The sequence below is a fragment of the Aythya fuligula genome, chromosome 3 (assembly GCF_009819795.1).
Source record: "Aythya fuligula isolate bAytFul2 chromosome 3, bAytFul2.pri, whole genome shotgun sequence".
Classification (NCBI taxonomy): domain Eukaryota; kingdom Metazoa; phylum Chordata; class Aves; order Anseriformes; family Anatidae; genus Aythya; species Aythya fuligula.
This window is the reverse complement of record NC_045561.1, coordinates 99513205-99643528: the sequence shown is the minus strand read 5'-3', so window position 1 is coordinate 99643528 and position 130324 is coordinate 99513205. Positions and strand designations below refer to the sequence as shown.

The 130324-nt window shown below is 36.7% G+C and overlaps 1 protein-coding gene and 1 non-coding gene across 4 annotated transcripts; one reads left to right on the top strand and one right to left on the bottom strand.

The window, feature by feature from the left end:
- The first annotated feature begins 12645 nt into the window (after nt 1-12645).
- On the top strand, nt 12646-95701 carry PXDN (peroxidasin). Of its 3 annotated transcripts, none has more exons than XM_032184056.1 (23): nt 12646-12863; nt 38072-38143; nt 39260-39331; nt 46750-46821; nt 53335-53406; nt 53878-53949; nt 55233-55402; nt 56625-56742; nt 59766-59935; nt 60435-60707; nt 62061-62177; nt 63369-63527; nt 65980-66092; nt 66945-67101; nt 70272-70380; nt 70822-70979; nt 73623-75126; nt 75984-76118; nt 78870-79078; nt 87904-88024; nt 90595-90727; nt 92049-92162; nt 92761-95701. In XM_032184056.1, the coding sequence occupies exons 1-23, from the start codon at nt 12646-12648 to the stop codon at nt 92881-92883; spliced, it is 4461 nt and encodes a 1486-aa protein (XP_032039947.1). In that variant the 3' UTR covers nt 92884-95701. The 3 variants fall into 3 exon arrangements, with proteins under 3 accessions (XP_032039947.1, XP_032039948.1, XP_032039949.1); XM_032184057.1 differs by having other exon boundaries at nt 12758-12863; nt 70870-70979; XM_032184058.1 differs by lacking the exon at nt 46750-46821 and having other exon boundaries at nt 12758-12863.
- TRNAE-CUC lies at nt 59013-59084 on the bottom strand. The gene has a single exon. It is a non-coding gene; the product is annotated as a tRNA-Glu (tRNA).
- Nucleotides 95702-130324: the final 34623 nt, after the last annotated feature.

Genomic DNA, 130324 nt, shown 5'->3' with positions numbered 1-130324 from the left:
AAATAAAAGCTTGTAATTTTGTTACCTCATTCCAATAAAATGGAATAAAATTACCACTGGGCACAGTGACCAAGTGAACAAGTACATCCAACAAAACCTAATTCATTTAACCACTGGGCTAGTTCGTTATGGTGTGCACAATAGTAGCATGTTGTCTACCTTTGTAATCAACTGATCAGTGGTAGCAGAAGTAGTTAATGCCCACCCCCAGTTTCTGTTTCCTGCATGCATTAGTATTTCCTCTGAGAAATCCCTTTGCCAAAGGACATGAGCCAACTCTTCTACTCTCATAAGACTATCTGCCCATTGTTGTGATCAACAGGCCTTTCTCTGTGCTTGTGGACTTAATCCTTCCTGAATTTTCTTTGATTTAATCCTTCTTTAGCCTACTGTGCCCAGTATACCAAGCAATGCCTTCATATGTTATGCTAAATCCCTCTGTTGCTATTGCCCAGAAACCTCCCACATGTTTTTATACCCTCAAGACTATATTTTTCTCTTTCCTGTCTGTTAATAATGGCTTTTAGACCTGTGATCAACCATTATATTCTGATCATATTTCAGAATACTGCAAGAATTTTGTATTATCCCCAAGCCTTCCAGTCTTCCCCCTTTTATTTAAAGTCATCAAGTTCTTCATGTATAATGTATCATTTTTGGTCATTCATGGATTTTAATTTTAAGATCACAAATAAGATTATTTGCCTCAATAATACCAAAAAAAAAAAAAAAAAAAAAAAAAAAAAAGCAGAAACTATATTCACAAACAACTCCAAACCCTTTCTTGTCACTCGTATATGCAGAGAAGTTTTACTTCCATCATAAATGGAGAGATGATGTGGAATGTTGCATGTGGAATCAGTTATTCATTTAACAGCTTTTTGGGAGAAAATCAAATATAAATCTAGAGCAAGAGTTTGCATTGCAGACACTTTTTTCAATGGAAGCATTGATCTCAAATGGAACATTTAACCCTGCCAACTGTAGAATTGATTTTTTTAACTGCCTCCCATGGACTGTTAGGAGCAACTTGTGGATTCCCTGGAGTTCACTGGCTGCACATTGAAAGTCATTCCTCACAAATGCTTCCAAAGATCACGGGCAGCCAAATTGTCTGTGGAAAAGATCAAAACAGAGACATCAAAAGCTGAAGAACAGGTACACAGGGTCAGTAAAATGCAAAGGAAAGGGGACAGAGTCAGACCATCAAAAATATGGGTATTCTTTTCAGCATAAAAACTGGAGAAAGGAACTCAAAAGACAGAAACATTTGCAGTTTCAAAACTATTCGGAGAAGAAAAAGCATGCAGACATATGCCCAGTACAAGTTGTTAAAAGTAATTTTGTTTTTCTGAGATTCACATACTAACACTTGCACTTATTACTTGTTTTTGCATTAAGCTTTGGGCTCTGCTCAGTCTGAAATTTTTCTTCCTTTTGCTACACAGTTTAGGCTGTCAATAAGAAAAGCTTTAATCTTAGCTTCACATGGGTCCTCTCCTTATGATCTGAAAATAGGATCTTAACACTGAAAAGTCAAACAATGCTTCGCTAAAAAGAAAATCAAACCAAAAACAACTATTTCCCACTGTACACCAGACGTTAGGGCCACACACACTTCTACATGAGCACATCTAAGGAGCAACCAACTGTACTGTTGGGATTGCAGATTAACAGCTTCTTTCTGCAGCCCAGACACTCTGTGTGTTGCATAACCTATACTAGTGGGCACTTACAATTTTGCTAAAGCACACAATTTTCATTTGATATTTCAAGAAAGAATTAATATCTCCTTGAAGAACAGAGCCTTGGACCAGGATGATTGGGTCATGTAGCCTCACATGAGAATGTTCCTTGCTCCTGACTCCTCCAGTGATGCTTGTCTTGCTATGGCTCACCAGCTCTGGGGCTGCAGGCACTGAGTGGTCCGGGAGTGGTTGAGGGGGTAAGACCTGCAGCAGCTTCAGGGACACCAGCAGCTGTGGCAGAGGCACTGGAATGACCACAGCACTAACTGCTTCAAACTAGGCTTTAGAGAACACTTTTAGTTTAGTTCATCTCTGTGGTTACTTGTCATGAAAAAGTGTCATTGTTTTATACACAGAGACTACTTATAATTGGAACAGTACAAGCAGCTGCATTTTTTTCTCTGTTGTTTTTTTTTTTTGTGATGATCATGAGCTGGTTGTGGTCATTTTAAATAGTTTTGTTACTTGAATTAGTATAAGTAAATACATAATATTCAATAGGATCTGAGGAGTGTGCTGTTAGTAATAACAGTTTATACAGAATGAGATATTCAGTGGCATCTTAACTTACAGATTTGCTTCTATTCCATTCTTCACTGACCATAGCTTTAACAAAGAGACAACAGTAGTGCACTAGTCATTACTGGATTTATACATTAAGGAGAAGTAGCAAAATGGAGGCAGTTTTTGAGAGTTTTACACATTTAAATCTTTCTCATTCTGGACCATGTTGTCATTGCCTGAGGCATTGTTCCTAAAGAGACTTATTATTCACATGCCTGAAACTATAAATTTAATGTTTCCTTGTAACATTAACACAAAAGACTAGTGTGTGAATATGTGCACATAATCCCAAATTGTGGAGTGTGCTGCTCACAAAATCCCTAGCCATTCCCCAGAGCCCTGAGGCTCTGCCCAGCTGAATGCCCAAGACACGAGCCACATTCATATTTAAATATATAAAATCTCCACCAACAGACATGTTGAAGCCTAGGTAAAAAGTAAGAACTCTGCTCTGACTTGAGTAATATCTAACCCTTATTGTTGAAATAGGCATTTCAGCTCTTTTGACTACACATGACAGTGTACCTGTTCACCTCTCATGTCTATACACCCACATTTTTAGAGTTAATCTGTGATGAAATATACTAATACCCCACAACTCGAGCTGAGTTTCTTAAGGAAAGATGGATCAGGTATACCTCTTGGATAAGGAAAAGAACTTTATTTTTTAGCTCACGTTTCACTCACACAGGTAGGTACTTTTGGTAAAGTGCAGAAGGAAGTGTTCATAATAAAATCTAGTTTTGCAGTTCCACCCAGGCAAATGTCAATATGTCAACAGCAATAGCAGTAAATTTAACAAATTTAAGCCTGTTCAATTTGTTCTGGCAGGCATCAAATTTTCTTATTCTCACTTTCTTACTTCTATGTTACAAGAGGAGAGAGGAGAGGAGAGGAGAGGAGAGGAGAGGAGAGGAGAGGAGAGGAGAGGAGAGGAGAGGAGAGGAGAGGAGAGGAGAGGAGAGGAGAGGAGAGGAGAGGAGAGGAGAGGAGAGGAGAGGAGAGGAGAGGAGAGGAGAGGAGAGGAGAGGAGAGGAGAGGAGAGGAGAGGAGAGGAGAGGAGAGGAGAGGAGAGGAGAGGAGAGGAGAGGAGTAGTATGCACCAGGAGGCAGGTATGGAGTACATACTTTTTGGGAGAATATTTCATTCCCTGAGAAAGAAAGGAGTGTTCTTTTTAAGCAATTGTAAGAGAGTTGATGCACAACATTTAGAATGAAGAGTGAAATTGTGATATATGTATAGAAAAATGTCTGGAAACAGGTATTTCATGATCAATTGAACTGCTGAGTTTGTGTACTCATTACTATTATGACTATGCATAGTTATAATCCCTTCTGAATTACCTAGCACAGAAAAAAAAAAAAAAATCTTTTTTTTCAGAGTAGGTATGTAAATAATCAAGAAGTGATATTCATGGAAAAGGTTGTATTTCTAACTGAACATGCTGATTCAAGTGCTGCTGCTAACATTGCACATGATGTGACCTTATCTATAGATAGAATCATGCAAACCATCCCATGTACATCTTGTTTACACATGATCAGAAGCTGTCTGAACAGAGGTGCTTAACACCCTGGAAAATTGTTCTTACATGCTTCAGTTTGAAAATCCTGGATAAACTGTGCAAATGTGCAAAACAAATTGCACATTGAATTCACCCACTATTTCATAAGAGATGTGATACACTTAATTAAATGTTTATTACAAACAAGTCCACAGATAAAAGATAAAATATATATGCTATGTTATTATTAATACTCTTCTAATAAATAGTCTGTTTTAAACATACCAAGTGCTCCCATACACCCCCAGTCTCACTGAAGTCAAGAGAAACAATGAATTTAATGAGCAGGACTTCAAAACATGATTGTGGCTGGCTTTGATGAAGATCTGCCTAGGCATTCTCGTCATGTTAAAGTCTCCAAAGAACAACAACAACAAAAATTAAACACAAGAAGACAGGTTTTGAAAAAAATAATTTATATATATATATATATATTTTTTTTTTTTCTTACAGAGGAGGCTCAGAACACCTAGTTGAGAAATGAAAAGGATTACACAGATGTTCCCATGTGTTCCCATGTCCTTACTTCCAAGCTAAGCAATGACTCTTTGAGTCTCATTCTCCTTTCTTAGGTCCCTTAGTCCCAGGAAGCTTCTTTGCACCCTCTCTGAGACGTGGCTCTCAGCAATTTGCTATGACTCCTCTGGCTTCTCCAGCTTCCAGAAGAAGGAACAACTCCTCTGCTTCTGGGCCACTGGGTTTCACTTTCCCCACTATATATATATTAATAACAGAAATTTGTAACAATCGAGAAAAAATGAGCACTGTGACTTAAAACTAAGAAACTGAATTAGGAGTCACTTGAGCACCTTCTAATACTCTGTTTATTAAATCTAAGACCTAAAAACTCTGTGCCTGGGAGAAAAAGGGCAGGAGAAACATTAAGAAGGATGAAAAAGAAAATCTGAAATGAAGAATTAATGATTGCGTCCTTTTAATCCTGGTGCCTCTGAAAAAGTTACAAATTAAAATACTGAAAGAATGTTTTTCGTGCTGATTCTATGAATGATACTGAGATTTATCTTTTATTTTAAGGTCTATTTTTTGTACTTAAATGCCAGTCTGTAGTTGGTTTGCTAATGGATTCCTGTCAAAGAACAGACGCTTTTTTTCTGTGTTTCCTTCTCCACAAAATTCTGGATTAGACTTTACCTAACTGAAATTAGGTAACTGAAGTTTCAAGTTAGATGCTAGGTATAGATACTTAACTCCCATACCCAACCTCACTTTAAAGGTATCATCACTTCCAATCTGAACTAGATGGGAATAGTTTTGCTTTCCACAGACTATGCAAAGAAAACAAACAAACAAATTAAAAAAAAAAAAAAAAAAAAAAAAAACCAACCAACCAACCAACCAACAACAACAACAAACAGTTTAATGTCTATTTTGTGGATGAATATAGGACAAAATTATTAGTGGAGGGAAGTGGATTATTGAGAAAATAATTGCTGTCTATGTAACTGAAGAAAATTTTCCATTGTGTTGATTTGCATGCAAAAGAGACTAACATTGCTACTATTTTGCTTAGTGTTTTTTTCTCCATTTACTTCTTGAGTAGGCTGTCTGTTCTGCTTAGTCTTATCTAAACCTGGCATCTGGAATGACTGTTGTGCTCTTTGATGGGCCATTCAAGAATTCAAGGGCCAATAGGAAGATAGCCTAACTGAGTGGACCTGAAATTTAGGCACGAAACAAAAACCTCAGTTACAAGTCAAGACCCCTGATTTCACTCCTACTGTAACACAAACATGGTAATTCAGTTGGCCACCTGGAGCAAATAACACATTTTGGTTTTGTTCTCTTTTTAGCACTTATTTGTCTGTATTTCACTTTGCAGGAATGTCTTACTCTCTAAAATGACTTAATCCTAAACAGAGATCCTGTAACAAACAACAACAGAACTTCAAAGGTGACTAAAGGAGAAAGATCAAACAGGAATTAGGTAATCCAGGGAGCAATTAGACGACATCAAAACTACCCCGAGGGAGAGAGCAGGACTGAACTAGCCCACCCTAGTTGAACCATCCTGTTGACTTTGATCATCTAGAAAAACATGGATGAGTTGAGGGAGGTCTGCTGATAGCCCACATCTCAGGCAAGCTTTCTGAGCACACCCTCCTATCTCAGTGCAGTTTGGTATATAATCTGAAAGTTTAAAGAATTCTATCTTTCTGGTTTATTATATTTAACTACAAAAATCTATGTAAAACAACAACAACAACAATAAAAATCATCTGAATCTCACACTGAAATATTACAATACTTCTCATTTTCTCAGAAACTTTTCTTTAACTATTACTCTAACCAAACTGTTTTACTTTGATTAAAATCTCCAGAAGAACTGTTGCATTTCTCTGGAAGCTGAGACCATGATGACTAGAGAAGGCCATTCCTGTCTCAAATTGTGTCATATTGGTGAAGTTGCTTATGACTAACCTTGCCCCCACGTCAACAGATGAAACAAGCCCAGATTCCTCAGCATCTGCTCATAGGTCATGCACTAAAGGCCTTTGGACATCTGAGTAGTCCTCTGCTGTTTTCTCAACATCCCTCTTGATCTGGAGAGCCCAGGAAGGGATGTGTCCTTCCAGGTGCAGCCTCACATGCATCAAATGCTGTGGACCCTTACAGAGTGCTCTGACTTTCCCCACAGCAGATTTCTCTCTTTAGGGACTAACTCTGCTTCTCACAGGCTGGCCTTGCATACCAGCAGCCATATGCACTGGAGGGGGTGTGTGCTCTGAGCTGTGACAGTCAGTAAGCATCTAAGAAATGAGCACAGTCCTGCTCCACTGTCTGTCTTCAGCGAAGGCACTGTTTTTCATTTATGTCTGTGAATCATGTGGCCCGGTGGTTCTGATTTCTGCTAAAGCCTCCAGGCACAGCTGTAGTACAAATAATAGCCTGAAATCTCTTCCAGGTAAGGTATTTCCTCAGTGTAAGCAATGGATTAAACTACTAACACCCAATTTCCCTTTATGCTGATATTAAGGAAAACTACTGTGTGGTAAACCAGGAGCTCATTGGTGTGAGTGCATTTTTCTTTGGGAAAGTTTCTTCAGGGGATTTTTCTTATTTTCCTTTAGGAAAATTCTTCCATTAATATGTTGGCTAGCTATTGAGCAAGGACCTATGGTTTCTGAAGTTTTAAGCAGCTTCCTAAAGCTATTCCTAGTATTATTTTTCATTTTTATTTAATATTATTTTTCTAGTCCATCATTTAAAAAACCAGAAGGATAGAAAGTGTGTTATCCTATTGCACTATCTACTTTTCAAACCTGACTACCTGACTCTCCAACTGATATTTTTACTCCCAGTGCATTCTCTGTGATATCAAAATAAATAAATAAATAAATAAATAAATAAATAAATAAATAAATAAATAAATCTAGTAGATTCATAGATTCATATTGCACAGTTATACAAAAATAAAGACGATGGGTGATGGGTGTTTCGCTAAATAGTAGATAGTGGGTTAGTGAGGTCTGTTTCCTACCATAGCTACTCCTAAAAAATGCTGTCTTTGAAAGTGAGGACACACTAAGAAAGAATGTCCAAAACCCCAAAATATCTGGCAAACATAAGTTACCACTGGTTGATTTAAGATACAATAAGAATCCTTCCTTGGGCACATATATTAGCACCGGGTAGGCTGGATGAACATACTTTGGAAGAGAACCTGTACTTTTTTTGCCAATTTATATAGAATCTGTCCAAGGAATTTCTTGTTATAAAGAAACTAACAATGTATGTTCTGATGATCTCCAAAACATGAGGCAACTACAGATGTCCTAGCACATGCCAGAGAGAACAGTACATTCTTGTTTGAACTGGGACAGAACCCTTTTTAAAATGTAATTGGGCAAGATGCAATCTTCCCTGGAGATTAACTTTATACACAGGAAATAAAAATGTTACCTTTAAAAGATATCAACATAATCGCTGTCCCAGCTGAGAGGAAGAAGGGTATGTGAATCCAGCTTCTGTGGAGGCAACATCCTCAGCCTTTGCTGGGCCAGCAGATATCATAAACTCTTGAAAGTTCATGGTTAGAGAAGTTATATTGCCTCTGACTAATCTGATATTGGAAAAGCATGCACTATTTCATAAAGTATGAATCTGTGCATAAAATAAGCTTTCCTGGATATTTGAGAAAAACTTACGAACAAGTATTCATGAATTTAAATAACTGACTTGGCTGGTACCCTGAGTTTAGCATACTTGTTCACAAGCCATCCAGCTTCACCACAACATTCACTTGCATATGTAATAGAAATAAAAAGCATGATTACATTCTTTCAAAAACCATGAGTTTTGCTTCTGTTTTTGGAAGATTAAATATCAGATGTGTTTAAGCTTCAGAGTCCTCTGCTAGCATATTATAAGAGAAACACTACACGTGTTTTTATGGTGCTTTTTTTTATCAGCTATTTTTACAGTCTGTTCTTCTTAACTGTTATAGTCACTGATGACTAAAATGAACCTAAACAATAAATGGGGTCACAATTCTGTGTCTGTCACAGTCAATGGAACGTTTCCATTGTCACATATCTGAAGACATTTCAATAAGTCTTGAATGCCTCATTTCATATCCAGAGATAGAATATTAACTGTATAAACTAAAACAAAGAGGATCTGTGCCTGTATTTCTTATATCTGAATTTTTATCAAAAACAAAGGTAAAGATATTAATTATTTGATCTTTTAAAAAGATTTTTTTTCACTACGTCAGCTAAGCAAAAGCTATAAAACTAAATTACTGGTATGGAATAAAACCAGCAAGTGGCAGTATTTGACAAAGGAAGCTTAAAATGTATTCGACATAGGAAACTTAAAAAGAAATGGAGGTTTACACTGTATCTATTTGTAAGGTAAATATTTCTCCCAGCACTCAGAAAGAAAGGTCTTTCATTTCCAGCATATATATAGATATATATAGATATATATATATATATATATATATTTGATAGGTGAACTGCTCAACTAGAGAAATCAGAAACAGAGGTCATTTTTTTCATGGATATTTATATGTAGGGTCAACAGAAATGACCCTACACATTTTACAAATATTTTTACTATTCTATATTCTATACTTTTTTTTTTCCCCCTAATGCATTCAAATGGAAGGAAAATAAGATGTCAATAAACCAGATTTTTTTAAAATTATTTTATTTATTTATTTTTTTACTGGGAGGGAAGGGAGACTACATAGTGGTGTCTATGTTTGTACCACCAAAACCATGCAAGGATCAAAAAAAGAGATTTAAATTAATTTCACAGAAGGATAAGGTTCTCTCCAATCTTTCCATGCTACGGTTTTATGAATATGATAAACTGTCATATAGAAGAAGCCTTTGGGCCTGATTATCTTCTTGCTGAAGTCACTGAACTGTTTCTCATTGATTTCAGCTATAGTAGCCCTGAACACTTTGCGTCTCAAGATTGATTAAAACAAACTTCTTACTCTAGTTACTTTATAGCAAAACAAAACAACAACAACAACAAATAGACAAGATTACGAGGTTGTAAAAGCAAACAACATAAAAACTTAGGAAACACCAGAAATTTGTCTTCTCCCTTGTGCAACTGGTATAGTCTTCAGTTGCATAATAAAATACGTTTTTCCACAAGACTCTAACTTTTTTTATTTCAAAAAATAAATCATAATTTGGGGATGAAACATCTCATGTTAAAGAAAGTTTATGAAGAACAGTTAAGAAACTATGATAATTAAAAAAAAAATAGATTAATTGACGCATAATACTGTAGATAGCGTTATTATACAGCTTTGAATAAAATGGATTTCCTTTTTAACCCACTCTTTAAACATCTTTTTAAACTCCCCCTTTGCTACTTGAGAAAATCTCTTGAAAGCTTTTTTGGATCTTCTTACTTATGTCCAAGATGACTTCTCAATCTACCCATATTTCTCTCTTCTTTTCCCTGCCAAGCTAGTGTTTTATAGACTGAAAACAAGATAGAGTTCTTAGCCTTGGAAAATGTAGTCTTTATGTTTGGGTCTTTCATCAGTGCACTGACAGGGAAAGAACTTACTGCTGCCTCAGCATCTCAATGAATGTCAGATTAATCTGCATTATATTTTAATTAGATGCATTAATATGCTACCCAGTGTCTAGTGCTGAGCTAATTGCATGCCACCCCATACATTACCAGATTCCACAGGGCATGAAAAAAGTCTAAAGGAAATGACTTGTGAGGAATTCATAATAGATTAGCCAAGAGCCTGGAGGTTACATGCAACATAAAGTAAATGGCAAGGATGCTATGTAACATGTTAAGGCTCAATCACCTAATTAGGAGGAAAATATCCATATCCTTTTAATCTTACACTTGGAATTGCATATGTATAACATAGATATTTCCAATGCATAAGGCAATAGTCTAGCAAGTTCCCAAATAGTAAAAACTTTTCAGAACCATTCTGCAGAAATCATAATCAGCTTTGACTGTGTACTTTATTTTTGGACAAGAATCATCATAAAGTACCACAGCACCACAAAGTAAACCACTATCATATTTTTGTAAATGTTACAAATATTCCGATTTAGTGATATCTCTATATTATTGCGTTTAATTATTTAACCTCAGATGTTCTGCTGCATTTAGTATGGGCACTGCAGGACAACAGATTGATGACAGCCAAGATGTCCTAATGTGAGTGGCATTTCCGGCAACTGTGCCAATACTTGCATGTTGTAGGTCAAAAGTGTCTGAGCTTTTCCTGGACCAGGAAACAAATTTAATTTTCAGGTTATGCACATAGCCCAGCACTGATTACAAATGCGGAGGTAGCAATATACATAGCAGCTGCTTGCTGAGTTGACACTGAGGTGATGCACCTTTTAACCTGCTGCTTCAGTACACGCTCACAAGCCTCGCTTCTACTTCAGTATGATATCCTCCACTGTAAGACACAGCTGACATATGAGTTTCTGAGCACATCAGTGTGTTGAAATAAGAGATTAAGCCCAGCTCTGCATCAGCATTTAGAAATGTGCCTAATTCAGAAGTGTATCTGAGTGACAAGAGTCTTCTGGGAGCCTCTTCTCCGAGAAACAGTACTGCTGATTGCACACCAGTGAGCATCCCCTGTCTTCCTCCAGGCAGATCCTGCAGGTGGCCAGTTAGCTAGCCTCCTGCTCGAGGAGGGTTGAAGGCTGTTTTAAAGGGCACAGGGCTCTTTAGAATGAGAAAAAAACATCCATGCTTCCATCAGCTAACTCCTGTTTAAGAGATGGAGAGTCATATCACACTTCAGAGAAGAGAGATGTGATGTCTCAGGAAAAACTTAGTCAAATGCATTTATGCAGAAAGCAAGCTGCAGAAAATGACTTATCTCAACATATGTGGATTCTGAGACTGAGCCCATCGGTGACCTCCAGCACTTGTAGCACACTTCCAGGCTCTGATTTCTCACATGAGGTATTCTATCATGTGTGTGTGTGGGGGGGGAGGGGGGTGGAAGGGGTGGGAGGGGAAGTAGATTCATTACCTGACTAACATGCTAAAATCAATTTCTCACAGTGAGATTCAGAGCAAGAAGAATCACAGCGGTGTTTTTAAATAAGAATGGCCTCTATGTGGTTTCCTGAAGAAAAAGGAGTAGAGGCAACCCTGCAGAAGTATCCTGAGTTATTTCTGGGGTGGAACTGGAGGTGCTGACACTTGTAATTCATAAAAGAATGTGTTTTTGTTACGTTCAATAGGTTAGCTGTGACCACAGTAGTTACAGAAATGACTTATCCATGTCTTCACCCAGGATAGTCAGAGTGGAGAGTGTTGGAGTCTGCTTACTTTGGAACTGACTCCACAGAAGAATGACAATGATTTTAGGGCAATGAAAGAAACTCAAAGGGAATCTAATTTTGTATTCTTCTGCAGGATTTGGTTTGAGGAAGTGTTGAGATTGTGGGAGCTGAGGATGCAAACAGTATTCCCATAAGTACAAATATGTTCTGATGGGCTTACACCTCCTGTCCAGCATACCCAAACACATCAGTGGTGTGTAATTTTGGTGAAATCCGTCAGATTTGCCCAGGCCAGCACTAAGCGCGCTAAGATGAGGCAGTCCAGGAGTTGTGTCCATGATGCCAGAGCAGGATAGCAGCGTGACTTAGTTGTGTGGAACTTGCTTCTTCCCATAAGGGTAATGTGAGGTCACTGTTATTGTCTGTGCCCCGTGGGACCGGGAGCAAAGGGGACATATGAGGCTTGGCCATGAGCAGAGTTCATGCGGGGTATCTGGGCATCACCACCGACTTTCTTTTTACTATCCTTCCCCTTGTCTTTTTTTTCCTCCTCTCTTCTCTTTCCCCTTCCCTTTCCATCTCCCCTCGTTTTCCCTTTCTTCCCCTTCCCTTTTCCTTTTTTTTCCTTCTCCTCCCTCCCCTCCCTGGGGACAGCCCAGGCCCGGTGCACGGCTCCCGCAGCACCCATGGGTGCAGCGGCGGGAGGCTGGGGGGAACTCCCCACGGCGGAGCGGTCGCCCTGCACGGCCCAGCCCAGCCCGGCACGGCCCGGCACGGCTCAGCCCAGCCCAGCCTGTCCCGTCCCATCCCGCCGCCGGCCGGGGCGGTCCCACCGCCGTCCCCTCCTCCATCCTGCGCGGGGGGACGGGAGCGCCCCTCTGCCGCCGAGCAGAGCGGCAGCCGCGGCCGGGCGCGACGCGGACCTGCCGGAGCCCCTCTCTTCTTCCTCCTCCTCCTCCTCCTCCTCCTCCTCCTCCTGCCCCGCAGCCGTGCAGCATGGCCCGGCGCGAAGGCCCCCCCGGGCTCTGCCTCCTGCTCCTGCTGCTGCTCCGCGGCGGGGGGCTCACCACCCCCCCGCCGGCCGCCGCGCAGCCCCCGCCGCAGCGGGGAAGTGTCTGGTGCCCCAGCCGCTGCCTCTGCTTCCGCACCACCGTGCGCTGCATGCATCTGATGCTGGAGAGCGTCCCCGCCGTGTCGCCCCAAACCACCATCCTGTGAGTAGCCGGGCGGGCAGGGAGCGGGGAGGAGGAGGAGGGAGGAGGAAGAAGGAGGAGGAGGGAATACCTGGGGTGGGAGGCACTTTGGGGGGCGGTGGAGCTTCGGCTCTTTGTCTGCGGTCGGGGGAGGGGGCTCGGCCCCGCCGCCCCCCATTCCCGGTTCCAGCCCCAGCCCCGGGGCTCCCCGCCCGGCGTTGTGCGGGTAGAGGTAGGCATCCTGGTTAGCCTGAGGGCACTGCGGGCTTCGCGGTCCCTGGAAGGAGTTTGCCGTGCCCTCAGCCCGTTCGGCTGGCAGAGGGATGGGGAGGCTGCTCGGTGCCGAGGCGTGGTGACGGTGGGTCAGCAAGCCGAGACCCCCACGGGACCCCAAGTCTTCTCGGCTTGCCGAAGATTCACTCGGTTCGAGTTCCCGCAAGAGCCTGAGGACATGCGACCTTACGGCCCGCAGTCCTATTTTTTAAAGCAGGCACGACCAGAGTGGCAGTCGAAGTGCCCCGGGCTCAACTATTTTGAGCAGCATTGTGCTGGTAATAAAACTCAGTGGATGATCAACCTCAATCACATGGATTTCACTGAAACGATTGCCTGTCCATCCATTTTTGTCCTTACAATAAACGCAAAGACCTAACTGAACACCCCATGCCGTGTTGTCTCAAGGCTTGCTGTGAAGACAAGATTTGTTCCACTGACCCGCTTCTGCGCTGCTTGGGCTCAGAAGGCTCCTGGCATCAGCCCTCTCCTTCCCCTGCACACACGCAGCCCTGGATGCCGAGCGGAGCTTGGCCCTGGGAATTTTCTTGCAGGGCCTCCTGTAATAAATTGACTTGCGACTTTGTCAGATATTTTCAAAAGGGATTCATAAAGCCTCGGTGTGTTTTAGCTTCCAAGTATTATTTAATGTGAAGACTACAGTCATTTAGCATTAACTGAGTCCCTATTTGGCAAGAAGTTCAGCCTTTTTGGCAGAATCCGATTAGTCCTGCAGTACTTGTAAACCTTTTAGGGAACAATACAGGAAGTGGGCGGTTAATGTTTCTTACATTTGAAACAAAGTACATTTACAGAGCACCTTTTGCCTTGAGATTACAGGAAACTGTGTAAAACTAGTTGTGTGAATCATTTTAAATGTAAAAAAGAAAAGAAAAAGGATATTTAAAAAAAAAAAAAAAAGAAAAAAAAAAAAGCAATCATTAGAATGTGGAGTCAAATCTTAATGGCTTGATTTCATGTTAGCAGTAGAAGGGCCTGCAACAGCAAAAAGCATTAGATGAACCTAGCCAGGGTGGAGCTCCCCTTACGGTGGGTATTTATAATCTTGCAGTGACTCAGAGCAGAATGTATGAACAATGAAAGCATTATACTCGTCTAACCCCACTAATATATCAAATTGTCTAGTATCCCAAATCTGAATGATCATTCTGGCATAAAGCAACCTACAATGCAACAGAATTAATTAAAAAGAAGTTACTTTTTTTTTCCAGCTTGACAAAGAAAAATAATTCTCAAAATAGGCCTGTGGATGACCAGCGTTCTTCAAAACACAATGGTGGCCTTACTTTTTGTCTGGTTGTTGGTATTCTTTTTTGCCAGCTGACTGGGGGACACATAAATAAATTAAGGTCTTTGGTAATACAACTTTTTATAAAGACGCAATAACTCTTTCTGAATGGCAGTGAATGGGGAGGAGATGGATCAGAAGGTAATTAGGCAATACGTATCTCTGGGACAAAGAACAGTGATACAACTTATTTAATAATGAGTCGTTTGAAGATAGCATCTGTACATAAATAGCTTGCCTACTCCGTATAAAGGGCTTACCTTTAGCTATAGGATGTGCTTGAGAAAAAGTATTGCATCTGTCTGAAGTACTCATTGAATTACTCTGTAGTTTGCCAACAATTTTTACTTTACTACTCTGTAGACCTGCACTTTGTGGAGGTAGTCCATCAGCCACAGAGTACAATAATCGACAGCCTACATTCAGGAGTAGTTTCTTTTTTAAGCATGGAATCATGAAGCATTTATTTCATTGCCAGTTTGATTGTCACAGTTTGTCTTCCATTTAGAGCTTCCATTAAGTACACTCTTTTTAGTGGTGGTGATGATAGCTAAACAATTAGAAACAATGAATTAATTTCAATTGAACAGCTTCCCCTTTAAAATATGGCCTTACAAAATCCTGCAAACTGTGTTGCTGATGGGTTAAGCCCCCTTTTACTGGCATTGGTAAATTACACATTCTTGTCTGCTTTCTTTCTTTCTTAAGACACAGGTTATTTGTGAAGTAAAAACATTACTAATTTTTTTCTTGTTTTTCTTGTAAATATGTATAAACATATTTATATTGCTTTTTACAAGTGTTGGTTCTGAAAACTGTCCCATTTTGGAAGCAGAGTTGACTTTGGTCTATTTCACATATAATTTGTTCTATGGACTAAAACAGCATGGAGCCAGAACAACACCGCAGCCGAATGTTTTCCCCCCACATATCAAAAACATCTACTCCTAATCTCAGTCTTGCTGTTGAAAACTGCTCATAACATTACTGGTTGCTGACCTTGCCAGTGCTACTTCTGGCTGTACATTTTCTCACTCTCTCCTGCTTCCCCCACTTTCTGGCACTTCCCCTTCCCTGCTGCAGGCTGGGATCCATGGTTTAGATTTCTGCACAGTGGCTTCTGCCAGCTTCAGAAGTGCTTGTGGAGCCTTGTGCAAGCATGTGGTTCCACCCAAGTGTATATGATTGCTCTCCTGCATATACAGAGGATGTACCCCTCTTTGTAGCAGCAGGGCTGCTGTCTCTTGAGACCCACCTCCGGAGTCATTTGCAAAACCACTTCATGCCTTCAGCATTGTCTTGGAATGTTTCTTTCATCCCTGAGTACAGAGTGCTGGTGTACTCACAGGAGTTGCTGAAACATATTTGTATTAGGCTATTTAACTGGCTGAGGAATGCAAAATTCTGGGTATGAAACTATTACTGTCCCCTGATTGTACCTTATTATTAGATATTAAATATATAAATAGCTTATTATTAGATATTAAATAAACATTTATTTGGAAGATATTTTAAATCCAGAAGGGATTTCTATGTTTACAGCCATTTCTAGTTCATGGTGTTTGTAATTCTGACAGGGGGCCTTTAAGTGTTGAGGCAAAAAAAAATATTTGTGCCTTGCCTCAACATGATCAAAACTCGTCAGTCTACAGGCATAGGTACACCTAGTCAGACCAATACTAAAAGTTGTCCATTGTTTTTCTTTGTAGCAAGTGGACACTCTCAGATATTTTTGCTAGTTCTATGAGCATGATTGAATTCACTGCAGTTGGGTTTCAAAGGCTGAACAAGAGAATCTCACTTGTTTTGTGACCAGGTAAAAATTGACCAAAAATATGTGTCACAAAAGCAAGTGGACTTGATCTGCATTAAGAATGGCATAGAAATTTTTAAGGAGAAAATTACATTTCAAAATAAGCCACCTGTAAGAATATTTGCTACAAGCAATTATTACTTTTGGCTTTCTTGCATGTATGTTATGAATAGCATACCTTTTCAATAAGTGAGTATAATTTTAAGTGGTCAGAGCTTAGTAGGACTTTTAAAATTGTAATCACAATTGTTCCACGTGAGTAGCTTTTGAAGGTAGTCATTGAGATGAAATTGTAGGCAACGGTGTCACTCAGTAATGCTTTTGTTTACATGATTCCAACACATTATATAAATTGGAGAGTTTTTTCCTTTTTTATTTTTATTTTTAACTTTTGGGTTGTAGTGCAAATGTCAAGGATCCATCCAAAGGGAAAGGGGAAGGTGCTAGATTTTTAAAATCAGTTCCAAGTTTCTAGACAGCAGGATAAGAAATACTTACCTTTTCTTCAGAGATCTGTGATAATTTTCATGGAATCAGATGCTGTGCACTCAGAATGCCAGTGAAAATCATTATTGGTTTTCAAGAGCATCTGTCTTAATACAATTGAAAAAAAAAAAAGAAAAAAAAAAGGAAAGAAAAAAAAATAATAATTACACTCCAAAGAGATGTGTGATTTGTGTATATGATTTACCAAAGAGGTAAGGGTAATGAAAACTTAATGACATTTTGCATTTTGAAGTTGATTTGTGATAACATCCCTCCTAAAAGAGGCATTTAAGGAAAAGAAATGGGTGATATGTATGATTTTTGTCAGTGCAGGAGCCTCTGGGCTATCATAGTGAAATGATGCAGATCAGACAAGACCTGATCAGGAAGCCTTCATCATCATTTAATTATGTAAAAAAGTAAGACAGGTAAATTACTTCTGTACTTTCAGCTCCATCCTGAAGGAAGCTAAAAAGCTTATAAATAATATTTTTATTTTTTTTTATTTTTTTATTCTTCCTCTTGTTCTGACATCAGGTTTGGAAAGAGAGTTTACAGAAACACTATTTGCACTCTATTTGCAAAATAGAAAAAAAAACCCTCTATTTGCAGATCTGCCATTTGCAAACAGTGTGCTAACAGTCAACAAAGCATCACGTCATTCTCATCTGAAAAATGCAGGATTGTTCCATGTAAGATCTTTGAAAGTCTTTTAGGAAACTTTTTGTAGACTAAACAATCAAGACAGCAAATAATTACACCTTGACATGGAAGGACAAAGAGTTGTAGTGTCATATCTGGGCTGTGAGTAGGCTCAGTCACTTGTCTGCTGAGTATCAATTCTCATATAGGAGACAGTCAAGACATGTGATGCTAGTATAAGATTTCAGTTAAAACATGAAGGTCTGTATATACTTAACATTAAAAAAAAAAAAAAAAAAAGATGAAAAGATGAATAGATACTGGAGGTTTACTTGAAGTGTTTCAGAAAAACTGAATGCAGACATAGATCTTGTCAGACTCTTGGCTAGGCCACAAACTGCAGTAGGTGCCAACAACGATTTCCTCAAATTACACAAAGCAGGGGGAAAGTATAAGTTTATTTCAATAAAATTATCTTAGGTCTTCCTTCATAGTAATTTTATGACCAAGTGCAGAATTCAATTTAAGATTAAAACACCTACATTTATGTGTCTATGCTTAGGAATTCACAGCCATCTTAGGTGTCTGAGGGTTCCCTAACTTACCCACTGCAGTTAATTGACTCTGGAGCAAGAATCAGGCCACCCCAAAGACTTGATTCATTTGCTAACTGTAAGTATCTAGGTCTATTTGAATTTGTCTAATGGAATCTTTTCTAGTTTACATCTGCTCCTCTGAAAAGAACATAGATCTCCCATTGGGCCTGTGTCACTGTGTCATACCTGTTTGTTCCCAGCAGATGTTTCAGCCTATGACATCTAGGCCAACAGCAGAAAAAACTGCTTGGGCAACTGAAGCAAGCTGCTGCTATATGGGCAATTGAATCATTTTCCAGCCTATGTTGACTGCTGACTAGTCTTCTGTTGACAATAATGGGAGTTTAAATATCTATATGTAGATATTGATGTTTATTTGTCTGAACAGAATCTTAATATATTTTCAGAATAGGATGTTTTCTTAATATTTTCCACAGAAACAGGCTACTTGCAAAAGTCAGAGGCTCAGGAATACACAATGAAGAAAGTAATTTACTTTAAAGGTAGCTAAAAAGAGAATATTTCTGCTGGCATGTCCATTAGACCCTATACTCTTTGAGTATCAACAAACCAAATTGGTGCTACAAAGGACACCAAGCCTCCCTAGAAAAACAGCCTTGGAGGATATGTAGTATGTGAATCCTGCTAAAGCCATTCTTGGCAATCTGTCTTTCCTGCTGATAGAATAAGCAGCATGAATGCCCTGCAGAGGGACCTGGACAGGTTTGATCAATGGGGAGAGGCCAATGGGATGAGGTTCAACGTGCTGGGTCCTGCAATTTGGCCACAACAACCCCATCCAGCAATATAGGCTTGGGGCAGAGTGGCTGGAAAGCTGTGCAGAGGAAAAGGATCTGGGGGTGCTGATTGGTGCTCACCTGAACATGAGCCAGCAGTGTGCCCAGGTGGTCAAGAAGGACGATGGCATCCTGGTTTGTATCAGTGTAGTCAGCGGGGCCAGGGAGGTGATTGTCCCCCTGTGCTCAGCTCTGGTGAGGCTGCACCTCCAAAACTGTGTTCAGCTTTGGGTCCCTCACTACAAGAAGTACATTGAGTTGCTTGAGAGTGTTTCCCAAGAAGAGCATGGAAGCTGGTGAAGGGACTAGAAAACAAGAGTTATGAGGAGTGACTGAAGGAATCATGGTTGTTTATCCTGGAGGAGGCTGAGATGAGACCTTATCTACAACTACCTGAAAGGAGATTAAAGTGAAGAGGGTGTTGGTCTCTTTCCTCAGGTGATGAAGGATAGAACATGAGCAAACAGCCTCAAATTGTGCCAGGGAAGGTTTAGGTTGAACATTATTCTCCAATAATTTCTTCATGGAGAGTGTGGTTAGGTATTGGAATAGGCTGCCTAGAGAAATGAAGTTGCTATTCCTGAAGGTATTTAAAAGATGTGTGGGTGTGGCACTTAGGGATACGATGGGGCTTGGAAGGTCCTGTTGATGGTTGGACTTGATGATCTGAAGGTCTTTTCCAACCTATAGGATTCTATGATTTCTTCTGTTGGAAGAAATAATGAATGCTTAATCCCTTTCCTTTGTCTCAATGCCAGCCTGTTTTTGAAGTACTCTTCTCACTGAAAGGTCAGTGTTACTGAGCTTTCATCTGAATTTCCCCCTTCCCACTCTACTGTATTTTGAGGTGAGAGAATTATACATTTCCACAGTATTTGCAGGACAGATCTGGTGCGTGAGCTAATGGGATTTATAAAGCAGCACTCTGATGGTCTCTGTTCCATTTTCTGTTTCTTTCCTAATCATCCTCAGCATCATATTTTCTTTTCTTGAACTGTTGTTTTCATGGAATCATCAAGTGTAGCTTAAGATTTTGTCCGTGAGTAGTAATCATCAGTTCTAGGCCCACCATTTTATTTGGGAAGTTTGGAGTGTTTTCTCCATGTGCATTACTTTGTATTTACATGCATTAGGTCTACACTTTAATAGCCATTCGTGGACTGATGACAGGTCCATCTCTTCCTAGTCAGACTTTGTCAAAATAGATGAATATGATAAGCAGCAGTTTATCATCTCATTGTTCACCCCCCTTCTACTTATGAATACATTGAACAATGCAGAACCCATCACAGATCTTTGAAATTCTTCAGGTGACCTTCTTCCCCTATGAAAATTTACCACTTACTGCCAACTTCTCTTCATATGATCATCTGGACTGTGTAGGACATTTGCTTTCTATCTGCTTCCAAAGCTTATCATTGGGAATTTGAACTATGGTCAGTCCAAGATTTTTTTATTTGTTCTACTAAAACATTTTGGAAGGCTAGAAAGGTGATTTGTATCTGTGGACCACTTACTGTTGCTGTTTAAACCCACATTTCAAAATCATGGTTTTAAGTGTTCTGTTTTCCCAGTTTTGCTGACACACAGTTTCAGTGCTTCTGCTCTTACTCAGTTTTTCCAAACAACAACAAAATTAAAAGTGATGAGTTATATTATTTTTCAACATTGCTTTGGGGAATTTACAAGCATGAGGGACACTGAAGAGAATAAGAAATTTATGAGTTGCATAGGCAAACATGGGATTACTCACTGGAAAGAGTAAGAAATGAATGCTTGGACATGACTGAAAATACTCTTTCTGTCCTAATTCCCAATGAAGACTGGTGGAAAAACAACAGGGAGGTGCCTATCCCATGCATCATCAGGAGAGGCTGTATCCAAGACACAACGAGAGGGGTGAATGTCTCATCTAACATTCTGGTAAATACATGCCTAAGAGAAAAATATGACTAATAAGTATTCCAACCTCCTCCATTTTCTGAGCAGCTCTTACTGAGTTATCTCCCAGGTGAGGTCAGTGCTCATTAAGAGGTAAGATGGGGGTGTCATTAACAAGCAGGAAACTTAGAATAGTTCAGTTGGAAGGAACCTTCAAAGATCAGAACTCTCAAGGCTAACCAAAAGTTAAAGCATATTAATGAGAGCATTTTCCAAAAGCTACTTGAACACTGAGAGGCATGGGGCATTAACTATCTCTCTAAGAAGCCCGTTACAGTGTTTGATAACCCTCACAGTAAAACTTTTCTGAATGTCCAGTCAGGACCTCTCCTGGTGCAACTTTGTGCCATTCTCGCATGTAAGTTGGCCGTTTAGATATTAAATAAATATTACACTGTTTATGTGTGCTCATGGATTGGCTTGTAAAGAAACTAAGTTTAAATTAAAGCATTGGGAGTCTAGAAGAAATAAAGCAGAAAGTATAGCTGACAAAGAAGAGAACAGAGCTCAGGGTAAAGACAGAAGCTGTGGAAAGAAACACCATAATGTAATAAAATAAATTGTTCTTGCTATTATGAAATGAAAAAATAACAAACAACTATTCAGAAAATAACAAAATAAGAGAAATAGTGTTTGTAATGTGCACAATTGCACAATTTTATGTTTTCTGAATTACAAAATGTACTTTTACAGGAAAATTTTACTCTGTGTAATGGATATAATGAAAATGTTAAAATAATATTTTCAAGCCCCAATCTTATTTTGAACAATGGAAAAACAAACTGTAAACTTTCACTCATCTTGATTCATCTCTCAAAATGGTGTTTGTTTCAGTTACTTCTTGTTGGAATCATATTTCTGAGACTTAAAGATTATTGTAGTTTGTTTACAGTATTATTCCCCACTTTATACAGTATTTTGTGATCAAAACACTCTAGCTCTTATCTTGCAAATGTGAGCTTATGCTTAGCTTTGTATACCTGAATAATGCCCAGGCTTCTGACTCTTCCTGGGCCTGGATATTTGCTGCTTCTCTTTCTGGCAAGTCAAACTATGTGTTTATGTCCTCATAGGCTATGACTTCACCTTACAAAAAAGGTCAATTTATAAAGGTGACATTTAAAAAGTTGTATTGCACAAGCTAAGTATTTATAGTTGCTTATCTTTCTGGAGAACTTTATGTATACAAATAAGTTAATATTTTAAAAACTTGTGTGATGTACATGTTTATACATATACATGCTACACATATAGCATATATGTGTGTGTATATGCATATAGGCACAGTAAAATGGAAGCAATTGAGCCAAATTGTCGTTATCATTTGTTCCATTTTGGATTTGATGAAAACAAAACAAAAATAACTTTTCAGGCTTTATTACTGTAAAGATGGGCAGAGTTTCAAGGCAATCCACAGAGATAGTACAATGAGGGCTGGCTGAGCTGGAACAGAGTGACTCAAATATTTCCTTTTGCTTCCTTTTGCTTATCTGGCTGAGGGATTATTTATTTATTTATGTATCTTTGGCATGGAATTATAACTGTTGCTCATGTGTATCAAGTGATTTTTTTTAAAAGAAAAATAAATGTTTGATTTATTGTAAATTACAAAGATTGTCAAGCCTCTTGAGAAAGATACAAGACCACAAGATCAATGTGGGCTCTCAGCTTCCTTTCTTTTTGTTTAATGTATATTTACAGGTACGAGTCACTTGTAGCAAAGATTGGGGCATTTAAAAGTTTGTGCAGTTCCTGGCATGGCTTCTTGAACGTTGTAAAAGCTTGTAGAATGAATGCTGTAAGCTTTGGTACAGTGTTCCGTAGTGTTCTGTGTTTTCTTTTGTTGTTTTATTTTGTTTTTTCCTTTTTTTTGGTGTGATCTGTTCTTTGGACTTTTAGATCTTTTATTCTCTTTCCAATTACCACTCCCCAGATCTTTCTGAAAATTCTTGTATAAGCATTCTTTCCCCTTAAATCACCTATTACAACACTCTGCTCATTGCCTGGCTGCTCTCAAAAAGGAAAACAATATTACTTTGTACACAAGAGTAATGACTGCTTTTGGCAAGCAGGATGATGACTGCTTAGTGTCAGCATTGCATTAGCCAGACTCATGGATTCAGTAGCCTTTTAATAGCTATTTGGCTGCCAGTTTCCCATATAGGAGATAAAATATAGCATAAGTACATCTGTGCTTGCTTCAGCTTATCATAACATAAGCTTATCATAAGCATCATAGCTAGGGCAACATGAAATTCTGTGCAGGTTTTCAGACTTCTCAACATAGTTAAATTCAAAGGCTTGTAGCCTCTGTCCAAGGTCCACTGTGCTCTACAGAAGGTAAATATTTTGTCTCTTCATGATTTTGATCAGCCATTTGTATATAAAATCATACTTTTGTTGTCTGATGTTGGATTCTGTTTTATGCCTGATTCAGCAAACCTGTCATCAATATTCTGATCTTTAAAGTGTGTCTCTGAATCAAAGTCTTATAATGTTTATAAGTTTATAATGTCTTATAACGTCTTATAATGTCTTATAATGGTAAGAAAACATTTTTTCTCCATTTTTCAAAAATAGTTTTGAAAAAAGTATTTTTGAAAAAAAGACCAGAGAGCAGTGTGTGGTCTAGTGCACAGGTAACTCTAGTTAGCCTGTCAAAAAACAAACAAACAAACAAACAAACGAAAAAAAACCTTTGTCAATCTCCTTATACTGTCTGCTCAGATAATGCAAAAAGCTGGAGCAGTAGTGTGGTGGTGTGGTATGTGCATGTAAAACATATAGAGTGATTATTCACTGATGGGAGGCTGCTTATCAGAGCAAGGTGCCTTTTTTAGGGGATATGTTGTCACTGTTCAGATTGGGGATAACAACTGTAATTTGAGTTCAAGAGAGAGGTTTTGGTTTGATGGCATTTTGATAAACTTTCTCTGAGAAACTTGAAAAGTAGGAGTATTTTTTCAAGACATAAGCTGAATCATAAAATTGAGGTTTTTGACTTGGGTGACATTTTCAGTCTCCATATGAGAAGACCCAGACATTTGGTTTCAAGTGCCAGAAATGGGTAGGAAGAAATGAGAAGCTGTGACAGGGTTCCAAGTGCAGCAAGAGCAGAGTGGTTATGGGAACAGGTGGTTTGCTCCAGCCAGATTCAAGTCATTAATTTACCGATTCAATTTTCTTGGTCTAGCTGAAGCTTTAGTAATTATAATAGCACCCAGGTAGGGGTAGAATTAGCTGAAGTAAATCAAGTAAAATGTTCACTTATTAGATGTCTGTGTATGGATAAAGCAAGTTTTACATGTAGATTGAAGGCATAGCTATCAGTAATGATATTCTTTATATTACCACTATAATTATATTCTATAGTGATATTATATATATATTATATATATAACTCTGCTCACCCAGAGGCCCATCCAGCATTGCTCCCTGGCTCAACTCTGCCCAGCGGCCAGTGGCAGGTCCCTTTTGGAGCTGGCTGGAGCTGGCTCTGATCTGACATGGGGCAATTTCTGGGCTCTGCTCACCAAACTCTTGCAATGTAAACCCAGTACAAATATAATTTCCTTAAATATGAAAATATCTTATTTTTACTTACCGGCTTTTGCAGGCTGAATTTGTTTTGAAAAGGTCACAGGGATTTCTTCACAGGGATATTTCATATTTCAGGTGCCAATCTTCTGGACAGTATAAACAAACAAATGAAAAATCTTATGAAAACAAGCAGATGATTTGGATGGAACTTATTTATTTTACTTTTGAACTTGGAGATAATTGAACATGATGGTAGATGTCCATAAGTTATATTATTTTTAAGGTCTAGGACAACATGCAACAAATTTCCAATGGCATCAGGATTTGAAAAAAATTGTTGAATGCCTCCTTGTGTTTAAAAAAAAATATATATATATAAAAAAATCTTGTTTCGGTTGGTGTCTCTTTGGCTTCATAAATCCGGTGTTTTTAACTGCAAATCAGCAAAGCTTCAGTGGTTGGGAAATAAAATGTCCATTCAGCACAAGCTTGTCTTTAGCCCTATGTCTGGTCATGGGAAGCATCTGTCCCTCTGGAGACCAGAGCAAGCGTATGAGCAGGCAGAGCCTCAGGAGGAGAGATTTCAGCGACATTACTGCTGTAGTAGCACAGCATCTGATGTCTGAGGAAATTTTACCAGTAGAAATTTATGTGCTTAAGACGTTAAGTGCTGGTTTTGTGGCTTGGACTCTTCAGCATTTTAAATTCTACTTAAGGTGTCTAAGTGCTTTTGGAAATCCCAACCTTAAAATTGGCATCTGTATGCCTCTGGATTAGAGGATATATTTGTCCTTCTGACCAGTTTTACTGCAAAGGTACTTTAGGTCCAGGGAATTTTTTTCAGGTGAACTTGAACTTTGGCAAATAATCCTAGCAAATAAAAAATAAAAATGTTTTCATTGTTTTCTAAGCAGTATGGCAGTGTTTTTAGTCAAATGGAGTACTTGCAAATTATACACATTTTTACACATCAAAATGTGTAAAAATACCATTTTGAAAGGTAACTTTAAAGACCTATTATTCATAGCTGAGAATAATTTGTGAGTATATATTGTTACTGAAACTAAGTTTTTTTAATATTTGGCTGCAGATAGTACTCATGAACATATGTATGTATATATATTTTGAGACAGCTATTTATACTGTATATTAAAAATCATAGAATCATAGAATATCCCAAGCTGGAAGGGACCCACAAGGAACATAGAGTCCAACCCCTAAAAGAAAATTGTAAGTCTGATGTATTTAAAAAGCTTGTCTATTTAGTTTATTAACACTGGTATGTGCCTGTGTGATTTGTTTGAATTTTCTCTTTGTTGGTTTGGGAAATATCGCATCATTTTTAACTTATAAAATAGGGATTATACCTCTTTGCAGTTAAACACAAAACAAAACCAAACTGAAAAACAAAACAAAACCAAACTGAAAAACAAAACAAAACAAAAACAAGAAAACAAGAAAAAAAAAAAAAAAAAAAAGAAACAATACCACAGAGTCACCCTATGAGAGGTTCTTAAGTTTCTTTTGGGTGCTGGCTGCCAGCAGTAGTTGCTCATTTCTGTCCTTTGTCTTCTTAGTTGGTTTGTGGAATTAGTTGAAAAATAAACAAGGGAAAAACATATGTGGCTTCACTCTGAATCATTTCCCTGATCTTTGTGTGCTGTGATACCTGTGAACAATGGTAATAGCCCCAGTGAAGAGGTGGCCTGGAAAGGAGCAAGAGGAAAGAAACTCCATCGTCCACTGCTGCCACTGAGGGAAGCTGTTAACTGGTCCATGAGGCTGTTCTTTGTCACCAAAATAGTCCTGACCTCAGGGAAAACCTTAAAAATAAGCCAGCTTTGGAAAACAACTTGGAGAGCCATGTTCAGGCAGAGAGAGGGATGGGAATCATAAGTGGCACTGCTGAGGATTTCCTTGCTAAAGAGGTCTCATCCTGTGTTGATGAGACTCATCACTTCCTCATGCCTGCTGCCCTCACCTGGGAACAGCAAATTTATTGCTTTGGAAATGTCTACAGCTTTGACTCCTAAATTCATTTTTAATTAATACTATTCCCAGTTATTATGCTCGGTATTTTTTATGTGGATATTTGAAAACATCTGCATATTTTAAAATGCAGGTTGATGTTTAAATTAACCTTTCAGCTGTATTTCTACTATTTTCATTCTATTTTTTTCAAGAATAATCAAATGTTTTGACTTTTCCTCTTTTGTTGCATATGAACGTTGTTGAAAGCATTTTTCTTTCTGTTTGAACACCAGTAAGATTCATTGAGAGCTCAAGACTCAATGAGAGCATTGGGGCCCAAGTGATATTTATCTTAGTTGGTTTGTAACTGGTAAGGAGCGATGAAAACAAGTTGAAATATGTTCAAAATGGAAACATCAGACTGAACTACAACTTTAAAATGGCATTAAACTGTGAAGGCTGCAGTAGCAGAGTGTATTCTATCAGATACCTTCACTTATATTCAGAAATTAACTTTTTTGCCTTAGGAATAACATGTAAAAACAATTTTTATCTAGCTTTCATACTTTTTTTTTCTGGTATTTTTAGGACTTTGTTAAAGTGAAGAAATAATTACAGAAATATAAAAGAAAAAAGAAGAAAAAATGTTTTTAATTAATTGTTGACTTAGTAGTGGCAATGTTAGAAGTGCAAGAAAGGGTGCATGATTTAAGACAAATGTCATCTCCTGAGAGACTATTGTAATGTAGAAAAACTAACAAAGACGTACAAGACTAGTAACACTGATTTGGAAACTTCAGACACATCTACAGTTTTCAGGAATTGAGAGGTAAAATGAGGTGTATGTTGATTCCACTACGAATTGTGGAATATGATAAAAACATATACAATGTAATATTTCTTATTAATATTTATTCTTTTGATACATTCTGTAACATGGGTTGTTTCCTGATGATTAGGAAACATGAGTGGGAAATGAGCAGTAGTGGAAAATGACAAGTGACTCTAAAATTCTTTTAAAGATTTTTTTCGTTGTTGTTATTATTAGAATTTTGATATAGGTGTTAGAATGGACCTAGCAAGAAGAAAATCCTTTTAGATTTTCTTAGAGATTCCCATTCCTAAAACTGCTCCATTGGGTATTTTACAGTTAAAAGTCTTTTTCCAGTGCTCTTTATAGGCAGAAAACAACTTCTCTCCTCCTCAGAGGGAGGAATGCACAGATTCCTGTGCTGAGGTTGTCTGCACTGATGAGGAATGAGGAGATAAATACTGGGAGGAGGCCTAACACAGCCTCAACACTCCTGGTTCTTGCTCAGAGTTTGCCTGGCCAGGAGCAGGAGGAGTGGGAGGCAGAACATGAAAGTTGCTAACTTATCTACTCTGGCAGCCTGTCATTAGCCTCAGGAAGCAGACAATTCAATCCCAAGAGCTGCAGCTTTCTCAGTGAGCTGACCTGCAATTTTCCATTAAGTGGAACGAAGAGCAGTCGCTTTGTCAGGTACCAGGAAGACAGGCTGCAGCCAAGTGACAGAATACCTGCATTTGTTTTTCTGATCTTAATGCTTTTCATAGGAATAGTAAAATGTCTTTTGTTTCCATAACAACAAGCATCCGGATAAATTCTAACACCTCTGAGTCTGTTTGAACACAATACGACTATCACTATGTTAGAAATTACTGGAAAGTACTTAACAGTTGGAAATATGTTCTGATAAAATCTGCCTTTTAGGGAGGGAGAGTGATGCATGGATTTATGATGAATGAAGCCTTTTGAGTTAGATTTAGATGTTAGATTTAGTTGCAGTGATCCCTTCAGTTTTCCCCATCCTTTGGCTTGATATGGATCTTGTATTAAAAGACTTTGAATTGAAGGAGGCAAAATAGACATTCTTTAGGAAAGTCATTGGCATTGTAGATACGGAACATTATTTGCTGGTGTAATGACTATAATGCAAGATCACAGGACTGCATCAGTGAAACTGCCTTCCCTGATGAAAGACAAGTGCAGAAAATGCACTGACAGGAAAAATGACACTTTGTGCTCATATTTTTTAGTTTACCTGCCATTCATTACATCTCTCAGCTCTCACTTACGTCCACATTTTCAGCCGTAAGATCTGCTGACACTTGGAGCTGATTGCCCTCCATCCATGGCCTGAGTACCCTTGTAAGGGAGACTGAAATGGCAGAGCTACAAGGAGGCTTAGGGAGGGATCAGACTTCTGGCGCTTGGGTGAAACTGAGGTAACTTGTGTAGCAGTGCGTGTTTTCTTCTGTGACTATGAACATGCAGTAGCTTGTAATGCATCTGCATCCGTTTTCCTGACGGGAAAGAAAGAATTAATCCCCCACAGCGCAAAATCAGAAAAACCCTTGTTACAAAGGATTGGAAGTGTATTTTCCGGCTCAACCTTTTTGGTGTTTTAGGATATATATTTTTAAAATTAATTTATCTTTGTTAGTCTTTATGAATTACTGAAAAAAATATGACGCATGAACTTCATTCCTTAACTCCTTTGGATGTACTTTAAGAAAAAATAATCAATGCTGTATTTCACTTACAGCTTTTTAATTTGAGTGAATGGAATCTGAAGATAAACCCATTCAAGCTGGAAGGAAGGTCAGATTGTCCCATTTTTAACAGTGAACAAAGTTAACTACCAGAATGACTTACTTTAGGTTCTCACTTGATTCATAGTCTTTTTGAATCACAATTTTATATTTTTCTCAAAGGCGTAGTTCAGCGCTATCAGAAATAATTGTCTTAAGACAGGAACTTCTCTACTGTTCTGGGACATGTCCTGTGTGGGAACTCAGAGGATGATAATGCTTCTTTTTGGCTTTCAGTTCTTTCCTCTGAGAATACCAGTATTTCATAGATGAAGAATTTCAACTTAAGCATCTTTGCGAGGAAGAAAAGTGCAAAAACATTATTTTGCACAATGGTAGATATCAGAACTAATGCTCATATATTATCATAACATAAAAGCACTATTTTTGTGGATTTTTCACTGTAATAACTTAGATGACTATTAACTACAAAACTATATTGCAGCACTTGTGTCAGTGATTCCTGCTATGCCATACACTTCCCTCTTTGTTGCCTTCTGTAGTGTACTGTAGAAAAGAAACTTTTTTCCTTTTTTAATTGAGAAGTACATTTGAAACAGGGTAAATATTGAGAAAGAAACTGAAAAGCTCTCTATCTAATTCTCTAATTTTTTTTCAATGTATCAATATTTCTTTGCAATACTGATTCTGCCAACCATCAGTTCATTCTTCACTTGATCCAAGACCTTATCCATCTAGTGTTTATTTTAATGCAGCATCATGCACAGATATTCTGGCCAATTTTATTGGGCATGGCATAAGCACAGGGCAAGAAAATAGCCCTTTCCTGAGGATATTTGTGTCAAAAATAATCAGCTGTGAGTCATGACTGTAGTATCAATAACCTTTTTAATTGTTTGGTTTTAGAAACAGTGACCCCTGAGAGCACTAAAATTAGATTTTGCCTTGTTATTTTTTCAGGATGCACAAATAACATTACCTCTAGCCATACCCCTAAATCTCTCACACTCTTTATGTCTCTCTCTTTTTCCTTAAATATAGCATGAGAATTAGAAACAATTACAAAATAAAACATACATTCAAAATACAGTGTTTCTGCAGCAGATGGATTTTGGAAAACTCTGAAAGTAGATAAGACAAAGATCACACCAAGTAAAATTTCCACATGTAATTCATGTCAGTTAAGCCTATGTGCCTAAAACTTTGAACCAGCAAATCCCACTTGAGTCTTATTAATGGTACTGCATAGCTGGTTGGAAAAATTGGCAACAAAGGCAGCAAAGGGATCTACAGACTTAGTAAGACAATACTGCATTGCGTTTCACTGAGTTCACATTTAAATGTTTTCCTTTCAACTCTAATGGCAAAATAATTGTTAGTTAAAACAAATCCTCAGCTCTTAGAGAAGGCTTGGAGATCATAAGCTTTACATTCACCAAAACTGCACCTGATATTTTTTAAGACTTATAAATTGAAAGTCCCTTTCAACAAATCTTACATATTTGACCCAATCAGGCATTATTTAAATAATAATAATATCATCCAGATTTTTAAAAAATATTTTGTAAGCATGGTTTTATTATCAAGGTGAGTACTGCCAAATCTTCTCTGTCCAATTCTACAAATTTCAACATATTTATGATCCAGCCATTCACTTTTCTTACTAGAATTATGGTATACTAAAATAAATATAAATAAATATAATTGATATAATAAATATAAATAAATAAATAATATTGACTGTAATAGATACTTACCATGCAAGAATTATGTTTTACTTTTCCATATAAAAGTTCAGTGGCTTTATCTAATGTGCTGAATGGTGATGTACAGATAATAAAATCTCCCAATGCAAATTAGAGAAAATCATGTACTATATGTAGTAATTAGACTGGGGTAGAATTCATCCAGAAAAGGGATTGCCAAGAAAAGGAGAACAATATAATTTTGTTTCTAAAAGAATCACTAAGGTCAAATCTTAAAACCAGGCAAAAAAAAAAAAAAAGTCTTGGTTCTTCTGGTATTCTAGAAAATGGCATGTTGCTCATAGGGAGGATTAATATAAGTAGTGCTATAGCTGAAAGTGGGTTTGGGTTTTATTTTTTTAAAGTGGAGGACTTCTCTTTGTTTGTTCAACAAAGTGACACATTTTTTTACAGGGCAGTAGTTAAAGCAGCATTAAAGTGCCATTGACATCATCCAGTTACTGCTCTGACTTGATTATATAACCTCTTTTGTGCAATTTTCATGCTCTGCTCTGTTTGAATGTTTTTACTATGCTGATGGCTGTTTTTCATTTCCTGCTGGGATGACCTTGAATAAAAAAAGAATAAGAATAAAGTAGACATAAGCAATGTAGTCTTGCTGGCATTTGCAATTCTTTTGTTCTGTGTTGAGAAACATAGTAGTTTGGCATTTATGGTATAGGTTATTTCTGCTGGGTTGTAACTAATCTTCAACTATTAGAAAAAAAAATAATGTTTCTCTTGAAACATTCTTTTGAATTTGCCACTGGTGACATGATCCCCTTATGACAATTCCTACCTTTTCAAAACATCTAAAGGGAGGTAAACAAATGATCAATGCAATAGTCACTCTTTAAATAAAATTATTAATTTAACCTATCAAACCAAATAGATATAACAATTTAATATTTATTTCATTTATTAAATTGTTTCCTCTTTCAGTAAAGGAGAAAGAAAATAACTGGTTTGCACTTTTTTTCTTGATTCAGTGTATATTATGCAGCTGATGGAATTATTATTTTTCTGTTTTGGCTTTTATTATTTGTCTGTTTTGGCTTTTATTATTGGTGCTGTTTAGCTACCCTTAACAGATGAGCAAGTGAATACATGGGCTTTCACACCTAGATCTCTTTCAGACTTTTTATATCTCTGAGTTTCAGAGAGATTATAGTAACAAGGACACCATCGTTTGAAATCATTTTGCATTATTCCTGTTGATTCTTATCAAACCAAAGCCACCACCTCCTTTTAATTTCTCAGATTTAAGTGATAAACATTATATTAGTATGCAGTTTACAAACCCTTTAGCTTTAAATGATTTTCACTGGAGATTTTCACTCTGGGTGGGGTTTTGGTATAGGGCTTGTACTTTTATGGTCTAAACTTTGCATTTGAGAGCTTCCAGGTTTTAAGATATTTAGGAGAGTAGGATTTTTCTAGATATTTCCATTTTGCTGCTGTGGTGATTCTGTTTCTCTTGAACTGAGGAAATATCTCATATTTCAGGAAAATATCTCAGGAAAATACCTGGCAGGGATTTGAATTTAAAAACTTTCATATCCTAAATCAATGCTAAAATACCATCTAATCTGTGAAATGATGTATGTGATGAGGTACTTACCTTCACTGCTAATGAAGATTCAAGATTTAATTTCATTTCAGTGTTTTGTTGTTGTTTTGTTTGGTTTGGTTTGGTTTCTAATGAAGATAATAGAAGTCATTAATGTGTCATCATCACGTTTCAAACAGCAGCTGTTCTTGCAGAAACCTAGTAGTTCTACGTTTGTTTGGAACTTATGTTTTTGATTGTTTGTTTGTTTCACTTAATCCAATTGCTATGCAGTGTTTCTTAAAGTAAAGTAATATTTTTTCATTTTTGGACAAGAAAAAATTATGAAAAATGCTGGTAGATTCCAAATGATTAAAGGAATCTTCTACAGGTTGGTAGTATAGGTGATGTGGAACAGCAGGTGTACCAAAAAGTATTAAAAAAGGAAGTGTCTCATGTCACAGAATTATTTGAAGCTAGTACAAGCCATGCTTGGTTAGCCACAACACTAAACAATAACAAATAAATGTATTATTCAAAAAATATCCTCTCATCTGCAGGGGAAGCAGGGCTTGTAGTTTAGGTTTACATTCATCTTTACCAAATTCAGGAGAGCTGTAAACAGATGGTGAAATTACATATCATGTCTAAAAGTTTCCACTTAAATATAGAGAAGTACTGTCAAGCACTCTGTAACAGTAGAACAAAAAGTGACCAAAGTAAACTCAGTTTTATCACTTCCATTAGTCTAATATTCTGAAGACATCATTGATTGAGAGGTATATTGGTGATTCCAGTTATTAAAATTGGAATCTATATTTATTTATGTTATGTTTTGTAAGTCTTACTGTTATATCTAGCAATGAGCCTTCAGTTTAATTTTTGCTTTGGTTTCCATCTTGCACCCTTGAAGATGCACTACCAAAGTTCTGAATGTTTTCAGCTGTCTTTGCTGTTATGAAATATTTTATTTAATGATAATGTTCTAAGGCTTTTGTATTGAGGTTTAAGTGCAATGTAATTAATTCATAGAACACTGTATATAAAAGTTGTGTATAACCTATAACAATGGAAAGAATGCCTGTAGTTGTGATACAAGATTTGAAATCTTTCTAATCTCACCATTTCTCTCAGATGTGAATGTGAGATGTAGAGTTCTTTGCTAATGCCCTGATGGTGGATTGCATACATACACTATGCCACAAGATATGTTTTAAAGTAAATCATCACATGATACATTGTTTATATATCCATAAGTTGGATAAAAATCGGCCAACTATGTTTGTATATATATTGAGAGAGAGATCTATGAATGAAACAATAGTTTAACAGGTTATTTTTTACTTTTCCTTTCTTATTAAAGATCTTAATATGGTTTTGCATCATGATCACTTTATTTCTGACATGAATTAAAACTGAAAAACATAAAAAGTCTTTTCCAATATACTCTGTATAAAGCTGTTAAGGGATTTTAAGGAAATCCCTTGTGGAAAGTGAAGTGCCAGGGTAGCTAGTCTGTAGGCTGAGATGAGAAGGTCATGGCAGGGGTGGAGCAGGAGGAGAAGTCCTGGTGCTCTCCTCTGCACTTAATGAGGAATTAGCCTGTTTGCCCCATTTGGGGACACCACTTTTGTATGAGCTGCTGCTTAGTGAGTGCTTATTACCTGGCAGCAAATAGCTTACCACCAGCAACTGGAGGGGGGGGACTTGTTTTGACATTGGATATACGCAACTGGATGCCCGGGCTACCACATTTTGAGGTGTATGATGGGAGTATGTGACATGTTGACAGCCTAGCCAGTTTTATTTAGAACAGTTCTTTTTGTTGTTGTTGTTGTTTTAGTTTGAGGATAAAACAGCACCTTTAAAAGTCAAATATATACCAAAAAGAATCTGTAGTAGGATTATTGAAGTACACCAAGTCTCTTCTTTTATAAAACTAATGAAATGTAGAGCCTTAACTCTCTTCTTAGGACGTTGTTTTGCAATAATTAGAAAAGGATAAACAAAAACAGTGTAGATTTTGTGTTTAAAAAAAAAATAAATAAAAAGTTATTTAAAAATAAAGTTTGTTCTGAATAAAAGCACTTCTTTTGTAGGGAGGGATTCCTGTATTTCAGAGTATAATAACAAACTTTTTAAATTGGCTTTTCTTGTAAGTTGCTTGATTTTTAAGTTGAGTATATTCCAAAGCTGTATAGTTCACTGTATATTCGATTGTGTGATTTTCATGCTCCAAATAGTCATTAATGCATTTCAGTATATATTGATGTATTCTATAAAATACTTTTTATAAACTTGCAATGCATTTACATGCCTCAATGTTGTCTTGCTCATTAGAATGTGTTAACAGAGAGCTCAGTTTTCATTACTGTGTACTGCCAGGGCAAACTTAAATTTATTGTGGAGTGCTAAGAGCTGCCATGGGAAAACTAGTTTATGTATGACAGTAGGAGCTGCATAATATTCTTTATATATTTAGAAGTTTTCATCTTGTTTAATTATATAAAAATACTGTTAAAAGTTATTTTTGATCACTAATTTGGAAATATTATTAGTCTACTGTTGTTAAAAATAGTTTCCTTCAAATAAGGAATTTATTAGAGTTTATTTTCATCCAGACAAAACGTATCTGCAGCCCAACTCATTTGCTTACTAATACAAGCTCTCTGTCACACAAAAAAGAAAAATACTTGGTGTTAAAATTTAACATAACACAAAGAAAGTGCAAACCTGAGGCATCATTTCAGATAGTTCAGCAAATTTTGAAGTTAGATATACAGCATTCACCATTTTGTGTCATATGAAACCAACTTTTTATTTAGAGCTATTATTTCATTTTGCATTTGTTTACATGCTATACAACTAGATCTTAGAGATCTGCATTAAAACACGGGCAAAGGAAGCCTGCTAAGCAGCTGCTTGTTGCTCTCCCTTTGCTGCGTGCTGCTTGGCATCTGCAAGCTGTGGGACCCAGACTGCTTGCAGGCACTGGAGCGCGCCTCCAAGGGTGTCCAAGTGCTAAATTGTCAGCGTGCTCCCTGGCACGTTCTTGGCCCCCGCAACCTCACGCTTGCCCGATCATTTCCTGCTCGTGCTCCATGACTTAGCACGGAGCAGATGACACAGGGCCAGGAAAGTAATCCTGGGAGTTGTTGGTTTACGATGCATAGTTGACACTGTTTGTAAATGAGAGCAAAGAAATAACAATATTAGGAAAGCATTTAGGGAGGTCAGGCAGAATTGCTCTGAAGGAAGATGCTTAGGTACTGGAACAGAAGCCCAGATAATTCAATATAAGAAAGTTGCAGTAGCCTCCTTTTCCCTAAAAGTATTTCTGTGTTGTCTAGGTATGATTTAAAAGAATAAATATTTTCACTGTAAATATGTAATAAAGGCAATAACTTGAATTAGGAGGCAGGTATACTAAATTTGTTCATATCCTCTATGTACAAGAAATGAATATATAACAGTTTTAGATATTTATTCAAAAAATATTATAGTATTCTAAAATCCCATGCTGTCACCATAAGTGCATTATTTTTATTGACAGTTTCATTTATTGTTTTCCTTTCAGTAATAATTGGTAACTGATGAGGAAGGGAAAAAAAAAAAGATAGTCAAAAACTGAGGTGGACTGCCTCAGGCTTCCACTATCCATTGCTATCTGGCAGGTAGCAGGATTTGGATGTCAGGAATGCTGAGCATACAGAAGGGATTCAGTTGGTTTGTAAAGACAAAATGAGGAAAACCCATAAAGGTGAAAGAGAAGCAAATGGACAGGGAACAAGCTTTGGGGAGTAACAGGAAAGTAGGCAACATGGTTGGGCAGAAAAAAAGGGGCAAAGAACCTCATCCTGCAGATTAACCACATGATTTCAGCAACACAAAATATACTTGTTCTGGAGATCTGTATCATAATGGTCTTGCTTAGGCTACCAAATTGTTATTCAGGTGTCTAACACAGCCTTTATTTCTGCCATCCGAGGGATCAGGTCCCTTGCTTTTTGCTCCTGTCGCCTGAAAAGCAGTTTTCAGAGCTGATCTTGAACATGACCTATGGGAGGATGATACTTCAGGCCTGAGAAACAATGCTCCTGTTTTGTGTTGTACATGCTTTTTTTTCCACTCTGGTACAGCATTGCTGGTTGAGGCTGGTTGTTGTTGTTTACGCAAGCCTTTATTGACTTGAAAATCTAGTGGCTCTCTGGTAGTTCCCTGTCTCACTGCTGTTCAGTTAATTATTTCCACTTCTCAGGGATTTATAACTTCAGGCTTGTTTCTCATCTCAAACATCCTCCAAAATATTTTTAGTCACTCCAAACTTGTCAGCATCTGTATGAACCTTACTTTTAACCTTACTTTTTCCTTCTACCATCATTGTCTTGAAATATTTAATACCTTATGTCAGACTTCTGCCTAGTCCTACTTGATACGGCTTTTCTGTTCAGTAACTAATCTTATTCTCTATCTTATTTCCTGCCAATTTTGTTTTACACTTGTTTTATAGAAATTTCCTCCAAGCCATATTTATCTGGTTTGTTTATATAAATGGCCTGTATCAAAACCCCAAACTAACGTGCATAATGTATACTCTTATTTCCTTGTTCATGGTTTATTATCCTGTTAGATATGGAAATTAAGACAGTTTGAAAAAAACAGTTCTTGAGAAATCTACAGTGGTCATGAATTTGCTTTTTTTGTTCTCTTTGTACAAGAAATAGCTCATGAAGCATAATTATAACAATTTAGAGAACAAAAAAGGGGAGTATTCTTTATATTTTTTATCTGAAGCAATTGGTAATGTTCTAAAAATAACAGTGCAATAAGCATGATGGTTGTGATCTTTCAGATTTTACATACTTCAATTTGCTTCCCTTCTGTTTGCTTGCCAGAGATGACATGGTCCTTCTTTATGCACATCCATCATCAGGTGCTAGGGAAGATGGCAGACCAGATCAGGTCCTCTTCTTTCCTTGCAGTCCCTCTCTCACTTTTGTGACCTTCCAGGAAGCCAATCCAATTTGCTAATCAGGCAGAAAATTATTTCCTGGTTTTCTTTTTCTTTTTCTTTTGCATGGGTCTGTTGATCATCAAAATGAGTTGATTGAATCTGTTTCTGAGCTCCATGTCACTGCTTTCTCTTCAGCATCTCACTTGAAAAATTGGAGTTTGCTTCTTGGAGAAACTCTCATTAAGCTATAAGCTAAATTCTCATAGCTGGAAGCTGAAGGTGTTGAAGACATATTAAAAGTTATAATTAAATAACTTTAATTAATTAATTAATTAAATTATTTTAATTAATTAAATTAATTAATTAATTTAATTAAATAAGAAAGTATAATTAAATAAGAAAACAAATTCAAGCAACTGGATTTACAGGTTTGCAGGCCAACAGAAGGCACCTATGCCTCCTTATCCAGAACAGAAGAGTGGAGTAGCTTAGAAGTCTTGAAAGCTGTTTTTTTTCTTTTTCTTTTTCTTTTTCTTTTTCTTTTTCTTTTTCTTTTTCTTTTTCTTTTTCTTTTTCTTTTTCTTTTTCTTTTTCTTTTTCTTTTTCTTTTTCTTTTCCTTTTCCTTTTCCTTTTCCTTTTCCTTTTCCTTATCTTTTTTTTTTTTTTCTTTCTAGAGTTTTACTCTGTTATTTACAAGCAGCTTTCAGAATATGAAGACAATTCCACTGAGTGAAATAAAAGCCAACATCCCATTACAAGATGCTTCATTGTGGAAGAGAATATCCTTCATGAATAGCCTAGATGCAGCCTTAAGCATTGACTGCTGAGGCTGTATTTGGTGAATCCTCTGCTAAACACTGTCAAACTAGAATTGTTTTGCTTCTGCCTTTATCCATATTTAAGGTTTATGGATGGAGACTGGTCACAGTGGTCCCCAAAGCCTTGTGCTTAGTTCAGTTTTTCTTATGAAAAAATACATCATTTTTGTTTGTTTGCTTTACTCTAAATAACATGATTTTTTTTTTCTTTATTCTACAGAGATCTAAGATTTAATAGGATTAAAGAAATCCAGCCTGGAGAATTTAGACGGCTTAAAAACTTGAACACACTGTAAGTTATTTTTCAACCCTAAGGCCCTTTTCCCTTTTGATTTAATATGGTTAACTTGATACTGTGCCAAATTTACTCACATTTCACAGGTAAGTAGTCTAACAAATTTCAGCTGTAGTATTTACACAGGTGAGGGAAATAACGTTTAAGTCCAAAGTATTTGAAAGCAACACCAGGCATATGTCTGTTAAAATAAAAAAGGAAAGTATTTGCATCCTAATATTTTATTAACATTAAAACATTCTTTAATTGCAAATACAAAAAAAAAAAAAAAACACCACACAACTTTACTATATCATTGTTTCTAAATTGTCATAAATATTTTAGTTGTAATATCACATATGATGTAATATGTAGTCACAACAAAGCTGTTCAAAGGTTCAGGTGTTCAAATGTGTTGCAGTTAAAAAATATTTGATAAGCTCTGTTTCTAATGTTTTGAACTTTCTTATTCTAATACCAGCCAGGATGGCAGAATTTGGAAAGTTTTATTCCTACTGAGCTTCCTTTTGAGATCTCAGTTACTGTGTATGTATGTAAAGAGAAGACCATGTTTTGTAACATTTTTTACACATCCATAACACTATATGGGCATTATAGTTTTTTTTTTTTACTTAGTATTTCCTTTGTATTTCCTTCAAACATCACTTTTGAAATGGCTGCAAGCATGTTTCTGATAGGTGATTGCACATTTGTGAATGCAGACAGTTGTGTTCGTGTGTGATGTGAAGACCTTAGTACATAGAAGAATAGTAAGAAATATTCAGGGAAAGTCACTTAAATGCACCTGCTAATGACAATTCTTTGATAATGTCAATTTTATCAAATTCAGCCCTCTGTGTAATTGTGGCACCAGGATTTTATTTTCCTTCATCTAAGGAATGTTTTTTCAGTTTTTAGATTTTTTTTCTTTATTTTGTCCAGACTTTTCTCTTGCAAGGCAGTGACTGAGGATTTGTAAACACTTAGCAGTTTTTCTTCTAGCAGTTACTGTTAGCAAAAAAGTCTTTTGTTTTGTTATTTCTTTTACGTTTTCATGCTACATTTACACCATTACACATTTTTTCATACTGTTCTTGTATGCTAAAATATTTTTTTCTTTATTTCTTTTCATAGGCTTCTAAACAACAATCAAATTAAAAGAATACCTAGTGGGGCATTTGGAGACCTTGAAAATCTGAAATATCTGTAAGTTAAATGAATATCACTTTTTTGTATCAATACATAACTGAACTTCTTTATTGGGAAGCGTTTTAATCTGATATTGAGTTTTAATCTGATTTACTATCTAAGGTGATAAACTGCTTTGAAAATTAGTGAAATTAATTTATGGGGCAGGGACAACTGTGAACCCATTTCTGTAAGTAGGTGATTTGAAATTTTCTAGACTTCAACATCTGTTTGTATGCAGTAGATTTTGAAAGACTTACTAGTTGCTATTAACTATATGTAACTTAGAAATAAGAGAAAAGTCAAACAAAATGAAAAACTACCTATATGATTGACCACAAGGTTTATGTCTTCAGGCAACCTGTTTATTTTGAGAATAAAATATTAAATAAATAAATGATTTTAACAGACTTATCAAGTGTATTAATTATCCAGATAAGCAAAGAGCACCCCAGATTTCCTGGTCTCATTTTTATATGTGTTGTCTTGCAGCAATAAAGCTGTGTACTCTCCATAGAAATGGAGGAAAGAGGATATTGAACAGAGCATCCCTAATAAATTACTAAAGTTCATGATGATCCGTTATTTTTACAAGACATGTTTGTGTGGTGAATCTGGTGCTTTGTAAGTTGAGATACAAATTATCTAGTAGTGGAGTACTTAAAGTCTCCTAATTCAGGATGTCTAGGTTTCTTTCCATAGCCAGCAGCTATGCAGAAGTAGCTGTTCTAATTATTAGAATAATCTGTTCAAACTAGTTCATTATTTTCACATGCTTGTTTTTGCAAAGCTGTAGTAAATCTGAGATAAAACTGAACTATGCTCTCCATTCAGTTTAATAAAAGACTGAAAAGAGTTAACTATATTATAATATGCTTGATTTCATATACTTATAATACTGTGTATTAAATGATACCTACATTGCTAAGAGGAAGATTTCTTCTCTTCCTCTTCACTGTAAGATTTGAAAACAAAGTTAAATGTGGTAGTTCACTGAATTACAGTGAGCTCTTCTTTAAATCATTGCCCATTTTTAAAAAATAGACTTTAAGAGTATGTTTTTGCCTATTTTGTTGGCTGTGATATAAATGGACTGTACAGCTGTAGCATTATAAAAGTGCTGGTACTGAACAGATATCAGCACAGAAGGCTCAAATGTACGAAATGAATACAGTTTAGCTGTGAAAAGTTCAGTTGAGTAAGCACATGCTAAGTGTATTCTATGGAACAAAGGAAACAAAACAGACTTTTTCCCAATACAATCAACTGAAGTAGAAATTAGGGGGAGAGACTATATTATTTCCACAAAGTTATAATATTGTTTGGAATCTAATATTATGTAGCCAAATCATCCAGAATAATTGTGGGTTTGGGTAGCATGATCCTATGAATATTTGTATAAGAACACAACTTGTATTCTTCTATTTCATAAAATGATATTATTAGCCCATGGTGTTACATGTGTCTTTATGAGAACTGAAGTACTGGGTGGCAGATGGTTTTGAAAATTTGGGCTTCACAGGCTCTAAAAAGTCTGTCATTTCTCAATGGTTTTGATTTAGTGAAATATATTTATTAACACTTACATACATTTATATAAGTATGTATAAAATAGTTGCAAATATATACTGCTATATAAAATATGCAAGTATAAAACATAATACAGCATATATAATAAAAATTTAGTAAGCCAATCTATAAGAGACATCAGGGCCCATTCCTGTGTGTTTACTGCAGATCAGTTTTAGCTTTCAGACAAAACTTTTCCAAGGAAATCTCAAATAAGCCTCAGAATTGTCAACTGCTTTTTTGTACTATTCATTTCTAAAACTGAGCTTATAGCTTTATGAGGTGTGCCTATTTTCAGAATTATCTGTCTGAAGAAAAAATTGTAAAAGTTGGTCTTTAAATTATAAAAACAAAACTATTTACATACGATTTTGGATGCTTATTTTTTTAGGATTATTTGCTTTCTTTTTCTTGATGTACTTGAATTTTTTACAGTTATATAAACATGTTCTGAAGTTCTATAAGCCTAAGTTTTTCATGATCTTGCTGTGCTGTTTGTGGTAATAATTTGTCTGAATCCATATACACGAAGTTGGAAAGTAATATATGTCATTATCCTTGTTTTGCTATGAAACCAAGAGGTTTGTTTCTGCCTTTCTGCCATTCTTATTTCATTTACCTTAGTATTGGCAATCTGGTTCCTTAGAAAGAATGAAAAAAGCATTATTAGCTTGGACCTCATCCATAATATAGTTTTTTTCTGCACTTTAGTAATTCTGTATAATGTTTCATTCCCCCTTCTGCAAAGGACAATGTAAACACTACTGTATAAAATAAACTTCTATAAAGTTGTATTAATATGAGCAAAACAATTGGTAATGTTTGTAATTTGTTGCTGCTACATATACAAGCATGTTGTTCCATGATGTATACGGTACACTGAATATATTTAATTGACTTCCTCTGACTTGTTCAGTTTACTGAACAACTTTATGCTTATTCAGTTAACTGAGTTAGTTATTATTGGAAGAGGAGAAAGAAAAATTACCCAGCCTTTTAACATAGCTATAGGCAGGTTTATGGAAACTGTGTAAGATCCTTCATGATCCTGAAAGTCAACAGCTTATTCTCCAAGACAGGGGACAATTGGGAATTGAAGGAATATGCTTTTGACGTATGAGATGTTAGAAGATCTGCAATCAGTAGTGGTAAGAGTGAGGTTAAGACAAAAAAAGGAAATGATTTGGGGAGGAGATATGGAAAAATGTAAAATATAGGTTAGCAATTACAAAGAACTTTTCAGGTAAAGAGAATGTATTTTACTGAGCAGTAAACTAGAAGCTAGTGTGAAGGAAGTGATAGAAATCATAGAATCATAGAATGGTTTGAGTTGGAAAGGACCTTAAAGATCACTTGGTTCCAACCCTCTGCTATGGGCATAGACACCTTGAACACTAGACCAGGCTGCTCAAAGCCCTATCCAACCTGGCCTTGAACACTTCCAGGGATGGGGCATCCACAGCTCCTCTGGGCAACCTGTTCCAGTGTCTCACCACCCTCACAGTAAAGGATTTCTTCCTAATTATCTAATCTAAAACTACCCTCTTTTAGTTTAGAACCATTACCCCTTGTCCTATCACTACAATCCCTGAAAAAGAGCCCCTCCCCAGCTTTCCTGTAGGCCTCACTTAAGTACTGGAAGGCCACTATAAGGCCTCCCCCAAGCCTTCCCTTCCCCTGAAAAACCCCAACTCCCTCAGCCCTTCTTCATAGGAGAGGTTCTCCAGCTGTCTAATCATCTTTGTGGCCCTTCTCCAGACTCCCAATACTTCCTTGTCCTTCTTATGCTGGAGGTCCCAGAGCTGGGTGCAGGACTCCAAGAGCAGAGTGTGGGGGGGGGAATCACCTCTCTCACCCTGCTGGCCACAGTTCTTTTGATGTAGCCCAGGATACACTTGGATTTCTGGGCTGCAAGCACACGCTGCTGGCTCATGTTGAGCTTCTCATCAGTCAACATCCCCAGGTCCTTCTCATCCGGGCTGTTCTCAGTCCATTCTCAAGTTGTATTTGTGCTTGGGATTTCCCCAGTCCAGATGCAGGACCTTGCACTTGGCCTTGTTGAACCTCATGAAGTTTGCACAGGCCCACCTCTCAAGCCTGTCCAGGTCCCTCTGGATGTCATCCCTTCCCTCCAGCACGTTGACAGTTTGGTGTCATCAGTAAACTTGCTGAGGGTGCACTCAATTTCACTGTCAATGTCACTGACAAATATGTTAAACAGCATCTGTTCCAGTACTAACCCCCGAGGAACACCACTCCTCACTGATCTCCACCTGGACACTAAGCTGTTGACCACAACTCTTTGACTTGACCATCCAGCCAATTTCTTACCCACGTAGTGGTCCATCTGTCAAGTCCATGTCTCTCCAATTTAGAGATAAGGATATCATGGGGGACAGTTTCAAAAATAAAAATGGAGAATAAAAACTATTTTGGCAACAATGTTGAGGCATGTTCATTTAATAAAAAATGAAAAGGTCAGAAATCAGACATGACAAAGTTGCACTATGCAAATAGTAAATGGGAGTTGAGACTGCATGGGAACATATCAGTTTTGGAAATACCAAGAGGGAACATGCAGTGAGATTTGTTTTGCGTTTGGTGAATGAAGCAATAGTGCAAAATAGAAGATCCATTGTAGGATTGCCAAACTGCAGATTCGCTTACCTCACCCTTCCCAAAATCACACTACGTCACATGTGCTTCTGTGCCTTCTGCCATTTTTGCTGTCACGGTCGTGTACTTTTTCTCTTCAACACCTCCTGTTATTTGTGATCTCATTTCTCTGCATTTCATGCTGACATGACTTTTTAGATAGTCCATAAAAAATATTTTTTTCTCATAAATCTAACAGATTTAAACAAACAAACAAAAGCACTATTTTTTTTTCTATTTTTTTGATAACTGATTACCTATTTGTTTGTTCATTTCCCAAGTCTATGACCAGTAATTAGCCACTATCAGCCTTGTTTGAATTTCTGTAAAGAGCTATTTTTTTGTGAACCCTTCTGAAAATACTAGTAATTGCCAGAAAATAATTTAATATCCATATAGAAGATATTCCCTTGTCATCTTAATTCACTGTTTGTTCATCCTCTAAAGAACTCCAATGATTTAGTTGTATTAGTCAATCTTTTAGGTAAATCAAATAATAAATGACTTTGTGCCTAATATTACTTTAGATCACTTTTCTGCTAGTGTGATAAAAAAATAATAATAATACATTTTATTTTATTTTATTTTTGAATTAAAATTAGTGCAATGTTTGCAAAGTTTCCTGCTTAGACAAAGCAGCATTTTAGAAAGACAAATATTTTTTGAGTTGCATTTTGTTTTCTGCCACCTCTCTCCTCATTTCCTCATTAGGTTAGTCTATTTTTTGTCTTTCTGTTAATACTTTCAGGGAAACATATACACAACTAAATCAAAGTGTGGTTATTGTATGTCACAGGACATAGATACTTTTTTGTAGCCTTGGTGTTGCTGAGGTTTCTCTGTGGTTGGGGAACATGCTGGACTGAGGTCAGTTGACCGTCCTGAATTTGAGGGTTTTCTGATCAACATGGAAAAAAAATGTAGTTTAAAGCTGAATCCTGAATAAAGTCCCACCACTAGGGCTTGGTAAGAGCTCCAAATGTGGACAAAAAAGTTCCCAACACTGTGGTGCTAAATGTCTGAAAAACTGCAAAGCCATTTTCTCAGTCTTTCACTAACTGCCCCTTATTCTTCACTCTGCCTTACTTGGTCTCCAGAAAAATAAATAAAAATTGCAGCAGTGATTCTAATAAAAGTTTTTTTTGTTTTGTTTTGTTTTGTTTTGTTTTGTTTTGGGGGGGGGGAGGGATTCAGTTTCATTCTATTTCTTGAATAAAATTTGTCAAATTCAAATGCAAAATGCAAATGTCAAGATGCCTTAAGATGTCAAGGCATCTAAAATAAGTCTTGTTCCTGTTTCTGATCAGAAGTTTAGGACTCAGAGGAATAAGGAATTTCCAAACTGCTAGACAGAGTGTATTATGAACGGTAAATAGCACTTCGGCTGTTCAGTCATTGAAATTTTCTAATCGGTGAGAAGAAATTGTGTATTTAAAATACTCACTGGAGAAAAAGGTAGGAATTTAATATTGAATAGACAGGAAAATTAAACAGATACAAAATCATAATGACTATGCAATATTACTGACACTCAGATGAGTTGGTAAATCTCACACTAGTCTAAACACACATTTGAATGAAAGGTTATGAAAGATTTTTGGTTTAGTTTCTCTGCGTTTTTTTTTTTTTTTTTTCCCAAATAGAAGAAAAACTAATCCCACATCCAAAATAAGCCTGATACACTTATTCTCTTTCTTTTCAAATTATTTTTTATTTTTTATAGGCGTTTCAGTTGATGGTATTATTTTTTCTGGTTTAATTTGTTCTGAATTTTGGACATTTTTAAAACCTCACAATTTTTTGCTTGATAGTTATTCTGTCATTGGAGGAGCTGTACTTTTTTTGTTAAGGTGCATGTCTATGGTAATGGAGAACTCTTGAATTCTTGAGGACTATTGATTTATTATTGTGTTCAGACCTTGTCAAGTGGAAAACTTAAGACTCAAGGGAAAGACACTATATCATCCCCCAAAGTTGTCTTGAGGTACCATCAGATGCCTACAACTTTATTTCTTGTTAAGGACTATTGTAAAGTTTTGGCCTTCAAGTCGGTGTAAAAGCTGTCACCAGCTCCAGCAGGGCAAGTATTTTATCTGTTGCTTTAATCATAGAATGGCCTGAGTTGGAAGGGACCTTAAAGATCATCTAGTTCCAAAGAAGTTTTCGGTGTTTCTAGTAAGTAACCAAAAGCCAAACAATAGAAAAGCCAAACACACTACTAATAAAGCTAATAAAGCCATTTGTGGTACCAAGTCTCGTCATCCCTTTTTCATAGACATCCATGCCTGATTAACTCAATTTCAAACCATTTGTTTGAATTGTGAGGAAGTTCTTACTGAGAACCTGTTCTTAACCTAACACAAAAAGAGAGTGGCAGAAACTCCCCATGCAGAAACTGAAGTTATCAGCTAAACTGTGTGATTTTTCTCAAACATATTCGCTAAACCATCTGTCCTTAATGTTAAAAGCTTAATGAACTTCAGCACATACACTGATCCATCCAGAACCAGTGGACTTTTTCTGTGGAAAAATTATGGATATCACTTGTGAACATACTGGTACTCTGCATATGTTTATTCTGTTTATATTATCAATGGCAACCTAAAGTCCATCTTTTATAAATGATAAAACAAATATGCAATCCTGTTTTATTGATGCAATAGCAATCTTCTGAATTGTACTTTTTTCTTTTGTAATTATTCAAAAGGTGACACAGATGGAGTTATCGAAATTCTCACTGTTCTCTAAATTGAGTCAAAAGACAAATTCCATCATAACATGAATATTTGTACCAGTACTCATATGAAATGTTTTAAAGAAAACAAGAGGCCAGTGGCAACCCTGGTGTGTTTTGGAAAAGGCAGCCTGATGCAATTCTGCCCCATTAAATTTAATTTATTTTGACTTTTGGCAAGCCTACCAAGAAACTGAGGGGCAAAGAAGCAGTAAGTAATAACAGTGAGAACTGGGAAGCCAAAGACCATGTGGGTGACAGCCTACAAGGCCCCAGACTTTTGTTTTTCCTGGCAAACATTTGGGATGAATTCTCAAGGACAAAGTATTTTTATGTGTATGTGTTTAGTTTTTGTTTTGTATTTTTTTTCCTAATATGTAGTGGAAAAACTGTCTTCATGTGTCAACTTAATTCTTCTTTTCCACCTTCATGTAGCTCTTGTTTGTGTACTAATATTACTGATTGTTTCTTGTTTCAGCTATTTGTACAAGAATGAAATCCAGTCAATTGACAGGCAAGCATTTAAAGGACTTGCCTCTCTAGAACAACTGTAAGTGCCTTTTCTCTTCTGTGCTGTCATCTCCATGGTTCCCCTGCAGAGGAAAAGTGCACGTTCTGATCCATACATCCTGCCTGCATGCTTTGCATGTCTGCCTTCAATGGGTTGTTAGTCAGAGAGCCCCGTAATCACCTGCATGTGGACATGTGGAAAAACAAAATTGATCTCTGTGTCAAATTCCTCATTTCTGTGTTTGTCTTTTTTTTTTTTTTTTTTTTTTTTTTGGGGATTTGCATTCCCTGTGTCCCTATACATTATGAAATAGCTTTGACAAAGAAAGAGCACAATTGTGGAAAATGTTGAAAACTAATGTGTATTGCTTAGAGAAAGATTTTCATTTCATTTCTGTAGGTTTTTTAACATTGCAATTCCTTTGACTACAGCAGTTACTTTGTTTTTTACTGTAACTAAAGCTGAATTGGTCTATTGAAGTTTATCTCAGTATTGTTGTATTTTATAAACAATTAGAGATTTTAAAATTAAGACCTTACTATTATTGATACATGTTAATGATTGCCATATACAGATGTTTAGAAAGTAAGAAAGTTCATTGTTTGTAATGCAGTTGTTTCAGTAATCTTTGTCTTCTAGCTTGATTAGTCTTACACTTTTTCCTCTATAATGACTGAAGATAAATCTCTGCTGAAAATGAAAATGCAGGCAGTAGCATTACAAGAACTGACTGTATTGGTTCTGTTAGGTTTAACTATGTTTTGTTTTATAAACAGAAAGCATTAGTATGCATGATGGTAATGTTTAGAAAAACAGAAGGAGACAGAAATGCATCGCTATTTCAGAATCCGACTGCCAAATAACAATTCTAAACTGACGAGTCTTGTAGCACGTGAATTTTGGGGGCTGAAAATCTCTTCTACTATGATATGTACCAGTTTCCTTCGTAGTATAAACCTCTAACAGACGTTAGTGGACATAGTGTGTAAAATAATACTTCAGATGGTGTACAAATCATGGAAGCTCATTTTAGAAGGCAGTTGATGCCTTTTGAAGGAAGAGCATCTGCACAAAACAAAAGTGATGATTATAAAACATATATAAATGTCATTTGTTCCCTTAACGCCTTTCTCTTCCTCTTCCTCCTGCTCTAGAAATGATTACTACAGCATATTGACAGCAACTGGTAGGGCTTAGTTGCATGCTAATAGCAATTCTTGTTTTCTGTGTAGAATTTTAAACACTGAGGTATATTTATTGAATCACTTCAATGTTACTCTACATAAAATCAAATTTTAAACAAAGTTAGAGTCTCGTAAATAGGTCCTGGCTGTACAAGATCTGCTTTATCACATTATCTTTGGAAAGATACTGTGTTCACAAGACCAAACAACACCTTCCCAATTTCTCCAGCTTCACCTTGGGACTGTGTCAGTTCTTCAGTATGACATTTCCAAGTTGCAGGCTACTGTGACCTGCACAAAAAATGTCAAAAGACATTTTGCAACCTGCATGCACTGGCTCAGCCAAACGTTCTTTTCCTTTCTTGCTCAGGTTCTCAGAGGAGAGGTTGTGGCTCCACACCTCAGGAGAACACACTTGTTTCACAGTAATTTCCTGTGCTCCAATGAAACAGAATGAAACTGACCGTTGATTTTTTTTAATTAATATAATTATACTTTTTTTTTCATTCTTCAGTAGTAATACTGGAGAGAAACTGTATGTACAGTTTGATTTAAGAGGACTGTTGCATGTATAAGGGAAGAAAAAGAAAAGCGGCCGCAAATACTGCTGCTGGCAGTATCCCACTAAACCTCCACGACAGAATTCTTTGCTGCTGATGTAGTAGAAATATCTTTTTCCTTGGAAATTTCTGCCAGGACAATAAGATCTTTGAATCAGACCTTGAAATTCACTTGTGGTAAAATAAATTTTGAGAACACTTGGCATTTTTTTGGGTGCTTGAACACACTGAGAACTTGAGCCATGCATATTTGGTTGCCTAACTCTTCAGCCATTGCAGAGTGTGGAGGGAGAAAGACATTTGTTTAAAAGTGATTACTTAGGACCAGTTTAGACCCTTTTCAACCTGCAGGATGTATGTTTGGGTCTGAAAAATATGACATAAACTTGCAGGAAATCTGTATTTTTTGGAGCAGCAGAATGAAGTCAGCCAGGGTGCCTGAAAGGAAACCAAAGCTGCCTCTCTATGCCTACATCACTAGTGCATAGACCTCTAGTCATAGACCACTGATTCCCACCTGAAACGTCACAAATACCTGCCTTGGGAGGTTACGAGTTTTTGGTATTGGATTGTAAATTTGAGCTCTAAGTTCAGTCTGTTCCCAAATGCATGTACTTGTTAGTTGGCTTTCCTGCTATACTTTCAATATCTCATTTAAGACATTTTCATGATACAACATGCTTTCTCTGCAGTCCTCAGCTAGTGGGAGTCCCAGATATTCACAGAATTATTTAAATGTTTATTCTTAGTGGAATATTAATTTCTCATTTTCTTTTAACTTTCACATTAACATACTATTTTTGTTCTTTGTAAGATGTTGCTAGAATTATGCTGCAGATTGTATTCATATATACATGTCTTTGGGGAAATTAACATATAAAATTGTTATCTTACATGCAGTGATGCAGCTTCTTCTATTTATTTTATGTATTTCCCTCAATTCAATTTTCAGTTGGTGTCAAAAGCTGCTATGATTTTTTAAAAGTTTTATATTACAACGAGTTCCTGCTTGTTGCATAAACGTGAGGTTTTATGTAGATTTAACACAGTGGAGCTTGATTAATGTCTTGATGTACTGCTAAAATGCTTATGGTAGGGAAAACGAGATAAATAAAGTAAAATAAAATAATTTGAGAGAGGGTTATGTGAAGTACAGTAACTATTATTCTACAATAAGATTAGCTGGGGTCATGCATTGTAAATGGCTGGATTCTTGCCTTATTTTGAATGTCTTTAAGTAACAGATTCAATAATCTCCTTAAGCATTCTGTTTGAGTACTTTATACCATTATTGTAATGTCTAATCTGAATCTCTGTCCTTGTGGTTTAAGCTGTTAATTCTTGTCATATGCCTGAGAGGGGCAAGAAAATCTGTTTGTTCATTCTCTTTCAAATAATCAAAATGGCAAACAAGCTGTTTATTTAGAACATAATTGATATGTTACTGATGAGTTTTAAGTACTTTCCAAAGAAGTGGCTATACTATTGGAAATGAACAGTTGGCATATATGGTAAAAGTAATCCTCTACAATAATATTATGAAGGAAGATAGGATCTGAAATTTACTCCTATGGAAGAAGAGAAATGCCACCAATATTGAATTTAAAGTACAGTTCATCCTCCAAGGTTAATGATAACAAAGAAAAAAAAAAAAATCTGTGCTGTGCTTATTTGATCAAATCTTTATTTTCCTCTAGGTGTTTCTTTTTTTTTTTTTTCTTTAAATATTTCCTTTCCTTCTGTTTCCTACTTGATAACAAATTCAGAATTAAAAAAAAAAAAAAAAAGGAAAACACAAAAATCTTTAAAAACTAGTCTTGCATGCTTTTTCTTTTAATTTGCAGTATGAAAGCATTTTAATACCAAATTCATTCCATCATACTGCTTTTTTTTCAAGTGCTTGTTACACTTTGAATATAAAAGATGTCTATAAAGACATGACAATGTGAGATTATTTCTTGAATATGATTACATTCTGGATGAATTTCCAGTCCCAAGAAATTCTTATATTAATTAAAAAATAAAATCCATTAAAAAAAAAAAAAAGCATTACTGTGGTTCATACAAAAAAAGAATGTAAGTAAACTAAATGATAAAATGTGAGTTAAGAGTAGATCATGCAGCCAGGAATTTTTTTTTTCTTTTTTATTGTACTTATAATGTGTGACCTATAATACAGTCTAGTTTCTGCCACTATTTTTTTGCAGTTACATTTGTTGTCTACATACTTAACACCTCATTCTGTTCATAAATAGCCTGAGACCTCAAAAAAGGCTGAGACCTTTAAAAGCTTGCAAAGCCCTGCTTAAGTAGGCATATAAGCAGTTCAGAGCATTCCCTAGCTGAGCTTCATTATTTGATTTTTGTGCTACTGCAGTCAGCATGGTTTCTGATGAGGTAAAGTTGACGGTTACAATGTGTTCCAGTGCCTTGATCACTGCAATTGTATCTGAGATGATCTGAGGGTATAAACAAGGCAAGGTTTGTAACAGAGGTATTGTTTTAATTAAACTGATTAATTTGGTTGGAAAAAATAAATGAGTTTTCATGCACAAAAGCTATCCTTTACATCTTTAATTATTGTTGACTGGAATACTGAACAGCAGTTAGGAGGTGTTGCTTTGGGTTTAATTAAATATGTGTCACTTAAACAGTCTGAGAGAGGTGCCCTCTCTTTTTCTGTCTTTGCTAATATCACTTCTGATTTGTAGACCTGGGGAAGGTACTTCACTGGTGCTTCAGTGTGCCTGTTTTCCCCACCTTTATTAGTTAGTTCTAGTTAGAGGTATTGCTCATGCATACAAATCTTGCTTTTTTAGCGCCAAAGAAATACAAGAGATACTTGAATGATAAAAATGCAAAGACAATTAACTATGTTAAAACAGGGGGGAAAAAAAAGAAAAAAAAAAAAACAAAAAAACAAACAAACGAACAAAAACAAACAAACAAACAAACAAAAAAAACACCCTGCTCTCTGTACAGGAAAAAAATGGTGCCTGGAATATTTTTTTTTTTTTTTTTTTTTTTATCCAAAAGCAAAGCTGCTTTAGAAGAAGCCACAATTCCTGCTGCTGTCTAGCTGTGAGCTGCTGGTGCGGTGGAGGTGGGAGAGCAGTGCCTTGAGGCTTAGGCACCGTCCCTGTCCCATCAGCCTTTCTGCAGGACTGGAACTAGCCAGGGTCACTCTTCTCTCCACTCTTGACTTGAATGAAGTTTGCAGGAGGTCGCTGCCTTTGAGATGTCTGTCTTTTTAATTTAGATGAAGCTGGCCAGTATTTTCAAAACGGAGCTGAAGACTGGCAGGCACAGCATGATTACACATTTCTTGTTTCTTTATGCAAACATGATCAAAATCTGTTGATGATCCGTGGCCACACGTTGCACTGGCAGTAAGCAGGCTTGACACTCCGATGTGTCTGATCACATCCGTGCCGCTTTATTGGCTTTTTTATTTTATTTTTCCTGCCATCCCCATTCACTGCTGCCTGGCATCGCTCACTGGCTTGTGCTCTGGCCGTGCTGCTGGCAGGGAGCTGGGAGGCTGCCAGGCACGTGCCTGGCGTCAGCACGCCACGCGTCTTCCAGCCTGTGCCGGAACGAGAGCATCCACGGCCATCTCCTCTGGGCCTTGCACTGTGCAGCCGTGCAGCTCAGGTCAGGGAGCAGAGCAGTACAAGGGAGCTCCCATGGCCGCCTTCTTCCTACTTTTTGTGCTGTGGGATTGTTTATTTATTTATTTTTCAGAAGATTGGGTGGTCTGAGATTTTCTCTCTGTTTTGAAGTGATGGGCTTTATCATTCTTTAGCCAATGGTGATTGCTACGTATACAATCTCTCCAGATGTTCCAAGTTTGTCAGAGGTAGCAGTCAGACAGGAAACTTTTAGAGGATACATTTGGTTATAATAAGGATCCGAAGTCTATAAATCATTCTCACAATTCCATCAATTCATTTTTGTTCTCTCCTCTGCAAAGCTGTGGGGTATCTACACAGCTCAGTCCTCACAGCCAGGACTGGTATGAGCCTGCCTTTGAAGTCCTTTTTGCCATACCAGTTGCAGGTTAATAATCTGGTTGATTACCCCATTCCATTAAACTCTTTCCATGTTATCGGATTAATAGCTGTATGTATTGATTGCTGTATAATATTAAGAGCTTACATGAGCATCAACAGAGCATCAACCAGAGCACAGCTGTGGTGGTTAATTGTACACTAGTTGCTAGGAACCCTTTCTCTAGGACTGATTCAGGTTTTATGCTATGATTTATTTATTTTTTTTTTTTGTCTTTTGAGCTGTTGAGAGACCTAGTAGCTTTAAATGCTTTAAATTCATAGCATTCTCACCATCTTGAAATTTTCAATGTATTCTTTATTATTGAAATTTATACATTATTCTACTGGAAACTGTAAATATCTTTAAAAAGAATATGCAATATTTCCCTATTAAAATACTATTTTCTTCATATATGCAAGGATGCATAGTCATGCATACCAGACTTTGCAAAAGAGTGCTCAAAGTAGTATCTCCAAAATCTCCAAAGTAAAAGTCATCAGACAGTTTTTTTGCAAGTATATGTGCACACACACACGTGATATATAGCAGTGTTTAAACTTTCTTGCTAGTGTCTTCCTGTATTTTTCATTTTCTAGTACAGAGTTCAGGTGATATCAAAAGAAGGTTAGGCCACTGCATCATGGTCATCATTTAGATGTGTAAAACATGTAAACAGTAGCAAAATGCTTTATAATATTTTGCCTTTGTTAAGGAAACTGTTTCAGCATTTTTCTTTTTATTTGACATATTTTCAGGTATCTGCACTTTAATCAAATAGAAACGTTGGAACCTGAGTCCTTTACCCATCTTCCAAAACTTGAAAGGCTGTAAGTTTGTTTACCTTGGGGTAAGATGCAGAAGAGTCACCTTGCTTCTTTGAATAAAATCAAATGTTCAAAATCAGAAAATAATGTTCTTATCATCCTGTAAATTATTTCTAGGCTAAAAATTTTATTTTAACTGTTAAGTAACTTTTTTCCAATAAAATCTTTTCAGGCTTACCTTAGCAGAATGACTTTTTTTTTTTTTTTTTGAGTTGCTCATTTGAATGCTTTTGAACTCCATATTAGTTTTTTAGTTGTTTTATCATTCTATGGCTTCTTTTCTCCCATATGGGATCAACAAATATACCTTAGAAATTAGGTAAAAATTAGCAGTCAGTGAATTGCTGGAAAAGGTTTTTAAAAAAATTCTAAAATTATTTTCCATTAATTAACTTTAAGAATAATATAAATAAAATGTGTACATGTCAAAATCTGAATTATTACATGCATATTTCTTTGTTTTTTTTTTGACAGATTTTTGCATAACAACAGAATAGCTCATTTGATTCCTGGAACATTTAGTCACTTAGAATCTATGAAGAGACTGTAAGTAAATTGAACTATTATCAAACTAAAGAAAGTTTGAATAATCTAATTATAGTGTATCTCATCTTGCAAAGTTTATCTTTTTTGACAAGGTTTTTTGTTATGGAAGTATTTTAAATATTAAATCATTTTTCCTAAACAGTGCTGCAGTTGTTTACTTACATAGAGTGAGACCATTGCTTCATATCCTGCCATCTCTAGTGACTAATTCCTTTTGTTTGTTTACTGTCTTCAAATTATGTGTAGACGTATGGTCTTGTTCACTATCAGAACTTTGTTATGTAGACTAAATAATATACAAAACAGCTCCTTCCTTTTTACCCTCTTGTCTATGTCTTACTAGGTTATCCTTACATGATGTATCTGATTATTTGGATATTTTCTTTTGATTGCTTTTCTAATATATTATTAAATATAATATAATCTTTATGTTTATATATTTATACAGTACAAATATATATATTATATATATATAATATTACATATATTATATATTTATAAATATATTATAAATACATATATATATATGTATATTATAATATATATTATATATTTATAATATAGTGAAAATATATTAGTCAATATATTAGTCAAAATAATCAAAAAGGTAACTACCCCCAAATATACACTAAAGTCACTTTGTCATGCAATTTTTATTCCAGTGTTTACATATTTAATGGTACATATATTTAATGGTACAGATTACCATACTTGTGGTTTTTTTTTGTTTTTTTTTTGTTTTTTTCCTACAGGGCCTTCCACTAGAAAGCACAATGTCCCACATAGTAACTAGAAAAAGTCAACAGAATTTATGGATCTTGTTATAGGCTCCTGTTGCAGGAGGTTACTAACTGAACTCAATGAGCAACTTATTAAGCTTAGCACTTAAATAAAACTGTGGGTCTTTGTCTCAGTTACATTACCAACAAAATGGAAAGTTGTAAAAAAGTCAAGTTAACTGATCCTTTTGCATGAATAAGTATTAAGCAGGAAAAAAATGGGGGGAGAATTGTATATGCTGCTTATTTTAGGAAGGTTTGTACAACATCTGAATAAGTTCAGTTTTTTTCACTGAATGTGGAGTTAGAAAAGAAGTCTTGTTCATATGCTTGCTAGGTTGAACACAGTTCTACCCGTGCAGTAAAAATTATATGCACTTTTGTAATAAAGACTGCCAGAATGCATACAAGCGAGTGACCACCAACTGCATTCAAGATTGCCTTCTGTCTGTAAATAGCCCAAGCTTGCTAATAAGATCGGTGGCCACTTCTTGTTTTATGCAGGCGTTTGGATTCAAACGCTCTTCACTGCGACTGTGAAATCCTGTGGCTAGCGGAGCTGCTGAAGATGTATGCGGAGTCAGGAAATGCCCAGGCAGCCGCTACCTGCGAGTATCCACGAAGGATCCAGGGACGATCAGTGGCCACGATAACACCAGAGGAACTTAACTGTGGTGGGTTTGCCACTTTGTGCTGACTTCTTTAATGTGTTAAACACACCCAGACTTAGAATTTGTTCTTCTGTTCTCTTTGGTAACACTGACTACTTCTGGTTAATATTGAGTATTTCCAGAACTCTCTCTGTGTTCCTTCCCAGTCTTTTGTCTTCTTCCTACAGAATTGGTCATTTTTATCCCTGAGCCTATATTTAATGAAACAAGTATAATGAAACATGTGTTTGGAGTTTGTCATTAAGAAACTAAATGTGACTATCCAGAAGAAGTTTATTTTTCCTTTTTATATTTCAGATTTGATTGTCAACTAGCGTCTTTGGTATTATGTTAAAGTTGTCGGTGTCCCATATTCACTTTTACATAAAGGAGAAGGAATGAAAACAAATATAATTGCTTCTAATTTCAGAGAATTTATTGTTAAAACTCTTGCTGACTTTGTTAGGTTAGGTCACTGGATTTCTTTTACAATCGTCTGTATTTATTGGGTTATATGCCCTATATGGGCACTGAAATCCTCTGTCACTGCAGGATTAATGGACACCCCAGGGCTCAGGCCTCAGCACCTCTCCTTTTCTGAATCCATAAAGCAGGTTTTCCACCGTGCAATGGGTGTTTGCCTCAGAAGATATAAAATAACTAATTGACCTTTTATTTATATGTTGGGTATAATTCTGATCAGGGGAATTATAATCATAAGTGTCTACAGTGTTCTTGGAAAATATAGTAAAAGGGGATTTGGTGCGAGAATAATTCACATGGCATCCTCCCAACTCTCTGCACATCTAAGCAGCCTGAATATGGAAACTGCAGGAAGCAAGCTGGACGAATTATTCTGTAGGAGGTAGGTTAGGCACTGATACTAATCTAGAGGAAGTTATTTTAAATGGCACTTGTGCTTGCTGCTTTAAAGTTTGTTCCTCATAAGCAAATTGAGCCTTTGTTCAAATAAATAAAACAGCTACTTTAGAACCTGATACAAATTTGCACAATCTATTTCCAGTCTGCTAAAAGTTTCTAGGAAACAATGGAGGTCAGAAAGGCAGCCGTCACTTTTACATGAAGAAAACTCTGTTTAATCCTGATTAAGCTTATAAATATTTTAATTTAAAACATTTGTGGAAAATATTTTTCTACAAGGTATATAGAAAAAAATATTTATTTACCATTCTTTAGTAGTGTTGAAACAAGTAAGGATTCCTTATACATTTTATTTTTGATACAGAGAGGCCAAGAATTACATCAGAGCCTCAGGATGTGGACGTTACCTCAGGGAATACAGTGTACTTCACTTGCAGAGCTGAAGGCAATCCTAAACCAGAAATTATCTGGCTTCGAAACAAGTAAGTTTAAAAGAGGAATAGAGAAACTTGATGTAAGTATGTTTGTCCGTGTGTGTGTACATTTCTGGGTGCATGGCCATATACATTACATGCTAACATATGGAATAGTAACAGCAGAAACATATTATAATAAAAAGAAGTATACGGAGTAATAATGGCCCAGATCTGTTTTATTAGTAATTCTAAACTCTTAAGAACTGATGATTTTAGAAAGTCCTAATTTATGACTACTTATATATAATACTATTGGTAAGTTTTTCAACTGTAGTTATACATACAAAGTTGCTCACAACTGTAAAACTGTAAATCACTTACATGTAAGTACCAGAGAATCCAACAAGGAGTTGTCACACATGTGGTTTGTGGGCTTAGCTGGTGTTTGCATATGCTGCCTAGGTCTGTTTATATTACATTTTGAGGCAGAGCGATAGCTGCTTTTTTAAAGGGCTCCAGATGGAGAAGAGTTAGATTTCAGAGGCTTCCTTGAACCCCACCTCCAAAGCAGTAAACTTTCATCTGAGCTGTAGCTCATCCTACAAAAGGGGATATCAGTCCCAAGGCAGGCAAGTGCCTATGTCACAGGATTATTTGGGGTAATTCTGGTTAGAGGGAACCTCAGCAGATTTCTAGTGCAGCCTTCTGCTCAAGGCAAGGACAGCTACAAGAACACCCCAGGTTGCTCAGGGCTATATCATTTGGGTCTTAAAAACCACCAAGGCTGGAGATGGCACAAGTTCATTGGGCAACCTGCTCAAATGCTTCTCCTTGTTTAGGAGGGTAGGGTCTATAAAGGGTGTGTGTCCCTTGGGAGCCAATGAGCCACCCTGGCTGCTTGAGCAAGCAGATCCCAGCTTGCTCCAGCAGAGCCACGCACATCATAGCTGAACTAGCCACACAGCAGCACATCATCTCCCCAAAACTGACCTGAATTTACAGCGGGCACATTATTTGTGAGTTTACCACCAGCTTAATCAGACTTTGGCTGAGTAATTCTCTTACACAAATGAAGAACTTGATCTGGAAAACAAATTCTTTAACGTTATATATTAATAAGGGAACCATTTTAGTTTGTTAGTTGTTGATAGAATGGAACGACATAGAGTCCTGTTTCTGTAGCTTTAGGCTGATTTCAGTAAGATCCCTGCGTGAGGCAAGGGTAGAGCATTTATGGAGTATGCAAAGAACAGAGCCTTAAACTTGGATGGTGTAATTATTTCATTAAAATTTTCTTTGGCTTATGTACTTTTTATAATAAACAAAGAAAACTTATTCGGAATACACATATGAAAGAGTTTTAAGAGGAAATTTGAGCTTGGGGTGTGGGATTATTGATTCTGGCTTGTTTCCTGGCTGCATGAATGAGAGAAAACTCTTTGCAAGGTAGTTGAATATGGCAAGATCAGTCAAAAGGCATTAACCTATTGAGCAATTGCTGAATGCTGAGTAGATCAGCAATCACACAGAATCACAGAATCATTAAGGTTGGAAAAGACCTCCAAGATCATCTGGTCCAACTATCACCCTATCACCAATAATACCCACTAAATCACATCCCTAATCACGACTTCCAACCTTTCCTTTAACACCACCAGGGACCAGAGACTCCACCACCTCCCTGGGCAACCTGTTCCAATTTCTAGCCACTCTTTCTGAGAAGAAATATCTCCTAATTTCCAACCTGAACCTCCCCTAGCACAACTGGAGGCCATTCCCTCTAGTCCTATCACTAGTTACCTGTGAGAGGAGGCCAACCCCCAGCTCCCCACAACTATTTTCAGGTAGTTGTAGAGAGCAATAAGGTCTCCCCTGAGCCTCCTCTTCCCCAGTCTAAACAAGCCCAATTCCATCAGCCACTCCTCATAGGACTTGTGTTCCAGGCCCTTCACCAGCTTCGTAGCCCTTCTCTGGACACGCTCCAGGGCCTCGATGTCCTTCTTGTACTGAGGAGCCCAAAGCTGAACACAAGTACTCAAGGTGCGGCCTCACCAGAGCTGAGTACAGGGAGATGATCACCTCCACGGTCCTGCTGGATACACTATTCCTGATACAAGCCAGGATGCCGTTGGCCTTTTTGGCCACCTGGGCACACTGCTGGCTCATGTTCAAGCAAGCATCAACCAACACCCCCAGATCCTTTTCCTCTTCACAGCTTTCCAGCCAGTCTGCCTCAAGCCTGTAGCATTGCATGGGGTAGTTGTGTACAAATTGCAGGACCTGGCTTTTAGCCACATTGGACTTCATCCCATTGGCCTCTGCCCATCAAAAAACTTTTCCCTGACCGGGAATCGAACCCGGGCCGCGGCGGTGAGAGCGCCGAATCCTAACCACTAGACCACCAGGGAGGGATGGGGTGCATAAATAATTGCTCAACATTTTGTACACAAAGGGTGAGCTCCTCATCCCACTTCTGTGCTTTCCTCATCATGTGAGGGATGAAGTGAGAAACATTTCCTTCAATAAAATGCACTAAATATACTTACATCGTATCACAGAAATGTTGTACCCATGATATAGCACAATGAGCTAATTTTAATTTACATTTCAAGCCAAAGCAAATTACAATCATGTTCGTAAGTGCTCCTTGAAAAATCCAGAGAGACCTTGGCACCAGAAATTTAAGCAACTAACTCCTCTTCTAGTAGAATGTATTTTGAGTATTGAACTTAGTATACTTCCAGTGGAAACATTTGAAATCAATTTACTGGTTAGAACAGCTTGTATTCTTAAAAGAGAATGAGACCAGGTATTTTGTCTTTTTTTTTCCCCCATAAGCTTTTACTCATAAAAATATTTTGGCTTTTCATTTTGAAGGTGTAATACTTGCATAAGCAAAATCGATTCATTTTTTGTTTGTACTCTTCTTCTCTTTAGGAGAAAACTAAAAGTTCTATTATTTTACATAACACGGTAAAGCTTACTTTTTTCCCATATATTTTGGGTAATATATTTAAGTTTTTATTATTTTACAGTTTTCTGTGCTCATGATTTAAAGGTTTAACTCCAGCAGATTCTTTTCTTCACAGTAATGAGCTCAGTATGAAAGAAGATTCCCGTCTAAACTTGCTAGATGATGGCACCTTAATGATTCAGAATACTCAAGAAACAGACCAGGGCATTTACCAGTGCATGGCAAAAAATGTGGCTGGAGAAGTGAAAACTCAGGAAGTTACTCTTAGATACTTTGGATCACCAGGTAAAAAAAAAAACAAAGTCTGGATTTTGCATTTCTAAAGAGAATTGTTTTCTTAATAAGATTGCTAAAAATAAGATGTATTGCTTCTTGTATCTTCTTGACATTGACAAATTTTGTTTGTATACTCACCACCAGGCGAACTTAAAATGTCATTTAAACGTATACATGCCGTTGGGAAAAAATACTTAGTAATTTCTTTCTTTTTGAGCACCCCATAGCACCTTTTAGCCAGATTGTTTTCTGGGTCTCAGTGTCTACGTCTCTAAACATCAGTAAATGAGGATATGATTAATAATTGTTTTAAAGGGGGGGCAGGGGTAAGGAAAAAAGATTAGGATTAAAGCAAGCAGAGTTTGCACCAAGATTAGAGGTACATTGGAACAGAGCTATTATTAAAATAGAAAACCAAAACAACTTGGTTCCCCAAACTATTGCAATATTCAGCCAAATTAGTACTCTCAGCTAAAAGTCATATTTAGGCATTGTTATTTTCTCACAGCCAGGCCAAGTTTTGTGATTCACCCACAAAATACAGAGGTATTAGTTGGAGAGAGTGTTACCTTGGAGTGCAGTGCAACTGGGCACCCTCAGCCACGAATTACATGGACCAAAGGTGACAGAACCCCTTTACCAAGTGACCCTCGCATCACGATAACTCCATCAGGAGGACTTTACATACAAAATGTGAAGCAGGAGGACAGCGGAGAGTATACCTGTTTTGCAACTAACAGCATAGATAATATCCATGCAACTGCATACATCATAGTCCAAGGTGAGTATTACTTGCAGTGACATGCTGTAAAACATATTATGAAGAGTATATTACTTCAAGTATTAATTTTTTTTTTTTGGAATTGCCATAGCCAAACTAAAACCGTAAGGATTTTTTCTTTTAATTACACTATATAACCATAGTAATGTTGCTGTATATTTCACCCAGAGTAAGACAATATTCTGAAAGTTAAATTCCATTGATTATTTACTGAAGTTAACATTTGTGTTTTGAAATGCTTATAGTTTTGTTTGCTGGTATGAATAAAACATGCAATGTTTTAATTTTTTTGCCAGTTTGCTGGTATGAATAAAACATGCAATCTCCAGTTTGTGTACTTTTTTTCTGTAACAAGTAGCAGTCCTAGAGTTTAGGATTTATACCAGGAGTACTAGACTGGAGTTTCGAGTATAGATCCATGGTACCTTTCCCTTGTAGATAGCCAGGTGAATGTGGGCACATTTTCTGAGTTTCATGGAAACAGTCACTCTACCAGCTGAGGCGTTTCTGCGAAGTGAAAGTCAGAGAATTCCTAATGAATTGTGACCACAATAACTTTGGTATTGCATGTCAGTAGTAAGAATATAAGGTGTTTTAAGGACAAAGTATCAAAAAACCTTCTATGCATATATGTGGAGAATATTTCTTTTGCAAACATTTTAGTGCTGGAACTTTTATTTGCAAAATGTTTTGAGCAATTTAAATTAATTTCTGTTTTAAGACATTAAGATCTCTGACAAACAGTTCAGGTTGCAAATGCTTTGTAAATTAGTTCAGTTTTTAAAGCTACACAAAATAACTTGTCCATGTGTTTTGTTCATTTATCATTCACCAGTGGATTATTGTGTTTTGAGAGCTGAACAAATTCCTTCTCACACTGATAATGTCATGATGCAGAAATTGTCCTGCACTCCACTTACTGTTTTCCTTCTGAATAAAGACAAACAAAACAGCTAAGGAGGATTTTGACTATGTTACATTTTCTTCATAATTTAGCTGAGGAATTTTTGAAAGATAGAAAAAGAAGAAAGTATTTTTAATCTAGGGAACACTCCATGTTACAGTCTTTAAGTCTTACTGTGTATCTTATACAGCAATAGATACCAGAGACCTTCACTGACACCAGGGCACAATGTGATTGATGGGGATGTTCCTATTGCATAAGGGATTACCCTAAATCTCAGCTCTACATTAAATAGAATGTAAAAACACCAGCATCCCATTTCCCACCAATATGAGCTTTTCACATAATGCAGGAAATTGTATGCAATTTCATACAGTCATATATTTTTCAGTTTTGTTTTTTTTTTTTTTTTTTTTTTTTTTTTTACCAGTTTATTTTCTCTTCTGTAGCTCTACCTCAGTTTACTGTCACTCCTCAAGACAAAACAGTGATTGAGGGACAAACTGTTGACTTCCCTTGTGAAGCACAAGGCTATCCCCAGCCCGTTATTGCCTGGACAAAAGGAGGTAAATTTGTTCTGGACGTACTTTTAATCTGCTAGAATAGATTTTGTAATGACACTTGAATTGAAAGGAAATTCATGTATTTGTTCAGACACTTCAGTCCTGAAGGAAATGGGGTTCATCTTTTTCTGCTTTAGCTAGAAAAGGCAAAATATCCAGCAGAAGCTAGTTGTCCAAGTGTTCTTCAGTATTGAGTAAAAAGGAGTCTCTAAAATGTATGTCTCCATCACAATTTCCTGCTAATAAAGGTTTAAGAAATGCAAGCCAAATCACATGTGGCAATATTTATTACTGACAATTTACTACAGAAATCGAGGTGACCATCACTGATGAGATCTAAAATAAGTCTGGATGTGCCCTCTTCAGAAACCAGAACAGTCCATCCTGGCATCAGTACAAATTCTGTGTACTGTGTTTCTGTCACTTAACGGGGATTGACAGGAACACTGGGATTCACTCTGCTGACTGCTGTATCAGGTTGGGGTTGTAAAGGCATTGAGCCCAATGCAGTGGGAAGAAATACTCCAGTGGATGTTGTATGTAAGTAGGTATGCCAGTTGAGTCAAGTGAAGCAGCTCTAGAAGGAAAAGCATCTCCTAAGGAATTCTAAATTATGGTACATAAAGCAGATTTTTAACAAACTCTTGATCATTTTAATGCTGATAATGTCCCTGTTTCTCCCTCTGCCAAGGTTGCTCCAATCAAATGAAATGTCCAGAAAGGAAGAACAGGGTACAGACACTGTTGTGCCTTTCATTTCATTTGTATTGTATTGTATTATATTCCATTTTTTCAGAGCTGTATGTATTTTTCTATTGGTTGTCTAGATGGTCTAGGCAGATGAATTGTGAGTGTCTTTCATACTTAACAATAATATGAAATTAACAGTAATACCTGTTGCCATTCTTCTGGTGCCTTCTTGTTAAGATGCTTTGTCGTGCTTCTTAAATGGAAATACTTCTCTCTGCCACAAATGGAGAAGGGGAAGAGATCAGGATTATGACTGTGTGCATACATATATTTGTGTGTTCGTATTCTGTGAATTCAAGGTTTCACAAGTTCTGTCTTTTTAAGAAACTTTTGTTTCCAATGTTTTATCAAATTTGAATACTTCCAGATTTCCCTTTTTCTGAAACAAAGAGACTTTGTTCTGTACTGCTGTAAAAAACAAAATGCTATTGCTCTGTGTTTCAGGAGGCCAGTTGTCTGTTGACAGAAGACATTTAGTTCTATCTTCTGGTACCCTAAGGATTTCCAGGGTAGCCCTGCATGACCAGGGACAGTATGAATGCCAAGCTGTCAACATTATTGGATCTCAAAGGATTGTTGTATACCTGACTGTGCAGCCTAGAGGTATGTTCTCCATATTTGATTTATTCTTTTTCTAAAATGTAAGAATCAGAATTAATCATTTTTGATGGCATAGTATGGCATGTATGTGAATGTGAAGTAGGTTAAATTTATCTTAGTTTAGAAGTAAAAAAGCTTTTGAAGCAGAGCTTAAATAAACCCAGTGCTTGGGTTTTTCTTTAGAACTTTTACTGAATATTACAGTAATTCTAGGTTGCTGGATTTGCACTATAAGGTGTCTTATTAGCTCTTATAAATTGAGCATGTGGGTCAGTGTGCCCAGACAGACTTAGTTCGAAGTCATCTGGAGAATACATAGCCTTGTAATTAAGCTTGGCCTTTTTTGATAAGAGCTTGTTAAAACAGGACTATTATCTTTTGTTATTTAGAAAACTTGTTGTTGAGGGTGTTGCACATATTTCACATTTCTGATCATTATTTCTAAGCATATCTTTTTTTTTTTTTAAAAAAAAAAAGTTTGTGGGTATTTTTTAATAAATAACGTATGGATACTTATTAGGATTTGAACAGAGTATCATTTCTTTAGAACAAACTGTATTCTGTGAAACAGGTTCATCTGATCTACTTTTGTTTTTAAAGAATGGAGATTTGCTTTGTGGATGACTGTATTCCTGTGGTTGTGAAAGTATTTTTTCTTGTGAAAATGTTGTCTTTTTTCTGTGTGCATGTTAGACTAACTTCTTATAAGACTCTATGCTGCTAACTAAATAGTGTTATTAACATAATGTTTTAATGTCCAGAAACAAAACGGTTCATTTTACAACACCAGAATGACTTTCACAATGAAGTGCCATTGCTTATACCTAAAATAAGCTAACACAGAAAAAAAAACCTACAATTTCCTTTTTTTTTCTTCAAGTAAATTCTAAGTAAGCTACTTCCATAATTAGAATCATATTAATATTTATAATTTAGTTAAGTGCTTTGGTGTTAAATTACATTGAAGGAGATTAAACAGTTAATTAAAAGACTTTCTTGGTAATGACCATATCTAAAACAGTTTTTCAGTAAAAGAGTATTGTAGTTTTCCTAAACTAAGACATCTGTCCAAAAAAAAAAAAAAAAAAACATTGATTTTTCTTAGTTAAAAATAATAACGGGAGATTGATTTGTCAAAGTACAGATTTTGTTCACCTACATAAAATTGCTGGCTAAAATTCAACAAAACAAAACTATTTTAAAAAGTTTTATGGGTTTCCAGGGTTTCCAGTTGTGTTAAACTTCACTGAACTTAAGTTTAATAAAATTAATTTTGTGCAACTCAGATTGCAAAATCCAGTCATCAAAAGATAGTAGATACAAGATTGAAGGCTACATATATGTTCCTGAAATTGGAGCTCTCCATACATTCATTGCAATGATATTTTTAATTGTGCAACAAGAGAAAACGTTTTCCTTTGGGCTTATAACAAAGGGACTTTTCATCTCAGGAATGTCTAGTCAGTGCTCACTGTGGCTAAATCTGTATTAATGAATACAGATTAAAGGTTCAAGACTGTTTGTCCTCAACAAGACATACCGCACATCCTCCTAGACACTTACATCCCAGTGCAGACAATTTATTTGAAATTGTCTCCACTCCTTAATAACCATGCTTCGTTTGCAAGAGACCGTACAAACAATTTAACACCAAGGCCAGATTTGTTTGGTAGCAGGCTGTGTGGCCAAATGCTTCTTGGTAGAACCATAGACCCATTCCTCCTCCCTGCAAAGTGCTGATATGTTCCAGTAGAAATACAGTTGTAAGCATCTTCATAATCTTGTACATGCTTCTCATGAAATTCATCTAAGTGCTGGATCTACATCCATCTGGATTTGAAGGAAATTAGGATTAAAAATGCATTAATTTTCTTCACCATGGAATTAGGTTGTTGTGCACCCTCTGCCCTTAAAATCAAAGGTCAGTTGATGTTTAAGGCCCAGGGCTCATTGGTTTCAGATGCACAGCAGTTTTGTGAAGGTTTAACACCCCAGCAGATCAAGTTGGGGCTCTTAGAGTTGAGTGAGTTCTGGAAAGTTTTGCTTTTAATCATCTGAGAAATCTCTGTTGTTGCTATTTAAAACTTGAAAGTTTAAAATTATGGCAGAAGCTGATGGGGAATTTCCTATTATTCTGGTGATTTTGTTCAAAGTTACCTATTTACAGATTTTTTTTCAGAGCTATTAGCTTACAGAACGTAGTGTTTTTGGCAACTACTAGCCTGTTTTGTTACAAGTTAAGAGCACTTAAAAATCAGCCTGAAGCAGATACTAAAAATAAGCAACATTGTCTTTAAGGTATTGTTATAATCAGGTAAAACTTGCAAGCAGAATAGGATTATAAATGAAGAAATGTTGGATAACTGAAAGAAATAAACAATGATGACCTCTTTTTAGATCATCTTTTGTAGAAGTTGTATTTCATACCTTATCAATGTGTCATTTGTTTTTTTAGTGACTCCTGTATTTGCCAGTGTTCCCAGTGACATGACGGTAGAAGTTGGCACAAATGTGCAGATCCCATGCAGTGCTCAAGGAGAGCCAGAGCCAGTAATTACATGGAATAAGGTAATAGATATTTCTTTGGTTGTTTCATAAAGGCGGTGGCCTCTCCATCTCTTCATAACTAACTGCTTAAGGTGCAAATTAACACAATGATCACTTTGATTCTGAAAACATTACCTTCAGTCTGATCAGCAAATCAGCTGTAATACAGAGTATGTATATAGATACCAAACCTGAATTTTAGATATGTGTGTGTGTGTGTGTATACACAGACATATATATGGTTACGCAAATTTTTGGAAACATTATACAGACCAGAATCAGTAATATAGATATTAATAGTCCTATATATTTCAGTGACAGCTCTTGGTTTGACTTCCGTCAGTGCAACAATTGTTAAATTAAACATTTATAAAGGTAGAATTACTGGTGTATTAAAGGGTTTCTAATATTAATCTTCAGTCTTCTTGATTATCTTCAATTAGTGATCATTAAAATAAATGTACCTTAATGTATCTTAAATGCACAGTATATGAAGAATTGACATGCGTTCTGGAGATCTTTAAAAAGATTGACAAATTTTGAGTAAGATAATGTGTACATATTCTCAAGAGGTGCTATCTTATTTTGGGGGCTTATGTTCTATGTGGTGAAGGCCTAAAACTATTAAAAATACTTTCATTTATAATAATGAGTGCTTTTAAAAGTAAACTATTACACTGTATGATTTAGATCTACATGCAAGTCCTCCTGTCACACATGACAACCATGTGTTGAATTTTATATAAATTTATATACTTCACTATTGTTTTTTGTTTACTAACTCACTCTTAGAGGAAAAAGAGAACAGAAATTCAGGTTTGGAAACTAGGATTGGATATATCAGAATGAAAAAAACACTGTTCTTTACTGCAGGATGGAGTACAGGTAACTGAGAGTGGAAAATTTCACGTTAGTCCAGAGGGATTTCTTACTATTCGTGATGTTGGAACTGCTGATGAAGGTCGATATGAATGTGTTGCCCGGAATACCATAGGATACTCCTCTGTTAGCATGGTGCTTAGTGTTAACGGTAAGGTATATGAATCAGTTGGAAGTATGAACTAGATTACTTTTAGAATTTGGCTTATTTGTAAGATGCAAAAAGTTCATCAAATGCTAAATTCTTTCTTTTATCCATTTTTTTTTAACCTTTCCCTTAAACCTCTCTTATTTATTTATTTATTTATTTATTTATTTATTTTTAATTCAGGCAATTATCCACACAGATGTGAGTAAGATTGGAATATGACAGCCAAAATGTCTCTAGGACTTAAGCTTCAGAACAAACAATGTTTTGGGCTCCTGTTAGTCATGCTATTTTCCTCCTGATTTTTATTTTGGACCAGTTCAAATTTTCTTGTTGAATACACAGTCTAATTTTAGGGATAACTTGACTGAAACTCCAATGACATCTTTCAAAGGACTTTTACAGCTATTGGTTAAAAACTGGGCTGCAACCACTATGACAGAGTTCAGGAAAGTTGTAATACTCTTAAGAATTTAAAGGAGAAAATAGAGAGGAAAAAAACTACAACAACAAAAACAGAAAATATGAATTTATAATAATTATTTGAAAGTAATAATGATGAATAATAAATATCAACTATTATACGTAATTGTTTGTAATAAAGCAGTCAAAAAACCTAAGGAAACAGCTTTGTTACATAGACTGATCCCAGTGTTTTCCTGACTCATCATACAAACAGATTTTCCAGTCTTATTTTGATTGAAAATCTTAAGGAAATCATGTGATTTTTTTTTTCTTTCAGTAGAAACTGAAATAACATGATATTTCTGTATCATTGAAAATGACTATTGAGCATGATTTCTTTAACATATTGGATATTGTTTCCCAGTGTTATGTCTAATGTTCTGTATTTTGCTTACTATATTAATGAATAAATATCAGTGATTTTTTTAAATGTACTGATTATCATGAGATATCAATCACCTGGTATCTTGAGTTCTGAGAGAAAAATTGCAGGGCTGGGAATCATTCACTGATGAGTTTTCATCTCCATTTATAGTGTGCGAATGTATGAATGTAGTAAAGTCCATAAAATTTCAGTTCATCTTGGCCATTCTGGAGATGCAAAGAAAGAAAAGGATGGGTAGTTTGATTCATCTGCAATCAATCTGTAACTGTAAATGATGTTTCTTCTAAAAATTAGTGGGATATCAGATACTGCTTCTCTGGTTTTGCCATTAAAAATGAAGCTGTCAGAGAATCAAGGGGACAAATGGGCAGATTATCAGTACTGGGTACTTGCTATCTGGATCGTAATAATGATGTAGCCAGGAGCATGTAAAAACTTGCATATCAATATTTCTTTTATAAAAAGTTATTGTTTTATAGATATTTCTAATACATAGGTATATTTTCTTACCATTGAGATGGAAAAAATCAAATGCATATAAGCTGCAGGGCAGTTTTTGCTGGCTACATTTAATTACGTTTTAAATATGCTTTTCTTTTGTCATTTTCTTCTGACCTTATCTGCTGATGTTTTGTAAAAGCCTCTAGGTTAAGTTTAGGACAGGGTGTGTGTAGATTATGTTTTTGTTGCTTAAAAACTGTTAGTTTGCTTTTAACAGACAAAGTGCCATTTTTCTTTTCCCCTGAAAAAAAAGCAAGGCCTGAAAGGCTTGCATGTAACTTTAACTTTTAATATTTCTTAGTCTAAAAACTGAGCTACTGGCAGCAAATAGTTCATACAAAAATAAGGGTTTGTATAGTTAACATCTGACCAAGGTTTCTGATTCAGCCCACATGCACCATTAATTAGAAAGATAACCCTGTGGGAGACGTATCTAAGGTGAACGCTGAGATTACACATAGTGTAAGCAGCCACAGGGAAGGTAAACAGCCACTGGATTTTTATATGTATAATGTTGAAATGCTAAAAAGGTTCGTGGCATGCAAGCACTCTCTGAAACAATTCAAACAAAGGTAGCAAAGCTGTAAATATTTCTTAAAATAGGTGGTTTATCTCATTATGTGTCTATGTGGCTGTTATGCAAATGAAGCTCTCAAGCAAGAAGAGCAGTTGGTAATTAGCATGGATCGAGGATTATTGCCATTAGGTCAGACCATTTTGGATGCTGAGAGTGTATTCTCAACAGCCTAAGGCAGCTGGCCTCAGAGCAGAGCAAGGGGCACCAAATCCACCTATACAGTGCCAGCGACCGTTTTATTTGATTTTTTTTTTTTATAGGTGGTAGAGTTGGATTGCCCAGATCTAGTCTCTGAAACTTATATAGATATAACCTAAGCTGCCAGTAATGAAGGATTAATGAAATCTTGCCTAGAAAAGAGAGAGAAAAGAAAAAAAAAAAAAAAAAAAAAGGTCATGAAAAGCTTGTAAACAACAATTTTTTTGTCAGCTGATTTTGTACATCTGCTGATTTTATTTCAGTGTATTTGCTTTGGATGTTTTCCCTACTTTACCCTTCTTCCTGTGTGGGTTTTCCAATCTAAACACACTCTGGAAATTGTTAGCTGTTGCCCCTGGATCTGGTAGTTCTTAGGTTAGGCTGAATGGAAGGTTATTAGTCTTAGATACGCTATACAAACATCCAGCTGCAATAGAGCAGCACATAAAAAAGCAGATGAATAGGCCCATGCTTCAACGTTCCTGTACTATGAGTAGAAGAGCTGTAAATAGAATCATAGAAGCATGTGATTTTTAATGTAGTGTTATAACATTAGATAATTTTTAAATGGAAAACAAAGTAGTGATCAAAATGAAATTTTTATGTGTTGCTTATCAGAGTAAAATCATGACAGGAGCAGTGGTAATTATTGTATCTGTTTGGGAACATATGCACATCTGTATTCCCCCTTCCCTCCCTTTTTTTTTTCCAATTTAATTTTCAGTGTTTTATATGTTTTCATGAAATCTCTTCCATTTTTTGTGATTTATATATTCTAAAAGGAAAAAATAAGTCTATATAAGTATATAAGTATTATAAGTATTTTATACTATATTATTACTATTACTATATTACTATTATATCTATATAAGTATTTTCCTCTCATAAGACATTCATTTTAACCCCTTAAATTCTTGCATTAATGCTTTAAGAACAGAAGTTTATTTTACACACCTGAAATGATATCGTGTCTACACCCTGTCTTATAGAAGTATCTTTTTGTGTGTGGTCATTTTTGCAATAACACCTTAATTCCTCTTCCTGTAGTCCCTAATGTCAGCCGAAATGGAGATCCTTTTGTACAAACATCAATTGTGGAAGCAATTGCAACTGTTGACAGAGCTATAAATTCAACACGTACACACCTGTTTGACAGGTATCCCCTTCTTTTTTAACTGAGAAGTCAAAATTAATATATATAGTAGGAATAATGAAACATTTAGTAAGCAAGAAGCCATTTTATTATTGAAATGACAATGTTAACACATCTGGTTAGTTCTGGGAATAGTAGTCATTTAGCATGGAAAGATCCCTATTACTTAAACACTAAGTTGCTGAGAACAAATTTTTTATCTGTTGAGATCTCTATTCACTGAAGTAGTTTTTCTGGGGAAACAGTGTGTTATAAAAGTCTAGTAAATGTTTACTTCCATATTCTTTTATTAAACATATATGTTTGTTTTTGTTTGCCTTCCATTTTGAGATGAGTGACCAAGGTATGTTCTAATCATGTTGAACTTTTATAGTATGCAGTGTTATGTTGCAACTCCTGTGTGCACTTACTGTTTGTTTGTTTGTTTTCCAAATTATCTATTAGTCGTCCTCGTTCTCCAAATGATTTGCTCGCCTTATTTCGATACCCAAGGGATCCATACACGGTTGAGCAAGCAAGAGCTGGGGAAATATTTGAAAGGACATTACAGCTTATTCAAGATCATGTACAGGATGGTCTAATGGTTGACCTGAATGGAACAAGTCAGTATTCTTTCCTTATTTTTCAGTGATGAAATTTCTTAAGTCATCTTCAAAAGAGATTTTTCAGAATCTGGGTCCCAATTGCAGAACCCTTACGTTGAAATCAGTGGAGTATGATTTCACAAAACAAGGAGAAATATGTTTATGTTATTTAGTCTTTGTTTTGCACACTGCTACATTATGGTCAAGCTTGATTTGATTGAGCTCTCCTAGTAGAGTGCTTCTACTTTTCATCACATTGACATATTAGGGAAAAAGTCGTGTTCAGATTCTTCTTCTGATCATATTTGGTATAATGGATTTGTCTAATGTATCCTGTGTGTTAATTCTTTAGGATCATTATTTCATTGCAAACCTCTGTTATGTATTAAGAATCAGTACTTGCTATTTCTTTAAGTAAAAATTTGGTATCATCTTGCAGAAAAAAAAATAAAAAATAATGATACAATGAGAAGGATTTATGTTATTTATGAAACAGTGCTTCCACAATTGCCTCAGTAGTATTCAAAGAATTATTTGCTACTCATTCTTTAAGTACTGTATCAAATTAAGCTAATTGTTTGCTTTAACTCTGATCTCATGTATTGAAAACCACATTTCTTTTGCTGCTTTTTTAAAAACAGTGCAAGAATGCAGTATTTAGTATTTCTACCTTTTAGGTATTGAACTCCCAAGTACAAATTCATGAAGTCCAGATGGAGCATATACAACTAGCATGTGTGTGTAGATATGTGTGAGGAAATGCTTGAAACGTAGGACTGAAGTATTTGGAAATAATGATGGAGTTTTAGGAGAGCTTTTGAGACTTGAAACATAGCCAAAAGCGACACTGAAAATCTAGAGGAAATATTTTTTCTTATTATATTTCTTTTGATGTTTATAATTGAGTATTTATTGTAACTTCCGAAAATGTTAACTCTGACTGACCCTGAACTAGTCAAGTATTTATAAGACCAAAGACTGCAGGCTTTGTGGAGTACTGTAACAGTTGATAGTAAAAGAAGCTTGTTACTCATTATTAGAGCTGAGTAAATAATTTGTGATAAAGTTAACCACAAAAACTTATACTAAATTCTTTAAAGGTTTGTGTTTTATAAGAGCACACAATTTAATTTGCCTATCTGATTAGGTGGGTGTGCAAACATATCAAATATAATACTGACACAGTGCATTGTAACAGTAAGGATATCTAAAATCTGATAGCTTGACTGCTTTTCACTAGTATTTGTAATAGAGGAAATCAATCACCTAAGGCTTACATCACCTTAAAAATTATCATTAAAGCATGCAAATACAAGGTAATGAACCCAAAATCATGCAACTTTCTGGGAATTCTGCAAACTGCAAATTCTGTTCACAACCAAAACTTACTTCTCAGCCCTACAAAATCTATAGAATCTGGCTTTTAGAGAAACTTGAATAATAAAATAAATCTGTTTTCATTTAAACAGCCTAATATTCAGATTTTGGTATTCATATTTGTCCTTACTTGGTTTTATTTCAAAATGCAGGGCCCAATGAAATGTGTTATTTAGCACGTTTGCATTGGGAATAGTTGAGAAATTCGACAATTTCCTATTCAGAGACTTTTATGAAAAATCTTGGACTATTGCAAGGAAAGACGATGGAGCCAAATTCTCCTCCACAGTGCCAGACAATATAACAAGGGAAATGGCCACAAATTGCTGCTTGGGAGGTTCAGCTTGGATGGTAGGAAACGCTTTCTCACCAGGAGGCCAATGCAGAACTGGAGCTACTTATACAGAAAGGCTGAGTAGTCTCAGTCTTTGGAGGTTTTCAAGACCACTAGACAAGGTACAGCTGAGCTGGCCTGATGCTAGAGACAGCCTTGTTTCAAGCAGGAGCCGTTGAATCTAACCTATAGATGAGATGTCACCTCCCACTTGAATTTGAACTTGAAGCAATATATATGTCATAGTCCCAAAGGTGAATAGTATGGATCCCAGAGGAAATCTGTGTCAAGTGTTACGCAAACAATAATTTTCTTTACAGTGGACTGCTCTGAATAACGTGAGTGCAGATTACTCCATATCACTTGTCTAAGAGACCACTCCTCTGTTTATCTAAGTTGGTCATAATTTTTTATGTTTTTTTGTTCTTTTTTTTTTTTTAATTTCTTGCAATTCTTCAACTTTATTTTTATTGTGATAAATCAAAACAAAATAGCAATATGCTCACTGAATTAGCAAGTCTCAAAAGAGAGTCTTGATATCTGTATAAGTGTTGCTGAGTTTTCAGAATGTTTTTATTGACATGGAGAAATTTTTCCATTCTTTACAATATGAGGCTGTTATTTCTGAAAACATCCCTACTTTCTTAGGTGGCCAAATAAGAAATGAGTTCTTTTTGTGAATATTTTATAAAAGTTCTGCTTGAATTGTCATTTTACAAAATCACCTTTTGACCTAATATTAGTCATTGCTCAAATGACCTAATGCTCTAATATATGTATGTGATTATTCTTTTTTTTTTTTTCTTTTCTTTTTTTTTTTCTGAACAGTAAGGGTATTAATCATGTTGACAATACAGTATTATAAAATAACTTTCCAAAGAAACACATGATCTTTGGCGACTATGAGTCTATGAATCTTTGATTTTCTTTCTTTTTTCTTCTGGTTTCAGGTTATCACTATAATGACCTTGTATCCCCACAGTACTTGAATTTGATAGCTAATCTCTCAGGCTGTACAGCCCACCGACGAGTGAACAATTGCTCAGATATGTGCTTTCACCAGAAGTACAGGACACACGATGGAACATGCAACAATCTGCAGCATCCTATGTGGGGCGCTTCTCTGACAGCCTTTGAACGTCTGTTAAAATCAGTCTATGAAAATGGATTTAATTTGCCTCGGGGAATCGAACCCAGGAGGCTCTCTAATGGATATGCACTCCCAATGCCTCGATTGGTTTCAACTACTCTGATTGGAACTGAAACTGTAACTCCTGATGACCAGTACACTCACATGCTCATGCAGTGGGGTCAGTTTCTTGATCATGACCTTGACCTCACCGTTGCTGCCCTAAGTGAGGCCAGGTTTTCAGATGGTCAGCATTGCAGTTCAGTTTGCACAAATGATCCTCCATGCTTTTCGATCATGATTCCACCAAATGATCCCAGAGTTAGAAATGGTGCACGCTGCATGTTTTTTGTACGCTCCAGTCCAGTTTGTGGAAGTGGCATGACATCTCTCTTGATGAATTCTGTGTACCCACGAGAACAGATCAACCAGCTGACTTCATATATTGATGCATCCAATGTGTATGGCAGTTCAGACCATGAAGCACTAGAAATCAGAGACTTGGCAAGTCAAAGGGGTCTTCTGAGACAGGGCATCGTACAAAGATCTGGCAAACCCCTTCTTCCATTTGCTACTGGCCCACCAACAGAATGTATGAGGGATGAAAATGAGAGCCCAATTCCCTGCTTCTTAGCTGGTGATCAGCGTTCTAATGAACAGCTGGGTCTTACCAGTATCCACACCTTGTGGTTTAGAGAACACAACAGAATTGCCACAGAGCTACTGAAACTCAATCCACACTGGGATGGTGACACAATATATCATGAAACACGCAAAATTGTTGGTGCAGAAATGCAACACATAACATTTAGCCACTGGCTACCTAAGATCTTTGGAGAGGTAGGCATGAAGATGCTTGGCGAATATAAAGGTTATGATCCCAGTGTTAATTCTGGCATAACTAATGAGTTTGCAACTGCCGCTTTTAGGTTTGGTCACACACTCATTAATCCTTTTCTGTATCGACTGGATGAAAATTTTGAACCTATTCCACAAGGCCATCTACCTCTTCATAAGGCATTCTTCTCTCCATTTCGGATTGTAAATGAAGGAGGCATTGATCCACTTCTAAGGGGATTGTTTGGTGTTGCTGGTAAGATGCGTGTCCCATCACAATTACTCAATACAGAGTTAACAGAAAGACTCTTCTCCATGGCACGTACTGTGGCTTTAGATCTGGCAGCTATGAATATTCAGAGAGGCAGAGATCATGGAATTCCTCCCTACCATGATTTTAGAGTTTACTGTAATCTTTCTTCAGCTCAGACTTTTGAAGATCTGAAAAATGAAATTAAGAATCCTGAAATCAGGGAGAAACTTAGCAGGTGAGCCTGAGGTGAAGAAAAATAATCCATTATCTAAGTGTGCATGTGAAATTAGTAGCTAAATGTCTTATCTGGAAGAAAATATTTGTTAAGAAAGTGGTAAAGAGATTTTTTTAAAGAAACTTCTGACCATATCAGGAAACAGATGTGGAAAATTCCCACATGCATTTAATTACTCCACTTCTAGAGCCCAGTGAACAATATGAAGTTGCATGCATTCATGAAAGTATTGATTTGAAACAACTTTTTATAACTGCTGCTAAATATGAATGTTATTTTAAGGTAAGGTCATATTTAATGCCAATCTCATGCAAAGATTTACATGCTCTGTTTCATCCATTCCATACTAAACAAGAACTAAACTAAGACAGGAATATCAATCACTGTATTTTCACTGTATTTTCATGTGTACATCCTTCACCACAAGTAATCTGGTCTTCTTTAGAAGGATCAAAGTCTGAAACTAAGCCTTCAGCTACCTTCCATCTCTTGCTTATCTACACAAAATAAAAGAGAATAAGTCTTTGGTAGCATAAAAGGAAAAGTGTTCAGAGGGGCAGGAAAGAGAAGCTATTGAAAAGGGAAGTTATTAGGAATCAAAAGAAATCTACTGCGAGAAATGGAAATTGTGGAGTAGACATACAGTCCCCCATGCTACTGCTCATGTACATGCAATGTACATTGCTGGATTTCAGTACACCAGAACATAGGTTCTTCACAAAAAATGTAGCACTACCACTGTCATTTTTTATTGTGTGTTATTCATATATTTTCCCCTTAGTTTTCTTACTTACTGTTGTTTTGTTTTTGTAAATGAATAATATTTGGTACTAAATCTTCATGTTATTCTTTTTTAGGCTGTATGGTTCCCCACTGAACATAGACCTATTTCCTGCTTTAATGGTAGAAGACTTAGTTCCAGGGAGCCGACTGGGGCCGACTTTGATGTGTCTGTTAAGCACCCAGTTCAGGCGTATTCGGGATGGAGACAGGTAAATTGAAATACCATGGAAACCAAAAGTAATTTTAAATAGAGGACGCTTAACAGTAGTTGAATGTCTTGTTTCAAGATCAAACCACATTTCTTATTTTCGTTGGAAAGGTGAAGAAATGAGGTTTAAAACTTTGTTACAAGCTGTGATTAATTCATTTTTTAAATCTATTACTTTTTATGATGAATGTATCCAAGCTCCAAAAAACACCACAGCCAACATATGCTGATCAAGCATGGTTCTGTAAGCTAGAAGTTCATTCATGATTTTCCTGTTACTAGTTATTCAAGTCACTTAAGTTTCTGCAAAGTGGGTGTTACTTGTCTTTTATTAGTGTTTAATTATTTTATTTGCAGAGAAATTGGGATAGTTGAGACCCCTTGGTCACCTCTGCTGCTAAGCCTAGGTTAAAAAAGTACTTTTCTGTGTATATGACCACACCATATATTTCAGTAGAAGCAGAAGCAGTATGTGCACTTAAAGTGCATTAAAAGCAGGTTGTCCCGAAATACACAATTGAATAATTGTTCTTTGTTCTTTTGTTCTTAAATTACTTTACATGCAAATTATGAACAATTTCTCATTGTGAGTTTCTACAGTACCAGGAATTAAAAATAAATAAATAAATAAATAAATAAATAAATAATCATTGCTTTTGTTACCGCAGCCAAACTCCTCTGGGTAAATACACATGTGGAATTTGAAAGTCATTTTCCTCATTTTGACATCATTTGTGACCTACAATCCTGTTTTTTACATGGCATGATGGTTGAAAGACTTGTACTGATTAGTTCTGTCCTAGTTGAAAAAGAAATAGAGGATGAATTAGGAAATTAGATGTGATTTACTTTATCTAATATTATTTGCTTTACATTAGTTATATAATTACTACTTAAGGTAGTATAAAGGCTTTTTTTATTTCTGTAGTCAATACCAAAAGTCTTTTTGTATGCTTTTTTTCTTTTTTTTTTTTTTTTGTAAAAACAACTTTCTTACATAAAATCTGTTTTAACGTTAAACTGTAAAACATAAAAATCTCATGCCTGGAGGCAGAAAGAGTAAAAGTAGATATACATGTATTATGTATTCCAGATTGCTGGTGACAAGTACCTATTTGTGTCACAACAGGATAATGATACTGCTTTTTTGTGTCTGTGTGCACTTTTCCAGAAAAAGATTTCTCTCCCCTCCCTGAAACAATATTTAGTAACTATAGGAAAACATTTAATATTTAGGAAATGGGATTCTGCTGTCCAAAGAATACAAATATTTTGAAGCAACCTGCCAGCAAATAGTAAAATATTATTAGACATAGTGAAAGCAACTCTCACTGTGAAAAACCCTCACAATGGGCAGAGGATCAAAGCTGTCAGCACCACGCAAAACAAATGTGCCTGTGCAGGGAAAAGGAGTAATGTTTGAAGTGAGCCTAATTTGATGTCAAGATGGAGATTCCTTAATCTGTTTTTCTGATTCTGGTGCTTGGAATTACATTGGCTACTATCCAACACCTTATGAAAATGATACAATAAATTTCTGTAGTAAATTTAACAATCTCAGTTATCTTAATCTTAAAATATGTGTAGATTAGCCATTATCTTCTCAGCAATTCTCTCTCTATATAATATATTATGTAATATACTATATATAATAATATATTGTTACATTATATTATAATATTATTATATTATTATATTATATTATATTATATTATAATACTAATCTATCTATCTATCTATATATGTATGTATGTATATTTTTTTTACCTATAGGAAAGTTGTCTGGGAAAAAAATCTATGGTAATCTAAAACTACCCTAAAAGAACCTTGAACCTGGTAGTCTAGATGACATCTAAATCTATGCATTTTAGATGTCTGAAGGTATCCAAGACATTAAAATGGAGCAAGAAAATACGTCAAAGATTTTGTTGACAAAATTGGTCCCTTTCAGAGTTTCAACCCAAAACAAAGTGGGGCTGAAGTGACACCAAATGCTTACCTTTAGGTATCTGGATCATACCCTCAGATACATTCCACTATGTGCCCATTATGGCCAAAGAACCAAGGAGCATAGGCTCAGGCTAATGCAAACCCAAAGAGTTATATATGGCATCGCCTTAAATGTTGTGTGTGTTTCTGGGCTCCAAAATATAAGAAAGATGTTAAGATACTTGAAAGCATCCAGATTAGGTCAACAAAGCTGGTAATAGGGCTGGAAGGCATGTCCTGTGAGGAGAGGCTGAGGACCCTGGGGTTGTCCAGTCTGGAGAAGAGGAGGCTGAGAGGCGGCATCAGTGATCTTTGCAGCTCCCTGAGGAGGGGACGCATAGAGGTGCTGGTCTCTGCTCCCTGGTCACCGATGACAGGACATGAGGGAACGGCACAGAGCTGTGCCAGGAGAGGGTTAGACTGGGCATTAGGAAAAATCTCCATACACTGAGAGTGGTCAAACACTGGAAAAGGCTTCCTAGAGAGGTGACTGATGCCTCAGGCCTGTCAGTGTTCAAGAGGCATTTGGACAATGCCCTCATTAATATACTTTACCTTTTGGTTAGTCCTGAAGAAGTCAGACAGTGGACTAGATGATATTTGAAGGTCCCTTCCAACTGAACTATTCTATTCTAATGTAAAGATATCTGGTAACTGAACCTATAGAATAATTAATTTAATTCTGAATACAGTATTGCAAAATCTGTGCATGTTTTGTATTTTTTTTTTCACTAGAAAACCTGTCTTTTCTGTGAGATTACAGGTTATGGTATGAGAACCCGGGTGTGTTCACGCCTGCTCAACTCACTCAGATCAAGCAGACATCTCTTGCCAGAGTTTTGTGTGACAATGGTGACAACATAACCCGGGTACAACATGATGTCTTTAAGGTGGCTGAATTCCCACATGGATATAGTAGCTGTGAAGATATTCCTAAACTGGATCTCAGGATGTGGCAAGATTGTTGTGAAGGTCAGTACACAGGTGGATTTTAGTGTATTAATGTATGCTTTGTTTGGTGTTGGTTCGTTTTATTTTAAGAAGATATTTGATTCATATTCACTTTTTGTTAAGATATATTGCATGGTTACAAACTCAGATTTGGAGCACATTGCTATTTAACTTCCTAAGAGAAAAGAGTGGGGAAGATTCTTTTTTACTGAAGTGTCCTCTTTAAGGAGTTGTCTATTCATCTGACATTCTACCAATGGATGGATTCTCTCTTGCTACTGATCAGCTTTCATGCTGAACAATCTCTTTGAGATCACCTTTTTATCTCTTGTAACTGCAAAGCTTTAAAGGAAATAAGTGTAATAATGTTCCTTCCTTGTTAATAATGAAATAAGATAAAAAACGTGACGCCCATCTACAAGGGCTGGAGGGCAGACCTGGGGAACTATAGGCCTGACAGTTTGACCTCAGTGCCAGGGAAGCTCATGGAGCAGATTATCTTGAGTGTCATCATACAGCACTTGCAGGGCAAGCAGGTGATCAGGCCCAGTCAGCATGGGTTTATGAAAGGCAGGTCCTGCTTGACGAACCTGATCTCCTTCTATGACAAAGTGACGCGCTTGGTGGATGAGGGAAAGGCTGTGGATGTGGTCTACCTTGACTTCAGCAAGGCTTTTGACACCGTCTCCCACAGCATTCTCCTCAAGAAACTGGCTGCTCTTGGCTTGGACTGGCGTACGCTTCGTTGGGTTAGAAACTGGCTGGATAGCCGGGCCCAAAGAGTCGTGGTGAATGGAGTCAAATCCAGTTGGAGGCTGGTCACTAGTGGCATTCCCCAGGGCTCGGTGCTGGGGCCAATCCTCTTTAATATCTTCGTCAATGATCTGGATGAGGGCATTGAGTGCACCCTCAGTAAGTTTGCAGATGACACCAAGTTAGGTGCATGTGTCGATCTGCTCGAGGGTAGGAAGGCTCTGCAGGAGAATCTGGATAGGCTGCACCAATGGGCTGAGGTCAACTGCATGAAGTTCAACAAGGCCAAGTGCCGGGTCCTGCACCTGGGGCGCAATAACCGCAAGCAGAGCTACAGGCTGGGAGAGGGGTGGTTGGAAAGCTGCCTGGCAGAGAAGGACCTGGGAGTATTGGTGGATAGTTGGCTGAATATGAGCCAGCAGTATGCTCAGGTGGCCAAGAAGGCCAACAGCATCCTGGCTTGTATAAGAAGCAGTGTGGCCAGCAGGTCTAGGGAAGTGATAGAGTGATAGTCCCCCTGTATTCGGCTCTGGTGAGGGGGAATGGGCTAAAGTTGCACCAGGTTTAGGTTGGATATTAGGAAGAACTTATTTACTGAGAGGGTTGTGATGCATTGGAATGGGCTGCCCAGGGAAGTGGTGGAGTCACCACCCCTGGAGGTCTTTAAGAGACATTTAGATGTTGAACTTAGTGATATGTTTTAGTGGAGGACTTGTTAGTGTTAGGTCAGAGGTTGAACTCGATGATCTTGAGGTCTCTTCCAACCTAGACAATTCTGTGATTCTGTGAAAACAGCTAAACAGCTACCACCAGCCTTGTGTAATGAGTGATCATTCATATATTAAACTGCACACGGTAAACATAGATTTGAGCAGTGTATGTTGTAGATAACTGCTTTCCTGTCTTCCTCTTTTTGTGGACAAACATTCCTATTCATTTTCATCTCCTTCAGCTGTTAGGACAGTGGGAAAACTTTTTCTTCAGCAATAGGTGGAGTTTTCCCCAGAAACAGAGTTTACTTAGCACTGTTGTAATGTAGCAAAAGAAATCGAGAATCCCATGATGCTTGGTAGCCAAAATATTGGCCTCTAACCCATGTTGCATACAGATTTTCAGAATGACCTCTGTTTAAGCATCAGCACATCAGATGTTACTGCATCTTTCACACAGTTAGAAGATCCCTTCCCAAGAGTATCTTCTGCATCATACAGATTTACGGAATGATTTGCAGTAGCATCAACAACAACATTCTTCAGAGGACGATGACATCTCTCTGTTGAGCTCTCCTTGACAGTATTATCTTCTCATGATGAAACTTGATTTTATCTTCATGGCTGAAAAAGTAGATTCACGAATTTCATAGAATAGAATTATTTAGGTTGGAAAAGACACTTAAGATCATTGAGTCCAACCATCAACCTAACAATACCAAGTTCACTGCTAAACCACATCTCTAAATGCATCTTTTAACAACATCTTTTAAGTACCTCCAGAGGTAGCAACTCCACTTCACTGGACAGCCTGTTCTGATACCTAACCACCCTTTACAAGAATAAATTCTTCCTCGTATCCAATCTAAACCTCCCCTGGTACAACTTGAGGCTGTTTTCCTTATATCATTTCTCACCTGAGAAAAGAGACTGACAACTTTGCCACTTCTAACTCTTTTCAAGTAGCTGTAGAGAGCTATGAGGTCTCCACACAAGATCCTTTCTTCTGGAATAAACTAAGTTCCCTGAGCCCAGTTCCCCGATCTGCTCCTCATGTCCTGTTTTCTAGTCCCTTTACCAGCTTCATTGCTCTTCTGTGAATGCATTCCAGCAACTCAGTGTCTTTCTTGCAGTGAATGAACCAAAACTGAACACAGTACTCAATGTGCGGTATCACCAGTGCATGTAGAAGGGTACAGTCACATCTCTAGTCCTTCTGACCACACTATTTCTGATGCCATTGGCCTTCTTGATCCCCTGGGCACACTGCTGGCTCATGTTCAGCTGGTTGTTGACCAGCACTCCCAGGTCCTTTTCTGTCAGGCAGTATTCCAGCTGCCACACTTCCCCAAGCCTATACCACTGCATGGGATTTGTGTAACACCTGTCAGGAAGTTTTCTGTGGAACTCTGCTCATCTAGAAATTACCATCAAACAAATTACTAACTGTAAAAAAAAAAAATAAATAATTTTACAAAGGATAATGGTATTATCTGTTCATGATTATTAGTATCTTAAAATTTACTGAGTAAAAACCTCACTTTCAATACAAGTAGTATGTGGAAACACTGATGAGAGGTACCTGGATCTGAGATATTCTGATCTGAGATATTCATCTTTTCTTCTGCTGATTGTTTTGGATTTACTGCTGCTGAATAAGCTAGTAAAATTCAGTGAAAAGATGTGCATGGATGAAGAACCCGTGGACTGTACTTCTGAGAAAGCAGTCACACTCACAGCAGTCACACAGTCACACAGTAGTGTATGTTTAATTCCTTTGGGGGAAAAAAAAAAAAAAAAAAAAGTAAGTATCCTGAGGAACAGAGAGTCTTTTAGTGATGTATCTCAGAATTCAAGAATTTTACAGTTTAACTGTAAAATGTAAACTGATGGAGGATGTCCCTTCAACCTAGTACAGACACAGTTACTAATGAAGAATTGTTCTATTATGTCTTTACCATGACAACAATCTTGTGTCATTAAAAGTGTAAAACAAATGAACCAGCAAAAAGATTTAATGTTGCAGTTTGGCTTTTAAACTGATGATTTTCCAGTACTGTTTCTTTGATTTTATTACTATTGTTTGTTTATTTAGATGAAAAAAATTAAACCATATTCATTTTCCATATTTAAAATACTACTTATTTTATAATTAAAATTCTTCTAGAGTGTACTGAGTTAAATATATCATTGCACTTTATGTATGTTTAATAAGTGACCCATATGTTCAGCTGTGTTAGTTTGGTTAAAAAACATCTGTTTTTGTTATCCTTCCTGTTTTGTTAATGTCAAAATACTTTTCCACATGAAGAATAGAACTTCTTAGTTACAAAAAGCTACATCTTAGATTTCTTGAGTAAAGCCAGTGTTTGTTTCTTATAAAGCAGAACATTATTCCTTTTTATAATAACAATACCAGTTTACCTTTACATTTCAGTTAACAAATCACACAACAGAATTGCTAGTTTATGGTGTGGAAAAAAAAACACATGAATTCCACTGAAGTACACAAGACTTTCTTCTGGTTTCCTTCACTTTCTATCTTTCTTTATGTTGTTGGAAAATATTGTTGGAGACAGAAGTTACTGAAGAATTATTGCAGCTCTTTGTTTCAGCAAAGAGCATCCAAACTTCAGATTTTCCAAAGAAGCACTTTTAGTGCTTTATTTCAGGCTTAGTGTAAAAAGGACTTTTTAAAAAGTACTCAGTATAGTTTCTGTGATTACTGTTACTGACTTTTTATTTCCACTTTTTTTATCTCTTCCCTCAAAGATGAGCATATTATTCTGAACATGACAAATGTTTCTGAGATGACTTACATGAAAAAAAAAAGAAGAACGGAGATTATGTGCAAACAGAGTGGCTCAAATGGAAACATGGTTTTACTCAAAATATGTAAAGTGGAAATGTTGTCCATTGTGAGTCTTTAAAAGTTTTGCACAATTTGTATAAATCATAATGAAAAATATCTTTAATCTTTCTTTCTTTTTTTTTTTTTTTTAATGTCAAATAATAACCCAGTAGGAAGTGATTCAGTCAAGGCACAATTTACCCCCCTAAGTATAAACTGGTTTAGGAAGACAATTTTCCTTAGCAGTTTGTCAGTTAGCAACCAACATATCTTCTGAATCAGATAATGATCTTTTTGGATTAATTCTGGAAGACACTGGTATAAAAATTAGGATTAAACATATTTAAATCCCACCGGTTAAGACACATACTTCCTCTGAGACCATTTATATATGGTCTTCCAGTGGGATAGACCTAAATTTATGGATTCTTGCATTTTAAAACCAGACAATGAATTATGTCATAGTTTATGTTTGCATTGACCACATTCATCTCTTTAATTTAAGCATGTCTTTCAGGAAGGCGTCAACTATTTGTTTTAACTATTGTGCTTTATTCCAAGCTACAGCTTGTCTGACTTTTACTTCTAATATTATATCTTATTACGTTCTTCTTATTATGCCCTTTTGTCTTCAATGAAAATACCAACTAACACTGGGCTAGGCACTAAATGTTGTGGAAGACTTTACAAATTTTGAAATGTTAACAGCAGTCTCAAGGTGAGAATGCAAGTTCTTTTGTAACATTGAAAATTGTTTACCAAGAGATCTTCAAAATATCAAAATACAATTCATGCCTGGCCATGTTTTCTTTTCACAGAGATCTTGAGGTTTGCTTTTGTCATATCTTATTTATATGTGTCTTCTATGGTTAAATGTATCTTCTTACATTTAAATGTACATTTAAAGACAGTGTCTATTAGCCTCAGAAAACTTCTAAGTATATCAGACTACTAAAATGAAGTTCCGTGGTCTGAGATTTAAAGACCTTTTAAGACCATTTAAAAACCTTATTTTTTCTTTGAACAGAATTTTGTTTATTATAGTCCATCATATCTGCATGATAACACATTTTATTAAGAGAATCAATGTATATATTTTTTTAATATTTCATCCAATCAAGAAAAGTATTTTTTCTACCTATGGTGAGTAGCATACAGTTCTACAATTCTGTCCTCTGACAGTACTGCATCTTTGCTAGCAGGATTCTCATGCCAGTAGTTCCTGTAGCTAGTGAAAAGCAAGGGGAAGCAGTAGGCTGACATTTATTCCATTTAAACACTCCAGAACCCCAGAGGTAAGACCCCAGTCTCTTGAAGTCAACTGCAGGCAGTATAGAAAGAGGTGTTTCTACAGGACAATTCAGGCTGCAATCTCCTTTTTACTTTGCCTTTTTTTTACTCTGCCCATTGACTGTAAAAGAAGCATTTGTAGGAAAGCATCTTAATGTAGGTGTCTCAGTGATTTGTAACAAAACAAGGCAGTCTGAGTCTCTTTATTTGTGAACTGTTACTATCTTTCTCAGACACTTATACCATCACAGTCTTATGTACAGATCAGTTATTGGCAAATTTCTTGCTTTGCAAATTTCTATTTAGCCCATGTATTATCTGTCTGTCTGAATCCACCTTTTCTGATTGTTCTTTGTAGTCCAAAGATATGTGGTTTTAATCTGCATAACTTTCTAAAACTATTTTTTTTTAATTTTTCTTCTGAGAAGATTATATTTGCCTTTTTTTTTTTTTTTCCTTATTTCAATAACCTAAGGTTCTCCTTTATTTTCCTGTTCATTTTTTGTACAGAAAATGAATTGGTCTGCTTATAGCTAATTTGGGCAAATTTTAGGTAGACTGAAAAAAAAAAAAAAAAAAAAAAAAAAAGCAGAACTTAAGCAGAACTTTAGGCTGATTTTTAGGCTGATTTTTCTAATTTGCCAGTACTGATAAGATGTTCATATACATATATAATACATATATATACACACACATATATATAATACATATATATACATACATATATATATGTATATATATATATATATATAATATATATATATATATACACACACACACACACATAAACTTCTTGTTTAAGGCTTTCTGAAAGCTAAAGCATTTTGTCCTGCACCTCTCAGCAATAACAATTTTCTCCCTTATTCCTCTGAAATGGAAACCAAGAACTAGAGTTGTTCATTTGGCAACTTGACACTTTTAAGTCCTTAAAAACTACAGAAATGTCAGGTCTGGGTACTTGAAGTTGCCCCTGAACATATGTTTCTCATATTTATCAGTGTAAGGCGCTAAATCCTTCCCAGGATTTTGGTGCTTTGATTGTAAACACCAGTTTAGGATGAGAAATAAAGAATAGGCCATTGTGCTTTTGTACCAAAGAAAAATCTAGAGAAGACCTTAGCAACTATTAAAGAAAGGTGATTTTTTTTTTTTTTTTTCAGAAATGACTTCCAAAAGAAGCTAAAATTTCTATGGCATTCAGGAAAATTTTAAGCAACAGATTGCTTTAAGAAAAAAATTCTTCTGACCAAAACTAGTTCTTTTTCCAGTGACCCTTCAAAGTGACCCTTTTCTCATCACACTAAATATAGAAGTATCTAGGGGTAATCAAAAATGTCTTCATGGCAAGTATCTTACAGACACAGCAGTCTGTTCCCATCTGAAAGAGCTTAGTTTCTGAGTGAGCAGCAAGACGTTTGTGTGAGAAGCAGCAGAACACACAAGAAGAATGAACAATATGTTGGCAGCCAATATCATGTAGTTCTTTAGTCCTGCATTTATTATAGGAGGAAGGGAATAAATTTAATCAAGGAGGGAACATGCTGAAAGGAAGGAAAAGAGAAGGAGAACTGATAAACTGGATAAACTGTTCAAGAATGATTTGCAGGTACTGCTTTCAAATTGAAAATTAATCAGGGCTTTTTTTTCCCCCCGTCTTCATTAATATCAAACCATGAACAAACTTTTTTAAAGTAACAGAGAGATTATGTCTTATTTAAATATAAGTCAAAAACAATAAAAATAATCTAAGATACATATTTTCATATAAGCACAGAGCAACCAATATATTACCAGTGATAGGACCTGCAGGAAAGGTGTTAAGCTGAGGCAGAGGAAGTTTAGGCTGGACATCAGGAAGAGGTTCTTCACCGAGAGGGTGGTCGCACACTGAAACAGGCTCCCCAGGGACGTAGTCACTGCACCAAGCCTGTCTAAATTTAAGAAGCGATTGGACCGTGCACTTAGTCACATGGTCTAACTTTTGGGTACACCTGTGTGGTGCCAGGAGTTGGACTTGATGATCCTTGTGGGTCCCTTCCAACTAGGGATATTCTATGATTTCTTTAATTTACATGGAACAAGAATTTTACATTTGTTTTTCACATTGCTCAGTTCAACAGTGTTTTGAGACTCTTTCTTGACTTGAAACTTGTGCAATGATTTGTGTTAATACTTTAAGTATTTGGTATAGGTACTGCTAAATTCGAAAAGAGTATTTGCTAAGATGTTACTGCCTTTTTGAACCAAACTTGTTCTGCTGCATGTTAAGAGAAACATCAAAGAAAATATCTTCTTCCCCTATTCAGTTGCTTTCATTGCTCATTCTGCTAATACCAGGCTTAACTGGGATAATACATCCATGGGATCCTGTTATTCAGCTTTCCATTTTGTTTTGTTAGCATACTCTTTGGTTCTAATAGTTGAATGTGCTGTTGGTTTGTGAAACATCCTGGCCTGCGATGACTTTTTGTTTTTAAAGCTTCTGCAAACAGAAATAAGAAAACTTCTATTTTCTTATTCTCTCCTCTCCAAAGTGCTGTTCCATTTATTTATTTATTTATTTATTTTTAAATGGGACTCCTTTCAAATACTCACTGTTTTTGGAAGGCTAAATAATAACTGGAAAGACATACTTCATCCTGTGAAGTCATCCTCTTTGGATCTTAGGAGAAAATTTCTGTTATAATTGTCCTCAGGCTTGAGACTTCTACTCTACTGAATAAAGTGTTTTAGTTCTTAGTGACTGGTGATACCTTCAAATCTCTTACCTTTGTACATAGGGCTGGTCAACCAATAAAGAATGCAGATGTTCTTCAGGATTTAATTAAATATTCTCTTTCAAATGCCAAATATAACAAACCTGGAATAGATGAGAAAGCAACAGGCTGTTTTTTCTATTATTGTTTTCCTCCATATGTAACTATCTCATTCCAAAAGAAGAAAATAGTTAAAAGCCAAAAGAGTGGAAATTTTGGATATGAAAAGGACAGTTAAAGTAGTAGTGATACATTTGTGGAAAAAAAAAAATCTTTATTCCTTTGTTTCATAGCAAAAAAAGCTGGTCTGTGAATAATAAAATTTTCTACTTCCAGCTGACTTAAGTATTGCATTCCTCAGAGATATTCAGTTGCCTTCAAGCTGATTCCATAGGGATATGCCTTTGCCAATTCAGAAGATACTGTGAAAATATATTAACTGATGATAGTATGGTTTGTAACGTTTAATTTCTTGCTTAATTTCAGACTGTAGAACTAGAGGACAGTTTAATGCATTTTCATATCACTTTCGGGGAAGACGTTCTCTTGACTACAGCTTTCAAGAGGACAAGCCCTTGAAGAAAATGAAAATTTCCAAAACAGTAAGGTGAGAGGGTTTTTGCTTTGTTTTGTTTTTAAAGTAAGAGAAAGCATTTGTTTTCAAAATGGAATGAAACTGATGTATTTCTTTATAAGTGCATACCGCTTTTTTTTCCAGTCTCTGCTTTCTTCAGTTTATCATTGATGTATTTCATTCTGACACTTATGCATGCATAGCCACTACAAGCTCAAAATTGTTTAAGTCTCTTTGTGTGTGACACAGTGTAGTACTTCTTCCTGTGCTGTACAGGAAAAAAAGCTAGTATTAAGTGTAATTTGAGGGATTTGGAATCCCACAGCCCTGCTGTGCCTGTAGCAACCAGACTGTATTGTTTCCTTTTCTGCTCAGAGCTGCCAGGTCCTCCTACAGTAAGAGGAAACCAAGTGTAGATAAAACGAACATAAACATTTATTATAGAGATTAATAGAATTAATAGAGATTGCTTCTAGTACCTCAAAGAAGCAGTGGAGGGCAGGGGTGCTGCAGAGAGACAATGCTGTTTATAACTCTATGGTCCTCAAAATTCAAGCAAGGTCCTCAAAATTCAATCCTCAAGCAAGGAAGTAAACCACAATGTCACAAATAATCTACATAGTGTCCCTACAGTTTCCAAGGAACCAAAACTTATCTTTGATTTAGTGTGATGAAATGAGTCCTGCTTGGACACTTTATAAAGAAAATAAATGGAGATCCTTCACTCTCTTATTTAACCGAACATTCTTCATTGTTTCCATATATATGTGTTCTTTTAGCAAATAAAATTATCTGCTTGACTGAGAAGAACATTGGTTCATATTCAGCCAGAGTCTACCCACTCAAGGCAAGGAAAGTATCTGGATAGATATTTAGAAAGTTATGTTTATTTCAGCAGTTTCAAATATTCAATTGAATGTACTGAAGATACACCAGCATTATAGTTCAATTAATTGGTAGGAAGTTGTTCTGAAGAAACAGAGCCCTTAGATGTTAAGAGTAAAAGGTTTCTAATCTTAAACAAGAAAAGGCAGTAGCTAAGTCTAAGCTTACTTAGAGACAATAGAAGAAGAAAAGAAAGACTCATTGGAAGGAACCCTTGAATGAGGATGTTTCATGTGGTTATGCAAGTGAACAGTTAGAAGCCATTGAATTTACAAATTAATGTAATTCATTTTTTTAAAAAATTAGTCCCATAATTATATAAAGCTGCAGAAGGGTTAAATTGCATAAAAACGTAAGCAAGAAAATATAAACATATAAACATGTATCTGAGAAACAGTTCGTTTTTGTTAACACACTGTTAACTTTTTCAGAAATGAAGTTCATAGATCTACAACAGTCAAAGTGTTAATTAGGACTACAAAATTGTAAAGTTACAATACTTTATTTAAAGCATAAAAAAAGCTAGAGCAACAACATTCTTTTAACATTCTTGTCAATTCTTATGTATTTAAATTACATTTCTGGTGAGATCTTTTTTTCTTTTTTTCCTCCTCATTTTCAGTAACATAAGCAGGTGGGGAAGATTAAACATTTAGTTACAAAATAGCAGCTGTTTAACTTGAACTTTGGCATGTTATGTTGTTTTGAGTTCTCTTTCTTTAATTTAGATGAAAAAGTATGGGAAACTAAGTAGCTTGAACACCTGCCAATAAGTGCAGTTTTAATTTATACAGGAAGATAAATCATGAGTCCTAATATAGAAAAGAGTACTTTGCCTGTTCATTCTTTGGGTATCCCTTAGCTCTGGGGAAGACATGCTAACAGAATAGGAATGCTTGTATGGATTCAGAGATCTTAATGTAATAAGTGTAATTAGTGTTTTCCTGGTTTTGAATACATTAGTTTTTTTAAATCTTGCCAAATAATGTATTATATATTATAGACAGTTCCTTTCATAACTGTATACATTTTTCCCATCAACAGTGAGAATCAAGTAACACAAGTTAGTGTTGTATGATGCTTATCAGGAAAATGCTAGAAGTGCTATAGTCAGAATACTCTAGACTTTGTCTATGATAAACAGCATTCATTTCAAATGTTAATCACGTTGGACACAGGAACGTGTCTATATCTAAAAGCGCTTTTTCCCACCTGTTTATGAAAACCAACTTATTTTTAAAGACATTTCTTTAAATACATTGTTTGCTAATGAGTAAATAGGAAAAAAAACTATGAATCTTAATGTGAAAGGTGAATTTCATGTTTTGAAGTAACACTTTTTAAAGCTCTTTCAGTTTAGTCTGCTTTTCTATTTAAGGCTCAAGAGATTCTAAGGCTCTTTTCCCAATGATTTAAGGTGATGTTCTACAGTGTCACAAATGACAACTTAGTGTTTCCCCATGCATTGTGTACATACATTATTCTTCTCAGCAGAAGAAATTCATTGTCACTAGTGACATCAACAGTAATTCATAACTCACCTGACCTGAGGCTGTCATCAGCACTGGTGGGTCTGGTGTACTGTTGTGGCTCACTGGTGTTCAGTGTGGCCAACTGCCTACACTTATTGGTTCCTCTTTACATTTGCGCTAAGTGTTCTAAAATATCAAGACAGAGAAATGAGCTAGGTGAATTGACATGGCATCAATTTCTTGCAGTTCTATGAAACAGAGTAAATATTTTCGTAATGCCACCTCAGCATCTGATGAAAATGCAAACATGCCCATAGCGAATGACTTCAAAGAATTTGTTTTGGAAATGCAAAAAACTATTTCAAGCCTCAGAAACCAGGTAAGGTGCTATACAGAATAGTTTCTAACTCTAGATTTAATTTACAATGTTCTCCTAACATCACTTGTCTTATGTTTTTAATATTTAGACATCCACTGCAGCCAAAAACCACCACATAGTATCTCAAACAAAACACAACACAGAACATGGTGTGTGATTATTCTTTATTTCTATATTCTTCTGAAATCATATTAAAATATTATTTGATCTATTCTATAGATCTTTTTGACTTTTGAACCTGAAGCTTTCTGTAAACATTGAATTCTAAACATGAGATTAATCTTGCCCTAAAAATTTGTGTGTAGTTGAAAAAAAATCTCTTTTTTAAATCTGAAATGCAATGCATCGTGCATAGAATCAGTGCTCTAAGTCTATACTCTAAATTTAAGTCTATGCTCAGGGAATAGAATCTAAGTAAAACTATGATTAAAATGTGGAGTCCATAAGAAATCATATGCCAGATTGCCATAGTTAAAATCTAGATCACTTACTTTTACGATGCAGCATAGCTTCCTTATTCAGAATAACTCAGACATAATGACTCAATATCAAAATAATATAAGAACTTGGTTTCAAAAATGGATACTGTATAGGACAGATAAATCCAAAATAGGCCAAAGATTTTGCCTAGAAAAGTAAGCTCTAGCTTTTCAATGTAATTTATAAATATACATCGTGTATTTATTTACATAGCAGATTGCTTCCATCTTTGATGGCATTATTTAATCTTTGTTACACTCATCATCAATGAGTGCTCTGACAGTGGAAATGCTTTGGTAGGCCAAGTTAAGTCTTATTACATTTCATTCTGTTTTTCTGTCTTTTTTGGATGTCAAAAGGACAAGGGATTTTTAAAGATGGTTCCTTTACTGTTCTCAAATGGCACACAACCTAACTAACAATTAGCTATACTAATCATATAACCCCTATTTTTCATCATTAAGAAAAAAAAATACAGTCAAAGATCCAAGATAACTTTTTAAATTAAGGTTATGGGGGTTTTTAGCTCCTTCTCATTCAGACTTTTTGGAAAGTTTATATTTGCCTTAGTATATATATACGTCAGATGTAGTTTGCATGTCTTTGTACGTTCAAGATGTATATTCCAATGGTAGGAAAGATGTATCCTTTGTTAGGTTTCCTTTGAAAGTCTGTTTACATATTCATTACACATTTCCAGGTTTTTAGCATTATGCAAACTAGATAGTCAGAAGAAAAACCCAGACAAGTATTTATCATACATGGCATAGCATAAGAGAGAAGACAGAATACCTTGCACAAATAAAAACTTTGCTTTTACTCATTTTTTTAATACTTACAGATAAAAAAACTTGAATCACGCCTCAGTAAAACTGATTGCACTGATGAAAAGGGTAAATCATATTCCAGCAATGAAACCTGGAAAAGGGACCCTTGTACTGTGTGTGAATGCAAAGTAAGTATGTACTTCAGTTATTTGGTGCAAAAAGAGATTCTGTTCTCATATCCCTGCCCATTACAATGTTTTTAAATCCACCTCTTGTTTACATTTATTATATTTCCATTTATTAAATATTAAATATTTTAATATTTATTATATTTCCATTTTTATGGATGGTACTGGCAAAATTAGCTACAAAATTAATTGCACTTCTTGAAAAAGTCTATTAAAATCCTTGAAAAACAATAAAAGCATATCTAGCTTATTGCTAAATTTTCATTTTCTTTTATTATGTTAGCATTTTAAAAAATGTAGTCAAAGAAATATGGGGGCACTTGGCATCCCAGTTTCATGCCTGAATGTTAAATAAGATGACATACTGTTCAGGTATAATGTAGAAGGTACTATAAGGCATAATAAGAAGGTATAATACAAAAAGCCTTCTCAATATCAATTGATACTGAAGTAAACTATATGAAGTTTTTTTTTAATAACCAAGATCTTAGAGGGGATGAATGAAAACACATGCTTCAATAATGGGAAAAAAGATACTTCTTGATTGGAAAATGTAGCTAAGTATGGTCTGGTTTCATTCCTTGTTTTCCCAACACAGGTTGGTCAGATTACCTGTTTTGTGGAGTCGTGCCCGCCAGCTGACTGTGAAGCTCCTGTGAAGATTAAAGGAGCTTGTTGTCCAGTCTGCTTAAAAGAAAATATTAATAAAAAGAAGCCATAAGTCTTCTTTTTTTTTTTTAAATTTTAGGGTGCATACTCTTTGTATCAATGCCTGCTGATGGCAAAAACTACAGGCTTAAAACAGCAAGAAATCAAGATTACAACATTCTAATGGTGCTGTAACAGTATAACATAATGTATCATTGTATTTTCTGCCCATGAAGGTAATCACAATGCAAAAATTAATGAAAGGGAAACTAGCAAACAGGTCAAAGTTAATTGTGTGTTAAGCTTCTCAGGTTAGACAAACTAAAAACTGGTGCTACTTTAAGAGAACACTGTCAGGTAGTTTTAGGTATCCAAAATGACTGGGCTTCAGACTTAGGCTAAAATGAACACTTTTCCCCCATCTATGATTAGTAATGTTGAAAGTTCCATTTTCAGTTCCAGTCTGACTTGAAATTTAGCTCTTTATTATTACTTAGTAAATGATGGGAAAGCAAAAGGTCACTCACTGTACCCAAACCAATGCAATAGAGGACCAGTTTCTGCAAACCACATATGCATGGAAATGCTGTTGAATCACACTATCATTTCTACGTATGGACCATCAAGAAAATAAAGAAAAACAGAGTGCACCTTTCAACATTCTCTTGTTCACTGAGCAAAATTATTCAATATTTTCGAACTAGAAAGGCTGGAATTACTAGGGGAACATGAGTAAATGTAATTGGAAGATAGAAAAAGCAATTGAATGTATATTACAGGTATAATTGACAGTGTTCCTCATTTTAGGAAAACACACATGGCAGAGTAGCATTTGATCTTAACATGAACATAATCTTTATGTCAAAACATATGTAATTGCTTGGCAACTTATTTTTGTTTCATCTATTTTAAACCATTGTAACATGACCATCCAGTCCCGTTTCTAAGCATGCTTCTCTTAATCTCAGATCAGCTCACATATTTGTATGGCCCTGTTTTGAGAATGTGAAACCACGTCACATGCCATTTTATATACAAAAATACCTACTGACTTTCTGTGCATATTGTCAATAGACATATGTTCCTGATTATATTGTGGCACTGTTTGTTGAAAAAAAAAAAAAAAAAAAAAAAGAATCTAAATCAAGCATCATGATTAATTGTGGATTGACTACTTTTTCTGACAAGGTATTTGATTTTTATTTTTTTGTTCAATTTCATCTAATGCATATATATTTTTACCTCATATTTTTATCATTCATGTTAAAAATGGTCTGCCAATGGACTTTAGTTCCCATTTAATAAATGTTTAACATAATAGAGTATATGTCTACACTAGCATTTCAAAGTTGTATACTTTTTAGAATACAAACTGCATATTTTTGACCAGGACTTATATATTATATTCAGTGAAGGACAACTATCATACCTCATTTTACAGTTTTTTGTTTTTTTTTTTTTTTTTGTTTTTTTTTTATTCAGAAATTATTCTCTCCCTAATTACTTAATATTTTAGAATTTATGGCTCTGTCCTTAATTCCCAAGTTAGGACTAACATGAACCAAGCTCTTCAGGTTTTCACTGACTTCTGAATTTTTTGTTCAAACCGAGGGAGCAGAGATCTGGAATCAAAGAACTCTGCACAAAATTTAACATTCTCATCTTAAACATTTCAGATTATGCAAACAAACTGAATACTTAATTATTGCATGGTAAGTCAAATACCTGTCTAATAACTAACCTAGCACAACTAAATAAGTTCTGGTATTATATTTTGGCACATAATTTCTCTGATTACTAACATTAATAATTTCAAATTTGATAATCAGATACCATGCCACACATTCAAACTCCGGTGTATCTTTAAAGCTTGCTAAAGAAAATCATTTCATACTATAGTAAGAACAATATGTACATGTGAGTGGTGTGTTAAAGATGTGTGGTAGAAGGTACACATAGAACTGCAATTTATATTTTTTAGAATATTTTAATTGATTTTATATACAATGTTTTGACTTATGTAATTTTCTATTTTAATACTTTCAGAAATTGTGTGTGGCGAGCATGTTTGAGTATCATATCTAGAGGCTGTCATTCCTGTATTTCTTTGATACTCTGGTATTTTGTTGACTTTTACTGAGAGTCCAAACCACATGTCTCGTCCTGTAAGTCCAACTCAGATGGAACTCCCATTGACCTATAGCAGGAATTCCTCAAAGAGGAAGGATTGCGGAGCTGAACCAAATATAATTTAACTGTCTAAATAGATACATAAATCAGTAATACATCCAGCTGGTTACTACTTACATTCTTTTATTCCAATTTTATATTAAATAAACTTTCTCAAAATTTCCACGTATTGAAGAAAAGAGTTTCCATTTATACATTATAAAATAGTAACATATATCCGATTGTTCATTTTCTTCAGCCTCCAGAATAAAGAGGGAGGCTTTCTTCAATGTTCACTGTTTATTCATATGGTATATAAAATGGGCTTAGGAGTCTGGATATGCTTAAATAAGTGTAATTTTGAGTTATTTTCCTCTGTCCATCTGATTATAAACCATTCAGGAAAAACACGTCTTTATGCAGTTTAAAGTGTAATCAGTCATGGATTGTGCTTGTTTTATTGTCATGTCTGCAGAATCAGCATTAATTTTAACATTTCTGAAACAGTGGCCAATGGCTAGATGACCATTTTCTCAGTATCCACTGTGAGAATATTGCTGTAATATGTTGCAAAATTTACATATTTATTTTCTTTTTTTAATGTTACCTAAAGCAAAGTCTTTGTTGTTTTTATTTTAATCAGTAAATTTACCAAAGAACTGTTTGCACTGTATAATGAATGCTTTTCAGTTAAAATAAAATGGGCCACATTTCCAAGTAAACATGATTTCTTCTTAATAGATATATTGTTTAGATTAATTGCTGAAGATTCCAGTATGAAGATTTTATTCAAACAACTATAGCACTTCTCTTATGCAGGATAGTTACGAATCCATTTCCAAGAAAAAAAGAATGAGCTAATGAATTATGTAGATAGATTCTTTATGACACATAAATCATCTATTCACTGTTCTCTCCTAGGTGATAGGAAAAAATACATGTAGGGTCACAAAAGAATATTTAAATGTACTCTTATCTCTAAGTATAAGTTTATTTGAAAATGTTCTTAGTGTTGGACATTTTTCCCCCAAAAATTGGCCAACAGGTGAAGTATCTCTTGATGGAAATTATGTAATACTTGCATACAGCCTGGTCTTGCGCAGTTTCTTCACTTTCCTTGGCTCTTCAGATAGATCCAGTCCTGAATTGCCTTGCCATGCACTTGATTCCACATTTGTTCTTTATCGACATCATTCCACAAGTTCAGGAATCCAGGTTCATGGAATACCTTGTCTGTAGTTGACTACTTCTAGACTTCTGAGACTAGACAATGCATGAAGAAGTCCCACCTTGTATCTGCTCCATTCTGTGCCTTTGAAACAAAGCAACTGTCAACTTCCTGGTGGTAATCCAAGGAAAGCAATGACAGAGCAAGATTAGGATGCTGAGAGGGTAAAGACAGTCATGAAACACATGTGCTTGGTGCAGCCCTGAAATTAGTCTCCTGTACAATAGATTATTTTTTTTTAGTCATTAGAATTAAACTCTTGATCTGCTACTGATATATTTTGAGAAAGATTCAGAGACTTGAAATACTATGAGTAAATTCACTTTATTCCTTTAGGTTGAATTCAAGTAAGAATCATTTGGTTGCAATATGATTAAAGTTTTCATTACAGGGAATGACCTCCCATACTCAGTAACTTTGTTTTGTAAAATAATATTCTGCTGCCATAGTGCAAGTTGTTACATGATCTAAAATCTTTTTCCTTGTGTTTTCTTTCTGATCCCCCTGTAGCATTTGCCAAATCAGTAATCTTCACAGTGAGAGTTTAGACATTCTGGGGCTGTTCCTTGGCTTTGTGTTGGAAATTAAAATGAAGTATCAAAAGCTGGTATATTTGAGTAGTTCTATCAAAACTTACACATTATTGTATTGTACTTTTCTGGAAATACATTAAGCATTGTGCATATACAGTATAGTACGATTAGAAAATTACCATCAGGAAGAAAGACTACTGCTTTCTTATGGTCTCTCTCATCTACAATGTGGGGTTTAGCTTAGTATATTTCTGAATTCACTACACTGATTTTTATTATGTACAAGAAAAATAAGACCTGGTATGTGACAAAAGCTTGTTAGATGGAATACGTGAACAACATATATGACCATACACACATATCTCTAACACTGAAAGATTGTGAGTTTCTGTTAGGTTCCCGGTGGAAAGCAACAATGTTATACATAATAAAACTAATGAGAAACAGTAAACTAGTAAACATGTTACTAGATTTTAGATTACTAGATGTTAATATTGCTGTAATCAGCTTTGCATTATGATGTACCTAAAGAGGAGATTGTGCTGAGTCATGAAAAGAATCATAGAATCATAGAATATCCTGAGTTGGAAGGGACCAACAAGGATCATCAAGTCCAACTCCTGGCACTGCACAAGTCTAAACCCAAAAGTTTAGACCATGTGCACAGTCCAATCACTTCTTAAATTCAGACAGGCTTGGTGCAGTGACTGCTTCACTGGGGAGCTTGTTCCAGTGTGCAACCACCCTCTCAGTGAAGAACCCCTTCCTGATGTCAAGCCTAAACTTCCCCTGCCTCAGCTTAACACCATTCCCACAGATCCTATCACTGGTATTTACAGAGAATTGGTCACCTTCCACAAGGCACGAGGAAGTTGTAGACTGTGATGAAGTCCCTCCTCAGCCTCCTCTTCTCCAGGCTGAACAGGCCCAGTGACCTCAGCCGCTCCTCATATGTCAGCATTGTTGTCTGCTAATACCATATTTTAAAGCAGACAACCTAGCAATATTAAGCTTTTATTTTACAACTATCCTGGATGCCTAGTTTCATGCTATGGTTGCTTTTCTTTCCTTTCTTCACTCTTAGCCCGCTGTGACATAGCAAGGAAACCTCTCCATCTCCAACGTAGTTTTCCTTCTGTTTTCTGCCCAACATATTTGCTATCCACCCTCAGTGTTATGAATGGTCCTTTCAAGCTGATTTAGCATTCCAGCCCCATAACAGACAGAGCTGAGTACAGATCAGATATAAGTTACAAGAGAATCTGAACAGTTGTGCTTAGCAGAAAAACTATGAATTGAATATATCTGTTTACACTCAGAGATGGAACAGAACAGAAACTCCTGTGATAAAGGAATAAACCTAATTGTTGCATTCAGTAAAGATTTGTATCTGTTTGAAGCATCCCTCAGTAATACAACTTTACAATCCCACACGTCACATGCTTTAAAAATGTTGCTGTGTTGCCAAAACAAATCACATTACCTACTAATATCTTTATGACATGTTGTCTGTTGTTAACCTGGCTCACAGCCAGTCCTAGGATAAGCCCAGTAAGCACTTCTTGTCTCTTTTTATAGAGATTAGCGTGAAAAAAAAGTACCCTGAGGGGGGGATAAGAATAAAAAATCAGAAGTAGTCCCAAGAAAGGAAAAGGAACTATTGCTTTGTTCTGGTGGGGAGAAAAATAAATAAATCAGCTAGTACTCTTAATTTTTTTCAGGCAGAATCAGACAGTTCATATAGGAACATATTACATATGTCATAGTAGCATTTATGCTATATTGCAATATAGCATCCCCAAGCAATGGGAATCTCCCACCACAAAGCATTGCTTCTTTTTCATTGAAAATCACCATTTCTTTTTTCTACCCCATACTTTTACAACTGAGGGACTTAAAGAAGAACTCAAGACAACAAGGCCAAAAAGTTTATTTTGGCAAATCACCAGCCCAGCCCCTCAGAATGGCAGGTCTTAGCTGGTGAATGAAGACAGGCCTGAATGGATTGCTCTGGAGAAGGATTCAGAGCCAGCTAGTCAGACAAAGGGGTACAGTGGGGTTCCTGTACTTTTCCTGTACTTGCACACTAGATTCATGGTTGATTATGAATTTCCATGATTTGGATTTCAAAGTTCCCAGGAACTCTTGAAAAAAGATACTGAGCAGAGGGCTTGCTCTTTCCTAAATCACTTTTACTGTGGAAAGCAATCATCTTGCTACAAATGGGAGGCAAATGTGACAGCTTTCATAATATGGAGAACAATTCCAGTTACTTTTTAGTAAGCCTTTTTTTTAGTTGTAGTTTTTATTTTATTTTACTGTATATTTTTTTTTCATTATGCTTTGTAGGAAGGGCCTTCTTGTATGCAGTGAAACAGATTGGAGACATTGTAGGAATGGAATAAATGTTTTCTTTCAGCTGACCTGGCTCGACATGGTTGAATATAGCGTTACTTGTTGCCAGGCTATTCTCTTCTAGTGAGGGTATTTAAAGATTGCCATGGGATTATTTGGATTTTCTTTTATATCAACAATCAATTCAAGCAATAACAAACAATAGCTGCCTTGATGTCAGACCACGACAGATTGTTTCTGGTGCAGGCAAATGCTGATGTGGATTTTAAAACTGTTGTCTTATGTTCCTTTCTTTTTTTTCTCTGCGGTGGAATGCTATTATTACCACAAATCTTACCTCTCAAGCAGCAATATTTTCCATTTGAACTTTAGATGTACTCAGAAAACATGTTGCCTGACTTGTTTAAGATCAAGGACTTTGCACATTGGGAATGATAAAAAGGGGCATAACTCCTCTATTGCTTTAGATTAGTAGACTCTTAAAACCAGGGGAAGTCAGTCTAGTCTTGCCTAGCATCTGCACAGCACATTAAATTGAATTCATGCAGTGTTTCTCACATTAAAACAATATCCTGTGTTTCAACAGAATCTTAAAAAGACATGCAGTCTTGATTGAAAATTTTAAAATGTTACTTCTGCATCATCATAATATATATTTAAATAGGGGGTTACGTACTCTCAAAAAGAACATTCAAGAGTGTCTCTGTATGGGTATTTGGCTGCTGAGCTGCTCATCCTGACACCTTTGTTTCACTTTTATATGCAAAGTAGATTGTGCTCCTCCTCCACCTCTTATTTTTTTTTTCCATTACAAGGTTTTATGCATACACGCTTGTAGTTTAAGATGAATCTGACTCACTAAATCATACCAAGAATTCAGATTCAGCCAGATTCTAAAACTGCTTTTAGCTCTTTTATAGCTCCCAGTTTTGAAAGTAGAATTCACATTCTTTATTCCCCCATGCATGGTTTTGCATTTAACTATGTTATACTGATTGAATGAGTTCTGGCTATAAAACAATCTGGATCTGTCTATAATTACTTTAATTTTCATTAAAATTGTTTACTTATGGGTTAAGATTGTTTAATAAAATCTAAAAGTAATAAATCTAAATAAAAGTAATCTAAAAGTAATAACTCTAATAAAACTAAAGTAATTCTGATGCTGCTACAGGTTTATCCCTCTCTTACATTCCTTGCACCAAAATCAGCTAACAGTGACTGATCACACTTGAGAGACCAAGAAAGTAAAGGAGTAAAGAGAGATCCTGCTTCCTTTCTATAGTGAGAAATTGTTCACAAAGGAAAAAATGCTGATGACAGCCACCCTTGTTTTTCCCCATCTGCTGCTGTTTACTTCATTCATAATACATTACTGAAAAGTATGATAGCTTAGAGAGAGGGGCTTTGATAGAAATGTCAGGATTCAAGCTGCAGTAACATACAGTGGAGTTTTTGTGTTCCTAGTGATACTCTTGTCTCTCCTTTCCCTTTCAGGCCACAAGCTTGTCTGTATTACTGCCTATGGTTCTGTCTTTAATTTAAATTAAATGTAAGTAAGAATAGCCCTTATGAAAGAGCAGAAAAATATGGTTGGGGAAAATGTTTATATTACAAGTTTAAAGAGTTTGGGCTACATTAAGCTATAGCTGCGGTCAGGAATTTTGCATATTTTAGTATTGGATTTGTACCACTGGAAAATAATGCCTTGTTGGCCTACTGAACAGCCATGGTTCGCAGATGTGAGAGCTTCCCAGTGCCAGTGAGCTTCACCACAGCTTTGGAAATTTCAGACACAGATGAAGACCTGAGTTCATTCAGGCCTTGGTCTTGGTTTCTCCACTGAGACTAGCACTGCGGGTAAGTACCTGCAGTGGTAAGTACCTGCTGGGCTATGTGACAATTACTTGTTTAAAAGGGAGTAGAAAGGAGTAGCTCTGTTCTGTGCAGAATTACTGATAATGTTTTTGCTTCTACATTAGAAAACTGCACACTGCCTTATCCATATTCTAGAAGCACTGACAGGCGCCATCAGTAAATGATGACTCTGGCCACCTTAAAACCCAAAATATGTTTTATATAGAATATTAGAGTATATGTTCACAGAAAAGTTGCTTGTATTTTATTTTTTTTTTAATTACTGCTTTGAATGGCCAAGGTTGTCTTAAAATAGAAAAAGAAAATGCAAACAGCACAACAATCACACCTAGCTTATAAAACAAATATTAAAATGTAGACTGCTAATTACTGGATTATAAACTAACATGTTAATCCCGGACTTCATAGAAGATAATACAGTTCCACATTCCCTGATACTTACAAAGCGAACAAGATAGTAATACTAAATCTGGTTTGACGAAATCTGATGGCAATAACTGGGCCAGCTCATTTCAGCTGTATTAAAATCATATACTTTAATTTTCCTCTGAAATTACAGAAAAAAATAATAATCAATAAAGTATGACCTTGTAGAAGTGCTATAGAAATTACTTCCTTAAATGGACCATTACTTTTCAAGTTTGCCTGCCCTATCTTCATCTAGTCAGTTGACTTCTTGTCCTTCTGAAAACCCACGACAATTTGTTAACAAGAGATAAAAGATGGGGCTTGAGTTTTGTCTGTAATAAGCAAATGTGGTCCTTCCCACACTATGTGCCTGGGATGGACCCTGGTTGGGCCAGGATTTCACCCCAGATATTCTAAGAATATTCCTGTGGTTCTGGATTTTGTGTCTTAAGAGGGATTAAGAATTTGGTGTCTAGGATACAAGAGATCAGTTTCAATAATGCCAGTCTACTAGAAGTCAGTGTGACGGTGCTGAACATTAAAATTGTATTCCTAAAAAAATCCTATTTGTAACATCCCAGACCTGACACTTACCTGTTAATGCACAACAGAATTGAACACACAAAAATGTTAACAATTGCAGTTCCTGAAAACAGAAGTAGCCCAAGCAACATTTGTATCTAATTTCCTTACAAATCTTTCACACAAATCTTACATTAGTATATGCATATATACTATAATGATAGCATGTGACTACAGTTTAAGGGCAAGATTCCACTAAAGCTATGTCTTCTATTGGAGACCATGAGGTTTGTCATTTTAGAATAAAAATCTTGGCAACATTATCCTAGAAAATATTTTTACATTTTTCCTAGGTCATCTCTGTTATACAGGGACCATCCCTGTGAGTACCTAGATAAAAGTAAAATTGAAATCCATGTTAATTTACAGGATTTTGGCCAGATTTCAGGAAATCGTTTGCTCTTTAGAGATTACCCTTAATCCTCCCAGAACAGATACCAAATTATCCCAGGCAGCTTGCCAAACTGTCAAGATGACGGCTGCTATCTCAGATCTCAGTTAGCACATTTCAGTCTTCAGTGAAGATTCCCAAAGTTGTTACATCAGTCTTGGCAATGCACCCCAAGGAAGCATGCACAGGATCATTACTTACATTAATACAGTTTTCTCTCAGGCCCTGAACAAAAATTCTGGCAATCAGGCAGAAAAAACATACTTCCCTTTTGTCTTGTAAACTTGAGAGTCAATTAGTTAAAACATCTCTATGGAATAGATGAATTTCCAGCTGTAAGCAGGAAGGCAACTTCCACTGAATATAATACTCTTTTATTATATATATATATATATATATATATATATATTCATTTTATTTATGAAACATTTCATATAATTATATTTGAGATAGTTTTTTTGTGACTGTAGTCACTACATATAAGTACGTACTTCACAGATGCATATGATATTTCTTAGGCCCATCCAATAACACCTGTAGTCCACATACCTCTCTCTTATATGACATTAGTGACCCTGTGCCTAAACAATGATCTAGTCTGAAGTATTCTGTAAAGGGACTGGATCTGTGAAAGAAACATTTCTGGTACCATAGGGACTGATTTCATGGGGAAGGTCAAATGAGCTTTTGCCAAACAACCATCAGGAAGGGACCAAAAAATTCACAATTATTTTGAAGGACATATTTAGAAAAAAAGCATATGGAAGGAAAGGACTAAGAAAATTTTAAGAGAATGCAGTTTTGAAGAAAAAATGTTACTGAACATTGAGTAATTCTCTAAAATTCCTCAAACTGGAATAATCACTGAAGTAAGCTCAAGAGTTTCATCTGTTTAATTCTTGGTAAAATTTTCACAAAATATTAAGTACAGAGTGCAAAAAGATAGTAAACTGCATAATATAATCTTTATTATCAAGAATTGTAGCATATCTAAACACATCATATCTACTTTTCATTTTTATGCTGATTTCATTAATATCTAGAAAATTCCATTCTATGTGAAAGGAATACCATTGTGTAAACAGTATCTACAGTATTTTATTTTATTTTATTTTATTTTATTTTATTTTATTTTATTTTATTTTATTTTATTTTATTTTATTTTTATTTTTATTTTATTTTATTGTCACTGTGTTACTCGTATTTTTGTCATTGTATACTCGTTTGCTAACAATATTAATATTATCCTGATCAGGAGTCTAGCTCTCAGTATCTGATACATGTATTTAGTACTTTACATATTGATTCTGATTTTAGATGACTATTTAGTAATTGGATTTTTTCTCTTCTATTAACATTCTGTTCCCCTGACCTGAAGGAGGCATGGATCTGTGTACTGACCGAGTGGTGTAAAAAAGCTATTTTGGAGTACTCTACATTCTGTATAGAATATCCTCTACTTTATATGTTTATGTAAATGATGTAACTAGTATCAAATTTATTTTGAAGTAAATGTCAGAGGTAGCGTTAATTGTTCAAACTAGAATAAGAAAGAGAGAAATTGGTTTTCAGCTATTCCAGTGAAGATATAAGTTAGCTCAAGAAGTTAAATGGAATTTAGAGGAGGAGTTTTTGCAGTTAAAAACATCAAAAAGGATTGTATTTTCAATGGCAAAGTTAAAAGGATTTGTCTGCAACATGCTTGTAAAGATTGTTTATCTAAAGTACTCTAAAGAAACCATCTGGACTGATGGATGGTTAGGGAGGATGCACGGCTAACAGAGCTGCTGGTCCTCCTGTCTCCAGCAATGCTGGATTCTACGTTGACCCTTTGTGTCATCTTGATCTTAAAAAGTATTCTGGAGCAAGCCACAGAGGGGAAAGCATCTCTTAACCATTGTCTGGCTAAATCTTGAACACTTAATTGAAGGAGGGGTGGCCTTGAAGACAAGAAACAGGATGGTTTTATTCTTGGATTAGCTTTTGGCATGCTTGGGGAAATCATTTGATCTCTCAACATTTAAGCCTCTCATCTATGAAAAAAAAAAAACAAACAAAGGTACAATAATGCAGGCCTGAAGTCTTTTAAATCTACTGAAGCTGGTCTTTTTTGACCAAATGTGGTCTTTTTTGTCTCAGAGAAAACCTACTGTTATTCCTTCTTCCTGTGTTATTTCCCATTCCTCTTTACTTTTCATTTTTACTGTCACTGCCTTTGTTTTGAATAGGAATTTGTTTGACCAAGTGAAGACAACACTTACATGAAACTGAAACCAGAAGGGGAAGTTGAGTTCTAGATGGCCTGTTAGAAGTTTTCCATGTCTGAGAGTGGCTGATAATGCCATTGCAGTGCCTGCACATTCCCATCAGCTGCTCTGATGGGGACATTAAAGGTTACAAGTGACATTCTCTGTCCTTTCTTCATTCCTTTCAAATACACAGAATTAGGTATGTGGAGAATTAACAACAGTGAGGCCATATATAATTATGCATGTCTCACTCCCGTCAGAGAGACTATACACATTAACATTGTTTTTACTGTGATATGAAAATTAACAACACATAGAAATTTAACAATGACATTATTTTTGGCATCTCATGAATTTACTGCTAACTAGGGATAAAGCATTACCCTCTTGTTCTTTTAGAATTCACTTCAGAATTAGATTTTGATTACAAATATCATGATTCTGGTAGCTCCATCCCACAGATGGGGCTTTCTATTGGTCTTTCTATTAACACCACAGATAGTCTTTACAGGACCCTATGCTCGTAGTCCAAGAAACAAGACTCTACATTGCAGGAGACCAGGTTAAGATGGGTTTGTTTTGTTTTGTTTTTCTTTAGATTAAATTTGTTTTAAAACACATAACTAATAGTATACAAAAGTCTTGGAGTGACATTCCAGTCTTGCTCGGTGGACATTTTAAATTTAAGTGCCCTGTGGTGAACTAAGCATGCTATTATTATAAAGGCATGTATGAAGTACAAATAGTCCAACTTTTAAATCATTTTGAATTATTACTGTTTTTCCTAATGGCTGAAATACATATCAAGTAACTGCATTTCCACAGTTCATATTTCCATGTTAAAGCATATCTTTTTATAAGTAATTCTTAAATGAAAATCTGTATTTTTGTGTCCAAATTTGCATTAGCTGTGGAGTAGTCCCCATTGGTCTTGATATAGTGCAGAATCAGCTGCACTTTATTGTTGCAATTATCATTGTAGACCTCTGTTGGACTCTCTCCACAAGGTCCATGTCTATCTTTTGCTGGGGAGTCCAGAACGGGACACAAAACCGCAGTGTAGACTCACCAATGCTAAGTAGAGTGGAAGGATCACCTCCGTCAATCTTATCGCAGTACTTTGCCTAATACAGCCACAAATACTGTTAGCCTTCATAGCTGCAAAGGCACACTGCTTACTCATGCTCAACTTGGTGTCCACTAGGACCCCAGTGGCCTGGAAATCTGTTTTCCATCTGGGTGGCCCCCAGCATGTCCTGGTACCTGGAGTTGTTCCTCCTCAGGTTCAGGACTTTGTATTTCTTCTTCTTGAACTTCATGAGGTTCCTCACAGACCATTTCTCCATTTCTCCAGCCTGTTAGGGTCCCTCTGGATGGCAGCACAGTCCTCTGACATGTCAGCCACTCCTCACAGTTTTGTGTCATTTGCAAGCTCACTGAAGGTGCACTCTGCCCCATCATCCACATCATGATGTTAAACAGGATTCACGAATGGTCCAGCATTTATGCCCAATTTGATTAGTCGTAGTGCACTGTGATTTCTTGGCTGTGGTATATAAGTGGTCCGAACTGCAATTGTGAAGGTTCTGGGAATCTACAGAAGTTGGCACACCAGCTGGTCAATTATTTGAAAATATTCAAAATAAGACTCTTAAAATTGAATAACTCCCTTAAAAATATATTTATCTTTTAAGTATAAAATTTTTGCAAATAATAATAATAATCTGAAATGTAAGTGTTGGATATTAAGTTTAATATAATGTGTTAGGAGAATTAAGAAACTGAAAATGGAATGTTTAGACAAAAATAAAAGCTGAACAGTTAGCAACCTACACTAACCTAAAGGGACACCCTTAAGATAAGGTTATTTACTAAATATCACCCCTGTCTGGACTTTATATTCCATTTACAATGGAGTCCAAAGGACCAATCCTCGTTCCAAGGGCCAGCAGCGGACATATGTTTTAGCCAGTCTTTAAAACAATCACTTCTGTGAATTCACATTTTCCTTCATATATAACTGAGAAAAGACATGCTACTGTTAATTTTCAGTTACATGCTAACACTTAATTTAAAACTCTGCTGAGACCTTATTTTTTTCAGTGCTTTTACAGTAATTTGATGACTTGTAAAGTGACAGAGGAGTGCTTGAGAGGCTGAGAACTAGGTGTTGTCTAATGTTAAATGCCCATGGAATGAACACAGAGAAAATTCACAGCAAAATCCTGTAATGTCTTTAGAACAACTTTATACGAAGGCTCGGCTGTTCTTACAACTGATCGTAAGCCAGGGCAGTTGTGCTGCCATGCAGCTGACTCCAAGGGATTGGAATGATGAAGCTTTGTATGACAGTAAATAAAACAATGTCTGTCTCCACACCTGCAAACTTTAGTGCTTTCTTAGAAAGATCACAGAATCACAGAATTTCTAGGTTGGAAGAGACCTCAAGATCATTGAGTCCAACCTCTGACCTAACACTAACAAGTCCTCTACTAAACCATATCACTAAGCTCTACATCTAAACATCTTTTCAAGATCTCCATGGATGGTGACTCCACCACTTCCCTGGGCACCCCATTCCAATGCCTCACAACCCTCTCAGTAAAGAAGTTCTTCCTAACATCCAACCTAAAACACCCCTGGCGCAACTTTAGCCCATTCCCCCTCATCCTGTCACTAGGCACGTGGGAGAACAGACCAACCCCCACCTCGCTACAGCCTCCTTTAAGGTACTTATAAGGAGCAATAAGGTCACCCCTGAGCCTCCTTTTCTCCAGGCTGAACAAACCCAGCTCCCTCAGCTGCTCCTCTTAGGACTTGTTCTCCAGACCCCTCGCCAGCTTCATCGCCCTTCTCTGGACTCTTTTGAGCACCTCCATGTCCTTCTTGTAGCGAGTGGCCCAAAACTGAACACAGTACTCGAGGTGCGGCCTCACCAGAGCCAAGTACAGGGGGACTATCACTCTATCACTTCCCTAGACCTGCTGGCCACACTGCTTCTTATACAAGCCAGGATGCTGTTGGCCTTCTTGGCCACCTGAGCATACTGCTGGCTCATATTCAGCCAACTATCCACCAATACTCCCAGGTCCTTCTCTGCCAGGCAGCTTTCCAACCACCCCTCTCCCAGCCTGTAGCTCTGCTTGCGGTTATTGCGCCCCAGGTGCAGGACCCGGCACTTGGCCTTGTTGAACTTCATGCAGTTGACCTCAGCCCATCGGTGCAGCCTATCCAGATTCTCCTGCAGAGCCTTCCTACCCTCGAGCAGATCGACACATGCACCTAACTTGGTGTCATCTGCAAACTTACTGAGGGTGCACTCAATGCCCTCATCCAGATCATTGACGAAGATATTAAAGAGGACTGGCCCCAGCACCGAGCCCTGGGGAATGCCACTAGTGACCAGCCTCCAACTGGATTTGACTCCATTCACCACGACTCTTTGGGCCCGGCTATCCAGCCAGTTTCTAACCCAATGAAGCGTACGCCAGTCCAAGCCAAGAGCAGCCAGTTTCTTGAGGAGAATGCTGTGGGAAACGGTGTCAAAAGCCTTGCTGAAGTCAAGGTAGACCACATCCACAGCCTTTCCCTCATCCACCAAGCGCGTCACTTTGTCATAGAAGGAGATCAGGTTTGTCAAGCAGGACCTGCCTTTCATAAACCCATGCTGACTGGGCCTGATCACCTGCTTGCCCTGCAAGTGCTGCGTGATGACTCTCAAGATAATCTGCTCCATGAGCTTCCCTGGCACTGAGGTCAAACTGACAGGCCTATAGTTCCCCAGGTCTGCCTTCCGGCCCTTCTTGTAGATGGGCGTCACGTTTGCTAGCCGCCAGTCAACTGGGACTTCCCCTGATAGCCAGGACTGCTGATAAATGATGGTAAGCGGCTTGGCCAGCTCCTCTGCCAGTTCTCTCAGTACCCTCAGGTGGATCCCATCCGGCCCCATCGACTTGCACACATCCTAGTGCCGTAGCAGGTCGCCAAACATTTCCTCGTGGATAGTGAGGGTCACATTCTGCACATTTCTTGCACAGATCTTGCACATTTTCAGCTCATGACAACTATCACTTTCTAAAACGTTAGCACAATCAAGCCAATTGGTTTTAAAGGGTAGCTGTTTTTAGATATCTACAGACTTTGACGAACCAGTGGACTAGGCAGTCCCTGGAATAACTGGCAATTACCTGAGCTGCTTGAACACTGCAGTTCTATGTAGTGTTTGGCTAAGTATCCATACTTGTATGTAGTCCATAAAATGGAGGGGGGATCTATTCATATCACTCTGTTAAAGAAAAATATAAAAGGAAAATTCAACATATTCCAGTGAATACATAAAGTATAATAAATGTTCTCAGATAACCTAGCTCCTACCATATTAGTCCATTTTCTCCAGAACTGTTTATTAATTGCTAAAGATTGACAGGTGCTTGAGATACAGACTGTCAAAATTCAAGGCAATTTTTTTTTCTAACAGCTGCAAATCCTGCAGGTTCCTGTGCTCTGCTGGCACTTCTCTGATCTGATGCCTTTTCTAGTGCATGGCCACCTTGGCTGCCTTTTTTTGTTGTTGTTCTTTTCTTTTTTGCTTTATTTTATTTTATTTATTTATTTATTTATTTTCCCTCCTTGCATCCTTAACCTCTCATCTTAATCCTTCTACTCCCATCAACTTTTTATCTTTTTACCCAAGTCTGCTCGCATCACTCCCACTTTGGCTCCAAGTTGGGCTTAGCTGGAAGAATCAAGCATGTCAACAAGCCCCAGCAGAGCAATTTTGAGACTAACATAAGCAGACATTTCCTGTAAACCTGATACCTGGATTATTTCCATGTTACAGGGATGACAAATGGCTCACTAAATAATAGTCTTCATAAATACATTATCATTTCAATGAAATGTTTCATAGCATTTCTGAAAAGGCAATAAGAAGTGAACCGTAGTGCAATTCTCTGCTGAGCTACACAGCGAGACCTATTCTAGGTTCATGTAAGATGCTGAAAAACAAACAGGGACATGATATCATCACCAGATGTTGGATATATAACTTGATATATTTCTTGTGGTTAGAGGGCTGAAGAGCTGATCGAACCATTATTCCTCTTTGTGTAAGAGCAGCAATACATCTGTTAGAAATTGCACTAGGACTTTTGGGATTTTCAAATGCAGCAACGCAGTTTTGCAGATGTTGCTAATTTTACACTGCTAGATAGTGAAGATTTAGATTTTGAGGGTGGGTGCGGGGAAGGGAATGTATTCCATATTTTACTTTCTTAGGATTATAACTTTCTATCTTATTTTGGAGAGGGTAGGCTTGAAAGCAAAGCCTTTTATTCAGTTTTATTTTTTTAAGAAGTAGCAGCTACTTCTCTTACTATTACTTTACATGACACTTGTCACATAAATGTAAATGTCACAATATTTCAAACATGAGATGAACTGACTGTGGTAAAGAGTTGATCTTGTGCAATGGCAGCACACAAGAACAATGCACAAATTTTATTAGTCATGTATAAAAATTTGTTACAAAAGAGTGTTTTAATCATTTTCTTTTGGTTTCTAATATGGAGATGTAAAAGAAGACTTCAGTTAAACTGTATTTTCTTGACAATAGCTTTAGATTATTTTCTTTGAAATTTCAGTGCAGGATATAGGACTAAAACATTGTTCTTTGGAAATCTCTGTGTATATGTCTTGGAGCTGAGCTGCAGTATGTAAAGGAATAGTGTGATTCAGGACTGTGAAGCCTGCAAGCATGCACATCTGGTCAGAAATCTGTCCCTTTTGGAACACTGTCTACCTACTAATATATCAATTTTTAGGCCAGCAGTTTAGGATGTTTGATGAGGCAACTGGTTTTTACATTTACTGATGAAATGTGCGTATCTTGGACAAAATCTCTTGTCTTTGACCAATGTTTTTTTTCTGTGCATGCTACTCCTCCCTATTCCCAGCAGTAGTTAAGAAACACCTTACCTCATTTACCTAACAGCGATGACATTTCAGGTCAGCTTGTAAAATAAATTCAGGCAATACATTTATAATCTTAATGTGGGAAAGGTCTGGTCAGCCTGTGAAAAAAAAAAAAAAAAAAAAAAAAAAAAATTCTGTTTGACCACGTGAGAAACCCTGAAGTTACCTAGATGAAAGTATTTGTGTTTGTAATTTTCAGCAACAGAAGAGAAGGCAAAGAGAAGTCAAACAGTTCCTCTCACTTGATTGTTAATCAGATATTCTGGGGATGCAATGCAGTAACTTGGCTGTTCATATCTTGTCAACGCAAAAGGAAAAAGTAGGGTAGCCAGCAGGTTCTTTCCTTTCCCTATGCCATAGACTAGGATAGTTTGCTTGAATGAAAGAAAATATTATAGCTGTGCAAGTCCAGCCTCAATCCGCTGGGGTAGTGTGCATGGGATATTTTGTGACTGAAAGTCCTTTTCTTTAATCATGATTTACTCAAAGACAGAGGAATAAGAGGAGAGAGACAAAGAAATAAGACATGTATTTGATATGTGCTATAGCAGGGGCAGAACAGAGGAGCATCAAGAGTGCTTTAAAGGCTTGAACTAAATATCCACTTTCTGTAGCTTGGCCTGTAACAACTCATGGCCTCTGCACATAGGAAGGCTCAGTGTGCACAGTCACTGTGAAATAACAGCTACAGTTGAGAATCTCCATCTTGAGCCAACTTTGGCATTTCTTCATTTGGAGACCACCACTGACTCTTTGAGGCCATGTAATTCCATCTGAGCAGAGCAGCAAGTCAAGCTGTGAACCATCTGCAGTTCCAGTGCTCCCTGTCTGAAGCTCTGCTCCAACTACAACCTTGCCATCAGTAGGTGAAGTTCACTCAGTCTGCTCACGGGCTCAGGGGTTCTGGACATCTGTTTCGTTTTTCAGCCTAAAGGAGTCAGATGCCTGTCTTTCAAATGAGGGAATGGGGAACACAAACTATTTGGCCACATTTAATTGTATTGAAGGGAAGCAAAGGGGGACTTCAGCAAATTATACAGCTAGTTCTGTTTGTGTATGTGAAATAGTTTGCCTGTTAATTTCAAGGAGATCTGCAACAAGCCGAACATCCCACTAACTGAATCAAATCCCATTCTCTGGGCTGCCATTTCAGCTTGGCCAGTTTTTACATAGATCTTTTGCTCTCAACCTCAGGTGTATACTTCAAGTGTATCTTTTCCCCAGTAAAAGAATTTAAGAACTTAAAACAGTCTCCTGAATTTCTTCTAACTCCTGCTAAAGCTGTCTAGTTTACACTGTACACAAGGTTTTGCACACAAGGTTTTGCTCTCTTCAGTTTCTCTATTGCAGCATAAGACTGAAAAATACATTCACGAATCCTTAATAACCCCTCAAACAGGACACCAGGCAAGCTACTGTGTGTTAATTTTAAGCCTTGCTAGTCTCTTGACATTTTGATTTCCTTGAGAGAAACCAGCAATTATATGTTTAGCCATTTGTTTTGCAATTGAAAAAAAAATCAGAAATATTTTCTGTCTTATTAACCAGACCAGTTTGTGGACACCAGGGAGTCTTTAAAAAACAGCTTTTCTCCATATTTTACTTTCTTCCAGGTGGCTGAGGAAAATAATGCATCTGTTCCAAATCTCAGTAGACCTACATATTACAGACGTCACCGGAGCCTTAAAACAAACACGTTGTATAAAGCTGGAAATGTTTCAAGAGTTCCCACAATTATGAATTCATCTGATATTCACTTGAGAAACATAACAGCTTGGAACAAATTATCTTTTCTAAACTAGCTAGCTGTAGCTACATTTTCCTCTGTGTGTATGTGTGTAAAGAGATAGGAAGGCAACAGGGCAGACAGATAGGTTGAACAGTGTCCTGTCCTGAGCCAAGAAGGGACAGAGGTGGTTTCTGGCAGCTGCAGTTCTATGATTGCGAATGAGGTAATGACTTACCAGTCCCAGCTTTTACTCTTCTCTGGTGGTTTGAGTTGTAGTACCCATTGATTAAACTTGTCAGCAAAAGATACATGAGGAGAGAGTAAGTTCTTAACAACTCAAAGCAGATCCCTTCTGCCAGAATTAACTCCCTTGCTTACTTTATTGAAGCTATTTATACATTATTTCATCGGGAAAATCCCCCTTGTGACACACTTCAGACTTTCAAGGAGGTCCTGGGAAATCGTGATCTCATGGTGGATATTTTAACTGTTTTCTGCTTGCCAACATCACTCATGTTTCCTTTGACAGGGAATTTTATAAAAGTTTTTAATTGTTTAAACAACAACAACAACAAAAGTTCTCCTTAGAGATACTACGCTGTTTAATTATGGTAGTATCAATTTTTTATGTTACTTTTAAAAATTTGTTTACCCTTAAAATGGCAATGTTCAGACATTTTTGTCTCTTCTGAAGTGTCTATACTTTTGCCTTTTAATTGAGCCATAATACTGTAAAATAATTGTATCAAATAAATAGGTTGTATTCATTTAGTATTTAAAGTCTCTCCTCCTGTCAAAGTTACCACAAATTTACCAGAACAATACTGTTGGTTACAGTGTAATTTAAAAAAAAATGTTTTTAAGAAATCTGAATAATACCTTTCTGAACATGAGGAAAATTTTCTACAAGGTATAGGACCTGAGAGAAATGACAAGATGCATGAGAAAACAGGGAGAAGAAATAAAGAGAAATAGAAATTTTACTGAATAGTAGGGCTTAAGCTGTTGATACAGCCAAGGCATTTTTATGACTTCTTTTTAAAGGTGACTGTCTAAATTATTTTAGATCCCATAGCTTGAACTGATGCCAGCGTGTCTCTATTTAGACTGTTTCTAGATTTTAACTTATGTCTGTTTCCAATTTCTTTTTTTTATTGTAACCTCTTTTCAGTCTTTCTGTATTTCTTTTCCTTTATTTATATTCTTCATTAGTTCCCCTCCTATTTTTGGCCAGGAAGTGTGTGGCAGGGGAAAGCAATGATCTTCAGTCTACCTTTGGACAATTTTCTTAAGGCTCTCCCTCAGCACACGAAGGAGTGAAAAACAGCCCTTCCCTTAGATAACTAAATTGGGTGCACGGTACAAAATATTATATATATTTGCAGTCCTCATATAATTTAATAGTGAGTTTGTTTATTCCAGAGATCTTACTCTTTCTCTTCTTTTGTTATACTCTCCCAGTTGCTGGAACTGTCTGGAGAAAGAGTACAACTCTGTGAGCCCAGGACTATTTTACTGTTTAATTAATTATGTGTTCATTTGAGTATAATGGCACCATTCATTCCCTTATGAGCCTGCAAATCCAGGGACTTGTACTGATTTTATAAGGTATACTGACAAACCTCATGTCATTTAGGATGCAACCCACCAAGAGTAGCAAGAGGAGGGTTTTGATAAAAGGAAAAGGAGAAGAAGAGGTAAAAAAAAGTGCATACATCCTTGCTTCGATTTGTCAAAAATGGATCTTCTAATCACCTTCTTCCTGATGCTGCTAACAGTGTTCTTTCATGGCCATGACCTTTCTGAGACTTGTGTCTTCCTTTCTGAGAGAGAAGGGGTGTTGACAAGAACATAAATACAGCAAAATTAAGCACAGCATGCAAACAAGAAGTAAGCAGTAGGCTGTCAAGAATTAAGAGATGACCTGACAAGAATCTCATGAAGTTCAGCAAAGAGGAGTGCAAGGTTCTGTAACTGGGGGAAAAAACAAAACAAAACAAAACAAACAAACAAACAAAACAAAACAAAACAAAACAAAACAAACAAACAAAAAAAAAAAAAACAGGAAATGCTGGGAGTCACCCAGCTGGAAAGCATTTTGTAGAAAAAGATGGAAAGAATCCAATGGAGGGCAATGATCAAGGGACTGGACCACATCTCCTGGGGAGAGGCTGAGAGAGCTGCGACTGTTCAGACTGGAGAAGAGAAGGCTTATCAATGTCTATAAATATCTATATGGAGGGTACAATGCAGGCAGAGCCAGGCTTGTTTCAGTGGTGATCAGTGACAGCACAAGAGGCAATGGCGATGAACTAGAACAGAAGTTCTGTCCGAATATCAGGAAAAACTCCTTTACTGTGACAATGCCCAGAGATGTTGTGGAGTCTCCTCCTGGGAAATCTTCACAAGCTACCTGGATGTGGTCCTGGGCAACCTGCCCTAGGTGTTCCTGCTTGAGCCAGCTCCCCTGAGTTGGACTAGATGACTTCCTTAATCATTCTGTGATTCTAGGGGAGATTTGGGGAGATTTTGCATAATAACAAAAATGACTAAACTTTTCTGCTTTGCGATATGTAGGATGGGGAATCTGGTATTCCTAAGAGATGAAAAAATATATCCTGGATTTCAAAAGTAAATTAATTCTTGATGTTCATATTCCCTAGAAGAAGAGTTCTTAACTGGGTGGACATGGAGGGGTAGGTCCCCTTTTTCACCTGAAAAGAATTTGTGAGAAAGATTTGTCCTATGTTAGCCACTAACTTTAGCCACTACAATGCAGGCTAGTAGTGTATTATGTGCATTGGAACTGCGCTATTAGCTGTATTGTGCATACTGTTCATTTTTGGATGGGCTATAAATTGCAAATATATGCTTCTGCTTAGAGAAGTCAGTCTGTGGATCACTTATGCAGTGGGTTCCATGTGTCCCAGATCTTTGTTCAGCTCATTCTATTTGTGCTCTGTAGAGCATGTGTATCTATTCCTGCCTAGGAAATGCCAGTTAAGAACTGCCTAGATTTCAGTTTACTTTACCTGGGGCAAGAGGAAATGAATTTGCCACCCTTCAGGTCTCAGAAGCTTTGCTAGTTGAGTTACAACTATTGCTGATATTTTGGAAGTGGTAAGAGGAAGGAAGAATATGTTTTCTTTATTTAACAAAATTAATGTGTTGGGTTTTTTCTTTCTCCTTTTCAAGTTAAGGGGGAGAGGTATTTCAAGGGGCAATGGCTACTGAGAACAACGAAGTGAAGAATTTATGTGTGTATTTATAACAACAGTTTTCCTAGATTTACCAAGAAAAACATCATTCAGTGGCAGTCTGGCAAGCTGCAGGAGAGAGCTCTGACTATTAGAGTAAGATGCTCTATTAGAGTAAGATGCAAGAAAATATTTTTAAGCGATCATCTATTTAGTAGAAAATAACATTTTGCTAATTTGAGCATCATGGGAATGCCCAATTAGTTATTTGGGCAATTATTAAAATTAATTAAAATAATTAAAATATAAAAATACTTATCTGAGTATGAACTGCAGGTATATTCTCTAATGCTTTGCCTTACTAGTTGCTTTGCCATCTGACATATCCCTGATGAATATGTCCTGTGTCCACACTGATTCCTGTGCTACAGTTTCTTGCAAAGCTATTCATTATTGCAGTTATTAATATATTGCTGCATGATATTTTTATGTTTCAGAGTATAGCTGTATGTTTTTAGAAACTGCACTCCATATACGTAGTTTTAAGTGCTTGGTACAGATACCAGGTTCACATGCAAAATCATGTTATGAACTTGAATTACTATGCCAGGTGTTCACCTTCCCCAGCTAGTTCCTCCAATTCTCTACTGAAAATTCATGCACCAGATCATCTTCCTTTCCCCTGTGTAGCTCGGTAACACTTCCTTCCTGCTCTCTGTGCTCTCTACATCAGAAACAACATGGTTACCTAGCTTCAGCATACCAAGCTGATCTTTTATGCATTCAATTATGAGCAATTCACATTTTTCACTTGTGAAAATTCACATAAGATATTGCTGCGACAAGAAATCCAGCTTAGTGACCTCCGTCAGGAGTGAGTGCTGCAGTTACATTACTCTGATGGTAATAGGTATTGCTGCCCTGGAGTAAGGAAATCCCACTCATGCCTGGTAGTGGCTTGGATGCACCACTGAAGGTGATTGATGTTGATTGCTGAGCAAAACGAATAGACAGTCAAGGGAGAAAGTGAGAATGCAGGAAAGAAGGAACAGCAGCAGAGCCACCTACAGTGCTTAGGAAGTATTTGGAGAACTGCTACTACGTGGTAATTTTATTGTGATCATTGCATTACTTAGAGCCATGGGACTTTGTTCTGAGGATATCCAATTAGGAACCCTGAAAGAGGAGAGATTAGTCTGGGAAAACCTTGGCAGAGGCATGGAAATATTAATTACAGGCTGAAAATTACCTCTGTACCTTAAGCTCCATCATAAAACCACAGAGCCTTGGGCCAGCTCTTTATTTTTCATCCCCTTTGTGACACTTGGATCTCTGTTTGCATACTTAAAGTTATAATCACAGTGTATGTTATTGCTAGGAGGCTGCAGAGATCATGCCTTTTCCTTGCTGTAGTCAGGAAGGGTCTGTTTTTCTCATAACATTATTTTCCACTTGTCCTGAGAACAACTTATTACTCCAGTGGTTACCATAGGGACCAGAAGACTTTCAGCATATTCTTCCACAGTGTTTTCACAGGCTGCTCTATGAGCCTGCACAATTACAGTAGCGTGACACCATGTTATCTTTATTTGTGTAAGACTTTATCTCCTCTCTTAAGAAAAAAATATTCCAAATTCTGAACAAGTTCACAGGAAGCAATAAGTAGCATTGGCCATCTCTTTAGCTCATTTTTTTTTCCATTTATTCATTCTGTCTTTTCAAATAAACTTTTTTTTTTTTTAAAAGTGACTTTAAACCTAAAAATCTCTGGATCAAAAAGCAGAGATTAACCTTAAGCTAACAGATTTGTAGTTACTTTTGTCTTGCCCTCTTAGACCTACAAGACATATAGATATAGTCAAGATTACAGAAAGTTAACACAAAGGCCATTTCATTTGTATTCTGGGAGTAATAGAACAAGAATCTTTCCTTGTTATTAGTCGTTAGATCAAAGCTACTTTATGCAGGAATGTTGTATTTATGTTCCAAACTTAGATTTCACTCAGCAAATGGCTTCAGGCCCAAGCTTTGGTGATTAAATTATGTACTTAAAGTCTGATTAAGCACTTTAATGAAAAAAATTAAAAAAAAAATAATAATAATAAAATTGACCTGTAGTTCACATTTATTTCTGCCTTGTTTTACTGGGGGAAAAAAACAAAAATAAAAAAATTCAAATGTACCCTGGTGGATTATAGTCCTGTTCATTTTTCAGCGCACCTAATTATTTACATGTCAAGTGAGTTTGGATGTTTCATTGCTAGGATAAAGATGCAAGGCTCTTAAAACTGTCCGCTGTTTGGCCTACAAAATTTCAGGGATCTAAAAACACACTGGAGATAAGAGAGTCTTACCTTATCTTTAAAACAGTGCCCTCTGTAAATGGAAACTAGTAACCAGTGTAATTGTTCCATGGCTCAAGTAGTAAAACCTACTCCCACCATTGGGATGGGTGGCATAATAAGCGGCATTCTTACCCTTTTGGAAATAAAGTGAAATTGAAAAACCTCCAGAAATGTTCCCAAACTTGACCCTTTTTCTGAAGTTCACCTTCTCATGTGAATAGCTCGGTCTCAAACTAGACATTTTCTGAAGCTGGCCTTCCCTGGGCATTCTTCATAAAGCTGACCCTGTGTTATTTTCTTCTGTGAAGTTGCTTCAATGCTGTTTGTCAGATGGTCAGACCAGGAGCAAGGCTTAATTTCTGGGCATGAGTCAGGACACTACAGTAGGCCCAGCAGAAATCTTCTATTTACAGAAAATTTCCCTTCTTAATAACAGAAAAGACATGTGGCTGTCTACTGAGTATTAATATCCAGGCTTCCGCATGCAGTCTAATGAATTTTTGTTCTGTGCTGCAGAGCTATGCCATACCCATAGCCTTTTCTGCTTGTCTTCTCCATTTGCTTCTTATATTTTGCTGGACTGTAACGTGTGGCATGCATTTTTGTGGAGATCTTCACATCTTCAATATTTTCTGGACATTCAGCAGGAACCAAGTTGTGTGCTTAATCTGATAAGCCCTCACAGCCCTGACTCTGTGAGCTGTTCGCACTATGAGGTTACGTGAGAATTCATGCATAGTTGGATGTGATGGGCTTCTAAAAATATCGCACTCCAATGTACATGTACACTGACAGCAGAAATGCCAGACATTCCTCACCGCTCAAGGCTTTGCTGTTGACTGCGTGTGCATACAAAAAAGAAACCAGTTCGAGGAATGAAGCCACCTCCCAGTAAGGCAGTACTCTAAGAATTCTTTTAGCAGAGTTTCTTTGCTAATTGTTCATAGATTTTTGTTTCAAATAACCGGCAGCTGTAGCCTGAAGTACTGTAGATCTTCTCCTGCCCTCAGCTATTCAGTCAACTTGACTAACTGTGAAAAAAATCAAAGGCATGACTGAGGGAGGGCTGCAGTCAAAGAAAAATTGCTATTGAAACCAAAGTGAATCTGCTTCCCTGCCAGACTTTCCGTAGACAAAAGGGTATTTGTTTTCCCTTTGGTACCCACGGTGGCATGGCTTTCATTAGAAAGTTAGCAGGCCAAGGTTACAGCTGTACAGGATTGCCAGCCAGCTTTTTGCAGCCAAATGGTGTAAAGCAGTCCATGAGAGCACAGCTGTCTCATAGTACAATGAGGTGAGGAACACATGATGAATAGCTATGTCTGTATCTGCGGGTGAAGTGAGGAAGGAGAAGAGATCACTGAGGCTATCACAGAACACAAGTAATACAAATTATTCTGAGAATTTGCTGTCAGCTAAATGAGCTATGCATCTGATAGTGCCTGAAAGAACAGATGGGCTGAAACAAGGATGTCACATCCAACTCATCTTATCCATGGCCAAGAAGGGAGGGGAAACATTTGAATTCCCAGCTTCATCATCATCTTATGCTTATGGCTTCCAGTAAGGTCCCAAAGATGGAAGAGCCTGCTTCCCATTTAAGATGCAGCCACATTCTCAAAACCCAACAATTCTCAGGAGATTCCATGAGCTTTATGCCAAAACTCACATAACTTAAAAAAAGATGTTGGCATAGCTGCCAATGGTTGTTTGCCACCAACCCAAACTAAAATTCTGGTAAATTTAAACCTTCAAGCTTCAGCCAAAACCAAAACATTGCCCCTCAGCCCATCTTTACTGGCAAACATGTCTTATATTTTACTGTTGTTGGACCTGATTGTATTTGAATTCAATACTAGTGAATACATCGTTGCATTTATTTAATTTTATATTTTATCTTTAGGACTTAGAAGTGCTATGTGGAGTTAACTAATTTTAAATACAAATGTCCTTAAAATCAGCCAGGTGTGTGTTAAATCAAGAGTAGCAATATTTTTGTTCCTTTGAAATTTTCCACTTTGTCAGGGCCACAAAAGCACTAGTGGGCCTTACTGGTCCTGCCCAGCCTCCACATGTGCTTCTCCCCATCCCTGCCCATGGGCCCTGGATCCTGATTTTAGCTCAGCCTGGGACCTTCAATCCCTGCCTGAATAATTTTGCAGCTGTGCCTGTTTGCAGGCATTTTTCTGGCCCCATCCCCCTTTCTTTCTTGATGGGATAGTCCGGACGGACCTTGTACCTACATCTGGGGCTGTTGATGGGCCTTGCAACCAGCCCACAGATCGGCCTTATTACTTAACCTTTTGAGACTGTACTCCGTTGGTGAGGGCATGGCTTCAGCTGGGTCACCTTCAACTTGCATGCCTTTAGGCAGCAGCTGGCCCTTGCTGCTCCCTGACAGCAGGTTTTTATCAGTGGTCTTATTTGTTTATTTTTAAATAGAAGCACATTTTTTGTACAACTCTGCAGCACTGTTGAAACTTCATCTGGTTCTGCCTTTAAAGAAACAGAGATGGTCAAGCTTCTTCATTAAATGATTTTTGTAGCTTGCCTCTGCTTCTAACTCAGTCAGCTCTTTTATGTGGTGTAAACAGTCTTCATCCAAATGGAGGTTGATACCCAGTACAGGGTAAAAAGACATGACTAGATTTGGACAATCCTCAGTATTTGGCAGTAACTCCACAATTTCAGAGAGCCTTCTCCTGCCAAAAGTCTTGCTCTTGAGGGTGAGCTAAGCAGTTGTGATGGGCTGTTTGCATGGAACCCAATCGTGATGCACACAGAGGGGAGGAAAAATCATATAGGCCAAAAGTCTTTACCAGGAATTAGCACAAGAAAAACCCTTGCTCCTTTCTCTCTTCATTGTTACTCTTGGAGGCAGAAAAAGTGAAGTCATGCCAAATATCATCAGGTCCTACTCAGTGTTTATGAGTGACCAATGAAACTGCTGCATTACCCGCCTACTCTCAAGTACTCTGTGCTGCTAATGGTATAAACTACTTATATTGTTAATACATCTTGGAAAATTAATGTGAATTTTTATCTGTTGATGTGTATGCAAATATGCCAATTCTGAGCCAAAATTTAATTTGTAGGGCAGAACACACACATACTCTTATATCTCAGAGAACTTCTGGAAAAAATAAAAATAAATCTTTACAATACAAAATGTTTCTCTCCCATAGAAAGTCAGTGTTATCTTTGCTTGGAGGAAAGACATATGCCCAATGCCATACAGTCCTTGTTCTGTAACACTGCAGAAATCCACCTCAATATGCACCTTGTGAAACTTTCTCTAAAATGCTCCATATATATCAATGAAAGTCAAGCTAGAGGTGCACTCCTGTCTCACTCAATCTATTACTTGACTATACCAAACTCCAACCTAATTCAGGTGTCTTCTTTCCATATTTAAGGAACCTAAAGGGAATAGGAAAAGTCACCACACAGGTGTTTCTTGAGAATGAGCTGTCCTTTATTTTAAGCCAAACCATGTGTGAGCAAGTATCTGAATTTTCACAGAATTAAAAGTTAGAGATAAACAAAATTATAAGTCTCCTCTTGCTCTCAAATAGAGCTGTTAAATACATGCTGGGGAATTCATGTATGCACACACACACCGTCCTCTCAATTCCTCCTTTGCCAAATATGCATCAATATTGTCTTTGTCTATACAATCCTACATGCAATCTAGAATTGTATGCAAACAAAAAAACATAGGAGATAGACATAGGATAGAATCAGAAGGTTGTCAGAATGATCCCTGTTTGTACTAACCTGTTGCTAATCTAAACCAATGGTTAAAATGAGATTTATCATTATCAGTTCCACTACCAGTTCCAGTACTGCTCAATGAATCATGTGCATATGGAAGACTTTATTTTCTTTCTTTCTGTAGATAAGTTTCACATATATGGTTGCAATTTGTTTTCTCTTCTCAGCTCTGTCTAGATTACCCAATCCTAATTCATTCAACCTTTCTTTATGGGCCAAATTTTTAAGACCTTCAGTCATTCTGGTTGCTTGTCTGGACTGACCCACATTCTTCTTGATCTGCAGTGCCCAAAAATGGACACACAACTCCAGCTGAGGTCATACTACTGACAAGTAAACTGAAGTTACTTCATGTGTTTTGCAGACAAAACTATTGTTTATCTATCCCAGTATGGTATGTTCTTTTTTTTTTCTTCTTTTTCTTTTTGTAGCAGCCTAGGGTTGAAAAATTTTCAACTTGTGACTCACTCACAGACCCTTTTCTGTAGCACCAGAGATCATAATTACTCATCCTGTCATTACACAGCTGATTGCTCTTACTTATGTGCAGAACTTGACATTCATTCTTGCTGAATTGCATTGTATTCTTCCCCAGACAATTTCTCTCAAATTGCTCAGTGATTCTGCTGTAAGCCTATTTTTAGAACCACTCTTAGCAGACAGTGGCTAAAGCCACTGCCACTGATGCCTCATTATTATAGGTAATGTTTGCAGTGTCACTTCTGTCACTCTGCATTAGGGTAGCCTGGACACTGATGGCACTAAAGACACCTCCATTTAGATACTTGGGGACAGATATCTACATGCATGTTAAATGTTTAAACTTCCACTGCAAGAAATTAAACTTTCGTTTCATGTGATTTCTGAATGTTTGAAGATTATTTGCTTAACCAACCCATCGGCACAGTGGCTCTTGAAGGCTACTCGAGGTTCCCTAGACTGACCCAGACATGCACAGCAGAATGACAGAGGGGATACAGAAACTCCATGAAGTCTGTGCCTTTCTGTATGGTAGCAGGATGTCAAACAGGAGATCACAGACCTTTCAAATGGCACCAGATCCTTCCTATAAACTGAATCAAGCCCTGTACATTTAATGGAGGGGGAACAGAAATATTCTTCAGGCTTCACTGACTGCACACACTATACAGTGTAATTGGAATGTAGCCTGCCATGCTGATAGATGCTTAGGTGTCGTAATTACAAATGTAAGTCCTTAATATATCCTAGCAGGAGGAGGAAATCCATTGTTGAGAGGAAAAAAAAAAAAGTATTTTAAATCTTCACATAAGTGCAATGTAAAGGATTTCCTCACCATTCATCCCTTCTCTGAAAACAGAAAATGGGACACTGGGATTAGAAAGGAAAAGGTAGGGATTTCACCCAAATCCTAGGATATGCTGTTTTAGGTAGTAGACTTTCTCCATGTTATGGAGAAGAATTAAAATTCACAATGAATGTTATATTGAATTTCCTTGTGAGCAGCATTTAGAGGTTCAAGATGATCGCACGTATTTGGGGAGGGATAACCAATCTCAGCTTAGCTGAGTTACTTGTCAAAGTCTAAACAATGACTGGGAATTTTCCTTCAAGTGCAATGATCTTTTATAATGTGATTAATGAGGTTTTCACTTGCTAGAAAACTCCAGGAATGCTAAAATCAAATGTTTTACAAACTTCTAAATTGATTTTTTTTTTTTTTTCAGGATCTCTTTTGTATATTTTTTTTTCCCAGAGAAATGTTGCAAAAATAGAATTTCCTTTCCTCACAAAGGAGTAGTACTGTTGTACTTACAGATTGTAGTCCTTGAGTTTACTTCTCATTCTTAATGAGAAAAACATATGGAATCCATTTCTGGATCATTATTATCTCAAAACAAACAAGTAAACAAAAACCTTTCAGTATTTCAGTTTCAGGGCTACGGCTCTACACCTCATACTATTCTACTTATTACAATCATAGAATCACAGAATAATAGAATATCCCAAGTTGGAATGGACTGAGAAAGATCATCGAAACAACTCAAGGCTCCACACAGGACTACCTAAAAATTAAACTATATGTCTGATAGCGATGTCCAAATACTTCATGAACTCTGGAAGGCTCAGTGACATGACCAACTTGCTGGGGAACTTGTTCCAATGCCTGACCACCCTCTTGGTGGGTAAAAAACCTTTTCCTGACACCTAGCCTGAGCCACCCCTATCGCAGCTCCATGCCATTCCCTCAGGTTCTGTCGCTGTCACCAGAGAGCAGGGATCGGCACATGCTCCTCTGCTCCCCTTGTGAGGAACCTATAGTACATCCCAGGTGTACTTTCAGGATGTCTCCTTCATATAATTACTTGTTCACTGTGGTGGTTTTACCCTGCTACACAGATGAACTCTACCACAATTGCTCTCTCATTCCCCTAATCAAAGGAAAGAGGGAGAAAATGTGACGAAAAGGGCTCAAGGGATGAAATAAGGACAGGGGGATCACCCAGTAGCTATCATGATGGGCAAAACAGGTTCAGTGTAGAGACTAATATAGTTTATTGCCTATTACTAGCAGACTAGCACAGTGAAAAACTATAAGCAAATGAAAAACACCTTTCTTCCCCCCATCCACCCTCACCTACCTCATCCCCCAGAATAGCACAGGAGAACAGGGAATGGGGCTGCGGTCAGTCCCTAACGCTTCACCTCCGCTACTCCTTCACGATCACTCCCTGCCCCTGCTCCACATGGGGTCCCTCTCACGGGATGCCGTCCTTCCCAAACTGAGCCTGTGGAGGCTGCCCACAGGCAGCAGCTCTTCAAGAACTGTTCCCACATGGATCCGTACCACCACGGGGTTCATCCGTCAGGAGCAAACTGCTCAGCACGGGTCCCCCACATGTGGGTGGCAGCTCCCCCCATACCCCCTGCTCCTGCGTGGGCTCCTCTCCACAGGCTGCAGCTCAGGCCTGGGGCTCTCCATGGGCCGCAGCCTCCTCCAGCCCATATCCACCTGCTCCACCGGGGGCTCCTCCACGGGCTGCAGCATGGAGATCTGCTCCATGGGCTGCAGCGAGACAGCCTGCTCCAGCGGGGGCCTCTCCACAGGCTTCAGGGGAACTGCTGCTGCATTCCTGGAGCACCTCCTGCCCTCATGCACTGACCTTAGGATCTGCAAGGGTGGCTCTCGCACACTTCTCACTCCTCTCTCTCAGCTGCTGCACCAGTGTTTTTTTCCCCCTTTCTTCAATCTGTTCTCCCAGAGGCACAACCAACACCTCTCCCTACCTCGGCTCTGGCCTACAGGAGTCCCTTTTGGAGCTGGCTGGTGCTGGCTCTGATCTGACATGGAGGAGCTGCTGGGCTTTCCTCATAGAGGCTTCACCTGCAGCCCACCTGCTACCAAGCCCTATCCACATAAATCCAATGCATTCACCCAGTTCTTTAGACTCATTATGGAAATATTTTACTCCTGATCACTAGCTTCAGAACATCCCCAGATTGGACAGTAGTATCTAAGTGTCTGGCATGTGCAAGGGTCATATAAAGAGATTAACTTAAAGCTTAGCTTTAAGATAATAAATAGCTTAATAGCTATTTATTAGATAATAAATAAGCTTATATAATAAATAGCTTAAAATTTATTATCTTAAGCTAAAATAATAAATAGCTTTATTATCTTAGCTTAAGATAATAAATTATCTTAACCTGTTTTCAAACCCTTTTGTCACATCCCTTAAAACTGAAGGAAAAAAAAATAAAAATAAAAATAAATATATATATATATATATTTCCCCAAGGGAAAGCATGGTGCTCATAGAAACAGTGTTTTATTACAGGCCAGTAGGAATTCTTCTTCCATAAAAAAAATGTTCCAGACTACCTGGGGGAGGCTGGCCATGCCTGTTTGAGAGTACAACTTGTGTTGCAAAAGGGAAGCAATGGGTGTCAGTGGTCAGAGGTTGCATTGTGAGGGGAATGGCAGCACCTATCTGCTTAGCCTGGGAGCTCTCTTGGCAGCCTCACTGCTTGCCAGAGTCCTGGAACCAGGATGCTGCAGAAAAATTGCTGAGGCTCATTTGGCACAAAAATTACTTCTCTTTGCTTCAGTAGATGCTGTTTTATTTTATATTAGCAAGGCAAGAAATATTACCAAAATGGACCAAGTCCAACAGACATTCACCAAGGTAGAAAGTGGTCCAGAGCACATAAAGTATAAGAGGCTAAGAGTGTAGGGCTTGTCCATCCCAGTGAAGAAAAGGAAAAGGGAACTAAATGTGGTTCTCAGCCACCCGAAGGGTAAAGAGAATTTTAAAGTCACAGAATCACAGAATCACAGAATCTTAGTTTAAATCGCAGATCAGAGTTTTAAAGTCATTTTAGATATAGTCAATGAAAGGAAGCAACAGCTACAACTGGAGCAAGGTAAATTCCAGCTCTGTATGAATATAAAATTTTCATTGTGACAGTGACCAAGCAATGGAGGAATTGCCCAGAAAGGCTGTGGGCATCTTCATCCTTGAAGCTGTCAAAACTCAAGCCCTAAGCAACCTGGAAACAGATGGACTAGATGGCCTCCAGGATTACCTACCAACCAAAATTATTAGACTCTAAACAATATGCATGTCCTCAAACCAAAGCAATATTGTTTTTTTATTTAATATTGCTTTCATTTTCACATCATTTTTAATTAGATACAGATGGACAGAAGAAAATAAGAGAAGGGTAGGAGGCACCAGTAACTGAATCTGTTTGCTTTTTTTAAATGAAAAAAAAAAAGTCCATGGCAACAACTGAAATTCACTTAATTCACCCTTAAATAAAATGAATATATATATATACTTTTAAAATCAAGGCTGCTTATAAAGTTTATGGTGTATTTATTTCTTACATGACACTTTTATTGTCAGTCATGAATTGAGAAACTTGACAGAAATAGAAAAAGAGCACATGCAGAATTGGGATCAAAATATGTTCCTCCCAGACCAGTGTTCAAAGCTTTGGGCATCTTTGCCTGTTTCCTGTCAGGAGAGCTCTTGTTCTAACTGCTGTCAGTTGCAATAGATATTCAAAACTAGGTGAAAACTGTGCATGTTCACAGTCAGACAAGACATGGTTAGCTTGCTAGATCATGTTAGAAAGCTTTCCTCTGAAGTAACTTCTCCTATTTTCTTTGTCTTAAAAGTCATTCACACCATTTGATTTCCCATATTCCAAAGAATTTATGAACAAAGAAAAGGGAAAGCACAAATGGAGTCTGTTTTTTCTCCCAAGATCCCAGCATAAAATAGAAATGTGAAGAAATAGCCACCATAGGAAAAGGTTCTTCTGTTCCAGCTGTTCTATTATGACAGCTTGAGCCCTTGAACGTTCTGTCTCCTATTGAGCTACTCCTTTTCCTGTCTTGTTTTCTACAGCCTGACAGCTAATTTTCTGGCTCCCTGTTCACTTCTGCCTTTCTTCAGACTTTTTTTTCACAGGCTGTTTTGTAGCTTTGCTGTCCTTTCTGCTTGCATTTTTGGATCATGGTGGTGTGGATTCTCTTGGCAGGTCATTGTCATTAATCATGTGCATGCGTCCAATCTGCTTTGCTGTAAGACCTCTCTGAGAAAACAGAGTGGGATTCCAGTTTTCCTGGAAATTTTTAGTATTTCAGCTTCAATGGGTTCTCCGTACATTTTGAATGATCACACACAATTAAGTCCATACACCAAGTGGATTTGTAACTTTCCTTCATATTTATATAGATCTAAAGGTAAAATTTCCATTCATTTTTCTATTTCTCACTCAAGTAAAAGGCTGAATTTTCTCTAACTTCAAAAACTTTTTTTTTTTTTTTAATGCATATTGACTTTTGAATCAACAGCTTTGTATTGGGTAGTGGTGTAAGGGGAGAAAAAGCCCTCAGAGATCCTATGAATAAGCACAGTTTGTTCAATAGAAAAAAAAATACTTTAAAAAAATATGTACAGAACTGAGGAAATACTGAGTTCTGAGGAAAGTAGTAAAAATGTCATTAAAAATTAGTTGTGTAACTCAGGGACAGGACTGGATATTTTACTATTTGACTCTTTTTCATTTGGCAATAAACCAGAGAAACCTAACCCCTGTTGCTTTACTTGCAAAGTTTGCATGACTGGATTTATTTATTTATTTTTTCCCCCATTGGCTAAACTCATTTCTTATCATTGACTTCCTGACTTAAATGCGTACACCCACTTGTTTATCCACGTGTTTTCTGCTTTTTTTTTTTTTCTTCATATGTAGTCATTTGTACAAACAGTTATGATGAAAGGCAGTAGTAAGCAGTGGCTATGACATGGGCAAATTTACTATGTTAAAACTATGAATAATTAAAACATTTGTGAAGACTGTTAATAATGGTGAAAGTAATAAAAATGTATAAATTATTTTCATAAAGGTATGTGCGTCTTTCAGGCCAATATGTCTGGAAGCAAATGTTTCAACTCGGAGTAAGAGGCACATATTACCTGTGGGGAAGTTCCTTCTCCTCTAGCAGTTAGATGCTGACTTATATATCAAAGAAAACTTCTCCGCATGTTTTCTATCCTCTGGACAATTTCATTATTCATACACAGGTACAGTACTTTTTGGAAAACAGCTAAGTGATTTGGCTTCAGTAATGTCATGTCTGAATCCTGTCAAAATATATTTGCTCTTCACAGACCATAAAACATATGGGAATATTTCACAAAGCAGAGTAAATTGAAGTTGATAGAATTAATGCACTGTAAACAAAATAAAAAGCAGAGAGAAATTCTGCTTAAATTGTGGACTAGAAAGAAAGGAAGATCTGTGTTTCTGTGTTTAGCACACAGTAAGTGAACAGTATTAGAGTAAATGTGATGACTCAGTGTTGTTAAACAGAAGTATTAGCATCAGTCCCCAAAGGAAATAGCTTGTTTTTAATTCTCATATCCAACTCCCACTTGCAGCAATAACAGCTGCAAATGAAGATCCAAGGTAATAGAAGATTGTATGTGTTTTAAGATGACTGCTTCTGTACAAGAAATATTGAAAATAAGTGTAGTGGGTAATATAAATCTTTCCCATTCTAACAAATATAATCCTAGAACCAGTTAAGAAGCATGGGCTCCACTAATCAAATGTATCAGTAGTGTATGCTTTTCTGGGTGAAAGCAGAGAAGAAAAACAGCTGGTAAAACACAGTACTTTGTTGAAGATTGTTTCAGATATGGAACTGTGCTAAGTTTGGATGAGATCCATTCCACCTAAAACATCTATTGCAGTAAATTAAACAGTACTAGAATCATTCCAGAAAGGCAGTTTGGATGAAGCTACCCTGCTTTGGAGTGGTAAGACCATTTATTATTAATGACACGGGCTGTTTCATGCCAGGTTGCCTCAGTGCCAAATGCAGCTCCTGAATATTTTTATCTTAGTAGTACAGATGTACTCCTAAGGTCTCCCTTCTTAACTTAGAATTTGAAATCCAAAATCTCTTCTAAGTTTCAGAAAGGAAACTTTCAATTTTAACTTCAAGATGTTGTAAGATTTTGGGCATCAATATTAATTCGTCATATCTTAATTTAGTTTGGAAGCTCACATGACACTTCTCAGACATTTTACATTCATGTGCAGAGGGGCCATTCTGTGTAGAGGCTTGCTTTTGTCTGTTTCAACAGACATCAGTAGCACTTTTTCTTGCATGATACCCTTGTGGTTAAAGCACTAATTCTTAAAGTGGGATGCACTGGTTTCAATGCAAAGATATTGAACTCCCCTCATTGGACGTTTCCTTGATTCATAAGCCATGAACATTCCTCATTTCACATAAAATCCACTGCACACTTCAGTATACAAGCTGCTTTGTGTGAAAACCAGTAGGGCACAAGCACCTCAATGCTGCTGAGAGGCCGGTGGTGGGTTGATTTTGGTTTTCAACATATGTTTCCTGGAAGGTGTACATGTTTTATCTTAGACAACTAATAAAACAAATAAAACTTTATTGCAAGCAGGCACCAGATCTCTGTCTCTGCTTTGTCTCACCTGCCTACTGGAGCAACAGGATAGGAAAGTGGTGCCATCTGCTTAGCTCTGGCACAAGCTCCAGTACAAACTCAAGCATACTTCAGTGCTCAGCATTTTGCCTTCAAAAGGGAACGGTAGGCAAGGAGCTTCCACCCAGCTATTCCATGTTTGTGTGTTTAAAGATTTCTCTTTTGAACAAAATGGACCCAAGAACTCAGATTTCTTCTTTGGTGCTTGAGTGCTCTAGTCATTTTAATCTGTTAGGCCAAAGATAAGAGTGTACACTGAACACAGTTGCTGGCCTTATCAAGAGAAAGATAAAGATCCGATTCATCCTTTCTCTGTGTACTTTTAAAGGTAGACAGACTTCTGAATTACTCTGAGTCTTAGGGTACAGGTGGGCTTTGGGTATGTCACTGGAGCCACAGAAGGTGCTTTTGCTGTGCAGAAAGGCTCTACTTTACTTTACTTTATACTCTCCGTTACTATATAGGGAAGTCTCATAGTCAAAGCAAAGAACTTAGGCACTAATTTTAGACAGGCAGACTTCAGGTTCACAAATATTATATTTGAAGGTATTCAGGTAGGCTGTGCCATCGTTCCTGAAATGTTCATTCCATACCAACACAACTGTCATTAAATGGGAACCATCATTAGGAAATCATCAGTCTACACCATTCTAAGATTGAAAGACAATATGAAACATACACT

Coding starts and splice junctions, on each gene's coding strand:
- PXDN (XM_032184056.1), top strand. CDS start 12,646: ATGGCCCGGCGCGAAGGCCCCCCCGGGCTCTGCCTCCTGCTCCTGCTG. Junction 38,144..39,259: donor CTTAAAAACTTGAACACACT/GTAAGTTATTTT, acceptor TTCTTTTCATAG/GCTTCTAAACAACAATCAAA. Junction 76,119..78,869: donor CGTATTCGGGATGGAGACAG/GTAAATTGAAAT, acceptor GTGAGATTACAG/GTTATGGTATGAGAACCCGG.